Below are 117,032 nucleotides of genomic sequence, written 5' to 3'. Positions count from 1 at the left end.
GAAAGTTTCTTGCATGTCACTTACTTCAAAGGTTTTAGCCAACTCCTTAGCCAGCTCTTGTTTAATTACAATTCAATTTTCATTCCTAGGAGGCTGGCCTGAGTCTTAGCCTCTGATGATGTCTCACTTGCCAAAAGCCATTCTGAATCCATGTCATAATGTGTCTTTTATACCAGCTCTACTCCATTCAGATCCAGTAGATAGATTTGCTCATCTCCCTTTTCAAGTGTACCTTTATTAATAAAACAATTATTCTGCTACAAGATCACATATTCTTCTGCCATAATCTGATTCTGATCATAGCTGATTTTATCTATAATCTAACTCCAGGAACAAAAGGGAATGGGCATAAAGGGCATGCTTAAATTCTGGAACGAAAATGCTTATCAGTCTTCTACCTATAAGGTGCATCACTGAAAAAATGGCATATGAAGAATCCATTGAAAATACATAACGGTTACACTAGAAATAAACCAAGCAGGAGAGGGAGGGAAAACGTCAGGAGAATACAGGACAGGAATATACTTTTTGCTAAGATGTACATATAGAAGATCTAGCTACAGCCCCCATTGTGATTCCAGCTCTTGAGAGTTACACAAACATTAATGCACACATTCAGGACATTTGCATTATTCCAGCGGGACTTTTTCATTGCTGTAATCTTAAAATGTTCTAGCAATTAAGCCTAATAGAAAAAGAGCAATCGCTGATACAAATACCAATTCTTAAAATGTCTAATCGAGTTTACATTTTAAATCGAAAACTACAGGCTCTCTTCACCATTTTTTCTGTAATTTCTGCCTTCATTGTTCTCTACGATAACTTTACCATAGTTTCCTGGAGTAAAAAGAAAATAAATATTTGATACTATATTTCAGCTTTAACTATTTTTTACTTAGTAAGACTGCAAAGTTGGTCTGTGTCTTTGGGAGCCTCTCTGCTAAATGAAAGATGGTTCAAACACGGAAAACAGCTAGAGATGGCTTAGAGGATACACTAATGTGACATGATTTCTATGTACTTCAATCATGTCTTACGGAGCTTTTTCAGGTAATATTAATACAGTGTTGTAATATATTGTTAGCTTTAATGCAGTAATGAGTATACGGTATTCACAATTTGGGGGGGAAAAAAATGCACTTTGGAGGGAAAGATGGGCTCAGATTAGGCCCATTTCCTAAGGGTATAAACTATGGAGAAGGGCTGAGGAAGAGAGGAAAATAGGAGTGGCAGTAAGGTAAGTATAAGGTTGCTTATATTCTTATCTACGTATACAGATTAGAGGATTAATCAATTTGCTAAGGCAGCAGGTACACTAATCACAAAGCATATTGATTAGAATGCCACTTTCTAGCCATTACCATTAATAAGCCGTCTAAACATATAAGAGAGGAAAATCTTAATATGCATTTGAAAAGGAAAGAGCAATAAATATGCAAATTAATGTCAGAAGGATAGTCTATAGAGAGTGAATGGCATGGGAAAGAAACAAAGTTAATATTGCAGCAGCAACCTGTTTTTGCTTTTTTGGATTTTGAAAAATAATACAGAAAAATAATACCGCAGTACAGCAGGTTTTTACTCCTGCAATCCTGGGCTTTTATCTATCCCTTGAAATGATGCAGAGAATATTATAACCCACAAATATGAGGACCATGTAAACACTGTTAAGGTTTGATTTTCATATGTCACCAAGGAGAAACAAGGTGCTTGATAATGTTTTGTGATATGTTTTTTACCACACACCTTGGGTAAGGGGGAAAAGTATCACAGAGTATTGTGAGATGCATGTCATGAAAGATGACGAAATACTTGAGGCCTTCAGGCAACAGGAATTAAGAATGTTATTAATAGTTGAGGAATCCTGTCAACGGAGGGTACGTTTATAATGGAGACAGATTTCTTAATACAATTTTGTGACCTCCAGGAGCAAATCTTCGTGTTATTACACCATTGACAGATTTCCCTTTCTCTCCCTAGTAAGCTCTAAATACCATATAAATTATATTTGTAAAGACATTACAGCTGTTCACTGCACATCTGTGAAAATAAAGGATTAATCACTGAGCAAATAGCATAGTAATAAATGGCAGTAAATAGCTGCGGTACATTTGTTATGTGAAGTCCATTTCAGACCACCAGTTTTTGATCTTTTCAAAAGGAAATCTTCATGAGAAAATACCCACAGAAACTGACAAGGTGATTCTGCTTTAGCAGATAATACTTCTAGCAATAATTTTATTGGTGCTGCACAATAGATAGTCAATCTGTTCACTCAAAAGCTTACTCAAATATTTCAGAGCTGTTTTTTTTTTCTTTCTGCCTGTCCTCACTCAACATGGTATAATTTAGCGAAAGACTTTTGTCCATGGGATGGATTTCATAATCAAATAAATATATCATTCTTGCAATGCAGCTGCTTCTGAATTCCCTGTGGGAATACAGCCTTCTATTCAGTTCAACAATTGCCTAATTTTCTCTAATTTAAATTAACTCTCAGGTGAACGCTGATATTTTCCAGACCACCAAGAAAAAAACAACCAACTTTTCCAAAATGTTTCACAAGTCTCTGAAATAAGGGACTGTGAGCTAGTTGACATTAGAAAGTTTTATGATTCACTAGTTGACATGGTGTCAGCTGCCAACAGTTTTGTCTATCGACTTAAGTCTAGGCTACTAAGCCCTCTGAGCTATCGATATCTATTTTTTTATTGGAGCAATGGATTTAAACGCTGAATTTTCCTACTTCTAATCCATGAAGAAAAAACCGGTTGAAACCCCGAAAGGAGCCAGGTAGCCTCTGACACACACTGGAACACAGGGAAAGCTGGAGGTGTGGGGGGGCCGACGGGGAGCTGGAGCCGTGGTGGGATCAGCAGGCGGCCAGGACCCCACTTGTAACTATGTTTATTTTACAGTTGCAATGTTGCAAACAGAACCTTTCCCTACACTCAGTTGCAACATCTGACCTGTAACGCGTTGCTCAGCTTGTCGCGACAGGGACAATCCTGAAGGGACTGAACTAAGGTGAACAATAGGTTCTCCTGCATACCTGCAACACTGCAGCTGTTGTGTGCCCTTACGGCTCACTGATGTCAACGTCCTTCAAGCATCCCCTTGCAGGAAGAGCCTGAGGTAACTCGCTAGCACAGTCCAGTACCCACAGCGTGTTGTGTTTACGTGGCTGTCACGGTGGGAGTCTATACACCGCCCCAGCCACGAGCAGCCTGTGCAGCTGCGGGTTACGAGAGCGAGTATGGCTGGGGGTGAAGTGTCCCTGCACCAGACCCGAGGGACGGAGCCCATCTCCGCGGCCACCGCCCGCACTCACTGCCGTTAGAGGGCAGGCACGGTACCTTCCCTGCCACGTCCTGCTGCAGGCACTCTACTTATGGACGTCAGCGGGAACTGCCGGCCACGGCCACGCAGCTTTCCAGCTTCCCATGCGTTCCTGTTCGGAGCCCGACGGTGAACGTTTCCGGGCAGGCCCGCCAGGCCCGCAGTTACGTGCCGCCCTCCCGGCCCTCACGCAGCCCGCCTCGCTCCCCGGCAACGCGCTGTGGCTGTCCCCGCCGGCCTGGCGGCAGACCGAGGCCCTGAGGCCGGGCCTCCTCGTCCGAGCAAGGCCCGCCCCGCCTGGCCTGGCCGCCCCGCCTCTCCCGCCCGCCCCGCCTCTCCCGCGCCCCGCCCCCGGCGGCCGAGGAGGCGGGCAGGGGGCGCGCGGCGGCGCGGTGGGCCGGGCCGGGCCGGGCCGGGGGGAAGGGGCGTGGCTTTGGGCGGTGCGGAGCGGTGCGTCGCGAGGCGGGCGGAAGCGGAGCGAGCGGCGCCTGTCAGGCGGGCGCGGGCCGGGAGCGGAGGTAGCGGGCGGGTGCCGGGGGGGCTTTGCCACGGGGCTGCCGCGTCCTGCTGGAGGCGCCGCGCCGGGCGGCACACGGGGGCGCGGCGCGGAGGAGCTGCGCCCCCCGGCTGGGGAGGGGGCGAGGAAGGGCCTCCGGCTGAGCGGGGTCGACGCGAGGGTGGCGGGGGCCCGGCAGCCCGTGTGGGGAGACGGGGCGGCCCCGCCGGGCGGGTGCGGGTGGAAGCGCCGGGCTCGGCCGCGGGGGGCGAAGGGGAAGGCGGGGGGCCGCAGCCTGGCTGCGCCTGCCGGGCGAACCCCGGGTTTCACCTCGCTTGAGCGCCCCGCTTTGAGCTCCCCCTCCCTCGGGCTCGCCCCCCGCTGCGGGGCAGGTTTATCCTCCTGCTGGCTTCGGCCGTGCTTCTGTGCAGCCGCCAGCCCCCCCTGCGCCCCCCGTGCCCGCGGTGCCCTTGCGCAGCGGGTCGTGCTGCGGGGCTGCCCGGGCGCTGCCTGCAGGTCGGTCCCCCGGGGTGCTGCTCCCTGAGCTCCGGTTACCGGCGGCAGCGCGGGTCTCCGGTGGCTGGTGGCGGGGCCACCGCAGAGCCCGCTGGCAGCTGCTCGGGTGCGGGGTGTGCCGCTGCCCGCCGCGGCTGAGCGTTCCCTTCGGCTGGGTAACCACCGCTGTGGTGCAGTACCCTTGGGCGGGGAGGGAGCCCTGAAGGAAACAAGGGTTTGCTGGTTTCCTTCCTCGTGTGCAGTGGTCTTCCTGTCATAAACTATGACTGCAGTGACTCGGCAAGATTGATGCCTTGCTGGTAGTGTAAGGACTTAACTTTCGAAGAGGTAGAGCATGCATACAGGGATGTGATGGCACTTAGGAGGAGGAAATTTTCTTTGTTTGCTTAATTCCTGTTCAAGCAAAGGCAAGATCCTTAACAATGTTAGGTGAAGTGATCTATTGGCACTAACAGCTTTGCATAAAAAAAGTTTTGTTTTGCTTTTTGGATATTATATTGTATAAAACTTCTTGACAGCAAGAGTTGTGGAATAATGCTTCCTTCTTACAGTACAATAAAACGGCTTTTATATGTAACATCTGATGATGTTTTAACTACATTTTTGATCCTGCATTAAATTTATTTCACTATATACTGTTATCTCTCCTTATTTCTATAGCACCGTTAATCATTTATTATTAATCAACTTTCTTTTCAGTTTCTTAATCTAACATGGTAGCATCCTGTAAATTCTCTTTCATGTATCTTGTAACCTAAAAGATACTGACAACTAGAATGGAGCGTAGTTTTTGTGTTTCTGTACCACAAAGAAAAGCAGAAAGAATTTTTGTTCTGTCCTATGACATAATATGGAGTTTCTTAGTGCAGTGTAGGTCAGGTTAACAACTGGGGGCACAGGGGTTGTTGTTGTTTGGGGTTTTTTTGGTTGTTGTTTTGCCACCTCAGTGGGTGAATTGGGGGTTGGGGAACGACACAGGTTTTCACTGTGAAAAGTGAGCTTTGTAGAAATTGTGACTTTTTTTTTTTCAACAGAACCTTCAGAGTATTAACATGCTGAGCGTGATGCATGTGATTTGTTCTAACTAATGTGTTTATTTTGGAGCAAATGTCATGAATTGCATTCTCGCTCATGAGAATATTAAAGAAAGTAAACAATATGAAGAGGATAGTACTTTGTAAGTAGCATCTTATTCTAGTGTTGCAAGTGGAGCAACTGCAGTTTTAGATCAGATGTAGAAATTTATTGCTACCTTTGTTCCCGTTTTGACTGCTGGAGACTCCCATGTGTATAAAGCCTGAATTATTCTGGCCTCTTTTTGTTATTTTATGTGTTAGAATATATAATTTTTAATAATTCATTTTGGGTACTTGAGATCTCTAGAGGGTTAAGTAATTATGCTGGAATTCCTTTGGTCTAGTAAATAGGTCTTTTTCCTAAAACTTTTACAGTTGGAAATAAAGCTCCTTACTCTTTTTTTTTTTTTTTTTTTTAAGCTTGTGTAGTCTCTGCTTTTAGGGATTTTGTTTGGCTTCTAGCTTCTTGAAGGAGGCATTGGTATTAGTTAATCATATACTGTGATTTAGCGTGGGGATTGGACGTCATTTAACTGCTAAAAGTAAGATATTTTCCTGGGAGTTCATGATCACTTGTACGTTTTCCAAGAATAGTTAAGGGTGCTAGTTTTTGTATCTTGCCCAAACTGTAAGTAGGATAAATGCATGCTGTCAGCTTAAATTGTCAGCTGTGTAGTCAATGTATCTGAAGACTAGTAAGTGTCAAAAACAGTCATTAAATTGTTTGACTAGCTGTCAAAAATCTGTGGGGTTCGGTCATGCAAATGAATGTGTTTTGTCCTGATACAAGTTTACTGCTAAAATGCACTTCATATGGTATTTGTTATTTGACAAATTCTTTCACCTGTGATTGAAAACTTGTACCATTAGATGGGCTGGGTTTCCTCAACTAAGCATTATTAATAGTCTTCTAAATTTTCTTTTATGATTATCAACTTTACAAAAATTATTTGTGTTACCATTTGCCAATTTAAAAGGTTAATTTTGGATTGCTCAGAACTAAATAGGTACTTTGCCTATGTAAACCAGAGCTTAGACTAGAGGCCTAGACAAGAGGACTTAAAACTTACTCGACTGAAATTGGTCTCTTCAGTAATATCAAAGAAATAAGAGGCTGCCATGATATATATAATCCAGTTAAATCTTGGGTACCTTCTACTTAAACAATAAAACATGTTGCAGTGCATACCACTGTGGTGCTGTGCTTAACTACTTTCTGTCATAACCCTTACTATGCTAACATAAGCTGACAAGTCAATCTAGAAATAATAAAAAGATGTAGAAGAAGAGATCTTACCTGTCGTGAATGTTTCCTCCAGTGATATTTTTCTAAAATCTTCAACTGGATCAGCCTCCTGGGAAGGAGCATGAATTTGAGGCCCGGTCTGTATTGTAGTTTTGCCACCGAAACGTACTTTGCTGGACACCTTGCACACGTCCATACTCAGTTTAAATTCTGCAGGTTTCTTGAAATAAAACCAGACAAGCTAAATTCTTCCTCTCTCCCCAGTGGTACAAGCTTTCATGTTAGCATTCTATCAGAATTGTGTTTGTGTGGATGCTGCACTGCGTCTACATGTACAACCAGTTCTGCAGGACCGATCTCTCCAGCATTGCAACCATTGCTTTGTTAGTTGACTCCCCCCTCCCCTCCTCTTTTAGTTCTCTTTAATGACACCCCCCACTTCCTTTTAGTTCTCTTTAAAATGTTCAGTGAAAATCTCTCTTCTCAGCACCCTACATTTATCATCTTGCAGGTATGGCTCTCTAAACTAGCTAAAATTAGCTAAACATTATCATCTCAGAGGGAAGTTTTGGAGGCCCAGGGGCTTTGGAAAGAGTGGTGCAAACACAGCTGTGGAATTTCACAAGGGAGTGGAGGTACTAGCTGGGACTTTGCAGGGGAGTACTTGTCATAGCCTAGTGTTCAAATGCAATGAAAAAATTGTGGCAATCTTACCAGGGAAATGGGAAGCTAAAAAGGTAACGCGTGCTCTGTCATAACTGCGGTTCTTACGAGCAAGGGTCCTACGTGTGACCTGACCGGCAGCAATAAAGCATAAAGAAAAATAGAGAAGTGTCCCAGATGGAATGAAGCTGAGATTTTGTTGGGTTCTGTTTTTTTAAGAAGCTGATACAGAGACATAGAAACATTTTGAGGCCCAGATGGACCCAGTGGGAGGAGGGGAACTTCAGCAAGTATAACATGCTGTCCCCATTGATATCTGCTTTCTTTAGTTTTCTTCACAACTCTTGCCAAGTCATTTCCCTTCTCAAAATCTTGAATCTTGGCTGACTGCCCACAGGCAAGGAACCTTCTGTTTTTAAATAGTTGGTTTATTTTAAAAGTGTTCACTGGCAGTAGTAGGCAAAATATAGGAGGGAGGCACTGAAAAAAAGCCAGGATACTTTAAGGTATCAAAAAGTACTTAAGCAGTCTCCTTAGATGTAATGCAAATTAAAAGCAATTGTGGACAGAAAGTGTAAAATAAAAACAATGCAAATAGGACTACAATTAATTCAAATTAGAAGCAAGTTACCAGTATTTCTAAAATAGACAGGCAAAAGGTAGTCTGGTGTTTGGGCACTCAGATAATTTTATACCAGAGCCACTGTAAACTTGATGCGTGGGTTGTCAAGTCTAAAGCAGTATGTTTTTGCTTTCAACTCAAAGTCCAGCAACAAAACAAATAGGTTGTGAGCTGTTCTTAGAAGCCTGTAGGAGGTTAAAACTCTTCCTGGTTTAAGGTACGTTTGAGGTTGTCCCAGCAGCTTGTAGGCAGTGACAACATCTGTCTGCTTGGTGAGCTGTGACTTTTGTTGGCCCAGAATACCCTTTGGCTGCATTGAGAGACAGGGACTGGTGGGAGCATGCAAGATTTTCGTTCTTTGTTGCAGCACTGTAGAAGAATAGGTATTCTTGATAGTTAGTTACCCGTTTTTTCTATTCTCTTAAACCTCATGGCTTTCTATGATTTCACTATATCCATTAAAGGTATTCCCTGAAAGGCAGGTAGCAATAAGGCAAAGAGATAATATTTTTTTTTTCCTAGTTCCTTGGTTAATTGCAAGTCTAGGGCGTGCAGAGACAGGGAACGAAGGAACATATGCTGTGGGATAAGGTATAAAGATAGATAGATGTCCTGGAAAAGACACCAAGCACTAGGCAGACTCCTTTGGCAGCGCATCCCAAAAGTGGTACAGAACCACTAAAACCTGCGGTCCAGCAGCTGTCATACTGATAGGGCAGCCTTTTATTTTGCTAGACGTATGCCTTCTTACCTATCCTTAAGGTGTTGTATAGTGCTATTCTTTTTGCTTGAGCCTAGCAGGTAGTGATATAAATTCTCTCTTCTATTGACTGATCTATGATGCAGCCTCAAAAGACCCTCAAGTCTCATCAGCCCACGGATACAGCATTTTGATGCGCTTTGTTGTGTCAGGCATTGCTGAGGTTTTGTTGATAGGGTATCCTTCTCTTTTCCATCTCTGCTGGTGACATTTTTCCGTTGAGCAAATTTTACAGCAATGATAATAGGAATACTTAACAAGCTGAGAGCTGATCTTGTCAAAATACAGCTGCAACATGGTTTCACTTGTCTGGGGACATGCACTGCTGTTAATTGTTTGCTTCCAAGTATGATGTTCTGCTCTTTTATGGTTCTATGCAGCTGTCTGAATGAACCTGATTAATGAACCTGGGAACCAAAAGGTAGTGTTGGTCTGCCAGTCACCAGTACCTAGGTGCCGGTACAGGAAAATGGTTTTATTGACATCTTGTCAAGATCTCATGTGCTGTTAAAGATACGAGGATTGTGGTTCTTCCTTGGGCACCAGTTTAAAATATGAATTATGTGGGTAAGATGATTTATTAAACGGTGTTATGTCTAGGAATAGAGAACTGAAGTTTCTGTGTATTGTGAGGAGTTACGGTCCTATGTAACAGGACACGCTTTCCTTCTTTGGGCACCTCTTTGTCAGCTGCACCTCATGCCAATTTTTCTCCTACTGCTAAACCAACCAACAGTCATCTAAGACTGCAAATTACCAGAATGCAGACATCATTTTTGGTGTTCCAAAAAGTCTCAGCATGTAATTTCTGGGCTTCTTGGTGCTTATTTCATTGCCCCTGTCTTCAAAGATTAAATTGGTCGGTGAAAAATTGGTCAGTGGAAACATTCTATGCGTTTTTGTGTGTCAGTCATTCTTTAGACTTCCCATATTCATTGCTGCACAGCGACTGTGCTAGCAGGCTTCCAAATAACATAGAACTAGCCTTTCTGCTCTTGGAATGGTAAGCACAATGTCTGCCAGCTGAGTAATGGTGATGCTCAAAGTTTTCTGTTGGAAAACAAAAGATTTTGGAGGATGCAGAGGTAAATGGGCTGGGTGGAGCACACTCTAAATAGATAAAAATAAGGAAACTGGTAGGATACAGTTGATAGAACAGTGGAAATATTCTCTGGTGTTCTGTACTGCCCTGTGATTTTTGTCTTCCTGAAACATTTGTTGGCTATTGTAGAGGTGTATCATCACGTCTGTTTACAGCACAGCTTATTGTTTACTAATACTGTACCCTCACTGTACTCAGAGTTGTTTCTCATATAGACATAATTTTAATATGCTAATTTAAAATCCTTAATAACTTCATAAATTTGTTAGGCTACCACTGAGATTGTAATAAATTCCTATTTCATACTGTACAATTATTTAATAGTAATTATTACTGTCAGCTTTTATTTATACTGTCCTAATTTCTGTCTGCTGTCTGTTGCATGACAAGTTTTTTTACCCCTCCTTCCTCTGTCTGTAGTTGGATGCAGTCTCCTATGACTGTATCTGGCTTTTTCTTTTTTTAAATCTCTGTCTTGATAAATCACTTCTTGTGTTTATACAGTTAGTAATAACAACTCATTGCAAAGCTAGACTTGCTTTTGAATTTCCTCTATTGTGTTGTTGATAATAATTTGGCAGTGATCATAATTTGGCAGATAAGTATTATGGTAGTAAGTAATAGATTGATTAAAATTCCTGTTTATCAAGGCTGCTTTCTTAATATAGTAGTTCGTTAGAGACCTATATAGGTCTCTAGGGTATCTCTGAAGAACAACTACCTGAGTATTCGCCATTCTAGTTTTCAAAATGTATAACCAAAGAGGTGAATTTATTGGACTATATATTAACAATACTATTTTCAGTGCATTTTTCTTGACTTTATCCTTCAAGTCTTTCTGATCCTTGAACAGAATGGGATTCTCAGGCTTCAGCTTTCTTTATTCTTCGCCTCTTGTTGATTCTGTTTTGTTAGTTTTTTGCTAAAGCTGCTTACTAGTAACTACCAAAAATACCGGACAGGCCTGCTGCTTTCTTTTCCTCTTACAAATAATCATCTTCATCTGTCCTATACATTTTTCAAAACTAGAAGGTACACACCATGTTTGCAGCACAGTTGTAAATTTACCAGGCTGGTGCTGATAACCACTTCTAGTGGTTTAGGAAGGCTGAGATCTCTCGGGTGGAATAGAAAAATGATGACAAATATGTAGTGGTCTTTCATGAGGTGACTTGACTAGAAGAACTGACGGTGCTGTAGGGTGTGTTGTAATCTTTTAAGGGTTTGAGTAAGCCTTGTTTTCACGATACCCCAGGGTTGTTTCAGAGGGTGTATGAGGCATTCCTTTGCCTTACAGACTGTTGCGTTTTTTGTGTTCTACATGAATATAATCTCTGGGTTTTGCTGGGAATAAGTAAAGCAGCATCTGAGGAAGACTTTGCAACAAAATTCAAGTATGGTGTTTTCTAAGTGTGGGCTGGTTTCTGTGGAGAAGGGTCAGTATTCAGACTGAAGTCCAATGCTAATGTTTAAGTAGCATCAGAGATCCTGGAACTTTGCTTTATTATAGAAAATATAGTAATGGATTTTCTCTTGCCTTTTCTTTGGCCCTTATTCCTTTTGTTTCATGCACTCAATTAATATAATTTAGATATGACTGATATTGGAACACAGCTCCAGAGGATAGAGACATTATTTTGTTTTGGAGAGGATGAGTGCCTTAGTTCACGGTGGTACCGCTGGACAATCCTAAATCCATGTTGGCAGTCTTTGGCAATACGTTTCTTAAACAACCAGCACTGGCAACAGCGAAGAAACCCAAACTCTTTATATGTCTGTGAAGGGCAAACCTGGTTTCAGATCCTCTCTTCAGGAATTGCTTGTAGTTCCAAGTTCTAATGTTGCCCCTGGCTTGGGCTTGTCATTTTCAGAATAATTTAGATATGCATGTTGATTTTTAAAGAACTTTGGAAAATGGCCACTTGAGTTGGTCACTTCAGGCTGCCTGTTGAAGGGATTATCTGGAAGATACTCTCTTCTTCGTGCATTCTTGGATTGCCACTTGCCTGCGCATTTGGGTCAGGGGTTTTGTTTGATTTTTGTTTGTTTATTGTTAGTTTTTTTTGGCTGTTTTTATTTTTTGGGGGGTTGTTGTTGTTGGTGTTTGTCATGGCGTTTTTTTGGTTTTGTTTGTTTTCCTTGGTTCGGTTTTTGTTTTTTCCTTTCTGTCCTCAGATTTTCAGATTTTGTCCCGGCTGTGCTCCTTCATCTTCATGGTCCTCTTCCTTTTGTCTCAGTCTCTGTGGTTAGGAATGGTAGGAATTCCAACAAGGCATAGCTCTGATGTGCCCTTTTTCCCGGTTGCTTTCTGCAGTGCCTTGCCCTCCTTTGCCATAAAAGCCCTTTAGCTGGGGTTGAAGAGTGGTTGCCCTGGGTTCCTACTTGGGCTAAGTCAGTGTAAAGAAGAAAGTCTCGGCTTCCTTTTTCCCCTGCTCAGGGAGTAGTGAGTAAGCAGGAGTTGAGACAATGAGGGAGAAGAAAAAGACAGTCACAAGAGACAGTGTTTCTTATATCTATGCTGTTATCTCACAGGATATTACTTCTGAATTACTGAAAAGAAAGGTCCATTTTGAGGACAGGTTTTGTTTAAACTATAATGTTCTTGTAGAGAAGTGCTGACCCTTCAGGGCAACAAGAGGTAAAAGAGTATTCCAATTCATCCATCTTACTTATTGTGCTATTTTTCTCCCTAATAAGTACACCTTCTGCTCTGATAGCCTTTTTTCCTGCTTGCAAATCACACGGGTATAAGCTTGCTTTTTGTGTTTATTTGTTTGTTACTGCGCACCATGTAATGCAGGAATGGTCTTGCATGGAGTGTGTTACGGGTCACTAGAAGTGCACATTTCAGGGAGGAGGAGGGGACTGTATCTCTAGAACTTTGAAATTACGCTGGAATTCATTAAGGGAGAGCGGCCTCTAAAAATGCATAGGAAAAGTGACAAGTCCATATAGTTCCCTTCACTTTGGTATACCTTACTCCCAGTTCCGTTGCCCACTGTTAGTATTTGGGTGTTATGCCATTTGCCCAGCAGGTTAAGTCCTTGATTTCCATTAGTTTCAATAGCCAGCGTGTGCACTGTGCATCAAAGATACATGGCAGAGACCCAGCCTGCAATTCTTACTGCTCCTTGGCAGGAGTTTATTCAATCTGTTCCTCTTGGCTGGGACTCTTATCCTGGCTTGTGGTCTTATTTACAGCGTGATGGCAGAGTTATTTCCACTCCAAAGCTCTGTAGTGATACTGTCTAAATGCTTCAGGATGAGATACAGCTGGAGATCTGTGGAGAACTGAACCAAAATTCTGCAAGAGCTATCTGTTATTTTCAGACTTTTTTTTAAAAAAGTAATGGGGTTGAAACTTGTCTCTCCTGGAGAGGTACTATTTGGTCTTCTGAGCCATCATGTGAATACCCTACTCCTGGACCTCAAATGTAACTATTTTTCAATATATTTGACTATTCAGGGATTATGTAGATGCATGATGATGTAGGTGCAGTTTATGCTTTAAAGTCTGAGTGCAGAGCCATGGATTTGGCAAAGAACTAGGGAAAAGAAGTTCTGGTTAGCTCATGTTTAGGGGGGATCTGTTTCAGGAGATCTTTAACCCCACAGTTCCAAATACTCGCACTGATAGTGTAGAATGTACGTTTTTATTGTTTTCTCTCTTATTTTATGTACTCAAGATAAATTTGCGTCTTAAAGACAGTTTTGGGGGGTAGGCACACTGAACAAATTACATCCCACTGGATTTACAGTGGCGTTTCAAAGTATTGCATGTTGGCTATCTGTCCGTGTGCATGCTCATATCCCATAATTTAGGTGAAGTAAACTATTCCTCGTCAGTGACTTGTGATTGCCACCCACATTAGTACACCAAACAGTGAAAGTAAGATTTTATGTACTGGCAGTTACTAGAAAGAATTTTACACGCGACAACTTGTTACTTTACAGCACTTTTGGTGTCCAAGTCCTAATATTGCCCCTGCCCTGGGTGGATCATGTTGAGGATAATTTAGATATGCATGTTGATTTTAGAACACCTCAAAAATTTGCCACTTGAATCGGTCATATCGGCCTGCCTATTGAGAGGATTATCTCAAGAGTGAAGGTGAAGATAAGGGACAAGCACAAGCTGGAACCCAGCTGGCAGGAACGCCTGTGTTTGCAGCAGACGGTGGCACGGTGGCATAAGGCCGGTTGAACTGGCCCGCAGAGGCAATGTAAAATACCGTGGAGGTGGAGTTATGTTTAGATGAGTACTTAGCAAGAGAAGAAATTCAGTCTCAATATTCTAATAAAAATGGAGGCCTGACTACTACTATAGAAAGTGTGGTGAGGAACTCTATTAAATGTGTCACTTCAGACTAGAAGCTCCCTCTCAAAAAAGTATTGAATAATTGGAGACATTTCAGAGGTGGCTGAAACATGAGAAATATGAGGTATCCATATGTAAAGAGACTGAAAAGATTGGATTAATTTGAGGGGGGAAAAATAAGAGAATGATACATATGTAAATATATATATATACACATATATGATGAATCTGGAACATCTGCTGTCACCGTCTTATAACACAAGAAGTGGGACACGTTTCAGGGAGATTCCTACCAAGTGTTTTTTAAAAAGTATGTTTCGATCCATTATTGGGCATTCAAATGTATGCATTTATAATAAAATGGAAATGGATTCTGTGTTGTTCCCTAACTATTGCTTCAAGTTAGGTTGAAAAATTTATTTCTGTTTTAAAAGCATGTGGCTTGAGGCCCTCAACTTGAACCACTCCATGTGAAAATGAAGGTTCCTTTAGTCCTGCACTTTGTTTTGTTTTTTTGCCCCCAATACAGAGCTACTGAAGATGTCTGACTTGTATTACTTCAGATTATCTGGACATTTGCTGTTTAACTGCTGAAGCTTTCCTACCACTTGTTTCTTTCATGAAGCCTTAATCTATTGAGGGATCAGAATTGCCTGCTATGGTAAGACATTTTTACAGTGGTAGTAAAATGCTAAAAGTGGATGCAATGTGCCAGTTAATTTTGGGTTTATTTCTTTACTTATTAGCAAGACACCAGAACAACAAAAAATCTTAATGCTGTGTAAAATCAGAAGAGGATGATGCCCAACTTCTAAGTAATCAGCCAAGAAATTGTTCTGCATTTTATCTGTTTATACTTGCCCTATGCTTCTAAGTGAGGAGTAAGAATCAAGTGAATAATTTCACAAGATCCTTTTCTTGTGTGTAGATGTATGTGTAAAACTCATCAGAATGTTGTGTATAAGTGTTTTACAAGTCTCTTCTAGATATTGCATTTTGTTTGAAATGCATTTGGATTTAATGTCAGTTCAAATTACAATATTTAAAATATTTAAGGTGATTCATAGAAGCATAGAAGTTTTGATTTTTGGAGAATAAAAATTGGTAAAAGAGGAGGAAACCTTGTCAATAACATGAGATAGAAAGATGTCTGCACTTCTCAGCAGATACAAATCCACAACTGCATGCTAGATTATGCAATAATACTGCATTTGGAAACTGGTATTTGTCCTTGACCTCAACAACTGCAGCAGTTCTTAATAACAAAGTCATATTTTACAAATTTCAGGAATCAAGACCAACTACAACATGAGAAGATGTATTCAAGATGATCCAGCCAGGAAGATTTTTCACTTCATAGAAATCTTATTTTTGTTTAATATGTAATATAATTTGACAAAGCCAAGTTCAATTACTTATATTAAAATTAAAGCACACCTCTCGCCTTCATCAGAAATGTTTCTAACGTTTTCAAGAAAAAATATGTCCCAGAAACTGAGCATGTTTTTACTAGTTTTTGGCATCATTTGGGGTTTGATGTTGCTACGCTACACTTTTCAGTATCCAAGACGCCAAAGCAGTGCTGAGTTGCGTGGACAGATATTAGATCTAAGTAAAAGATATGTCAAAGCACTGGCAGAAGAAAATAAGAATTTAATGAATGGTGGTGGTGCAGCATCTATGGCAGGATATGGTAAGAGGAAAAAATCCATACTAGTTATTTCAGTATCTTTTCCTGAAAACTCTAAAGTTACACTTTTTTTTTCTTCTTTTAAGTAATATATATTGCTCTTCAAGGGAAAAAAACTCTCTGTATTTGATTTTTGTTTATTCACTGAAGTTGAAGATTAAGAAGTGGTGCAAAATCAAGCTTGAGACATGAGACTTTTATTTTCCAGGAATTTTGTAGATATCTGCATGTGTATGACTACTGTTACTTACAGGATTAACAGTAACATTTTGCTTTTTCTGAATTTTAAGCTATTGAGGAATTAGCATGTGCTTTATGTGGGGAGGAAGTTTTAGATTAAGTCATTTCAACATTCCAGATTCTTCTTGTGCCTCATTGCTAACTTTCTGCTTTTATTTCTTAATTTTTCTTCTCTTTAAGTAGTAAAAAAGCAGCAGAAAGCAACGTAGTAGTTGAGTCTGCAGTTTTGAGACTGTAAGGCAATTATTAATTTAGCTGAATCTCCCCTTGGGTTAGAAGATAAGGTCCCTTGTCTCTAGAGCTTTCGTACTTGTTGCATCGTACCCGTCTGATTTACCTGTTAACTTGATGAATATGTGACCAGTATTCACTGTCTTCTGAAATATAGGAAACATAGTTTTGAGATCTTTTAGAAAAACTATAAAAATGTCTTAATTTTAACTCTGGTCCCTCATAGCTTCTCTTGAGGGAAGGCTGCAATGAGCTCCAGCTAATCCCTTACAGGTTAGGTTTGAGGTAACTACCTGTTCTGTCATAAAGGAAAAAACATATCTGTGAAAATTTTTTTCTTTTTTCTTTTGTGAAAAAAGGCTTAAAAAGAAATACTTAAGATATATATGTATGTAAAAATGTATATTTAGGTACTTTGATCCCATTCTTAAGGAATCCTTAAAAAGGTGCACTCTGCCAGTTCTAGGGTGCTCTTTATAGGCACTCTGGTCAGAGTACAAAGGGCAAAAATGCATCTGAACGCTTTTTGCTGCTGCTCAGGAACAAGGAGGCAAATCTGTGGTGACAAGATAAGCAGGAGGCAACCCAAGAGGAGAACAGTATCAAAATGGCTTAGCCTTTAATTCTTTCATTCATTAAGTTAACATTTTTGTAAGAGACCGCTTTTTCTTTTCTTCTCCCTTTCCCTCCCACTTTTTTTTTTTTTTTGCCTTCAAGGATTTTCTGCCTTTACTGTGTAATTACTTCTCTGTGTGATTTGTTTTATAAAACCCTTGTGTAGTGCAGCTTTCTACTGCTATATAGGTCTTACAGTGTATTTCCAAATGAGATTTGCCTTCTGAGGTTGTTTCTGAAGTTTAATTTTAAAAAAATGAAGTCCACTGTTGATTTGCATGCTGATCATCAGACGTACAACTTGAGTAGGCAATTCCTTCCCCGGGCTGTTGAGCACAGGATGGTACTGCAGCGTGCTCAAACTGAAAAGCAGTTCTTTTGGGTTTGGTGGGGTTTTTTTGGTTTGTTTTGGTCATGTCGTCCCCGCTGTACCCCCCCCCCCCCCCCGCAATGTGATATTACAAAACAAGAACTAGTTAAATTTAGAGGGAGGGACTGACCTGAGACTTTTAAAAGAATTACTAAATTTACTACAGATGTTTTAATTTTATCTGGGTTACTCTTCTTTTTTCACTTTAATATCTGTGTTTTTCCTCTCCAGTTTTTCCTGTTAGTTAAGAACTGATTTGGGGTATGTGTGTGTGTATCAAGGGTAAGAAAGGGGGACTGAGTGTGTCTGCCTGTGTTGGGGGGAACTTAACGCCTTGTAAAACTTGGTAAGTTTGTTCGTTTTTTCCAAGAATGAGAGAAGGTGGTGATAGGAACATTGACAACAGTGTAATTAGCTTTTGCTGAAAGGTTGTTACCGTTTTTATGTTCCAAAATAGGGGTTTTTTTTCTGCTCTTCCTCTTGTTTTTCAAACAGTATAGGCCTAAACGTATGGAATTTTTTTTCATACTTTATAGCTTGTGTAAGAAGTGGTAAGATACTTTCTCATAACAGATCTATCCTGCAGTAAAACTGCTACTTAGAGGAAAGCTGTTAAGGACAACCTTTTTTAATGCGGGAAAGTATTTAAAAATATTCTGTTGCTGTCCGAGGCTAAAAGGTGTCATAGCTGGGTATTGTAGTGCTGTTGTCTGGATGAAATTTGAAATACTGCCTTTAAATAGTCATTAGTCTAATGCTCCAACTAGTGGTTTTGTTCTTACACTTGAATATTTAATTGGCTTCCTTCACAGTTCACTATTATGGTGGTATCTTCCTTGCCTAAAATAACAGAGAAATGGTATTAAAGAAAAATCAAGCAGCTGTTCAATTGCACACTTGTATACTAATCTGCATTCTTTCCCAAAAAGTGTAGTAGGAAGGATAGCAAGTCTTTAAGATGTGAATATGTTGAAATAGCAGTTCTTTTTCACCACACATAGTAAATAATATGATTTTGTTTTTTCCATTATCTTCAGCTGATCTTAAGAGGACGATTGCTGTTCTTCTGGATGACATCTTACAACGCCTGGTGAAATTGGAAAACAAAGTTGATTACATCGTTGTGAATGGCTCAGCAGCAAATGCCACTAATGGAACTAGCAATCAGGTGCCAGTAACTTCAAATAAACGTGTAAAATCAGCAAGCAACACTAGATAGCAAACAGGGCCACTTTGCCTTGCTGCATCTATGATGGGTAATATTTAAAACAAGCTTTTTATCTCTGGCTAGGGCAAAGCAGTAGCTGACTGTAAAAGAAGTGTAAACTATTATACTGTATGCTGGCTCTGTGTAGGCCTAACTTATGTGCATAGGTTCTCAAAGCATTATTTCATTGCCTTTGAACAGTACTTCTGAAGTGATCTTTGTTGTCTTTAAAGATATTTTGATATCATGATTTGATGTAGTATGCCATTGGATAATAACAATATACAGAAAGCAATGAGGAACTTATAGGTAGGTTTCTAAATATATTTAAGTATAAATACAACATATCATTTGGATAGGTGAGCAGTATTGTAGCTTATTCATTTTTTGTGATCTGCATTAAGCCAATGTAACTGAGGATAACACATTGTTAAATAGATATTAGAAAATGTGTATACTTATAATATTTTGTTACTCATTTACTAAAACAATATTGACAATAGCATTGGCAGTAATATTTTAAAATTGTGACCCAAAGAATGTCTTTATTTGCACTATCTGGCAGAATAGCTAGAGAGAATTTACTGTATATTTAAGAAAATTAATTATAATAGGAAGATATCCTAGGTAGTAACACTGTCCAGGTATATCTTTACGCTGGAGTTAGGGCAGTTAGATTATCAAAAGCAAATCATAATCTGTGATATCTTAGAAGATTATTTCTTACAAAGATATTTAAGTGTATGTATTTTGTAATTGCAGATAAAATTATTTAAGTGATGGAAATATGTTTTGGATATGTGAATACTGTTTATTTTTATTCATTGCGGTTTCTTTTTAACTTTTTAGTACCTTGCAATTTGTGATGAGCATAGCACACCATCTCCCTGATTTCCTTTTTTGATTAGGAGGAAAAGCAATTAAGGGAAACAAGGCATCTCTGCATTTAACAGAGATACATGTACTAAGGGTATCTTACCATGGAATATGTGAGAGCTAAGGTAATGTTTGCCTTATGTGTAAGTTAGCCTTACAGCAAAGTAAACTGCAGTGTGGGTGCACTGTATTTCAAAATGTTACGGAAGTCATATTAAAGAGAAAGTGACACTGAGCCTGTTTGTTTTGTGTTGTTTTTTGTTTGTTTTTAAATGTACTGAATATTTGAGGGTGGGGCTTGGGGGGGGGGGGGGGGTTATGTTCAGGGACTTTTGCCAAAAGTGTTCTTTGAGTGGGTTTTTGGGAGGTGCTGGATGATATACTATCCAAAGTTATGTGTTCTTTCTTCCATTTCCCTGCTGACCTGCTGATATTCTGGACTGTTCTAAAGGAAAATACACTTACAACCTTAGTTCATATGCAGATGATTGTTTTCTGTCACATTTTGTGTAAACATGTACTCACTTCAATGCAGAAAGAGGAAAGGAAAATAAATTTTTAATTGTGCTTGTAAAGGCTCCTTTTTTTTTTTTTTTTTTAACAGTCTTGTCATTCCTGCTACATGTGCTCTAGATGTTTCTGGACTGGAAAAAATGTACATCTCTGAAGTTTAGTAGTAGTGTCTCTGGTATTCTTCCTGCATGATCACTTGAGTTGCTTTGCTTTTGAAATTCTAATGCCCTGAAATTTTCCTAAAGTTAGAGGTAAGGGGAGAAAGAAATGAAGAGAAAATAAAATTACTGGTTTAGATCTTTAATGGTGGGGACTTCACTGTTTAATCTAGGAGTGAAGAAGACAGATGCATAATTTCTTTTTAATCTGTAAGTCTCTATTGACAATGTGAAGATAGGTTTTTGTATCACATAGCTACCTATCTATGATTTTTATTCCCTGGGTACTTGCTTGGTACTGATGACAAACAACCTAAGGAGGAATGTGAACCAGTTCAAGGAACTGATACAGTTAACAGAACACAGACGTACTGACCCTGAAGAGTCTATCAGAACACAGATGCAGTGATGCTGAAGAGTTAATGTTGTGGAACTGGGGTAAGAAAAACATTTGCAAACCCACTAATTGCTGGGACAAACTACCCAAAAGTAACCGGTCCTCATGTATATTGTAATTACGATAGCGAAAGTAACTCCCCGCCAACCTCGGGACCATGTGTGTTGTATATAATACTATGTAAAGAGTTACAGCCAATCAAGTTTCACGATGACTAACTTCTTTGTTTGTTGAACTATATATAAGGTTCCTAAAACCAGGAAAAGGTATGCTAGCTTTGTGGATTTGCCACACAGCACCCATCTCTGCGCAGACATGAAACAATCATCTCGACTCTGTGTTGAGTGGCTTTTGCACACCAGGTGAAGAACCCTGATTTTGGGACAACGTTTTGGCGATCCGGGTGGGACAGCCATAAGGTCTTGCCCCGATCATCTTGCTGTACCCGACCGTAGACTGGATCGGAGAGATCCTGTGTGCACTGACCTACTGACTGGGCACTCCTCCGGATTCTCGCTGAAGTCAGGGTGACGAGCAACCTAAAAGATGCGATGCCCAAATAGAGATATTTGCATCAGGGTCAAAGAAGGGAAACCCCTTGGACTGGTAAGTGTAAAATTTAGTTATAAATTAGATCGCTTCTGTGGAAGATTGTTACGTGTAGATGCTTGGCAAGGGTGCCTTAATTGACCAGTGGGGTCGGAGCTGAGTGCGCTGAGTGCGCTCTGAGCTGGGGGGTGGGTCAGAGCCTGCAGATCTGGGTATTTGGCTAAAATGGGGTCAGGCCAAGCCACAATTCATCCCTATAGTCCTCTGGGTTGTATTTTGAAAAATCCAAATAAGTTTGGGGGTGATCTGATGACTAAAGATAAGATGAAAAGGTATTGTAATCAATGGCGACCTAATTATAAACTGGGTGATGGTGAACGATGGCCAGAAAATGGGTCTTTACATTATAACAGGGTATTGCAATTGATGATGTTTTGTCACTAGTTGGGAAAGTGGGATGAAGTTCCATATGTTGATGCAGTCATGATTTTGTATAGAAAACGAGATACTCGGAAAACGTGTAGATTTGGGGGGAGCTATGTTGATGATGTGCGTGCCAGAAAGGAAGAGTTTATTTGGATACGGCCGTAGTAAGAACAGGACCGTATGTTTTGGGGTATGGCAGCGTGCTCCCCACCCCCCATCCTGACCTAACAATGAACAACTCGGTTCTGCTTAAAGTGGAGTCAGGAGTTTGACTTGAGCAGCGTGTCTGTCTTGCGGAACAGTTAACAGATGCGGTCTAACAAGCCACCAGGTGAAGAACCCTGATTTTGGGACAACAGTACCAACAAAAATCTTGGTGGGTGGTGTCACCTTGTGCTATAAACAGTCAAGAGCCGTTCTTGTGTGTGTATGCATAATGCCTTTTTTCCTTTTCTTATACGGGTATATGGAGTCTTAAAGTTCCTGAGGATGGTTAAGCAACCATAGCAAAAGTAGCAAGGTGAATGTTTGTCACTATGTGTGCGTGCAGGTGGTTTTATGCAGGGATTTTGGAGACTGATATTCTAACTTACATGCAGTTATGTACTGCTCATAATTCATGGTGCCATTAGCAAATAGTTGCTTTTCTCTCGGGTTTCGGCAGTACCATGGCTCACTGGACCTGGCTCATACTTGACAAATACACAGGGGGAACTGTGAACTACCTCTGTCTTGTGGCACAAACGTTCCATTCATGGGTATAGTTGAAACAACTGTTTATCAAGAAGCAAGTTAAAAATACTCTAGTAGCGTCCTACATCTAATTTTACATGAAACCAGCGTTATTAGGAGATATCCGTATCGTCATGCTGTGCCTCTGACTTGTGTTCTCTCTTCACCAGCTATCCAGCAAAGTACTACTTCCATGATTTCTGTGCTCCAGCAGTGCAGAGCGTGGAAGCTGAGCTTCACTCATCCTTTTTGCTGAGATGACAGTGCTTTCCAGAGTGGCAAAACTAAGCTTCAAGTGTGCAGACTAAGGAAAAAAGGGTAAGGAAGGGGTAAGGGGAGGATCTCAGCTGCCTTTCCTATCAACAACAGTAGCAGGAATTCGTATGTATGTTCTACACTGCAGCCTGCTTTATAGGGTATTTTGAGAGGTGTGGCAGCCCTGCAATGGAAGGAGGTTGTGTGAAGAACCCAAAGGCTGGTGAAAAAGAAAGAGAAAGCCTACAGCTCACCCCAGGCGTAAAGTGCTCAATAGTATCACAACATTTGGTTGTGTTGCCAAACATTTAAAATTTTTTTTACAAGGAATATTTAAATAGTATTTCTGCTGTGCTGCAGTTTTTATGATGCAGCTATGTATTTCCCATTTCAGATGACAAAACAAATCCCCCCCAAAGTGACCTGCTTCAGGTTTTGTGAAATACAGAATCTCCTTGAGGTTGGTTGGTTCTTATGCTGGATTTGGTTTGGTTTTGGTTTTTTTCTTCTTTTCTTTTTCTTTGGAGGGCAGGGGGACATATAACCTCCCTTATATAAAGAACCCCTGATCTGGGGTGGTGTTTGTTTTGCTTGTGCTCTTGAAATCTTTTGGCAAATTATCAGACTTGAATTTTTCCAGCTATAATTTGCCTCATGAGTGTTTACCAGTTGATTTCACTAGGTGATTGGTAGTATGTCTGTGCCTGTGAATGACTGTTTAACATAGGCGGCAAAGAATGGCCAATATCCACTCCCAAATAAAAGTACTAATGAAGAAAAATGGAAAGAAAATAGTATATTGATTGCTGTCTAAACAGCTAGAAGCACCACAGTTCTCAAGTTCCACAACCAAATAACTGGCAGGAAAACATCTTAGGGAAGATTGCCTTGATTCTCTAGTTCTTTTTGTTGCTTTCCTCATCTAAATATAATTTTTGATTCCCACAAACAGTAACCTTAATGTAATTAAGATATCCAACCATTGTCTCACAATCATGTGTGAAGAAGAAAAAGTGCAGAGTGATGCCACATTAAAGAACCTTTGAGATGAACGGATGGACAGCTAGACAGATACTCCACTGAAACACACTGACACAACTCTTAAGCTGATTATCCACTGTTGGGATCACAGAAGTTTGCTGATCTGTTTTTAATGAAATAATTTACAAAAAAATACAGAAACATAGCACAAGGATGTAGAGGTTTTTGTGATCAGTGTGGTGAAACATCAGTATCCTTGGCACCCAGTATTATGTCTAACATATTGCACAGTCGTCTGTTTTTCCAAGCAACTGCTAAATTCTTGGTTTTCATTAACACGATCATTTAAGGAAGCTGCCTAGAAAAATCTGAATTCTAATTGAAAACATTTAATAATGCAGGGGTTTCCAAACTGCATCATGTCTGTGATGTGTGCAAGTTGCCTAAGTGACCAAGCGCCTCCTGTGCCGGTACGTATGCTGAGGGCAATCGCTGCCGTTGTGGCCTGCCTTTGTGGGAATGCAGAAGCACAGTAAATTTGGGAACTTCTAAAATAAGTTTATTTGGAAAAATGATTACATATAATAAACTGAGATGTTAAATTTTGTTTTCTTGAAAACCTTTTAATTCCTTAAAATGCTCAAATTAATGGAATAAACTAAATGTCTAAAACATTCTTACTTAATTGGTGGGGTATTTTTAAAGGTGATGTACAGTGTCAATCGACATCTTTAACAATCCAAATATGACCCTCCTTACCTAACCATTGTGTCCTTTCATTAGTTTGTGCTTTACAAAACAATGCAATCTGATATCTGTGGGATTCGATTTAATATATTTGATAGTATGCCTTCTTCAAAGGCAACAGTGAAATGGGAGACTTCTTTTGATAGCAGCTAAAAAGAGAGTTGGACTTTTGCAATGTCTTTCATGTCAAACAGACAGTTAGTGAATTGATATTTCACTAAATCTCAGTTCATCTGGGTGTTGCATTAAGAGTATGGATTTGATGTTTGCCCGACAGAGCCCTTTCAAGGACTTATACTGAAACAGTTTTGCAAAGTCAAAAATAGATGGTTTGTTGAGGTGACAGATATAACAGATTCAGAATTGCCATTGATAAGTACACTTACTGTGTTAGTGCGAAATATTTTAAAGCTAACTAATAGTTAATAGTTCACCCAGGTATCATCCACAGTATAATGTAGGCACAATTTCTTACTGAAAGAGGTATTGCTGCTAATGGGGAAAGGAGAAGGAGTCAGACATGTCGATCTGCCCAGCAGTCAGTGGAGCATCTCCTCTGAATGAGGTGTTTGCAAGGGACCAGATTTATAGATTTATACTCTTGACGAGGTGGGTCTGAGTGGTTGTGCCATGTACTGATAAGCTTCTAAGAAGGCCTGGTGTGTTGGGGTGTGTGTGTGGGGGTGTTTGAGGCCAGCGTTTGGTATAGGGGCATGGTTACTCTTCTATGCGGCTTCTGTGGTTGCTCCTCTAGCTGCACTGAAGCAGCATCGGGTCCTGTGGCCTGCACCTCACTCCAGAGGTCACTCAGTGGCTCTGATAGCCCGGCCTGGCACGTGCCGAATGTTCAGCTGTAAATCTCCATGCCTGTTCTGTGCTTTGGCCAGATAAGCAAGTTCCTCAGCTCCTGCCTTTGTTCGAGCCTGGTACAAGAGAAGCACGCTGCTTAATTCATGTTCGTGCTCACCCAGTGGAACAGTTTTCTGCAGACTCACGGTCACTCTGTATTTTCAATACAGCAAGCCTGCGAATTTTCCACCCTGGGATGATGCACACTTGTGCATTTGTATCTGTTTAAAAATATCATTTAGGTTTTTAAAATGAAGCCCAAGTGAAAGAAAAAAATGTCACATTACTTGCGTACATGAAATCGCATCACTTACCAGCGGAATCACATGGTACTGAGTTATCTTATCTGTAAGTGATCTTAATTGCTGCAGATTTCCCAGCTAGGTTTGTGAGTACCTCCAGCAAAAACCTTTCATTATTAATTGACCCTTGCTTGCATATGAGCTTACATGTTCCCTGTGGCATTCATTCATCAACTTACTCGTTCAGTAGATGTCTAATCATGTTCTGTTTCTCTGAAAGCAAAACTGAAGAGAAACATGCTGACACTTTTAAATGTCTATAAACTAGGGGTAATAATCAGTAAACTAATTTTTATTGTAGCATAATGTATGGTCACAGTTTATAATAAGTGAGTACTGCTTGCATTTGCTTTTAAGTATATCAGAATATTGATAACAAACGTGGAGGAGGAAACAATTTGATGGAAACTGATTCCATTATTCCTTACACCAATTCTTCTTGTTTTCAGAATAGTTGATTAGAGATAGTCATTGACCAAATGCATGGAGGTAGAATAACTGACTACTACTTCAAAATGATGACTTGAGGTCTAAAATATTAAAACAGTTATTTCTAAATTATTTATTCTTGCATTAATAAATTGGCTATCTGCAATTTACATAGGTATTTCACTGAGATGAATTTTAAAGCACTTGTCAAAATGGTAAGGCTTTAAAAGAATTTAAAGGGTCACACATTTTATTGTTAACAGAGGGTGTTGAGGGAGACTGTCAACACCCTACGTAGCATTAAGCTGTTGCCTTTGATGTGTAGGCAGCACCTTAGGTCTCACAGAACTGTACTGTTAGTGAGTGTCCATATGTTCAACCCACTTTGATGTGTTCAGAGATCTTGGGCCAGCAGCATCCGTATGCTACATCACAGCCATAGGAGGTAAAACATGCCATCTGGGTCTCTGTTCCTTTTACTTACCTTGTGGCATGGCCTCTTTACAGTAGCAGAAAGCCTTTTTTTTTTTTTTTTTTTAATTTTTTCTTCCTGCTATTTAAAATTATTCGATGGTTTCCATGGAAAATCTGGTTTGACTCAGTCTTCAATGAATTTTAATTTGGATGTCCATTAACAATCTCTTAGAAGGGATGAGAGACAGGAGAGGGTTTTCTGAACCTGAAATGTATTCTAGTACTCATGCTGTAACAGTAAAACAGCGAGTGCTTTAAATACCTTTATTAGCTAAGAACTCAATTGCTCAATTACAAAGTCTTTCACCTTTTCTATCTGTTCTCAAGTCTATGAGCACAAATTTGGACCTAAGCAGATGCTGGGGTGCTAGTAAGACGAACCCTGTCTCTATTGCAGAAAACACTTGCTGTGATCAAATCCAGGAATAAATCCTCAATTCTTAAGATGTGAGGTAATTCATAAGACAGGTCCCCCGCAAAAAATTACTTTTGGTTTCCCTAGTCCCAATACCTTCTCGCCGACTGTTCACAGGTAATCTGATACTAAAGTACAGTATAGACTAACATTGGCAGCCCTTGCCAAAAGCTGCCTTGCTCAGAAACCTGGCTCTGCTCTCCAAACCCAAATTGTATCTGAGGACTGTTTTTAACAAAGATCTTGCACAGGTGAGGTATATCAACCCATGATGTGGGAGCTCTGTGTGAACAAAGCTTGCCAGAGCTCCCCCCCAACTTTGTTGGCAGTGCAGGGATCTCTGGCACCAGGGAAATGTGCACACAGATAAAGTATCTCAAAGATCTTCAGTTTTGTGCAGCTCCTGTGCAGTAGTGTGTTCCTCAGTACGTTCCAGGTCCCTGCCTGCAGAGCTTCTTGTCCTGTTTTCAAGGTCCCCTTTCCCCCATCTGCTTCTCTTTTTGGTCACAGGAGAAATTTTCTTTTCCCTGGAGAAACAATCCTGACTTTTTGTGTGTGGTTTTATTTTCCTCCACCAGCTTCCTTGAAGATGTCTAGACTGCAGTGACAGCTTGCTCCCATCTTTTCTGCCTTTAAGAGGAACCTGTTTGTGTTCAGACCTCGGTGTGACACAACATGTGTGTTGTATCGTGGTGCTGCCTGCACTGCTGAAATTTCTCTTACGGGACAAATGCCCAGACCATGTGCCCCTATCACCTTATTCAGATACTGCTGGAAACCCACAAGTCTCCCTGTTGTTTCATCTCTCTGGGAGGAGAGAACGCTGCCTTGGCCCTTGTGACGCTTCTTTTCACTTTCTGCTTTGCTGCCGGTGGCTTGTCCAGTGCAAAACAACCCAGAGATTTCCTTGAATTGCTGTACCTGTTTTGACAGGTGCCTGTCATTTTATTGATGAAAAATCCTGCTCTCTTGGGCCTCACTTTGACAGTCTGAGGGCTTGTACCTTATGCTGGCACGCAGAGCATGATTTAAATACCGATTTCCCAAAGCTAAGACAAACCTACTACAGCTTTTGCTCACCTGTGCAGTCACCCACCACTTTGCTTTTATCGAGAGGAAGCAGACGGTTTACACAGTGCAGTATGATTTAAAGAACGAAGTTAAAATTTCTTAGTGACTGAGTATCCTTTATTGGCAGCGCTGGATGCACGGGGGATCCTTCTGCCTAACGTGCATGTTTAAAGTAACGAATTATCTTATATTTATACAATAAAACAATGAATATTCAGTTAATACATATACATATTCATTACCTAATCCCGCCTACTCTCGCTTTGTATGTTAATTAGCTTATCAGTCCTTTGCGCTTGCGCATATTCCTCCAAGAATTGTGGGCAGGGGTCTTTGGGAGGAAGGCCGTAGGTCTTCCTCATGGTGTACTTTTCACCTTTTGCCTGGTATGTGATGATCTTGCAAGTTTGCAGTGTTCTTATGGGTCTGAGCTAGTTTATGTCCTTGTTGACCATCTGTTTCTTCTTGTTTCTTGTTGTCGCTCCCTCTAGATAACTTATAAACAGGCCCCTTGTTAGAGAAAGTTAAAGAGAGAAACAGACTCCTTTCATCAGTTATTTCACTAATTATTTCTTTCAGACTATGGTTACGTGACCTAATGACTATACCTACATTCTTTGAGTAAATATAAGTTCTTAGCCTTGGCACAAGGCTGTACAGAGAATTTCATCGCAGCTTTTGTTGTGCAACTACTAGTTTCATTAGGATAATTTTTTATATACATTATATTTTAACTACAAGGCTTATTCTATCCTAAAGTGAATTCATACAATATCAAGTGTCAGAAAGCAGCCTGTGGTCTCTTTACTACAGCTGCACCCACGCCAGGGGAGCTGTTCCAACCCGGTGGCATCGTTTGCGGCACAGGGAGAGGAACTGGGACGTGCAGTGGAAGAACCACCTTTGGTTACAAGTGCTTCCCCAGGTTGGCCGCCTTTTGTCTTCAGCACTGGGCACAGCATGTGTTTGGTAATGGACGTGCGCCAAGGGACGGGGTACGCGCCCACAGCCGCCCCTCGGCTCCCCGCCGCAACCGCGCTGGCCTGAGGTTCGGGGGGCCGGGAGCAGCAGCAGCTGGGGTCAGCGCGGGTGCGGGGGCAGGCGGGAGGGCTTGGGGGGGCCGTGCCGTGCCGTGCCGGGGGGGGGTGGGGGGGGTGACCGGTCGCCGTGGCCGCCGCGCACGGTGCTGCCACGGCCTCGCAGCTGCGGGCACGTTCCGCAGGCGCGTCCCCGCTGTGCCGCTGCGCTACGTGCCGCTGCGGGCGCGCAGCCGCCCCGCCCGCCTCCCGCATCCCGCCGGCCCCGCACGGCGCTTCAGGCGCCCTGCCGGCGGCGGGGCTGGGCATGGAGCGGCTGCGGGGGGAGGCTGCGGCCCTGGAGGAGTACGCGGAGTACCGGCGGTGAGCGGAGCCCCGCGCCTCGCCCGCCGTCGCCGTCGCCGCGGAGGGGGGAGGGGGGGCGGGGGGCGGGGGCCGTTCCCTTCCCCGCGCCCTGGCGAGGAGGTGGGATCGTACCCCGCGCTCCCGGAGCCGCCTCTTCGGGGTCTGCTGCGGCTTCGTGGTGCCCCACGCACCCACCCCCGCCATTTACTGGCGAAGTCGGAAGCGCGTTGCCGGCCTGCGCCCGGTGCCCGAGCGGCCCTCGGTGGGGGGGGGGGGGGGCGGCATCGCCTCGCCCGGGGCAGCCGCGGTGACCGGTGACCGGACCAGCCCTGCGCGCCTCGCCCGTGTGCGGCGGCTGCCAGGCGCTGCCTGCCGGGGAAGCCTGGGCTCGCCTCGCCTCGCCCGCCGGGGCCTGCGTACCTGCCGGCCTGGCAGCGTGTCCCTGGTGTGGCGTGGGGGGTGCCGCGTCAGCTGTACCGCTCTGCCAGGGAGCACAGGCTTTTGCACGTCGTAAACCAAGTTTTACAGCTATAAACGCGTGTCCTTAGACTCCCGTGTGTCTTTGCTAATCTTGTTGTTGCTCCTCCTGAAGAGTTGAGCAAAAATAACCATGAACTCGGTCGTTATACTGAGAGGGTCCTAATTTAGCTTAGGAAAACCTTGAGGAGAACGCAGGAGGTAGGCACAGTGGTATTTCTTACATATGTAGTTATGCACTGGTTCAGTGCGTCGGCTGGATTGACGTGCGAATGACAGTGACTGTTGACACGTTATTCTGGTGCTGTATGGTACTGGCAACCTACAAATTCACAGGATATTTCACAAAGAAGCACTTCTGAGGTATGTTTTAGTCCATCCAACAAATAACGATTGAAATATTTACAGACTTTAATAAACTGACCTTCAGCATCGTTAAGTGCTGCAATTAAGTCTAAATTGTATCATACAGATTTTTACTTAAGTGTCTTCAGTTGTCTCCATAAATGCAGAATTTGGACACCGCTCCAGAGTTCTGGCTATTCAATGACCTTGAATTTAAACCTGCCTGCCCGAGGTGTGGGGCACAGCTGCGGTCAGCTTTATGTACAGAATCTGGCTTAGTCTTCTTCAAATTAGAAGACAGCTTGGCTGTATTGTTTATTGCTTTGATGGCAGTGTGGTTATCTATTCGCAGTTAAATATTCTTACGGTAGGCTAAGGTTAGGTAACTTGATAGAAGTCTGCAGTACAGTTCGGTGTAGATGGGTGAAATGACTTGCCAGAGGTCATGCGAGGAGTCTGCGGCAGTGCTGGCTGGTTACACAGCCCTTGATGCCCATTGCTTTTTCTGCTGTACGAAAAGGAGCTTGGTAGTTTGCTTTATTAATTTTTTCCTTCTCTCTTACAACACTTGATTTTCAGTCTGTCAGAGCAGATTTTTCAAAAGAGCATTATTCAAAAAATTTCACTAAAGATCAGGTATAGATCTGTTAAATGTATATCACTAGAACAGTATTTTGAAGTATTAGATTACCTTTTTCTGCATTTATAACAGAAGTGTTGTTACACATTTGAAAAAATACCTTGAGAAACCTACTTTTATTGTACTCATTTTCTTTTTTTGGGGGGTTTCTTTTATTATGTTATTACATGTTTACAGAATCGTGGGTGGTGATGATGGAGGAAAGCTCTTTACCCCTGAGGAATACGAGGAGTACAAAAGAAAAGTATTACCAGTTCGGTTACAGAACAGGTTGTATGTGAGCTGGAGATCACCAACTGGCGTGGACTGTAAGCTTGTGGGGCCAGAGACGCTGTGCTTTTGTACTCACCGGTAGGCATCTTTTCTTTTTTTGCACTGTCATATTTTTTTAAATCAGGAAAATGTAGAATGTTTCCAGATACATCACAGAATGGTATAAGGAAGTTAATTTAAGGTCTAAGGGCTGAGAAAATTAGGGTTTAAATCATAAGAACTGTTCTTAAATCTAAATCTTAGTACATTTTTTGAGACCAAAATGATTTTGTAGTCTTCAATAAATTCAGCTTTGAGCCACGAGTTCCTCTGAGTAGATCAGATTGATTCTGATAGTGCTGTCAAAATGAAACATAAGGATCTGTGATATTTAGTAATGAACGGATGTAAAGGCACCTGATATTATGCATTTAATTGAAAATTAACAATTAACAGTAATGAATATGATTATAAGATAACACAAAACAGAAATTGTAAGATAAATTATAAGATTTTCAGTTTTCTGATAAATACTAGCAAGGTTATAAGAGTTACTGTTTTTGCCTGTTCTAGGTACAAACAACACAGAACGGACTATGAAGTGATTCCCAAAGACCGTCCTATTTGTGTGCCTTGTAGAGTGAGCCGTTGCCTGTGCCAGTCCTATCACTATGTCCCTCTAAATGGCACACAGCCCATCCGTTGTAGATGTAAACATTTTGCTGATCAGCACAGTGCAGCACGTGGATTTTCATGTAACTCCTGTAAGTTACTGATGTGCTCGCAGCATTCTTTGCTAGGAAACTTCACAGGACCAGCGTGTTAGGGATCTGTATTCTCCCCAAAGTATTAGGTATGTGCTGCACTTACCACTAATGCGTATTTTGGTCCTTGCGGAAGGATGGGAAATGGGAAGGAAGACATTGCCTTTTGCACAGGAGGGTTTAAAACGACATCCTTAGCTTCCCCAAGTCCTGTGAAGGAGCGTAAGTTTTTGAATTATTTGGTTAGGTGCATATGGAGACAGCAGCCTGAAGTCAGGCAGTATGGGAGCACCCCATGGGCAGTTTGTCCCTTCCAGTGCTGCGTGCACGTGACTCTTCTACATGAAATTGGTAGTTTGAGAGAGAGAGGTGTTGATCTTCATTCCTCTATTGCCCGGTTGAATATAACGTTAATGTATTTTTATATCTTTTTCTGGACTCAATAGGAATTAGCGCTCTGTTCCCAGATAGTACTATTGTTAGCAGGCTAACAAAGCAGTTGCCAGGCATACAGAGTGTGAGTCAAGAAATGCAAATGGAATGGAGTTGCAAGTAAAAGGTTTGAGAAGGCATTAAGAGGAAGCTTTTTGCTTCAGTTGTTCGAGTTTATTGTAATGGAACAGCGGTAATTATTAACCATAGAGGATAAAAAAAAGTGCATAAAGATGTTATAGCTTGCAACCTCAAATTACATAAACAAGATTTTTTTTTTTCCTACAGTTTCGTACCTGGAGGTGGCTCTTCATAGAGTTTAGTGAATTTCTTTTGTGAAGTTTGTCTAATTTGTGTAGGAAAAACCATAAACAGCTTTTGCTGGATGAGAATCATATCCCACAGAATAAAACATGAAATATTTATATGACAGCTTTTCAAGGATTTGCTCAAAGTAGTGTGGAATTCTTAAATGTGCAATTGGGCAATTCAGACTGAATCCTGAGAACAGAGTGTTTTTAATAACCGTTTACATTATGCACTTTTTCTAGTGTTCCTCAAAAATACAGACACTTCTGAGGGCTTTACAGATTACACAGAGAAGTACCGAGACTTCTATTTTGAACTTGTGTTGTTTTAGTGTACTCTTATTAATCTAGCCCAGTGCTGTATAAATGTAATGTGATAGATAAATTATAATTGAAAAAATACTGCTGTTGCACTTTATATATTCTATATACTTTATTCTGTATCTAAAGACAGAGTAAGAGCTTTGTTATTATGAAGTGCCCAGAATTATATGAAAAAGCCTTTAACATTTCCAAGAACACAATCCTTGAACATATTACACAAGACTTAAAAAAAATCTTTCTTGGGGCTCTGCAAAATGGACTGTAACTGGGAGTTGGAAGCAGAGTAATTTGTGTAATGAAACATTTTGCAAAATCAATTCCTCAATTTCTTGTCCACATCATTGCTCCAGCAGGGCTTTGATGAGAGTCTTGGCTGTAGCTAGGGAAGATACATCACCTCTCTGTGTTTCTGAATGCCACATGCCATTTGTATAACTATTTGAATTACATCTTGTGGCTATGTAAGCTTAAAAAAACCCCTGAAAGTCGGTCTAATGGTACTCTTATGTAGAACCCATTTTGCTGTTGCTGCAGCCTCTATTTACTACCAAGATAATTTTGCTACTTGTAAAAGACATTTAAATTGTTATTTGTACCATAAATTGTGATTTGAAGTTTTCTGGCCATGCAGCGTTGACATGTGCTGCACGCCTTTGGAAGTAATACTGCCAAAATGCTGGCAGGTTGCCTTCGTTACCCAGTAATAGATACGGGGTTTTTATTTTTCTTTTTTATTAGGGGAGAGATAGAGGAGGGCGTTACTAATGGCAATGGACACAAGTTGCAACATAGGAAATCCAATTAGATACTAGGAAAGAAATGTCTGTTCTAAGAGAGGACCAACATTGGTCCAGGCTGCTCAGAGAGGTGGAATCTCCATTCTTGGAGGTACTCAAAACGTGACTTAATGAGACCCTGAGCCTGGGCAACCCCTATGATCTAACCCCCACATTCATCCTTTCTCGTGTTTTATACACCATTTTCATACAGCTGGATGCTTTTGCAGTGAAGGAACTTGAGATTTTGAGAAGATCAGTTTAGGGAAGCACCGTTTTGTCTGCAATGAGGTATAAATTTTGCTTAGGGACATAGTTTAGTGATGGACTTGACAGTCCTGGGTTAATGGTTGGACCTGATGATCTCAAAGGTCTTTTCCAACCTATATGATTCTAAATTCCATTATCATCTCACTCATTAATGTTATTTATTTGTTAATTAGGTTCCAAGTGTTCGGGCTTTCATAGTTGCTTTACCTGTGCATGTGGTCAGCCAACATATGCTCATGAAACAGTCGTGGAAACTAAACAAGAGCGCTTAGCCCAAGGAAGGCCCGTGGGGCAGGATGTTCCTTATGCTGCTGTGGGAGGACTGACTGGTTTTAGTTCACTAGCAGAAGGCTACCTGAGACTTGATGACAGTGGAATAGGTAAGTGCAGCTGACCTGAGGTGAAATTTTAATTCTCCAACTAAGTAGTTTTGAAAAGTAGTAATTCAACACAGATTTTCGAAGTTCAAAAGCGAGCTGGATCAATAGCAGTAGGTAGGACTTAAGATAGATTCCCCCTCCAGCAGTCCTTAGGTGCAGAGAGATCACTCTGACCATCTTGTCCAACATCCTGTAGTGAATTGATACTAAAACTCTTTGTCAACAATTCTGGTGTTCAGCCCAGTAGCTTCTGGTTGAATTGGAGCATATATTTTAGAAAGAACTCTGTAACTTCTGGGTTTTTTTCTCTTAATACTTCCATGTTATATTTATGTTAAACCTTCAGCCTAATACTGCCCAGGTATTTCTGTGTTACACAGAGCATTTTTTTTTTCCCAAACTCAAAGGTTAGTAGCTGTTCAGCATAAAAAAAAAAAGGAGGTAATTTGTAGAATTTTTGACAGGCATGTTAGTTGGCCTTGATGCCTCTGCTGCTCTGTGATTTTGTGTTGTTTAGTAATGGACACACTTTGTCCTGAAATACTGTTTTATTTATTGTTGCCATGTACTCATTATATTTTTTTTTAATTCTGGGCTGGTTTCCTGGATTTGTCTGAAGTTTAGAAACTATATCATAGCTGTAGTAATTAAAGAAACAAAGCTTTTAATTTCTTTTGAAGCCATCCTCTCTAACACTTTTATTAGCTCAAGTTTCTGGGGTCTGCACTGAGTGTTGTGGGTATGAACCTGTAGCCTTGTTTTGACTTCATCATGTATATTCTTAATACATCTTGTGAAGTTATTTTTTTGTTTTCATTCAACTTCTTTTCTCACAGGGGCTCCTTCTGCTGAACTTTTAGAATCCCCCGTTACCAGCATGGATCATCCATTTCTAAAAGCATTTCAGGGACCTTCTAGTTCTGCTCAAACCACCTCACAGATAGCAGGTGCTATATTAGTAGTATAATACAAAAAGTATATACAAAAAGTATTTAATATAAAATTAATCAGCGTTGTTTATGAGTTGAAGCATGCCTAGGGCTAAAATCAAGGTTAAAATTAGTATTGAAGCCTTGTTATGTGAAAAGTTAGTACAACATTCATGTACTTGAAGTGCTTAGAATAACTGTTTTGTTACTGCTTGTTGGTTTTGCTCATGATGTGCTTTTTAACTTTTTCTAGCGTTTGGTATCGTCCTCATTAATGGTGTCACTCATTGGATTAGTTTTTTAAATTTTCAGTTCCTCCTAGAAGCTCATCATATCTGAATGGATTGTACATGGTCAGCACAATCCTGTGAAACTGCTTTCTGTCAGAAAGTCTTTTCTGCATGGAATTATGGATCAGTTATGCTTATTTTATGCCCCTTATTTAGTTGTAAGAATTTAGGAATTAATGTAACTGTTGAACTCCTCCAAGACTATTTATAATAGCTGCTAGCCTGGACTGAGGAGGTTACTCTTTGATCCCAATTGCTGGGCTTTGTTACTTGCCTGTAAAGGTGGGTTCTCATTTTAGATGTGTTTTGCCAAATGTAAAACATAAGTAATGGAGTAGCAAGTATCATTAATGAAAAAAGTTTGGTGGTGTTTCCCCCCCCCCCAGGTGATTCTAGTGCCACAAGGCAAGTTTCTCATGGAAAGCATTCAGAAGATGATGACATGGCTTACTTTGAAAAACGTTATCAAGAACGGGCAAGTTACTACATATATCTTAATTCAAATATATTTTCACAAGAGGATGTCTAAAAAAGATACATGTATGATTTAAATGGCATATAAATGCATTGTATAATTTCTGTCTGAAAAATCACTAGCTTCTTAAAGTTTGAAATACAGTTATGAGCTATCACAGGACTTCAGAGGTCAGTCATGTCTGGGATGGTATTTACCTTAACTGGGCAGATTTTTATTGAAGTAACTCACGATTACAAAAAACCAAAATATTTTACATGTGAGAAAAAGAAACAAGAAGATTCACAGAAGGTCTCCTGTGACATTTAGGAATGTTTGTTTGCTACCTTGTTTATAAAACTTTTATTATGTTCTTTTCCTTATGAGTGTCTGAGTAGTTGGGCTAAATCTGGTGTGTCTGTCTTAGATGATCTGAATCACCCCCTTACAGGTGCCTCCTCCACCCCACTGACTATCTTAAATTTAAATGCCCTGTGGTGTAGGTTACTTAGATGTTTAAATACCTATTCTTTCACTGCATTAGCTTCTTAGTTCCACCATCCTGGCTGGAAGTATGTCGTGACTGTTCATGAATTCTTTTGTAAGGCAATGTTGCATAATTAAATTCTAAAATCTTAACTGCTGTTATATTTGCTGCTTGCAACCAGGTGTTTGTTAATGAGAAAGCTGTTCTAGCTTTATGAAATTTTAAATTCTTTATTTTGGAAACTATCACTAAATATGGTAGGATGTTACAAATGTAGTATCAGTTTATAAGAGAAAATATGTTACTTTCAAATCCAAATTGCTGCATTTCTTTTTTCCCCCAAGATTTTGATTTCTTTGCAAAAGGTAGTAGGAATGTCAGATAAAAAGTCAAGCCTGCCCATATGGAAAAATGTTTGAAAATGAGTTCTTGTGTAGACCAACAACAGGATTGCTTAGCAGAGAGTTCATTTGTAGACATCCAAATAAGGACTGGGACCTTGCTTCCTTCTGACACTATTTTATGGGGGAAAAAAAGCATGTTAAAAATACTATTTTATTTTCCCTTGCATTGTTGGTAGCAACATGATCTCTTACGTTAGATGAGATGCAAAAGTCTGTGCATCCTTTTTATATAATTGCTCTAAATAGAATTTCATTCACTGATGTAACAATACTTGAGAACAACTGTTGCTTCTACAACCAACAGATATATTTGTTTGGATTAATAGTCTTACTACAAAATGGCAGAGTTAAATGTATATGTGTTGGTAAATCATACCATGCTGTAAGAGCCTACTTTGTAGAAAAAAATTGTATGAGGGGAAGACACTGAGATGGCTGTTTAGCATCTACCTCAGCAACAAACTCCCTATGTGATTTTGTGCATGCTGGTTAGTCTGTGTCTGTTACATGTCTGTAATAAAAGTTCTTTACCTTCAATTGACATAAAGATAAACCCATGACCATTTGTGAGGCGTGTTGGCCTTGAGGGATACATAGATACCTAGATTGCCATTATCAGAGATAAAGGCAACCCTGGTTTGAATAGGGGAGGAGCTGTAGGGTTCTGGAAGCGCTCCTATGCCCTATGATACAAAAGTAAGCAACGCTAGGTTGGGCTGGTAATAATCTGTAGCTCTCCCCACTGCATGTATTACTCTGGAAAATTTGTGACTGGATGTAGAGATTTAATATCACATTGGTAGCTGACTTGCAAATTAATGTTTGAACCATTGTTGGTGTCTTTCTTTGTTACAGCTGAAAAAGGAGAAGGCTGCTAAACGGAAAAGTCCCGGGCCATCAAAGAAGCCATGAGATTAATAAATAAACATTTATTATATGGCACCGTGTTAATCCTTGTATTGAAAGTATTTTTCACTGTGCCTACCTACATACTTGTATTTCTGCATTTCTTTATTCTGTTGTTTTGTTCTATTGCTGAAATTATTATTTTTTATTTTTTAGTTATCTTCTAATAAAATTGATGCTTTAATCGGTGTGTTTCTAATCTCCAGAATTGTTAACAGATACTCCCTTGAGAACAGAAAATCATATTTAGAGATTTACAGAACTCTTATTTAAGATCTGAGAGAATAACCATGTATTTAAGTATTACATTGTATAAGGGCGAAGAAAAATATATCTTATTCTTAGACTTTTATTATTTGTCCTTAGAACTCATTAATGGATTTTTGCTTGGTGGGATTTGTTCTGTTAATACTGACATTTTAGTCTTTACTTTAAATCTTTTCTTTTTCTGTCTGTTGGTTTCACTGCCTTTACATAAAATTCAAACATACCCTTCTTCTTTCATGCTTCTCTAGGCTCTCTTCTTGCTATTGTATAAATGTTTTTACATGTGATATTTTGTACGCTTGTAAACCCCGTTTCCACACATAGCTCCTCACTAGCTACTTTGAAGGCATGCTGCTTGTGTACTCTATCCCAGATTTCTCTAGCGGTACCATTCTCCCGATTCCGTTTGTTGATACTGTACATAACAATGATTCTATTACACTAAATTTCTGAAAACATTAAGTGGAAATGGATATGGTATTTATTGCATGTAAACAAATAATTATATAGTAGTGTGTAATACAAACTTATTTATCCAAGAGATTCTCTTTCATCATGTCTAATCCAACATAGAGTCCCTCAAGAAGGGAAATGTGCTTTTGTATTCTTTGTCCATATTCACAGCTGTGGTAGCATAATGTTTTATTAAAGGTAGTGGACAGGGAAATTTAAAATTTGGTAACTTTGTGTGGTGGTTTAAGTCTGCAAAGAGCAAGAACTTGGTACAGAATAACTGGCAGAGGCTGCAGTTTAGGAGGCAAAAGCAGAGCCTGAGCTGGCTTTGTGAGTGCCCTTTGAAAACAGAGAGGTGTAAGGCAGTTTGTCCTTAAAAATGCTTGAAGGCATCTCTTGGATTGAAGACTTTTCAGGCGGTATGTGTGTACTGAGTCTTTATAGCAAGAGTTGGGAGAAGCTTACAAAGCTCTTCATTCCCATCAGGGAGAATGCTTCTATGTGCCAGCTTGGCAGAAGAGGTAAGGCTGAAAGCGTGTGGTGCAGGGCAATACGCTTTTTTGTTTAGGTATCAGCTGTGAGAGGGTAGGAGAGTTCTTGGGAGTGCCTGCAGGTCATACAGCGGCTGATGGAGACGGCTGGAATCCCAGTGAGAAAGAGATGGGTCAGTTGCCCAAATTCAAAGATTCAAAGAGGCCATTTACCTTAACTCTGACCTGTACTGCCATTACTACAGATGCCAGTCAGAGAGGTTATAATCTGTTACTTTAATTTAAATGCATAATATATCAAAGTGTCTAATGAATGTTTTGAAAGTACTTTACCTTTAAATTCTATGCTCTTACATACTGCTTTAATTTAATAAATAAAAAAATTAACGTGAGCTCCCTCTTCTGGTCCAGAAGCAATCATTTCTGCAGATCCTCTGCTTAGTCTCATAAATAAGTGGGGATTTCACAACAGAATTACAAGAAACAAATGTAAATAACATTGGTAAAAATTATAGTAAAAATGTTTCTATTTCAGTCTTCTAAGCTGGTAATAATCTCTCTGTAGTGAAAGTTTATTTGTCTTTCATATTTATCCTCATGGCTATACCCGTTGGGCAATACAGTTCCAGAAATGTACGTGTACATCCAGAGATGTAAGTTTTTCACAGCAAAATACTCTTACAGACAGAGGTTTTACTAGTTACAAAAACCCCTGTATTTTCTGTTTCTTTTTATACTGATAACTTTCACTTTTAGGAAATAACATATTGTGCATTTAATGACATTTTGAGTTAAAAATACTTGCCAGTTTTAAATGTTTGCTTTGCCAAATGTAGTCTTACTCACTTGTACTTTGATCATCGTGAACTGGTTTTATAAGTCAATTTTTAAAAAATTTATTCTGAGTTTAAGCTTATTTAACATTTCCACCTAGGTGATACAAAAAAAGTTAATATATTTATTTCATGGTATTTCTTTTTAGTTGGAAAACAGGTGGGATCATAAAAATATCAACTGCATTAAATATTGCTTAAGGGCTTGTGACCACTTTTCACCCATGTTGATGATGTCCAAGTAAAAAAACTTAATTTTCCTTAATAGAAGATATACTTTTGACTTCTTGGTATTCATGTAGTACTTTTTTGTAGCATTTTTATTTGTACATATACATGAAAAACCAGTTACAATATATCTCACAATGTTGCTGGCTGTGAAAACTGGACACTGATGTCACATCTTAAATTTGGACTTAAATGGAATTACTCTTATTTTTATGCTAAAAGAAATAATCATAATTTTGTAGGATTAAAATTGCAACCTCCAATTCTATTGATAAATCTCTTTGTACTTTTATGAAAAAAGAACATTTGTGTAAAGGTAAAAGCGGAGACCAAATGCTAGTATGTTTGCCATTAACAGTGGTCATTAAAGAGGTCAGTTTAACCTGTACTTGTTGATGGTTTGTTTTCCTGAGAGCAGCTGTTAACTTTGAACATAGTATCATGGGACAGGTAAGTTATCGGTTCTTCTGGATGAGTTATTTGTGGGCGTTCAGCTGTCGTTCAGCTAGGTGCATTAACTGTTTCTGAGTGTAATCCAGGGAATCTGGCGCAGGGGAAATGGTTTGCTGTCATACACACGAGTGCTCTAAGCTGTTAAAGCCTGATTGCGTAGGTCTTAGGCAGTGCTTAAGCACTTCTAATTTTAAAAATAGCTGGCTTTCAAATCAGTATTTTGCCATTATTATAACACTCCTAGAGTGCAGAGCAGCATTTTTTCACTAGTTTTAATCATTCTATGAAAAGGCTTAGGTGTACCTTGGCTATTTATGATAGAGATGGGTCAGTGACCCTGAGTGGAGGGCAAGGGGCTCTCCTTCCCCTTCCGCGCCTTTCTGAGGCTAAAGATGAAACGTGCCTGCCTGCCTGCCTCAGGCCCGGGAGGAAGGGGGATGTGATGTGTGAATTCGCAGCCGGTAACGGCAGCCGTGGTGAATTACTTTGTCAAGTTGTCAGTGCCTTTACAGCATGTCGTGCATGTTAAATGCTTTGCGGTCTTGTGTCTGTGTGTCCCTGAGGTCTCTAGTGTAGTTTTGTCGTAGCCATGTGGCCTAACAAAAAGAGACAACTCTGCGGGTAGTGATAGTCTTTTTTTCTCAGCACAAATATAATTGAAAACAACAACAAAAGTTTTCCAGTCTAAAAGACCTTTCATAGGTGTACCCGTTTGCTTTTTTTTTTTTTTGGTAGCAGAACATACTACTTCTGTCTTGAAGCCTGTTCTTGCTTTGGAGCCCTTAGCGTTTGTCTTCTGGTAGTGTGAATCATTATTTGCTTTACGCTGGTTTTAGCTCTAATTTTACATTTGCTGTACCTGTGCTGCTGGGCCCTGCCTGGGCCCGGACCCGTGTGCTCCTTCAGGAAAGCCCAGGCTCGGCCCGTTGCCGGTGTAACGCTGGCGCCCACTCCTCACTGACAGCTTCATCAGTTTTCCTTCTATTAAGCAAAATTGTGAATACACCGTATGCGAGACCAAAGCTGAGCGCTGACATCGGCCTGAGGGGAATGGGGTGAGCAGGGCTGACTGGAGCGTGGAGGCCAGCCGCCCCGGCTGCGCTGGTGGGGACGGGCCCTTCTGCCAGGAGGCAAGCGACAGGACAGGAGGGAACGGCCTCAACTTGTGCCAGGGAAGGCTTAGATTGGGTATGGGGAAAAATTTTTTCTCAGAAAGGGTGGTCAAGCACTGGAACAGGCTGCCCAGGGAGGTGGTGGAATGGCCATCCCTGGAGGTGTTTAAAAACAGTGTGGATGGGGTGCTGGGGGATGTGGTTTAGCCATGGGCTCGGCAGCCCTGGGCTGATGGTTGGACTTGACGATCTCAAAGGGCTTTTCCAACCAAAATGGCTCCATGATTTGTTCAACACCAGGCTTACCACGCTCACCAGGCCTCCAGTAGCGCCAGGGCCGCTTTGCCTGGGGGAGGCCGCCCCCGGGCTCTGCTGCCGGGGGTCCCCAGGGGCGTGGGGCTGCGTGGTGAGGTGGGGGCCCAGCTTTGCCAGCCGTGTGGGGTGGCCTCGTGTAAAAAAAAAAAAAAAAAAAAAAAAAGTTTTTCAGGAGCCCCCGGGCCATGCGGGGGCCGAGCGCGCTTGGCTGCAGGGGAGCATGGAGCGTGTCAGAAGCTGTTGGCATGGCTGGAGAGCAGAACATGGCAAAGATAACGTGAGGTATTTTTTGAAACAAAACAAGCACATAAGCTTGAGAATTAATTTTTTTTTTTTTCCCTCCCTGAAGTTGCAGATGCCGTAACATTTTGGGCAGAGGTGGGTTCAGGGAACTGCTTGGTTTTAACTGAGGTGTTTAATCTGCACATCCACTCACCCAAGTTTCTGTAGAAATAAATGGTATAATAGAATAAATAACAGCATTTGATAATGGGTGGTGGTGGGGAAGTTCATTTAGATTTCAGAATTGTAGGTATTGTTGTTCCCTTTTAAACTGCAACGAATTACTCTTTTCTGAAATACAAAAAAGATTTTTTCATCCATCGATTTGAATTGCAGCAGAGCTTTCTTGAATATTTGGTAGGCAAAAAAGAAACAAATCAGATATTGAGGGTTAAAAGTATTTGCTGTTGGCTGAAGAATGCTGCAGGAGGCAGCTGGAGCCCAGCTGGGCGTGGATCCCCTACACTACTGACTGCTGAGCATGTGGGGCAGTGCCAGTGAAGCTTGACACCGAGATGGTTCAGAGGTGTTTGGTCCTTTCAGGTTTTGTGTAGATGGGCAGAAGGGTGTTGGATGGGGGGAGTGAGAAAAAGTAAAATACCCCAAATGATGGGTAGTTTTCATTAATGTGGGGGATACAGTAAGGAGAGGGGAAAATCCAGAATGGGTACCAAAGCTTGCCTTCTCTGTTTGGTCTGCTGGCTGATTGGTGTGTGCGTTTTAATCAACACCTGGGTAGTTTTGAGCCGGTTGGAGAAGGTAATGCTGCTTGTCCCTAGTAGGAATACAGGGATGGGAACAAACCTTACCCATTGTGTTTATGGAACAGTTTTTTCTAGTAAAGGGATTTTTTGATGCAGTAGTCATAGGTAGTGCTCCTTTAGGTTCTTACCCTGGCATTCTGAGACTCAGTGTTTTAATTAATATTGTAAGGTACAAAAGTTAGGAGTGTATTTCTAAAGTTAACAAAATGCTTAGTTGCACTAATGTTTTCTTTCCTGCTCAGAGCTCTGGATCCATTCCTTTGAATTACGAGTAGAATGTTGTCTAATAAATGCCGTGTTACTGGAATTGACCCAGTTTTGCAGTGGTGCAGATACCAAGTTGTAACTGGAACGACTGCTTCTCTCAGCCAAACCAAAACCCAAGTCTTGCATGTAAGGAGAACGAGGAGTGTGCCAGAGCTGTTGTTTCCTTGTATTAAGGAGAGGAAAAAAAAAAAAAGAATGCCAAATACATACTAAAATTTGATTGACAAGTAAGAACTGCATACTGCTCGCAGAATCTGGTAATTAAATTGTTAAAAACATTCCTTGCAAACTGTTTCTCTGGGGTACGCTACCTGCCCTGATCAGTTTGATTAATTTTTGGATGAAAGTGAGAGCAGGCTTACAAATGCAACTAAAATCATGAAGTTTGAAAGCTTAAGGTGGGGTGTTACTTGTCTCAACAGCAGGGCCACTGCTTTTATTTAAATTTTGGCTGTTATAAGCCATCAAGTATCTATTAAAAGTGACAGTTAATAACTCATACTCTCTCTCCACGCTTTTTAGAATGTCAGTAGATGTAATGACCTCTTGAAATTAAGCTGTGCACTGGCAGAAGCTTGTCCTTGGGCTAGCGTAGGTTTTGGCAAACCTGATATTAGTAAGGTAGGTAGGCTGTGTATGTGTGGAGTTTGTTTTTCACTTGGATGTAAAAGCCTTAATTTTGTGAAGCCATTTGCTTAGGTATTTTCTTGATCTTTGATTATTCTGTGGGCTATACTCTCTTAATACGTCTTTAAGAATTGCTGGCTTTCCTAAAGAAGGTGGTTATTTTGTGTGAGCAAATTTTAAATCTTTCTGCATTTCAGCCTTTCTGCACTTCAGTCTTCAGTGCTCAGAAAGTACTACAAGAAGGGATGTGTGTGTGTATATATACATACCTAAGAAAATATATATGCATACTGAATGCTGAATTCTCTTTCATTGTGCAGTATACATTATGGCTTATCTTTAACAGGAGAGCAGTGCTTTTTCAGAGAAGCGATTCTTTGCTCCATGTCAGGTGTGGAATCAAAAACCTGTAACACTAAATGTGCTGGAGAAAGTACTCTTGGGAAGATAACAAGGACATATTTAACAGCAGTTCCATAACAAGCATACAAAGAGTGATGACAGCTTTTGGTTTTGTTTGTGAACTAGTAGTGGCTTATTGCAACATAAGGTTTAAAAGAAAACTGTTTGTCTGAACTGTTTGTGTGCGCAGGTAAATGATCTTCTACATTCCTCTTCAAAAGGAAGAAAACGCACCGACAGCAAACACGGTATGTTTGTGGTGTGACTGGCCTGTTTCTTTGTTGGGCTTATTAAGCCATCAGTGTCAATAAAACACCGTAGCAACACATTAACAGAAAAGCCATGGGAGCCTACTGTATAAAATGTTAGTGGTTTTGTAGCTGCAAAATTTTCTTTGAGCTATTGTTTTTAGAGTAGAGGATTATGTTTTTTAAGCATTAGCATATGTTGTTATGAGAGAGAGGATATCAAATGCATTACTTTGTTTTCATACTGCTGATGGGATAATTATAGGAAAGTATGAAAATATGATTTGTAATGTATTACAAATACCATTTTGAGGTATACTTCTATTTTCAGAATGCTATTCTTGATCCTTTTTTCCTAATTTCCAGATTTATGGTGGCTGTTTTTCTGAAGATGGATGTTGGCACAGATGCATGGTACAGCAAGTGATCGAAAATGAAAAGGCAGGAACCATTTTTAAAAAATCTTTAATTGTGTGTCAGTTCTACATGCAGGATGATAGGAATAAATGCAACTCCTCTTTCTGAAACTTGCTGTGTGAATGCATTTAAAAACAGTGAATATACACGGGACCCAAATTAAAGTGACCTGTAATTTTGAAAAGTGCGGATGAAAAGACTGGCAAAACATGACATACTTGCATAGCGCTGTTTGTATTGCTTGATAGAGATTTAGGAGTGGTGGTTGACATTGTTAAGCAATGTAATTGAGTATCAGAACTTCTGAGTGGTGAACATGGCAGCCTTCGTGTGACATGTTAGCACTGATGCAAATGACCTGAAAGAGTTGTTAATCAGCTTTAGGTGACTGATACAGAAGTCTAGTGGTTCCTATTTAAAATGATAATTCCTAGACAGGCTGGTTGGCATGGAAACATTGGATTACGTATCTCTTCATTGAATAAAGTCTTCTGTAGTGCTTCTTAATTGTAGCCCTTAGCTGGGGAAAAAAAAATGCCAGCAGAGATATGTTTTGTTACTTAAAGTTTTGTTGCTAAGCTTTCAGACAGCAGCCAACATAAGAGATTTCTCTAACTTGGTTCCTTCCTCTGAAGGGTGTCTAGGCTTAGTATGGAAGATTCTAATCTCTGCAGCATACACATGTGTTAAAATGCTTATATTCTAGTAGATTTCAGTGCATATTTCTGTAGGAGATCTGTGTAACATCTGCTGATTTATATTTTATATTATTTTTCAGTGTCAGGTACTGCACATTGACTATGGAAATTCTGAGGTTCTGAACAGATCATACATAGTTGAAATTCCATCAAACTTGCAATGTCCGAGTGTTGCCAAGAAGTACAGACTCTGGGGACTGCGGATACTAACTGATCAGAACTTAAGCAGGTTTGACCAGGTGAGTCACAGATTTTGAAGCATTTAGATGATGGGTTCTGTAGCAGATGCTGGCAAATATTGGTAGTGTCACCAGGAGGAGTCTTCCAAGAGCTGCATGTTTAACTGTGAAGGCAGGGCATGCTGGGAGGGGCTGTCTGAACTGTAGCCCTTATCACACTCTAGAAACCAAAACAGTTTTATAAGAAATGGTTCAGGTTGTGCTGGCTGGTGATTTTTAGAGTATGCTTTTGCTATTTTCAGAGCCTCAGGTCTTTTTTTGACTGACCCAAGTTCTTTCTGGCACTGAGGTAACAGAGTACTACTTCTGTTTCTTTTCCTTCAGAGGGAAAAATCCCTCCCTTGATTACAGAACCTGCAATAAATTCACTTACATCTGCGAGCTGCTTGAACTTGGTGTGCCAGGGTACCGTACAAACTTTTGTACAATTTGGTCAGGAGAGAGATAGTAACAGGTAAATGTGAGTCGTTGTTGCTGGCTGGCAATGAATGTGAAAGAGTCAGGAGGTGATGCTAACAGGACCGGTATTTGAGTCTTTCTGAGTGGCACTAGTGGCAGCCTCCCTTTCTAGGACATCACTTGCAGTCTTGATGGTGTGCTGCTTCAAGGCTTGTCACTGGCACTGCCCACGCTTCACCAGCTGGTGGCTTGGGACCAGCAGTTGCCGGAGGAGGAGGTGGCAGACCTGCTTGCCTTATTGTATCCCTCTACCGTTTAGGGGTCCCAAGACCCTTTGTATATGATCTCATCCCTGTGGTCTTATTGACATTGCTTAATGTGATTCCTTAAGACAGAGAATCTCAGAATAGAAATATCTGTTCCCAGTTCCCTGGGGTGTTATTTTGTTTGTGTGTTGTTGGATTTTTTTTTTTAACTGTTCTTGTTGCTTGAAATAAAGCTTTATGCTCTGTGTAGCTTTCCTGCCCCCTTCCATTCTTAATTTTCAGCAAAATCAACTTATTTCTAGAAGCAGTGGGGCAAAAGAAAAAAAACCCTTAATAAAAGATAACTTTCTCCCAGATGCCATGTGAAAGTCTTGAGTGCATTCCCCAGTCTTTCAAAGCTGTTTTTCTTTGATATTATTGATGAAACTGATAGCTGCCAATTCTGGAATTTCCCAGTTTCTAAATGAGTATTTTCAGTAAGGTAGATTTCCGTAGGGCAGATACACGTGATGATTCATTTGTCACTATTTTCTGTTTCAACTTCTGGACCACTTATTGAAAGGCTGTTAAACAATGTAATACTTCAAATATTTTTTTCATATTGTTGCGTATAATGCTGTTAAATAGTTGGTTTAGCATCTTCTAAAAGACTTGGATAACCTGGTTGCCAACTTCTATTGAGAGCTGATGGGACTTTGGACTTCTGTCACTTGTGTGACACTGAATTCCTTGAAGCTGAACAGTGAGGTAGAAGTATTGGTGTTGAAGTCCAGTCTGGCATTGACAGTGATTAGATCAGGTGCATTTGTAGCCGTACAGATAACAGCATTGTTCCAGAATAAATGTGTTAAATATAAGTTTTACCTGTGTGGCTTTTTGGGTTTTGGTCTTAAACATGTCCTCTCTTTCTTAGAAGAAAGATGGCTGATTTCAGCTAAAAGTATTCAGTGTCCAATACACAACTTCATTGTATTTTGTATTACAGGGGAAGAAGTTCTTGAGCAGCCTGGTTTTTGAAAAAGAAATAAGAATACGTCATAAAGCCAAGCACAAAGATGGTACCATTATTGCCCAAGCAAAGTATGAAAAAGTAGATATTGGAGAGGAGGTGGCCAAGGGGGGGTTACTGAAAGACGCACATCTCCAGGGAACACTAAAAATGTGGAAGAGAGAGAAGCAGATGTTGTGAAGAATCAGCATCGGAAGATAAAAGTTTCATTTCCACTGTGCGTAAACAGATCTGATCACATGCTGCACAGCACCCTGAGACAGTGTGTGGACCCAGCAGCTGTCAGCTCAAGGAATCAGAATTTTACTGGAAACTGTGTATTTGCCCCAAAGTAAGGCAGTGGAACATCACAGAAAACTTTATATGAGTGATCTGATTAGCTTAGTTACTGAGATATGGGTGTATGAGAAGATTAAGGGGGAAGTGAGTATCTAAAATACGAGGTTCAGTTTCTGTCTTTCTATCTAGTGAAGTAATACAGGCACTCAGTGGAAGTGAGTATATGTGAGTCTGTGTGCATGCTACAGTAGTGGGAATTAGGACATTAATCTGTAGAAACCTGTTCATTAATGTTGTTGAGGAAGCACAGGCTATCTAGCCAGTGTTTGATTTCCAGAGACAGACAATTCTCATATATCTTAATGCAAGATTTTGAAAAAGAAGGAAGGTGTAGCAGCTAGTAAGCAGAGGAGAACATAGTGGAAAGCTTAGTTGAGAGCGAAGGTTGCAGAACATCGGGCCTTTAGGAGATTTTGCAGTGACAGGCAATGCAATGTTTGTTTTAGCATCTACGAATTTTTCATAGGCTTGTCCCTGAGTCTTTTTCTAGTTATCCCCTATTTATTTAACTCTGTTAAAAACTCCCTGGGTGCATAAGTGGAATGTAAAAGTACACTTACCTAGCAGGACAAACATATTTTGGTTATTTATTTGTGTAGGAATGTAACAATGTGTCCTTATAAGAAAGAAAGCCAGCAACCACGGTTTGAAGTAAGCTTTAGGGGATTACGTTGTCTTTGCAACTTGTAATTACATTGACAAGACATGGTGGTAAGTTGGCAGTTACAGTTGTTCTAAGAAATCTTTTTAAAGAGACTTGCCCTACAGTTGCTAGAATTGCCATGGCAACAGGCTGCTGAGAAAAATGTTTGTGGGTGGGAAAGATGGTACTTGGCATTCAGAAAGTTGAGATGGTGTAAGAAGTAATGTTCTCCAAAAAAACTTATTTAGAATTTGCTAATGTTCCATAATTTGAGCTTCTTAAACATTGTAATGAATCACCTGAGGGGCATGCCCTTCCACATACCAGCATGTTATCCAAATACATTTTGCAATTATATCGCTTAGGCAAGTCTATGCTGTTAATAAATACTAATATGAAATGAGGTGCTCTTCAAAAAAGTCTAAAGTACCTCATCCTGAATTATTTTGATACTCTGATCTGCCCTGTTTTCTGAGTTATCGATATACTCTGAATCTGACTTTTAAAGAAGAAATAGCCTTTTGTTGTTGTGGCATGCAGCAATGAGGTATCCTGACTGGCCTGAGCAGCCAGCAGATTCTCTATTCCATTTCTGTACGTTCTGGCATCTTTTAACTTTTTGCACATTGCAGGCATTTTTGAGTGGATGCCTGCAAAGGAAATTGAGAAGAAAAGAAGTTAGGGTGTAACCAAAGCCATACAGGTGAGGATGAAGCTGATGTGGGGTCTAGTGGAGCTTTGGTACCATACAGTATTGTCACAGTACTCTGGGGCAGATGCTTCACATCACTTTTCGTTATAAAAATAACTTTAAGGTTATAGATCCAAAACACTAACCTTAAAGTGCTTTGGCTTATTTGGTAGATAGAGGGCTTGAATTACAATGGATCTTGACTTTTCTGGATCTGCAGTGTGGTATTGTAAGGTGTTTTTTTTGATGGGAAAGACTTTTGAGTTGGTGAAAACATAGAAAGGGTTGTCTTCAAATGATGTATGTTTTTCCTTTGTGTTGTGTCTTTGTGAAGACTGGTATGGAGAGGGATGCAAATTCTGAAGTTGTAAAGCATGACTGTGGGTGCTTCTATGGTCTTTTTGATGTGGTGGTCTGTGGTCATTTCTGAAATTACTATAGCATGAAAGAATGCACATTATGTGTGGTTTGGTTTTTTTTAATTAATTTATCTTAATTAATTTGTAAAAGGGAAAAATGCTAGCTTCTACCTCGGTGTCAGACACCAGTTTGGCACAAGTAAGACCAGATCAGAAGCTGTATGAAGACAAAGAAGTTCTCGGAAGGGAGAATGTATATCTCTTGCAGGGGCAGAAGGAACTAGAACCAAGGATTCAACAGCTGAAGTGTGAGCTTCAGGTATGTGGAAATGCAAAGAGGGTGCTTCCCTCCCTGTTGTGTTTCTGACAATGCTTTTGTCTTACGGTTTCATTGTACTGCAGTTCAGCTGTGCACTGTTGTTTGGATTAAACTGGTTGAGTGGAGATTTGTCTTGCCCTGGTGCAGGGAGATGCTGTCAGTGAGTGTTAGCCCATGTTTTGCAGTCCAAGTTGGATTCTAGCTCCCCTTGGTGTATGTACTGGCTTGCCACCACACTTGATGAAATTGCTGGTTTGGATGTAGGTGTTCAGTTTGAACACGTAGCTTTGCACTTTGTGATTAAAAACATGCTTTGTGTATAAGGATGCAATTCTTGCCTTTTTTTTTTTTCTTCTCACTTAGAGGGAAAAAGGCTTTCTATGTGTTGGGCTGAAAATTCCTAAGCCTCACAGAATCATAGCAGCTGTGGAATAGAACTGGGTAAGAATTAGTATTTCCTTAATTGCTGCTTAATAGAAAATATGCTTATGTTTCTTTGCAGGGGAAGTTCCTTGCACTATCTGAGAGAAACGCAGTACTTAGTAATAGTTACTGATAGGCTTAAAAATGGTGTGAATGGTTTTAAGTGTGATAAACAGCAGTAGTAAGAAGAGATTGTGTGAAAAGCTATTTGCATGAATTCAGAAAAATGTTGTGCAAACACTTATCTCTACAGATACGAAAGGAAAATCTGCCATTGTGTAAATCCCTTTGAAACCTCCAAACCTGAATTTGCATACGACTTTCTTGCAGAATAAAACTACTCATAACTGGCTTTGCTACTCTGTTACCTCTGCCTAGAACACCTGTGTTGCTATGAACCCTAATCCGTTGTTGCACAGATTCTCCATCCACTGAAGATAGGATGTTTGTGTACTTCTATGTAAACTAAATTGACAAGCAACAGAATACATGCCTGCAGCTAAGAAAAAAATACTTGAATGTGCAAGGAATTCTTAGAAGCATTTCTTATATCTAGCCTGATTTATTTACTTTTTAAAACAGATTTCTGCAAATTTTAATTACTATTTTGAGTTGAATGCAAGTAAACTGCTTTAAAAGAAAAGGTGGTGGATAGCCTTTTAAGTGAGATAATATTTGCTCCCTGCTAAAACCACTATGGTACACAATGGCTTATTTTAGAAAGGTGTTGTGTGGTAGTAGCTTTGAGGGTTACTTCAAAAAAAGACACCCTGCAGTCATGAGACTGGATGCTCATCTGCAAATAAAAAAACTATTTATTTCTTTCTATATTTGTTTTTCTGTTTGGTGGTGGGTTTTTTTGGTTTGGTTTTTTTTTTAATATGTAGCAAGTCTGAAAGGCTGAGAACATTTAAAGACTGTTTCATTACCTAAAGTGGAGTCTATAAGGGCACCTCTATGGTATGAGAGCAAGAACTCTGAAATTCAGGTTGCCCCTTGAGGAATATAGCCTGATGTGGTGTGTTGGCTTTTTTTGGGTCAAGAATATTCCTTAAGAACATCCCTTGTAGGAAGGTCAGGGTGGTTGTACATACAGCAAGAGTTCTTGTTTTGCTGCACCACTTTGAGGTGTGGTAGTGATGAGACTAAGGAGTTTCTTGAGGTACTGGACTTAGATTTTCTTGAACTAATGGGTAGGAACTTTTCAGCAAGGGAAGAAAAAATTCTTGTGTTGTTTGAAAACTTGCTAGCAAATGGGGAGAAATACACTTGAACACATCACTACTGAAATGAGAGGAAGGAAATGAACCTTTAACCTTTAAGTGTAAATGTTTAAAATGTTAAGTTTAAATGGACCTTTAAGGAGCTATTGAAGAAAATAAAAATGGTTTGTAAGTCTTTCTAGGCATTTTATTGGTGTTTTGAAGAGGGCCATCTGTGTGTGTGTGCATATCTGTAGTTTTCAAAAGTCTAAATTGTGGTCTGCTTATTAGTAACTGGCTAACTGTTGTGACTGTCTTTACCTGTCTTTGTTGAAACACTGCTGCAAAAATGATAAATAATTCAGAGAAAGAAGGAAGCATTCAGGAAAACTGCTGAAGGTTTTGAGGAAACCCTACGTATGTATTTTGGAAAGAAAATGAGAAGTTTGGCTGCTAAGATGAAGGCAGTGAAAGAAGTTAGATATGTATTTTTTTTCTGAAGTAGTACTACGTATCATTGCCCTGCTTATTTCTTGAAGTAATGCATGCTTCTTTGTTTCCCAGAAGTTTTGTTTTGTTAATTTTCTAAGAAAAATATAGTGTTGTATACAGAGGGGAGTATTTTCCAAAAGCAAGGCTGAAATGTGAGCTTTTTGTAAGCTCACATTAGAATTTGCATTGTCTGCTTCTTAGTCTTCATCAGGTGACTTTGCTTTATTTCTTCTCCTTTACCATAGCTGTTGCAGGAAGAGCTTTCAATTCAGTCTTCAAGGAAGATGCAGCTAATTGTTAAAAGTAACTGGATAGTCAGAGTTCCTTGGGTATCTGTATTGCTGTGAGAGGTGTATCTCTTTGGGTAACCCAAATTACTCTTCTGGTTTTAAAAGAAGAGGCAAAACTGCAACGGGAAGAAAACTTGAAATAGAAATGATCATCAGTGCCTTTAAGAAAGAATGTATATATTGGTATATGTGTTTGTGGAAGATGAATAAAAAGAAAAAAACAAAACCAAAAAACCCCAAACAACCAAGGGAGGAAATAGGACAAAAGGGAAATTAAGAGCAGGAGGGAATTTTGTACACATACAGCCTTGTCAATACTGAGGTATAATGAATGTATTGTATGTATTCTTGGTCCTTCCTCAAAAAAAAAAAACAAACAAAAAAAACCCAGCTGAATGAGACAGACTGCTGCTGCTACTTTTTGAAAGAAACTCGGTTATTAACATGGCAAGTGCTATCTCAATCTGTATGTTTCAGGAGTCCGAATAGCATTGATTTTTAAACTGCTTCAGTTCTGGGGAGAAAAAAAATCCTGGTAAAATATTGTTTCCTCCTTACAACTTCGGTACACAAATAAGAACAGTTGTTTTGGGGAGCAGCTCTCTCAAACCATAAAAGTGGTTACAGAAGGATGTCTCACTGTTCCATGTTCCTTGGAAAAATTGCAGAAGATTTGGACAGAGTATCACTTGGCTCAGGAGAAGATTCAGTTATGCAGAAATGTGGTAGGTTGGAATTACTTTTTTTTTTCTCGAGCTATAATTTAACAGCTGTTGATAGAGTATGCATGGAAACATCTGCCCTTTGCTAGATAATGTTGGAGGCTTTGCTCCCTTTGCCACAACTGCTGTATTTGTGGAGCGTTATTTTTTTGTGTTAAACCTAGACTTTTTGACACCCTTGGTTTTTGTAAAGAAATAGAAGGAAATCAGAATATGGTACTTTAAAAGCTTTCTGTTCTGTGATAGTTAGAAACTGCTTCAGCTGTGCAGCTGAACTGTCTCTTCAAAACCTTTTGTTAGAGCAGCATGCCGCTGCGTCCTATGTGCTTCCCTCACCTGGGAGGTGTAGGGAGAGCGGCGTGCGGAGGCGTGTGTGGGAGGATGGACCGCACGGGGGAAAGCTGCCATCTAGCGCAGCTCCTCCGCAACCACGTCGGGAGAAGCCTGCCCGCGTGTGCAGGCACGGCTGTGTGGGTAGGGATGGCTCTCTGCTGTGTCTCTCCCGGGCAGCAATGCTACCTTTGGGAACGGGAAGGTTCCCTGGTCTATGGCAGGCATTGTCGTAAGGTAGGGAAGGGATGGTGCATCTGGGAGAATGACAGCAAACGTGTAGTGACTATTTTCACGTATAACCTAACACATTTTAAGCAGGCATGCTTAAAATGTGTTGTTGTATTACACTGAATTTAACAGGTCATCAAATGGACTAGAAAAGAATGAGTGATTAAGAGACTCGTGGAATCATAGAATGGTTTGGGTTGAAAGGGACCTTAAAGACTATCTAGTTCCAGCTCCCTGCCATGGGACAGGGACACCTTCCACTAGACCAGGTTGCTCCAAGCCCCATCCAACATGCCCTTGAACACTTCCAGGGATGAGGCATCCACAACTTCTCTGGGCAACCTGTCCCAGTGCCTCACCACCCTCACAGTAAAGAATTTCTTCCTAATATCCAATCGAAATCTACCCTCTTTCAGTTTAAAGCCGTTACCCCTCGTCCTATCAGCACATGCCCTTGTAAGAAGTCCCTCTCCGGCTCTCTTGTAGGCCCCCTTTGGGTCCTGGAAAGCTTCTGTAAGGTCTCCCTGGAGCCTCCTCTGCTCCAGGCTGAACAACCCCAACTCTCTCAGCCTGTCTTCATAGGAGAGGTGCTCCAGCCTCTGATCATCTTCGTGGCCCTTCTCTGGATTCATTCCAACAGGTCCATGTCCTTGTTATGTTGGGGACCTTAGAGCTGGAATGCAGTACTCCAGGTGGGGTCTCACAGAAGTGGAGTAGAGGGGGAGAATCATCTCCCTCAACCTGCTGGTCATGCTTCTTTTGATGTTTGGCTGTGGGTCCACTCCAGACTGCGCTTGGAACCAGCTCTCTAACTCCTCCTCAGCCTCCCTGACACGATGCATCCTTCCCCCTGCCTCCTGCAGCTCAGCTGCCTGCTCCAGGAGCCCCTCCGCCTGGGCACACCTTCTGTAGGCAGCTCTGCTGCCTGTCCCTGCCCCAGGAGAAAGGTCTGGGCACTGCCTGCAGCCTGAGGTCTGCACTGCAGCCTCTCTCCTCAGCAGCTCCAGCGGGGTGGGGGCACTGGCCACCACCAGGGTAGATGGGGCAGACCCATCAACCGATCCCAAGTAAGTTATGGTTTTGTTGGCTGTGCAGGAAAAACTATTAAAACATCTGTAGCATGGAACACATTTCATTGCTGTAGGTGAAAACAAAATAAAGTCAAATGTTTAAACTTGGCAACATTAAGATAAGTGTTAATAAGCTGATGACATTTTAGTGTTGTATCTTGTATAGGGGAGTAATGTGTAGAACAGCTAGGCTGCAAGGTACCCAGGAGGCAGGGCTGCCTAGGGATTCCCTTGTACAAGCTCTTCTTGGGTGAATTCCTGATCTCATGTGAAATAGTAGCAGTTGCAGTTTTCGGGAGATTACATGGGATGGTTGAGCTCAAGTGGGTCTGTAAGCCTCATTGAACAACAGCAGACAAGTAAAGCAAAGCTGTCTTAGAACTTGTTTTTGCCCCATCCTCCAGGTTTGCTTTGACCGAGTTGGACTGGGGGTAGAGGGAAAGAAAAATCTTAACATGGGCAGGATTTAGGACAGGGACAGGTACAGGTACAGTGGTGTGACTGGGGAGTCTCGGAATTGTTTATTAAATAGAGGAGATGGTTTATTTAGTGTCATTCAGGTGGCAGTGTGTGTGAGGTGTTTTTTGAGGTTTTTTATTTTGAGTTGCAAACATGAGCTAGCAGCATTCTTCCATGAGAAACATCATGAAAAGACGTTTCATTCTAGAAGCATGCTTAAAGTTTTTCTGATGGACTAATTTGTTGGAATATGTTATTCTGGACATTGTCCTCAGTTTTAGTTGTGAATGGCTAACAAGTTATGTTTGCATGATGCATTGTAGTGTGTTACACTGCCAAAATATTTGAAATACCGATGAAATGAGCTTACAGCAGTATGCCGCTTCTATGTTTGTGTAGCCTTCAGTTTTTTGTTGACAAGGTGTTGGCTTCACACCTGGCTTGAAAACCAGTTTAATTTGGAAACCGACACCCCTCTGCTCCTCCCATGCCCATTCTGACATTGTTCCTGGTTGCCTAAGCTAAGGTGTAAACGAATGGTGACATGAAATCTTATGACTTTTCAAGAGCATCCTGCTGTAAAAAAAATTTCTGCTCTCTGAAGAGGGGAAATTGTCATGGTAGTGTCACAAATATTTTAAATGGGGAAAAATAAAGACAACAGGAGTTCTTCTAGATGTCAGGTATCCCACAGAGTGCTTGAGAGCTGCAAAGAGTATGCAAGTGGGAATGTGTGTGGAAGTGTAGAGCTCCCTGAAGAATTAATTTACTTTTCAAGATGGATTGGTAGCAGCTGGAAGCAGGACATCTCAAGGCTTTTGTGGAATTTGTCTTAAGTATTTTGAAGACTTAGGTAGGTGAAAGGTACAGAACAAGAGTTTTGGGGGCATCATGGAGAGCTACGGTGCCACAAAGGCTGTCCTGTCTTAATGTGCAGTGTAGTGACTTAACTTTTTTTTGTTATTTCCTGAGAAGCATTTTGATTTTTGAAGATCTATTTTATGTGTTGTAACATGCCACAGGATCTTGGCTACTATATTTTCAAATACCAGAAATGTCTGAAGATGCACACAGTAAAAGGGCACGCTTAATATTCTGCTTCTCAAACCTACTTAAATTATACTGACTGTAGATAGGCTAACAAATGCATTGATGTTGCTGACTTTGTTTCCTGCTCAGTTGTAGTGAGATACGTGTAAATCCAATGTACAGGAAGCCCAGTGAACCCAAACAGATGGATGAAATAGTTGGCTATTAAACTGTAGCAGACTGTTTAACTCTGTTTGCTTAATTTGTCAACCCAGCTGTCAAAATTGGTTTTACTAAGTTAAATCTTGCTATTCAATTGCCTAAGCAATGTGCTCTTCCTTTAACCTCTCTGGCGTGCTGATGCCCTCTCTCACTGTCACAAGCCTTGTTTGTAAGCTCTTGGGAACGAACATCTTGTTTTGCTTTCAGGGAAACCTAATGCATCTTAAATACCACAGGCGTGGGTAAACCCCATAAAGTTTGAGTGCAAAGTAAACGGCATTATTTTAGTTTTCATTTTCTATGCTTTCTTAGTTGATTTATGCTGGTTTAACTGGGTCTTTCTTAGATACTGCCCTAAAATGAAGATGGGCAACTGGAGTGTTTGTTCTTAATAAGGCGTTTATGTAATCACAGAGTGGTCAGAGTTGGAAGGAACCTCTGGAGATCATCTAGCCCAAGCCCCTGCTAAAGCAGGCTCACCCAGAGCAGGTTGCACAGGATCACGTCCAGGTGGGTTTTGAATTATCTCCAGAGAAGGAGACTCTACAGCCTCCCTGGGCAGCCTGGGCCAGGGCTCTGTCACCCTCAAGGTAAAGAGGTTTTTCCTCATATTCAGACACTTCCCTTGTTGCAGTTTTTGCCCGTTGCCCCTTGTCCTGTCGCTGGGGACTGCTGAAAAGAGCCTGGTCCCATCCTCTTGACACTCACCCTTAAGACAATTGATTACGCTGATGAGATCCCCCCTCAGCCTTCTCCTCTCCAGCTCCACAGCCCCAGCTCTGCCAGCCTCTCCTCACCAGGGAGGTGCTCCAGGCCCCTCACCAGCTCCGCAGCCCCCGCTGGGCCCTCCCCAGCAGCTCCCCGTCTCCCGTGACTGGGGAGCCCAGCGCTGGGCCCAGCACTCCCGATGGGCCTCACCAGCCCGAGCAGAGGGGCAGGATCAGCTCCCCGCACCCGCCGGCCACGCTGCCCCTAACGCGCCCCAGGGTCCCACCCGCCTTCTCGGCCACAGGGCCACCGCTGGCCCGCGGGCAACCGGCTGTCCCCCAGCACCGCCCGGCCCTTCCCCGCAGAGCTGCCCCCCAGCAGCCCCCCCCCAGCCTGTGCTGGTGCAGGGGCTGTCCCTCCCCAGGGCAGGACCCCGCGCTGGCCCCTGTGGGACCCCACGAGGTCCCCTCCCCCCGGCTCTCCAGCCTGCCCAGGCCTCGCTGAGGGCAGCACGGCCTGCTGGTGTCCCGGCGGTTCCTCCCAGTTTGTGCCATCGGGAGACCTGCCGAGGCTGCGCTCCGTCCCCTCAGGTCACCGGTGACCCAGCTGAACGGGACGGGACCCGGTGCTGAGCTGGGGCACAGCGCTGGCTACTGGCCCCCAGCTGGGCTCTGCGCCGCTGGTCACAGCCCCCGAGCTCTGCCCTCAGCCCCTGCTCAGCCCATCACTGCCCACCCGCCTGACCCACGCTCCTGAGCTTGCCCGGGGGCTCTGGTGGGGGACGGTGTCAAGAGCCTGGCTGAGGTCAAGGTAGGCACCATCCACCGCTCCCCTCATCCACCCGGCCAGTCATTCCGCCGTAGGAGGCTGTCAGGTTGCCAGGCACGGCTTCCCCTTGGTCAATCCACGTTGACTGTCCCTGGTGACCTTCTTTTTCTCCACGTTTGGAGCTGACCTCCAGGATGAGCTGTTCCATCACCTTTCCAGGGGTGGAGGTGAGGCTGACCAGCCTGTCCTTTCCTGGGTTCTCCTTCTTGCCCTTTTTGTAGACTGGAGTGACACTGGCTTTCCTCCAGTCCTCAGACACCCTCCTGTTCTCCATGCCCACCAAAGATGATGGACAGTGGCTCAGCAATAACGCCTGCCAGCTTTCTCAGTGCTCGGGGGTGATCCCATCAGGGCCCACGGGTTTGTGGGTGTCAGGTTTGCCTAAACGATCTCTAACCCAATCCTCCTCGACCAAGGGAAAGTCCTCCTGTCTCCAGACTTTCTCTCTTGCCTCCAGCATCTGGGGTTCCTGAGGACCGGCCTTGGCAGCAAAGATTGAAGCAAAGACGGCATTCAATAACACCACCTTCTCTGTATCATGACATGATGTATGTCTTGGAAACATAAGATAATCAGTGAACTGAGATAGTACTGGTGCATGGTGTGTATGAAAATAACAAAGATGGTTCTTCTGGAGTGGAAATACTTAAAAATATATTCAAAACTAGTCCTAGAATTTGATGTAAGTTCGGTGTCCCAATAGGAAGGTGGTGGTAGCAATCACTTACCAGCTTTCCTATGAAATGTTACCAAGAGGACAGCAGCTTTGCAGATGAAAAAACGGGGATAATTAGAAGTTCCCTGCTTGCAGTGTAGACAGATACTCTTAGTAATGGGGTGTAATAGAACTACTGACTTTTCAGATACTGTAGATAGTCTTTTATGGATGTGTCGTTTAATTTATGATTTTGATTTAGAAACTTATTGGAGACTCTAGTGTACATATTTAGAATTTTTTTGTGGGAAGGATGATAAAAATAATCACACCGATGTTTAAAAAAAAAAAAGTGGAGGAGGGTAGGATAAATAGAGCCATTTAATGAGGATGCTGATGCCAGAGGTAGCTTTAGCTATTCTGTATATCAAAAAGTAGTAACTTGCACTAAAGGGAGCAAAAAACTTGGGCCAAAAGTAGAAAAAGGCTCTAAAAAGGGATTAGAACTTATCTATGGAGGGGGATTATTTTTTTTCCCCTCTTGTTTATGAAGTCATTAAATCACACTAAAGCAAGAATGCATTGATGAGGTGATTGCACTATACATAGTCCTCTTTTACGGACTTTCCTAAGCATTGCTATAGTCTGAAACAAGATGGTAAGATGGTTTGGCATTTGGTCTGACAGTGTCTGATGCTTGGTTGTGTGAGGTTGTTTGTGGAGATGTTTATTAATTAATTTATATATTTATTTATTTTGAAAGGTATAAGATGGACCAGACACAAATTAAACTAAATTTTGTAGTTTGAGAAGCCTTTAGCCTGTTCTAAAGAAGTTGAATTCTAATGTTTGCTGTTGTGATGAGCTTACATCTTTATTAAGCAGACTATTGATATACTGCCTGTGTACTTAATGCTCTGTGAGGTTATTGAACAAGCATTGTGTGAGCCATGAAAAGTCACATGTATCTAATTACATGGCAGACACAGGGAGCAGACTTGTCCTGTGGCTCCCAAGCTGTATGTTCAGTCATGTGTAGACTGTTCAATTTACTCTAGTGCTGAAACTGGTATTGGAGTTTGGTTGCCTGGTTGAATCTTCTACTATGTTACGTCTCTACGGCTTTAGTTTTTGAAGTAATATTCTGCAGAAGTCTTGTCTTGGAAAGTGTTCTTTATGACAGGGGGTCCTTACTCCTTTTTATGCAGTGCATTACAGTATTCTTTTACAAATGAGCTCCTGTCTTGTGGGAAGAACAGCCCAAAGTCTGTAAAAATTGTGTGTGCTTTTGGTCACCAGAGATGCCCAATAATCGCAGAAGTGCCTATTAAATATTTTTTTGTTTGTTTCTTGTTTTTAAGTGCTGAAGTAATATGTTGTGTTCACTTTCTGTAGTAGAACTTATTCCACTGATTTTTATTATCCAGGCCACTAATGTCTGGCTGAATTACAACATCTGTGTAGCTGCTAATCTAAGTTTTAAAGCAGTGTATGTTGCAACTTGGAGTTACACTTCTGTTGTGTTTTGTCCATCTTTCAATTTCCAGCCACTGGATCTTGTTCTGCCCTTGTCTATTTCTAGTGTATCTTCTCTGGATGCTTAAACTGATTAAGTCGACTTCTAAGATTTCACTGGATAAACTAGATTTAAAAACACTCGTGAACCTGTGTTTGTGTATACATGTCTACATTACAGATATATCATATATTACTTGTTAGTAGGAAATGTTCATTTGTTCTTTGGCTCCATGTGAAACTGATAGCAGTGCCCTGGTTAACTCTTCTGTTGTTTTCTATTTCTTTATTAATTGCCTTCCACACCAGACTTCCCAAGATTTTTTTTGGGGGGGAATGGGGAAGGGAACATGTGTCAGGACAATGTGTTATAGCATTTCAATCGTTTTACTTACTTTTTTTATTTTTGGAGATGGATGAAGAAGGAAATAGCAAATTTTTACAATAGGTCTGTAAAGCTGTCATTTGGTCTTCCATATTCATGTATATTTTCATATTTCTGTGGGCGTGTTGGGTTAAATCACTGTGAAAAGAACACTGCAAACATGCTTCTGAGTATAGTTTTTTATCTTCCTTCATCCATTTCAAAAAGTTTGGTTTTGGTAAGTCTGTTAGTTGTCTTGTCTGATACGAATGTGGGATTCCTCTCCCAATAGCAGAACTAATCCTGCCAGTCATCCAAGGGAAACTTTGATTTTGTTTCTAGAAAATTAGTTTAGTGATCTTACTGCAGATAATCAGTAGGGAGCTTACAGGTCATCGGTCTTTCCTGCTAGAAGGCAAGGAAAAAATTAATAAAAGGATTTTTTTTGACTGTAAAGCATTCTTCTCCAGAAAGAAATCTTTTGCAGTTTGACTTTATAGATGTAATTTGACATGTATGGAAATATGGATAATCCAAATTCTAATTTCTGTAATACAATCAAAAACTGTAGGACAGTTACGACATTTTAAGTTTACAGCATCAGTTAGGGCTCCCACTGTTATCAACAGTCATGCAGAAACTGTTTCTTTAGTTGTCTGATAAGGCAATCATATTCTTACACTGTAAAGGATGCTGTATTTGTGCAAGGTCATCGTGTCATAGGAGCAGATGTTAAAACCAAAATTTGCTTTTTCACTCATTCCTAGTCAGGCAGGTATTGTGCTATTTGTACTTTGCAAGGATTAACGCTTTTTTGTATCACTTCCCACATTGTGTATGTGGTGTTTGGTGTGAGTTGCTGACTTGCTTTTCCTTCTGCGTAGGATGAAAGAGATGAATTGATTACCAGGAGTGATGAGGTGCAGCAGAACTTGTATTCAGCAGTGGAAGAATTAATTTTGGAAGTGGATAAACTTGCCCCTCTCTGAGTGCTCAAGAATGTTACAGGTGAGGATGTCACTTTTATCAGTATTGATTCTGAAACACTGAGAACTTGTGGAGGGTGTTTCTTAAATGTTTAATGTTTTATAATTGGAGACCTCAACAGCAGCAGATGAAACTTTAGATAACACTTCCGAGTGAAGTTGTACACCTGACACCTGTAGTTCTCAGTGTTACTTGTGATCGTGGCTCCTAGATGTTTTGTTTCTAGAGGCAAATTATTACCTAGATCCTCAATTTGAGCAACAGTTTTGGTTTGTGTTTTTTTTTAATGGTATTGCGTTTGGTGGCTAACAAGACTTCACAAAGCACAGAATATTTAGAAGACAGGTGTTAATGAGAGAACCTACAATTAAAAAGTCAATGCAGTTACCCTGTAAATTGTGGTGGTGGGTTTTGTGGTTGGCTTACATGCTTTCCTAGCCATTTCTCTTCAGGTGGCTGTGTACTTTGGACGAGTGTAGCAAAATGTAAAATGTTTAAAGCTTTTTTTTGTTTGTTTGTTAAGGTGAGAGTTAAACACTACAGAAGCACATGTTTATACCACGGCTCTCCCTCTCAGCCAGTCCAACAACAGAAAGTGGGAAAATAGACAGGGAACTAGGCTCTGTAGAGGTAGTAAGAACTTTTGAAGAGGACTTTATCACTAGAAGTATTACCAAATTGGCATTACTGGTCTTTGCTATTAGAAATAATTTCTTTTCTTCTTTTTAACTTCAGAAATATAATTTGCTTTTATTTTGACTGTGCAAGTGTGCTTGGAGAGGGTAAAAAGGTTGGCAGTAGTATCAGCTTGTCTGTACAAATTTAAGAGATGTATTTGTCCGTGCAAGTATGAGACCGTTCTTATGAAAAAGCATTAAGATTACAGACTGCACATATGTTTGTATAAGGTTGAAGCAGCATTAATAAATTGGAAGCGTTCAAATTTTCATGGAATTACTCAATTTCTAATGGAATTATTTTTCAATGCCATTAAAAAAATGTTTTGGTACACTAATTTTTGGTTCTAGTCTGACTGGAGATTGGCGCCTGATTAGAAAAGATATTGGAAGGGTAGCATTTCATGGCTTTCTATCACTAGAGGCCCTGTGTGGATCCTGCTTCTTCAGACAGAGGAAGGTTGTGGTGGTGTAGTGTGTGTTGGTTTTTCTGGTTTAAGTTTTTGTTTTGTGTTTTTTTTGGGTTTGTGGTTTTTTTTTTTTTTTTTTTTTTTTTTTTTTTTTTTTTTTTGGTGTGTGTTTAAAGGTTATACTGTGCTAATCCACTAGGTGGTAGCCATTAAGCATCTTCTAGAAAATTGTACTGCAGTGAAATTTTAAGTGTTTTGAAAATATTTGAAGGGGGACTGACATGCTGCTAGGTGTGTTGAGTCAGTTTTAGGCTTCAGCTTAACTGTCCTCTCTTATATTAAGGGCTAGAAGGTGAAAATAGTTTTCCCAAGTAGGGAAACGGAAATAAGTTTTTACCAAATATCAGTGAGAACCTTGGTTGCAGTTTTATAGAGCTGAAGAGGTCACGCTGTGCTGTCCTAGACACACAAGTGTTTTTCCAGTGTTTCTCAGAAGAACAGGAGCGTGGAAGCTAATGCCCTTTGGTTGGGGCTGTGTATTGCGGACTTCTTTTCTGCATCACAGAGCTCTTCTGACTTATGTTTTATAACTTCTGGTGAGAATTGTTGTTGTCCTGAACTTTAGAAAAATTCAGACAGCTTCTGTCCAGCTGGGTCCAACTGGCTAGGACCTGGGTAAACAGTTGGTGAGCTCCATGCTTTCCAAGTGATAATACTGCATCGGTTTAGAGGAAAGCAGAGTGTGGGCCTATGCATAAGCTGCTCTAAAGCAAGCTGGGGTTTGAGCTGAACAGTTGTCAGCTGCTGTGTATTAGCTGTCTATAAGAATGTTTCCTTTGCCCCGTGGATAGTGTGTAGTAGCTTGTTCTGGTGCCTTTGAGTTACCACACTTAGAGATGTCAACTGGGACTAAGCACATGTAGGCTACTGAGCCATCTTCATCTGGTAACTTGTTATCCTTTTGGATCTGGCTTCTGTATCCATGTGCTGGTGAAGTTGCTGATGTTTTATGGAAGTGTGCTCATAGCAGAAAAACAAATGGGAAGAAATAGGGCATAATCTACAGGATTCATTCCTTGAGGACAGCCTGATGGAACACATGCAGATGCTCTTCTGGTGTGACTAGTGCTATTATTTTTGTAAACAGGATGTAATATTGGTTATGAAACTGTTAGTGTGCACTTTTCTTGGCTCTACTCACTTTTGGCTGCTGTTAAATGGGCTGATTTTTTTTCTCCCTCCAAACTGTTCTATTTGAACCTGGCTTCTACCTTGCTGTGCCACTTTCTATCCATGTGTATTCTGGTATATGAAATTCCAGTTGTTCAAAAAAGAATGTGAGAAAAATCTGTTGTGCACTTGAGTGATTTGAACAGCCTCCATAAATTTAGCACAAACCTCCTTCATGAATTTGCTTATAGACAAGCATATTTGTACAAAGCTCATGTCACTTGACTCAGCTGGAAATTGCTGTTTTAAATAATCTATTGTACTGAATGTATGCTGTTCACTGTAGTAGCTATTGTTATGAAAGTGGTTTTATAATTTTTATAAAATACTGTTTGGTGGTGTAGTGGTTTTTTGTGTGGTTTATTTTTTATTTGTTTGTTTGCTGGTTTTTTGGGGTTTTTTTTTTTGGTGTGTTGCTGCATCTAGTTGGTTATAATGCAAGGAAATTCTTATGTTTTTGGCCCCAATCTGAACTTTGCTGTGTTGTGCCTGTAAAGCTGGGGCCTGGTTGTGGTATCATCATATGTAGTTCTACAAAATTGGTCAAGCTCACTTCCACACCTCTGCAGTACCTTCAGTCCTCAGCGAGGGAAGGCTGTTGCTGCCATGTTCTGGCCCATGGTGGTAGCATCAGTCTGTTTTACTTGAAGTTCTATTTGTTTGCTCATATGACCTCTGCATTTCAATTATCTAAAAGGCTCCTGACAAGTTCTTGTGTGTGACTTGAAGTTCTGTCACACTGCTTTTTCCATTATATTGGCTGTTGAGTCTGAAGGGATGAAACCCCCCTGGCTCAAGAAGAGGACAGAGAGGTGTTTTGGTGTTTTTCTTCATCTACATGACCTAGGTCTTGTTTGGGAAAGTCTGTGATAACTTCACTCAAATGTTCTGGGATCTGAGAAAAGGAAAAAAGTGAAAGCCTGTATGTAAGTGAACTGTCATAAAAAAGGTTTTTTTTTAATCAGCTGGTTGGGAATGATGTGGGTAAGTAAAATGATGGGTTTTGAAGGCTGAAGGATGCTAGTTATTACAAAAGCACAGGTTTGTCCAGTCAAATCCTACTGTTCAGAGAGAATTTTCTCTTTTTGAACTATAGCAAATTGCAGGCAAACACCAATGTAGCTCTCGAGTATTTTTCATCATGGGACTTTCCACCCAGGTGCAAGGAAGGCTGTTTTCTGTCAGGATGTTGTCTCCACTGGTAATTGACTGATACGTTCTTCCCTGACCCTACATGTTCTTCAGGTCATTTAACAGACTGCACTTTGTTTAAAAGTGATTTCTGTTTGCCCTCAGCTTTAGCCTCAATGCCTTTCCCTTATGTGTAACATTTCAGTTTCTTCTCCAATACAAGTCAAAAGGAGGTGGACCCTGTGTCCTTCATATAGTTGGCTTTTAGGTGGAAATAGGCATTTCCAGACAATAAAACTCATTTTAGAGGTATCAGATGTGTAGGTAATTGCTGTTCCATCTAGGAGTCAGTGTGATGACAGAGGTACATCAGAAGAGATTTGACTAGTGACTTTTGAAGGGAGGGTTCAGTCCAGAAGCATTCCTTATGTGTCTGGCTGCTCACCTTGTTTCTTAGAGGTTCACTTTGTTTTCTGAATTTGAGCAGTTCTATGAGGAGCATTATAAATTGAACCCCATTTTGCCCTTTATCCTGATGATTGGACTTTAAAGTCCAATCCATAGGAAAAGACACTAGAATACAAATGAATTCTTGTGACTTGTTAAGCTTTTTGTTGTCTTTTCCTTCCATGTGTTTATGGGAAAAATCAGACTGTGATCTCTCTGAGATACTTTTCTGTATTGCATTTTCTGGTAGACATATTGCCACTAGATCTGAGAGGAAAGTGGAATATAAAATATACTACTTCACTGCATATAGAAAGAGGCTTTTGTAGTAGAAATGATCTTATGCCAGTGGGTAATGCTAACTCTGCGTTAAAATGTCTTGATTTTTATAGATAGTATATGGTCACAAAATTCTTCTGATTTGCAAACCTATTTTTGTTTGATTCACTTTATGCGTAGAAACTTTCTGCTTCTCCAGAGATGGTGTATGGGTTGGGTCTGAAACAGATGACTCTGAGGAGGCATTTCAGCAGTTCTCTAAGTGGGAGAGTATTAAAATGAAGAAATTAATTTGTGTCAGAAATGATACGGACACAGCTCTGCAAATTTTTGCTGACTGGTTTAGTGGCATCTTAAAGGTAAGGCAAACAGTCAGTCGTTCCTGTTGATGAAAAAAGTGAAGTATGACACTGTGTAAACTGCGCCTGTGAGGAGCAGGCATTAGTAGGGGTGACTGCCTGTGGCAGGGCGGTTGTGCACATCAACAGTGGCTCTAGCTGACAGTGAGTAATGCATTGAGGAACAGTGTTAAATTTACCTTTATTCTTAGTGTAGCTTTGCAATGAGCCAGAGTTTATGCTTTCTTATGAAAGGACATCTTTTGTGTAAAGGCTAGTACTTTTATGCAAGTATAACTTTTGTATGGGTGTGCTCTGACTGTTCATTGTGTGACTGAAATGTTTTAATTAGTCCTTTTCAAGTGGCCTTTGGATAGAAAGACCAGATTTTGAAAGGTTCTAGTTCCTAAATGCTGCTGAAAGAAGTGATGAAAGATCACTGCAAAGGAGCAGCCAGTCTGGCTTGGCGTGATCTAGGTAGAGATTGCAGCCAAATATATAACAGGATTTTTTTCCTCATTGAAAAGCTGAGTGTGGAGAATTTATGCAAATAAAACATCCACTTCTATTTGCATGTCCTGCAGTATTTCTGGAATACCATTCTGATGGTCTGTCTCTCTCAGTCCGAGTTGTAGGAGGTTTGGAGCATTGAAGCTGAGTATGTTATCTGTCTTAAGAAAGAAATGGATGATGGAAGTGGATTACCGTCAAGTTCCGCTTGTAAAGAAAGTGCAAAGTAGGGAGGTAACTTTGCAGCTTTCCTGTTTCCATGCTTAATATCCATGTTCTTGATCAGTTTAGGACTCCTAATCTTCCTGGAAAGACTGTAACCTGCTCTCTCTCCATTCCTGCAGGCCCAGCTTCCTTGGTCTCCTTTTTGTTGCACTTGTGTGTGAATTTTCTCGGTTTGTGTCAGCATAATCTTCCTGCTCATGTGAATTGTACATAATCCATAAGGGATGTGCCTTTCCATAGTGAATAGGTTTTCTGCCCTTGCATTTCATTGTGCCCAAAGCACTGTGGCCAGACAGGGTTAAGAATAAGAGTGTTCTTTGACCTGACAATAAATGCTGTTCAGCAGCAGTGTAGACTTGTTGCATGTCATGTGCGGTACAATGTTAATGAATATAATTACTTGCAGTTATTTATAATCATGTCATTTATTAGAGGAGGTAAACAAACCTGCAGGTGGGTTTCTGTGATTGCTGGGTGCAATTCAGAGTGCTATTCTGCATGTATGAAAGTGACTAAAGTTGTTAGTGTAGTGGTGAATTTTGGTTTACCTGTTTCAAATTAGAACTTTTCTGCAAACAGTTCAGAGACATAGGAAATGTACAGACTTTTGGCATGGGTTGGTAAAATACGCGTAGGTATTATATATATATAAAATATATACCTAGGAAGAAATTTTCAGTTATCTGTCATAATGATTTCAGCTTTCGATATGCAATTATTCTATTGCAACTTAACTTTTACCTCCTTTTTTTTTAAAAAAAAGTGTGAGCAATTGTGTAGAGAAAATGTTTCTTTGAAGTGTTTCCCTTCCCATTATTTCAAATAGATACTCCTTTTCTTTCTGAATCCAAATTAATCTCGGGTAGGATTGTTCAGAATTTACAAAAGGAAATGGGTCAATAACATACAAGAAAGTTTTCAGAGACTGGATGGCTTCTCTCCAGCATGCAACTCCAGGCTTTGGGGAGCAACATATTGTTGGAACTTGCACTATTAAACTTCTTAGTTCCTTTAAGGTTAAGGCAATAAAATACTTAGATCCTAGGATTGCCTTTATGTCGTACTATATAGGAGTGGAAAGTCCAATTGGTAGTGAAATTGCTGTATTGAGCATCTTGTGTATGACTGTGTGGGAAGCACACATTGATTTTTGACATGAAACTCATGGGATTTGGATTCTTCCAGTGTTTCATTTTTGGTAAAAATCAAAATGAGATTAGGAAAATAAAACTCAACTAAAGTAAGAATCAACTTTCTTCTTGCCTGGTGCATCTTAACAGTTCTGGAAATCATTGTATCACTCAAATGTAAGGCAGTTAAAGGTGAGATCTGACTCAAATCCTGATTAGATTTCCAGTAGTGCTAAGTCTTTGTATTTCTTGCTTGGTTTTGCTGTCTGCTCCCTAACTAGTTACTTTCAATAAATCAGTAGTTATTACTTAAAATACTATCAAGTATTATAATCAAGGCTGATTTCTTTTTCTCCCCACCCCTGCTGAGTGTTTTGACCTTGTCATCTTCAGATTTAGAGGAGGTGATAGGCAATGTGGATGACACGCTCAAAAAGGTTGAGTTGGCTCTTTGTGGGGAACTGGATGCCAACTTAAATATAAGTTCTATTCATGCTTTCTGTGTTCATGACTTCTATTTATGTTGTACATCTTTGATTTCACTTTAAAGCTTTTCTTAATGTATGGGGTGAGTTCATGCACTACAGTAAGGCAGCGTCTTTTTTTGTGGAAGTATGATAGGAAGTCACTCGGGTTGCTCCCCAGAGAAAAGAGGTGTTTTCTAGGCAACAGGCAGAGGGCGGCTTTGCATTACAGGAACTTGGCTGTATGTATGGCTGGCTTAACTAAGAAATACTGGGAAAACTGGTTCTTCCCTCTCTGTGTGCAGAGAAGCTTTCTTTGAGCTGTATTGAGTTTTGGTGCTTGTGTTGAAAATACAGGTGATAGAAAGTAAGTTTCGGTTTAAAATAATGGGATTGCTTCTCTGGATGAAGTTATATGGATAAATTTAATTTTTCCTCCAGAGAGGAATAGTTTTTCATCACTTCCGTTTTGCCTGGGACAAGTGTTCTTGCCTTGTAATTTTTTTCTATGCTTATGTTAGACTTTTACCCTGTTGCTTACCTTTTCTGATAAGCATTTTCTCCATTCTCTTTTGCTAACTCTGAGGTACTTGAACTGGCAGCATAGCAGGGACTCTCATTGCAGACAGAGAATGGTCGTGTCAGCAAAAGTTGAACCTGTCCATTGATGTAGCATCATACTAACCATAAACCAGTAGTTTAGTCTGCTTGTAACTGCTCTCTGTGATAGAACCAATGATTCTTATTTGGAAGAACAGTTGCATGCTTTAATGGTTCATATCTATTTAACTGTGCTGTCCTTAAAAAAACCTCTTTCATAACATGTGGAATATGAAATTGGACGTCTGCATAGAAGTGCCAGTCAGTTTTACTCTATTGAAACTATTAGATGAACTCTTAGACTTGCTAACTTTTAGAATATTTATAAGAAGAGAGAGAGAAAAAATCTGATAAATGATTTTTTTCCTCATTAACAAGGGAATTTCTCAGTAAAGGTTTTACATCTTAAACGTTGGTGTGTATAAATGAAGAATGACTCTCAATCTTTAATCTCCCTCTGTGTAATTCAGTCCAGGAGCATGATGAAGCAGAGAAGGGAATAATTAGGAGTGCTTACAATGAAATTATACATAAAGTTTGTCAGGAGCAAAGTACGATCACTGTCATACAGAACAGACACTTGGCCAGTGTTGAGGTGAGTTTATGCCTTCCTTATTTATTTCTGTTGCACTGATATATACTAGTAACCCTTTCTGACATAACTTGTTTTTGAAAAATGTCTTTTTATCTTTTTATCATGAAATTCTGAGAGCATATTGGTGGTGAGAGATTGGTTGCGTTAAAGTTTGAGAATTGCAATTGTACGTTACCTCAGCCAATGCTTCATTTCAGTTACTTTGTGAAGATACTTTTTTAAAAAGTAAAGTGGTACAATCTGGAATCTCTAGATTCGTTACAAATCAGTATGTAACTTTAAGTTAAGGGATTGAACTTTAAGTTAGAATGTTTGTTTTCCAGAAGGTTGTTAATGTAATTAAAATTAAATACAATAAAAACCCTCTTCTGTGGGGAAAAACCCTGAAAAGCTGAATTCAAATAGGTTTCAGGCAGGTTTTCTAGTGCATTGGGCTAAAGCATATTAAAATTGAATGCTTGAACACTTTGCGATTTTTTTTCTTTCTTTCTTTCTTTCATTTTTCTTTTCCTCTTAGTTCAAAAAACAGGCTGAGGAATGGTTGAATAGAAAACCTGATATTAACAACTTATCAATTAAGAAAATTGAAAAGCTTAAAGGCCCAGTTAAGGTGGAAGCGGGTTGAAAAGAACAATTTTGAGAAAGTATGAAAATGTTAGACTGATGTTGTTTTTGTCTGGTTTTCAAATTGTTTTAGAAACATTAAATTGGTCTATTTTAAGTAAGTGGTAACTATGTAGAACACATTGTGTTTTCTGACCTCAATTAACTGTGGAAGTGTTACAGGCCCCTGAGACCATACTTGAGTGGCTTAAAAAAAAAGAAAAAAGTCAGCCACTTTTCTGTTTGAGTCCCCAGTCATGGCGCTGTGCTTTTAACGAAATCCCTCTGGTGATGGTAGCTGTTCACAGCACAAACAATTTTGTCCAGCTCTTCACTGTGCTGGTTGTGCGGTTACATTTTTACTTTGTTGACAGTGCATGTTTTGCCTCTTCGGTGGTAGAAGTCAGTGGCTGTTCTCATTTTCAGGGTTCCCCACTACCCCACAGAAGTCCAAAGAATGTAAATATTATCCCAATTTCAGTGCTGTTTGTTTGATTACATGTTAATTATTCTGATGATGCTTAAGGAAAAAATGAACCTGCATGTGTGTGTCTGTAAGCATTGTAAAGGGTCAGTAAGCTTCCAAGAGGATTTAAAATGAGACACACTAATGAAACCCACTGGGAAAAGGATTCTTGAATAATGAGGTGACGTGAGGAAAATGCCTGCTTATGGGTGGGAAAAAGTGAATGAATTATGGAACCTGGCATTGCTGGTAGATGAATGATGTTGCTATTATGATTGTCATCAGCTAATTAAAGAAAAATGCTCTTTGATTTAGGAAACAAGTAGGCAAGAATCTAGAACATTTGGTCTGCCACATGAATAAAGGGAATGCCTTTCTCGGTGATTAGGTTTAAGAGATTCTCATGGGTTTCCAGGAAGAAGACTGAGTAAAATATGCTTTTGAGAATGTGTTCAACTCCAGAACTGTGATACGGAAGCTGTTTTTTAATCCTGATATAGCAGATTACTGTTGTTTAGTATAATAGCAGAATAAGAAATACACACTTTGTTATTCCTTATGTAGTCTGACGATTACAGTGAATTTGAAATAAGAATAAAAAATGAAATTGATGATCTGCGAAATAGGGTTCTTGAGGAAATATCCAAGGAAAAAGAAGAATATGTAAGTATTAAACTACTTAGGCAACTAAAACAAACCTGTATGAGGTACATGTTCATTTCAGTTGCTTTAACTTGTGCTCTGCATAAAATAAAAAATGTGATTTTTATACTGTTGAATATTAAGATGGCCCTTTTTTGGTGAAACCTATGGGAGAAGGCATGGAGGCTGATCAGTTTTATTTCTATTTTAACATAGTTTCTTCAGGCCTTCTCTTCCTTCCCCCCTCAGTTTTGGGGGTGCAGCTCAGTTGCTGAAGAAAGACTGTATTTCTTGCAAGAAAGGGAACTGTTTCCTTATGACTAGGTTAAAACAGGCTTTTATCCTGAAGTGGAGATTGCCCTTTCTCCAAGTCCTCTGTATGGAGGGGAAAATCAGAAACCATTGCCTTGTGAGTGAGTTGAAGGGCACCAGAATTTGTGGCAGTGATAGACCTACCTCTGCAGGCGTACCATTTGTACTATGTACAATGTTTTGTAAAATGTGTAATAGTTACACATTGCAGCATTACAGCTACGTGGGATCTGGAGATGCATGAGATGCTGGCCTGGTCTGTGTAACTGTTTGATTTCTATCTTCCTCCACTTATATGTAGTGAAGTTGTTTTCTTTTGTTTAGGCCTACCAAAGCCTCTTGTAGCAAAGATTAAATGTTTTCTGTGATAGGGCATGAACTGCTTGGGGCCTTAACACTACCCACCCTCAGATATTTAAAAAAATCTGTCCATATTGAACTGCTGTATTCATGTTGTGTATGGTTTTGTGTGTTGGTGGTTTTTTCCTTTTTTAAAAAAAGCAAATGGCATCGTTACTTTGAATGATGTTATTAAAAGAGGTACAGTCATGGTCAATGTACGTTTGAATGTCCTGGGTATACATTGCAAATGTCAGTGTATATTTATATATGTTAAAACTAGTGATCTGGAGCTGTGAGCCTTGTTTTCTTCATTTAGGAGAAGCTTACGTGTTTGGTACGGAAATGGTTCCCTGAGTTACCACTTCTTTATCCAGAAGCAGGAATTCTAAACTATATGGTAAGCAGCGATGTGTTTGAACGCACTGTCAGTTATTGCTTCAGGCACTATCAAGGCTCCGCACCAACAACGCTCTGCACAGTCAGTCCATTTGGGGGACATATACCCTGATTATTGTTTGTTATGGTCTTCCTTCTCCCCCTCTTTGGGGAGATGTTCAAGGAATGCATTTCATTAGCTGCCTCATCACGGCCAGCCTCTTGGTAACAGATGCTGTAACTTCTTCATATACCCCAGCTGGTTCTGCGCTTTGCTAAGTTGATTGAGGAAGAGGAGAGGTAGCTGAAGCCACTGAATCTTACCAGCTGTTAAATGCCATGCACTTACCCTGAATATCTGCATGTGCATGTGCTTCAGAACTCTGGTGGACGTCTGACGTGCAGCCTGGAGCGAGACCTTTTGGATGCTAAGCCCAGGAAGGAACTGAGCATGAAGTGACCTTTAGCGTGTTCAGGAATTCTGGGCCAGAAGGTTCTTTTAAAGGTAACTTTGGCACTGGCTTTCAGCTGGTGCTGCAAATGAAGCCTTGACATACTAGTGTGCCGATTCTGAATGAACTCTGCTGTTTCTTTCATGCCCCTGTGTTTAACAGCCTTTTTCTGATAGCAGATTTTTTTCCTCAGGGCCTGTAGAACATGAAGCATTGTTTTTCTTCTTAATTGCTTCCATGTTGATATTTTTTTTTCCTACACCCTCCCCTCCCCGCTTCTTTTGAGGACTGCTGTATTGAGCAGTGCTTCCCCTCTGTCTGTTCTTTCTGGTATCTGGTGAACCTTTTATCATGTTCGTTACTCCTGTCTGTTTTTGCAGATGTGGGTTTGTCTTCCTGATGATTTCACTGAGAAATTTCAGGAACTGCAGTTTTTTCCCTTGCTCTTCTTCTCTACAAGTCTGCTAATAACTGGGGAAACCAGGGGAAGTAGTATTATGACAGGCAAAGTTGTAAATACTCTTCTTGCTTTTGACTTGGCTTATTTAGATCTCAAGTTAAGAGACATGCTTCCCGTTTTGCTGGTACAGACTTTGTAAGAGTTAATCACAAAATATGGGAACAGGCTATGACAGTTGGAATTGAGTTTTGTGTGAAGTAGAAGAGGAAGTTATTTGATGGTACCTAATGATATGCATTTATTTTGTTAAAAAAAACCAAGTTTAATGCAGTAGTGTTACAGGCATTAGGAATAATAGCTTGGGTATATAGACACAGTCTGATCTTGGAGAGGAAAAAAGCCATTACTGGGTGTGGGCTCTGGTTAAGCAAAACAGTGGAACAAAAAAGATGGAGCAGTTGCAGTAATTGTTCGTTGACTGGCATCATCAGAGGTGAGAGTAAGAGCTTACGTTTGAAGAAGGGCTGGTCAAGCTCATGTGAAGTCTTTGCCTTTCTCTTTGATAGGTAATGGGGTTCTATTATGTATTTTAATCTGTTGCAGCATTTGGTAAATTACAGGATTTTACGTGTTGTCTACATATAGCTGTATTTATATATACTTCTATTTTAGTCCTCTTCTATAATAAAAATATCATCGTTGTTCTTGGGGGAAAAAATCTAATATTCTTTAAGAACACAAGTTATTTTCTTACTATTCATTGTGTTTACATAGCAAAGTCTCCAGTAATGGTTATCTGTTCTGTAGTCACCTTTTGAATTCTAAACTCAAGTTGTTAGAGCTAAAACATTTTTATGCTAGAGGTCTGTGTCCTGCTTATTTGATTTTTTAAAATAGTAATATATATTATAAATAATGCATCATTATATTAATATAATAAACATAAATGAAAGTAAGTTTGGTTGAGGACCCTAATTTCTGCTTTGGAAACGCATTGTCTGTTAATCTCAAGTGTGTCAAGTATTTGGACAGCAAGGTGTGCTTCCCTTGAAATAAATGTTAATTTTTGCCATGGTAAAGAGAGATGCTTTAAAAATTTTTCACAGCTGAGTTTTCTGAAAGGTCATAATTGGTACAGATGGTGCCATTGTGAAAACTGCAGGAGCTGAGGAAGACTGTCTCTCTCTTTACTACTGCTTGCAGGTATGGGTTGTGCTGAAATGAGCAGTTCATGTGTATAGAGCGGGGAAGTTCAAAGCCTGGATCCAGCCCCTGTCTCCTCTCTGGGGGTGTCAGTACTGCTCAGTGGTTGTATTTTCCTCATGATCACAAATGCATGAGTAGAGCTGGTAACTAATGTGTTACTGAGTACTCTTGGCCGTTGGGGGACTACTCTTCTCCAGTCTGGCTATAGCTGTGTGCTGGCTGCTGTTATGGAAGGGGATAGAAAATCAGAGTATAGCTTTTATTTTGACAGCAGACAGACCTAAAATATGCTGGAAACCAGGAGGGAGAAAGCAGCTAGTTTCAGGTAAAGACAGAAAGGCAGAGAAGAAAAGCCAGGAAAGTTGGCAGAATTGAACTTCAGAACTAAAGTTCTGCAAAATAGTGCCAAATGTCTTTTGTGATTTTTTTTTTTGTTGTTTGTTTGTTTGAGAAGTTTTGCAGTTTGTATTCTTTACCACCTTACGAGCATTAACAGTTCTATTGTGGAGTAAAATCTGCCATCCCTATCCTTCTGTTACAGTTACAGATGATGGATGTGTGACTATCTCTTTTTGCTTTACACACCACTTTCTTTGGATCAGTGAGGGAGAATTTTACATTTCAGTCTGGTTCAGCACAGAGCTTTCTGGTAAAGCTGTCTGACACATTGAAAGGGAGAGGGAAATAATCTGCTTCAGTGTGCTTGAAGTTACGGGTGCAGTTTTTTCCCCTGTAGGATCAATGTGCTACTTCAAACACTATGGTTGTCAGTACCCTAAGCTTAGTTTCTCCTGAACTGAGAATGGGACAGCCTCTGATATGTTTGCTTGTGGCTGCCTTCTGTTCTGGGTATGTTATGGCTTGTGGGAGAGTTTCTAGTAATATTCTGGAACTGTAGGAGGCTTACAAAGAGTAGTAAATGTTATCTCCAGCTTTTGCTTTGAACTCTTTTGGGAAAATAAGTGTTCATGTTTTCAACTGAGTGGAAAGTTTGGAATGAATGGGCATTACAATTATGGGCAGACGACTGCATTTTTCTTTAAAATACACAATGTAATTTGTATAGTAATATGAACAAAAATTATGCTTTTGTTCCTCATGCTGTGGGCTGTCAGTTCTTACTGCACATCCTGTTCATTCCTTGTGAGCCTTTTTTCTTCTTTTTTTGTTACCCTTGCCCCTGAGGAATTACCCATACGAAGAGAGAGGGAGGATGAAGGCAAGGATGGGGCTGTCGTATGTTTTGTTACTGGCAACAACACTTAGATAGGTGTGTTGTTTCTTAGCGCACGTTATGCCACTACAGGAGGAAGCAATCAACTTTCCTGTGTTAGGTGGAATGTTGCAAAGCATTTCTTCCATCTCCTTTTTGTGTTCCAGCACTGTATTTCTCCCTCTCCAACTCAGGGTGTCAGTGCCATGTGCTTTGAATGGGAAAATTTCAAATCTCCCAGACCTGAAAAGCCACAAGCTACACAGCAAATACTGATCTTCCCAGGCAGGGATTTTTCTGTGAGTACTTGTTATATTGGAACTGGTTCACTGAGTACCAGTTGGAGCTCCAGGTACATGGAGATCTTCCTGGAAAACACCGGCAGTTCCATCAGATGGCTTCAGTAATCCCTTCTGTGCCACAGCATTTTAAAACCGCTTCCTAATACAGACGTAAACTGCAAGCATATAGGTAGCCACTGCCAGTTACCTGTGCTGAGAAGATGAAGCTGACTCATATAAAAGTCACTCTTCATTATGTTTTATTCCCAATTTAGGAAGCAGTTGCTTAAAATTAAGTAATTTTTCTACTGGAATAGATGAACTATACTGTAGCTTAATATCATAGATGTTTATAATTTATTAGCATGGTACAGTTTAGTTAGAACACTTTCAGTACCACTATTCAGATCTTCATCTGTTCTAGAAGAAAGGTTTTTACAAGTTAAAGTGAGTAAAGAAAAACACAGTGAAAAAAAGATAAAAAGACAGTTTTATAAATGTCTGGCTCTGCTTGAAGGTAATATCTGGGAGGCAGCAAGATCAGCATTCTTCTGAAACCTCATCCAAGTTTGCCAGCTGAATTCAGTTTAATCCACATGTAACTAATCTCCAGCTCAGACTTGTATTGATCATTTGATGGAAAATTCTAGCTCAAGTGTTCGTGTTATATTCAACAGTTGCCAGTTTCATGTTGGACAGCTGAAATTGTGTTCTCCCTCATTAAACAGCAGTGCCGCTTCTAAAATTGAGACAGTGGTTTTCCAAGTTCTCTGCTGATCTCTGTCACAAGAGCCCAGTGCTGACTAAACACATGCTTCCTTTTCTTATCTATGTAATTGTTCAGAAGAGAGGCATTTTCAGCTTAACCTGCAGGCAGGGTTTTGAAAAGTGCTGTACTCAGGGAGTGTTCTAGGCAATAGTGAAGGCTGGAGAAATTTTACATCGTTTATGGGTACAAAGGTTCACATTTGTCAGTTAAGAGTGCCCTTACCCCTCAACATTTCTTAAAGAGAATTATGTAATTAAACATACAGCTTGGGCATGGACTTGGGCATGGAGTCATATTTTAAAAAGTTGTTTCTTTTGACCTCTTAACAGCTTTTGCTAATATTACTTTTTTCCCCTTGTTTCTGTGTAAGGAGAATTTGAGCCTCTTGTATATTTTACCTACTGTGAAATCAGGAAAAAACCCTTTACCTGCCATTTTCCCGTAACAATCCATTTTTACTTGAAACCTGGACTCTCTTTGACTGATGTTTGGTTTTCTTAAAGTAAAGCGAAAAAGAACCACCAGTGTTATACATTATGTATCTTTTTGTTTACAGCTTTGTGTTCAAAACCAGAAGTTTGGTATAAAAGAAGATGGAACACCTGAGGTGCATATGGTTGTCATGGTATGTTAATTGTCAGATGAGGAAGATGAGATCGCTTTTGCTTAGAGGGGCTTAATTTTTTATTTTAAAGTCAGACCTTTCTTTGTAAGTGCTGGGTGGAGAAAGTGTTCTTAATTGACTGGATAATTCTAAATAATATGCACAAAGAAAACTATGTTTGAGAAGGTAGAAAACCCCAGAGCTTTATTAATATTTCATTCCAACCTTAGGAGGAGCAGCTTCTTCACAGATAACTGTTGACTGAATGACACCAAGTTACAGACTTGGTGAATAAGTCATTGAATTTCAGCCTCAGGGGAGGTATTTGCATTAGCAGCCTATCTTTTCTGAACTCAGGGAAGCTGACGTTGTTCGTTGTCTTCCTACATAATGATTGCCCAGTGCTTGAGCATTAATAAAAAAGCCAAATGCAATTTTAATTACTTAAATGCAGTTGTAGAAGTGTATTGCGCCCTCTGTTCTTTGGTGGTTTTTTTTTTGGTGTGTGTGTTTTTTTTTTTTAAGTGAAACATAAACTTTCCTATGCCTCTGAAATATCCTCAGGTACATGGACACTGCATGACACAAATTTGTGTTGCTGCTTTCATTCTTTCTACTCTCGACTATCGTTATCTGTCTGCTGTGTGCCAGCAACTGTTCTCACCTTGAACTCTTATTTTCAGTCCCTTTTTTTGAAGCTTATCCTTGCCCAGTGTCTCAGTGACTCTTTAAGAAGTAGACTGGTGTGCCTTCAAGTTTCCCAACTTAGGTCTCCAATTTTGAAATAGTTCCTTTACTGACTTACCTAGCTCTTGGTGGTTAATCATAAGCAGATAATTTTATGGTCTTCTCTCTGTGTGTCTTAGTTACCTGAGTGCTTGTCTTCCTTTGGGTCTATTTTCTTGTGTAACTCTTTCCCAAAAGCTTTCAGCCTTCTGGCCAAGATTTAAGACCTTTTTTCTTGCCTGCTTTCAACTTCTTCTATGTTTGCTACAGGCGATTACTTTTCCTCCTTATAAAAACTGGAATAACAAAAGACATGCCACCATATATAGTTTAAAGAAATTCACTGGGAGGCTTATAGACCTTTTTCAAATCATTAGCCTTCACAGACTAGTTTCTGCTTTGTACTTTTTGGGGTGCCTTCGGCCTGTTTAGTTACTGACTGTTTGCTCTTGTCCTGTCTCGTCCCATCTCCCAAGGATTGCCCTTGTGTTTTTTCTCGTATCATGCTTGTTGTGTTGATCTTGCTTTAAGTGATGCTTTATCTAGATTTGAGAAGGCCATGGAACTTGCTAAATCAAGCCTTACACTTTTTAGAAATCTGCAAGCAGGTGACTTAAGCTTTTAAGTGAAGTCTTAGTTTATGGATAGAATTTTCTAAGGAATATAGGGAAGAGTTAGAGGTTAATCCTCGTATCTTCCAGAAGAGTAGAAAAATAAATGGAAAAGTAGAAAACAAAGCAGTGGAGTTGCTGTTGGTCAGATAAATTTGGGTGGTTTTGTCAAGGGAAAAAGGCAACCCAAATAATCCCTCTTTACTGGTTATACTTGTATATTAATGATTTTCCTGCTTTGTGGAGATAACTATTAAAGCATGGGGCTAAATTACTAAAGTTTTGTTCATTATGAGCTTGGTGTATCCTTTTTTACTGGGTTTAGGTTAAGAAGCTGTCACAATACAGTACCAGACTAACACAGCTGTAGTGGTTCCAGTGTCAAGGCAGGGTAGCTTGTTACTGCGTAACACAGTACTGTAAATCATCGTGTTTTATTAGATAACTGTTATCCTCTACAATAGAGTCTTTTAATAACTTCATTTCAGCAGTGTTCTCCAGTGATGAAACCATTACTGATAAAGCACAGGACTGTCTACCAAAAAATATTTCCAGTGTGACACTACCATGCAAAATAAAAGAGTAAAACATGCAGCATTTGAGCTGGGAGGTGATCTTGTAAATAGTATTTCTTATTGCTCATTATAGTTGCTTGGGTTCTTTGGGTTTAAAAATCAAATGAATCTCATGAAACACACAGGAAAGAAGATTCAGTAATTCACAATTCATCATTAGGGCTAACTAGGGTTTTTTAAATGTATTCCACAAAACTTGTACGGAACTGTCTGCCCAGTGTGTCATTCAGGATTATACATAATAAACCTTGGATACTGAAAAAACCAACTTTCTCTCATGCATAAGGGAAACTTAATCGTTCAAAGAAGTAGAAAAGATTTATTGGGACATAAAAAATAGGAGTTTGTTTACTTCTGTTTTCCATAACAGTTCTGCTGTGAGCGTGTTGTACAAATACAGTCTGCAGTATGCAAATCAAAGTTTAAATGGCCAGTTTCAGGGTGTTACACTTTTGTGGTCTTCTGTACCAGGTATCTTCTGAAGTGCAAACAGCTGCCTTTATCACAAGGACAAATAATTAATTTAGCCATTATTGTTCTTAGCAGGAACCAATTCTTTTTACAGCTTTTAGTAAGAGCAAGTTTCTTTAACTTCTTTCCCTGATCAAAAGAAACAGCATTTGATTTTGACCTTGTCAAAATCCTAATCAATATATCATTGTGGTAGTTTTTAAGAATTCATTCTGCACGTGTGTGCATGCACGTGCACCAGCCACCAAAGTCCACTGGAAAGCAATCTGTGCTGCCTGCAGTGCTCAGGAACACACACGAGGATTTTACTAAGGAATGTAATACTAATAAATATCTTTCAGCTGTTTCTTGGGGAATCTTTTAGACCTCGGGCTATTAATCCTTGTCCCAGTTCTTGGGGAAAATCTATTTTGCTTTTAAGTGCTTTATCTATAATCAGCTTATTCAGAATTAATCTCCATACCCATCTGCAGGCTCTTGACAGACTGGTAATTTCCCTTCCACCTCAGTTTTGTGCCCAGAGGAATTGCACACTTGCAACTAGGAAAATTTGTGTTGTTTTCAGCAAATATAAAATTGTCACAGGAAAATAACATGAAGCTTTGAAACAGGGGTATAGATTTTAGGTAACTGTTGAGAAAACACAAAGTTTAGAGATAAGGTCTTGTAGCCTCTCATTTAGCCATGCCAAGCTCAGTGTTCAGTGTGTTTCAGCATCCGGTTTTGTGTATTTGAAAAAAAAAGTAAGAGCACACACAGTGAAATGGAATAAACATATTGAAATGTGTCCTACAACAGTATTCCTTGTGGAAACAGCATTCAGTTTCCTTAGTGCAAGAAGATGGTGAGAAGGGGATATTTGTTGTTGGCAGACATTTGATAGTATCGTGAAATGCAAATATAAAAGTACAAGGCTTTTTAAATGCTCTTACTTTCTTCACTTAATTCTGCAGAGGAAGTGTGTAGTCATGGTTCTCTCCTGTATTTCATTGCACATTTGAATCTTCTTAAGTGGAGATTTTCCTTTGAGCATTCAAAACGTTTTATAAACACTCAACAATCCTTTATCCCTGTAAGAGCAAGTTTTCAGATCTCATCTTTTCACTTAGATTTCAGATTATTTGGGGAGTTGCTGATTCTCCAGAGTCACTGATAATTAGTGGAAGAGTTGGAAATTGTCTGCTTGTTCTGTCTGGAAGTTTTTGACTACTTGTGTACATTCCTTTGCATCAGAGTTTCTTCTGTCTGGGTGTCTGTCTGTCTGTCAGTGGAAAGACCAGCTTCAGTATTTCTCTAATTTATGGTAGTTCAGTGATTTGGCATTTTGAAATATAATCACTTTTCCTTTTCTGTGAAATCTGCTAGCACTAGGTTGACAGACCTGGAGCTGAACACTTGCTTTTATTTTGTTGTTAACGAGCTCTATGACTGTTGAGTGTTGCTGACCATTGGGAATGCTATGGTAGAACCTTTTGTGAGGGCTTTGGGCCCATAGCACTTAAAAGATGCGTTCATCAAATACTTGGTTATTGTTTGTAGTAAAGTTTGTTTTGCTTACTGATGAAATCCTTCTCTCTGTAGGATGATAAAGTTAAATCTCTTTTCCTGAATTCGTTCTGCTGTAACAGACTGACAGCTGAGCAGGTGCTGAGGGTTGATTGCTTCCTTGTAGCTGATGTGGTTTCAGTTTCACCAAACCCAGGTGAAGAGCATGAGCCACATGAAGAACATGATTCTAAGAAGACAGATAAAAAAAATGCAATTACCTGAGGAGAATGGAGCAAACCCTACTTGGCAGATGAGAAACTTTTCCATCAGGTGTCTGACTGATTTCTGTTTTTGTTTTGGTTTTGAAATCATTGTCCTGATCTGAAATCTCCAATTATAAAAGGTTTGGTAGGTGCAGTCATGTTTTGTGGTTGCACAGTCTTCACTGTGTTTTATTTTAAGTACATTTTATTCTGAATAAATGTTTGGGGGTATAAATGTTGAATTACTGACTGTACTCTTCATTGGCCAGCCCTTTTCTTTGTCTGTTATATAGGCGTTACATTTACAGAGAACAGTCTTGTTAGATGCTAGAGATCTTTATGATGAAGCTTTAGTGACTTGTTTTTGTAGTTGGTTTTCTATCCCTCTTCTTGCTGTGATTCCAGAGAACATGTTCCTCGTAAAGATGCTCTAGGGTATTACCTTTTTGCTGGAGATTTTTTGTTATTGCATAGATAAGTTGTTCCTACAGCAACTGCCTTCAAGATTTCACTAAAAAAAACCCCAAACAAGTACTGCTTTGACAACTAGGAAAGGAAATAGAGAGCAGCATGCCTCTTTTCTGTCTTTCTGCATTTGAAAAATGCAGTTGGCTTTCTAGAGAGCAGGCATCCTTCTAGTTGCTCCTTTGCAATGCTGCTGCATTGCAACCAAATACTATACACACACATTTACAAAAACGACTTATTTCCTCTACAGAGGTGCGTGTATGTATCATCTGTTCTCCAGCGTTCGCAGCAGCTATAAGGGGGTGATTTTTCATGAGAGTATTTGTTTGCCTGCAACATTTGATGTTAATGTTACTATTGAAAGGATTTTGTCAGCTTTTTAGTTTTACAGGAGATTGTTGCTTATCTTTCTGGAGGCTTTCCTTTCTTCTCCAAAAGGAACAGGTTGAAATGTGCAGAGTTGCTGTAGCAATATATTTAGCCTCTGGGTGTTGCTCTTGGACAGTTGGCAGACAAGTGTTTTGTAGAGGAATTGGTGATGTTGCGTGTTTGCCTGATGAAGAATGTAAAAATGCAGTGTGTAATGGACAAGAAGCAGCACCAGGGGAATTAGGGAGCCCTCAGGTACAATAATACAGTCCACAGTGGTCAGAAGATAAACCACCTTGGCAGATCCACCTCTGATACTAGACTTGGTTTTCCATTATTAAACCAATTAGTTTTTTATATGGAACAGCATGTAAGATGCTTCATCCTTTTTTTTGTTAACTGATAATGATTTTTTTAATTTCTGTAATGTGTATATAACCAATGACAGCAAAACCTTTGTTAAAATGTATTTTTTATGTAAAGTTTTTTGTTAGTGTGGTAAGTGTTTTCATGAAAGAAATATGAGAAGAATAAATTTTTGTCAATAAAAATAAAAGGCTTAGTAATTTTGTGGGATACTGTCCAAATACAGATTGCAGTCTCTCATTGTTAATAAAGGGTAACTTTTAATCTAAGTAATGTTAAACACTTAATAGAGGTTAGAAGACTAACCTGATGGTGTGTCATGTATATTAAAATAAATTTTTGCTCGGTTTTCCAGCTCCAGAGTCCGTGCACCCTAAAGTGTACTTCTTAAATCCCCAAATTGCTAACCTCCTTCGTTTTCTGAAACAAGAAGTGCCTGTGTGTGCTTGATTAAAAAAATTGCAGTCTCTTCAAAATCTCTTCACCAGCTGTAAGTAATACGATTTTTACATGTGGAACCTAGCATGAGATGGATATATATATATATTTTTTTTTTTCTTAAAACTGCAATAAAACTGCTTAAACATTTTGGTAGCTATGAGTGTCGGGGTATGAGACAGCCTTTCCATTTGAATTGAATTTCCATTACAGTCTTGGTGTCACCAGTTCTGTTTGTTTCTACTTCGACCTTTTCTATGGTAATTTTGTAGCTCTGGCTATCTCTTCATTTCTTACTTGCCAGGCTTAAGAAAATAGGTTGGTTCAGGGTCATGTTACACAGCTATCCTGCTGAAGCTGCATACTAACCTGTGGTTGTGGACTGCCTGCTGTTTAGTTTGAGAGTTTTGACAGCTTTCCCAGCTGCATCTCTTCTGGTTAGAAGACGGGTGCTGGGAAGATAGAGAAGGGAGGTTGAAATGATCCTGTAGAAACTGTTTGTCTCCTTACTCACTTGCTGCTGTTTCTAAGAAGCCCAAATACCTTACTCTTCTTTGATATCAGTGTTCTGCAGTTTTGAGCAGTGTCCTTGCACAGCCCATGTTAGTGGGGGACCTTCAAGGGGCAGTACTTCACTGGGAGGTCAGGAGGTCGGCTGCTGCCCAAGACATTCGTATCTTCTTGTAGCCTTTAATGGTAAGCCTGCAGTTCCAGGTCTTGGTGCTGATAACTTCCTTTCGTAAGGGTGGGTTACTTGTTCAGATTTGTGTTGTCTCTGCCCTGCTCACCTTGGTGTCCACTGGTCACGTGTCGGTATCAGTCTCTGCTTTTGCTCAGGACATCATACCCAAGTCAGCTACTACAATCCCCTTCTAGGCTGTAGATCTGGTAACAGTCACTTAAGAGGAGATGCTTTCTTCAGGCACCTGCAAACAATCACTTCCTCTGGCTCTACCTAATCTGGCTTGCAGACCTGGAATAGGGCTGGTTTTCTCTGGGAAGAGGAGTTCCTTCAGCAGACTGGGAGAACATCAGCATTTCTTATCTTTATGGGTTGGGTGGAGCCATGGGAACTACTTTCTGAATGCTGCACCGCTGGTCACTTCTGGAGACTCCTGCTGTTCTGTTCACCGCCTTTTCATCTTTGTGCCCACCCTAACATCCATAGTAACATTACTATGTTTTTTCCATGTAGTTTGCTGCTCACTCCATTAGTATTTAACACTTCTGCCTGTGTAGTTTAGACAAAGGTGGGGGGTTTTTACTTCAGAGTAGCTTTCTGCTAGCACAAAGTCCTTCTTGGCACTTGCTAGTTTTTTAACATTTTTTTTCCTGATGGTGGCTGCAAGTTTATGTAGCCTGCAAGTTAAATTATATTCCTTCATAGGCAATTGCCTCAAGTACTTTCCCTAAATGGGCAAAAATTTATTTCATCTGCAGTCACTTCATTTTTCCAGCTTACAAGGAAATTGTTATGAATTCATCCTGATTTCAAGTCAGGGGTCTAGTAGCTTGCAAGTTGATGGCTTTCTAGACTGTAGTGGATGTTGCAGATCTTCATTAATATGATTTAAAACATTGGTGAAAACTTTCATCAGATTTCTGGGTGTGTACTGATGGGCACTAAGATTGTGCACCATGCACTTCACTTGCAGCTCCTGCAGCACTTGTCTTGAAACAAGTGTTTTTCACAGCAGACACACCATGGCTAGACTGAAAACAATTGTCAAATTGTCCTGTCCCTTCAGGGTTGTGGACAGATTTGCAGTTACAATGTGGAATTCTGTTCTGTTGGTGCCAGCCTGCACTGTGGTGGGAGCATATGGGCTCAGGTGCTGGAATTGGGTTTTAGCAGCTTTAGATTCAGGGGCTGCAATATGTCAAGATCACACCGTGTAGAAGCATCTTCATAAGTTAAACCCATTTGAATTGGAATGCTTGTTTACTATATATTTTCTTAGTCCTTTTGCCTGGCATCTGTGTTACAGCTGCAAGGTATGTTACCATTAGGTGGGGAGAAACAAGACTTGCCCTGCTGTGTGAAGACATGGCATTGGTTTGTGTTTGTTACCCCCCGCGTTGCCAGTTAGCTGGCTGTGGCCTGGGGGTGGGACCCCCTGTACGGCAGAGCTGGGGAAGCTTGCCAAAACTCTGACACGCGTTTCTTCACTGTGAACTTCCAACTGTTCAACTTCCCTGTGATCTTAACGACTGGTGGCACGGTTTCAAGCAGACTGGATCTGTTCTGTCTCACCTCGACAATCCCCGTGTGGACCAGAAGTTTTTGATATCCCAGTATTACATGTTCAGTCTGCCAGTTTAGCAGCCCTCTGGCTTTGTTACGATCTCCTTTTTCAACTCTGTGGCCTGGCGTTTCAGGAAAGCCAAGAGCTCTACTGTCTGGTGGCAGTGTACTGGATAATGGAAGACTTGACAGCTACAGAGAAAAGAGTCCTTTTTTTGAAGTGGAAGGTGATGGTGCCTGTGAGCCTTGGGCCTTTGAAATGCAAGATAAACCTAGATGACTCAACAGCAGGTTTTGCCCTCACAGGTGTGTCTTGGATTTTCTGTTCTCCCAGATGTATAGGATTCCTGTGCTGTTAAAGCACATGTTGTGGCCTTGCACTCGGTATATGGTTGCATGTAGTTAGTTCCAAGGGCTGAGGGAACATCTATAATGTCCTCTCCATCACTTGCAGAGTCCCCCGTGCATTGCTGCAGCTTCTGTTGCTAACCAGCTTCTTGAGAGCTTTTCTTCTGTTCCCTGTCCTCACTCTGGTAGTAAGGTTTCTCTGTTGCTCTCAAAGACAGTCTGTTGTGATGTTACCAGAACCTGAAAATCCATAAAATTCAAGTTCTTACTAGTGTTGCCTTACGTACCCTGTGGTGGGTTAAGTTATGCCTGCTCCCCCACCTTGCGCTGCAAAGTGGGATTAGAGTAGACACAAGGGCAATTCTTGAAGGAGAACGTAAGAGTTATGTACCCAGTAGAAGGTCTTTAGAGTGTCTTGAAGGATTTTAGGTGGTAATGAGCACTCTTCAAATTTTTAAGCCATGTTTGCATGAACTGTGGTAAATTGCAAGCTGTGCAAGTCCTACCAGCTGCAACACTGAAAAAACATGCAAGAAGCCTTACGCAGTGTAAGAGTAATGTACAATGTAAGTGTGTATAGCCAGCACAACTCAAAGGGTTTCTTTGTGTACGAGTATCTCCGTTTACAGAATTGATTCAGTCTCCCTCTGGAGAGAAACCAGGATAATTCTTTGGAGTAAATAGATTGAAGATGCTTTGATCCAGATACTGTCATGAAAGCTGGATGAATACTCCAGAGTAAAAGCCCTGCTGACCTCAGTCCTGGGAGGTGCAGGTGGAGGATGCTGGAATTGGAAGTGGCTTTATTTGAAATTATTATTTTTTTTCTCTCATAGGACTATGTTTAAAGTTGAAGTCTGCTGTTGGGAAATATAGATCTGTTCCATAGCAACCTGTCTTTGTTCTCCTAATTTAAGATAACTATCAAAATGATGATTCCACAAAAGCAATGCCAACCACTTTTTGAAGCCTGGTTGTTGCCAGTGCTCATGTTTCAGGTGTGCAGTTGTCATAAGCTCATCAATCTGCCTGCAACTTTCATCCTCTGTCCTTGTCAGCAAGAGGTGGAGCTGTTGTTCATTTGTTCTTCCAGCTGTCACCTTTCCTCTGTAAAGATTTTTTTTCTTTCTTTAAACCTAGTTAGAACCTTTTGTTTGTTTGTTGTTAACTTCTCTGTTGGCCTAAGGATTGGCTGCTGTGGCTATCTGTTTTCTCTGTACTTTTGTGTAGATTTTTTGGTGGAACGATCCATTTTTGTACTTGCATATTGGATTTTGTAGTGTCTAGATAAGTTTCAAGTTAACATAGAATGGTTTGGCTTGGAATGGACCTTTAAAAGTCATCTAGTCCAACCCCCCTGCAATGAGCAGGGACATCTTCAACGAGGTCAGGTTGCTGAGAGCCCTGTCTGATCTGACCTTAAATGTTTACAGGGATGGGGCACCTGCAGCCTCTCTGGGCAACATCTTCCAGTGTTTCACCACCCTTGTTGTAAAATAGTTCTTCCTTATATCAAGTCTGAATCTAGCCTCCTTTAGTTTAAAGCCATCATCCCTTCTATCATTACAAGCCCATGAAAACCCTGTCCCTGTCTTTCTTATAAGCCTCCTTTAGTTATTGAAAGGCCACAGTAAGGTTTCCCCACAGTCTTCTCTGCTCCAGGCTGAACAACCCTCTCTCAGCCTTTCCTCATAGGAGAGGTGCTCCAGCCCTCTGATAATTTTTGTGGCCCTCCTCTGGACCCACTTTAAGAGGTCTATGTCTTTGCTTTGCTAAGGACTCCAGAGCTGGATGCAGTGCTCCAGGTGAGGTCTGACCAGAGTGGAGCAGAGGGGCAGAACTGATGTGCTGGCCACGCTTCTTTTCATGCAGCCTGGGCTATGGTTGGCTTTCTGGGTTGCGAGCGAACATTGCCAGCTCATGTCCAGTTTTTCATCCACTAGTACCCCTGAGTCCTTCTCCACAGGGTTGCTCAACTCTCCCAACTGTAACCCGTGCATGATACTTCTTGATAGTAATAACTTCTGTCGAGGTAATGGGGAAGAGACAAGCCTGTGGCAGTTCTTGTATGCCATCTTTTTTTCAATGGTTTCACACAGAATAGAGAGCAAGTTTTTTTGACTAGGATGGTCTGTGAACCTCTTTGGAAAGCACATGGACAGTCGTCACCTTTCCAGAGGCGGCTCCTCCTCCTTTTACTACTGGGGAGCATTGAAGAATTGAGGCTTGCTTGGGCAGGCTCTGCCATGTGCGCCTGGTCACGTAGGATGCTCAAAGGAGCGGGGGAAATGTGTGTAGCTTGCAGATGCAGCTAGGACTGCAGTTTCTGACACTTCACGTGAAAGAAAGAAATGTCTCAAAGTTGTTGTTTGATGACAGTATGTTTACATTAATGGTCTTTTCCTAATATTCTTTTGAAATATTTTATTAACTAAAGCTTGACTTAGTTGTGTTACACTGGTGTATCTGTAAAGCTGTTAAATTCTTGAGTCTTTTGCTATCAGGACCTCATAGTTCAGTCACTATAACTCAACAGCTTTTGTATTTTAGTATTTAATTCCTTACAATGGTGTTTATAGAGACAGCGTAGAGGCCGAGAGTGGTTTGGTGCTGATGTTCTCTTGGAGACGCTGTTGTTTGCTTCAGGGTGCCATTTGCAGGTAACATGACTGCTAATGTGCATGAACTGTGAGCCTGATCATTTGGGTACGCTGTAGTGACTTGTCACAGAGCAGCCTTTATTCCTCCAACTTCATAACAGGCTTCCAGCCTCGTCTGGATGTGTGCTGCATCTTGTTCCACTGTTTTATTAGAGAAGCAGCTAATCTTTAAAGACAGGATCAAACCCCTCACTCTTAATTATAATCACCTGCTTCCACTGCTGGAAACAGAAATGGTGTGGGGAGCTCAGGGAGATGCTGGATACCAGTGACTTGGGTTTTGAACATTTTTTCCTTCCTGTGTATTTCTGTTTTGGTGAAAGTCCCTCTAAAAAAAAGTACAGGTTTTGATAGGAAGCTTAAGAAATGTGCACTGAAACTTGTAAGCAGTACACCTGAAGAGTACTTGATGGTGGCTATACGTACCACCTGTATGCTATTTCAAAGCATAGCTGGCAGTTTTATTTCCTGCTGGTTCTAACTCTATAGGAATTTCCTGCTCTAGTCCTTTGCAAGAACACAGTGGCAGGAAACAACCTCTAAGGACTGTTAGATGGGCCAGAATGCTGAACTTGGTTTATTGAAAATGTAAAATGTTTTCTAGTCAGAGCATACTGAGAGATCAGCATGTTGTGTTAATACTATGCCTCGTGGCATTTATAAAGTTAATCTTTTGACATTTTTATTTGCTTTATGGCTCAACATCACGATTCATTTTTTATCTTTTAGAAGTTCCATTTATGACTGTCATTTAATTGATGGTAACTACAAATTATACTAGTTGCAAGGGAATAAATAAAAGAAATGCAAGTAGTATAATTTGGAACATGGTAATCTTAGTAGCCTGAGTCATGAATTTCATCATCCACTGCAGTTAGTATGATTTTATGATTCATAAGTCTATTCGTTTCTTTTTTTAGTGTGTCACCAGATAAATAGCTCAACAGTAAGGTCGCAGAATTATCTTGTCTCACCCCAGGCGTAGGAGACAATGCAGGTTTGATTGTTCCTACGTATACGTAGTAAATCTGTCCCTCTGACCTCTTAAATCTGTGAAACAACTTCCCGTGCTTCAGTGAAGTACTAGCTGATTGAGTCATTCATATTATCAAATGACCGCTCCCTCAACCTAAAATTTATATTTTGTTCAAATTGTTTTGAAATGCATTTGTTCATTTACTGAAGGTGACCTCCCACCATAGATCACTGCACAGACGCTTACAGAGTGATCTTGGGCTGAGTTAAGCAGGAAGCAATCAGCATTTTCTTAATTTTAAGTCAGTGCTACTACAGAAGTACTCTCAAGCCCTTGAATGGTTGATGCCTCTAATTTAATTAGAGAAAATGTAATCTTTTCATTACTCTCTGTGGGTTCACTTTCAGTTTAAAATTTTTGAGTGGTGTGATCTGTTTTGGAATATCCCTTCTTTTTATGTGCCGTGCCAGCGACGGTACCTGCCACCTGCTAACTTCATTTAGAAGTTTGAAAAGCTCTAGAGAAAGGATCGGTCTTTAGAGAGGTAGTTAGAGATACATTACTAAATCAGAACTTGCATTATTCAGGAGAATGAACTTGCTTTAGTAATGTTTATTGCTTTTTCAGGAACCAGTGTGGTGAGGAAGAAAAAGCTACGGGCCTGTAAATATATGCCCAGCATCTTTGTACCCATGGTCATTCATTAAAAAATCGGTATCCTCAGTTCTTGTTAAGCTTCCAAGCTTATGCTAAGGTAGGTGTCATATAAGCTTAAAGTGCTGGAGTATTTGCTCTAGGGACAGACTTGACAGAGTAATGATATAATCATTGTGTGCCACTAAGAGGTGGCACTTTTCACTGGAACAAAGCTTGTTTTTATAAAATGCTTGCAGGCTCCCCTTCTGTACACATCTGTCCAGCGTTCAGGACAGGTGAAACTATCCTGTACATACCTGCCTACCTGTATGCACCCTAGTGTTTGTCTTTAGATTTCTCTAGGACTGCTGTTTCCCAGCTTTCATTTAATTCACTCATGTCTCTTTGTTGAGGGGCTCTGTGAATAAGTGGTTTAACTGTGCCATTAGAAGAGCTATGTTAATTCTGGAACAATCCATGAATTTTCAGCCACTGTTTAATATTTCTGCTTTTCCTGTTGTTTTCATAAGTCTTAGCATAGTCTCGCTTTTGTTTGCATAAGTTGCTGTGCAGGGTTGGGTCACTTCTAAAGAATATGCAAAATCATGTCTTTTGACCACACACTGATTATCCTAGTAGCCTCAAAACCAGGTTAAGATAGCTTTAGCTAGTTACATGCCAAGCAACTCAGAGTAAATCAATTGGAGGAGACAGGATTTTTGGAGACTTAAAACATCTCCAGTGACCTCAATGCTACTATTGGTCTTTTCAGTAAAATAATGGGGATACCCTTTATCTCAGCTGAGGTCCAGACGTGGACATCGTGCATCAATGAAGAATGAAAACTCATCACAGACATATGAGAAAGTCAAAGGTCTACAACCCAGGATCTACAAGCTAGAAAAAACACTTAGGTAAAGAGAGGACAGGTTTTAAGTCTTTGAAGAGGTAAAAGCCTAGAGCAGGGTTGAATAAAATGGAGTTATTGCTGCTTCTGCCCTTTGGGGATTAATGGGTTGATTTTTACAACAAAGGAAGTTAAGGCTGGATATTAGGGAAAGGGACATTCCAATTCAGCATAGTTAAGCACTGGAACGTATAGCTTAGGGAGGCTTGAAGCTTCCCGTATGGTAGTGAGGTAAGGCAGCTGTCTGGCAGGAATGATGTAGGTATGTGTAACTACTACAGGGTGGAAGATGGGCTGGATAACTCTTTTTCTGTTCTGCTTGGCTCTGTCTTTTGTGATTTTTTTTTTTTTTTTAATGTATCACTTTTCCTTAAGCCATCGCTATTAAATAGGTTGGTTTCATCAAGAAAAAAATGCATGAATCTGGAGTACCTTAAATTGGGTAAATTAAAAGGTAGAAACCTGGGTCAGAATCTCTCTTTTGCAGATGGTAGAGAAAGGAGACCTGGGTTAATTGCATGCAGTCAAGATGTGTCTGCGGGTCCAGCCCTAGGAAGCTTAGAAATTGGCTGGCCTTGTCACTTTATTGGAAGCTGCGCATGATTTGCTCTGTGCCAAAAGCAGCTTGATGTTTGCAGAGACCTGCAGCACTCAAAGTAATAGGCTCTGCCTACAGGGATGACTTCAGCAAAGACTGTCAATTGTAAAGTCTTGTTCGGTGCATCTCTAAATCAGTTTTAAAGCATTTTAATTTATTTTATACAAAGGCCTGTTGTCCTTAGCTAGTTGACTAATGCGTTGCTGCAACCAGGAACTGTCTTTTGTGGCCAGAATGTTATGGATATATGATTAGTAAGATACTGAGCTTTGTTTGGATACAAGGCTGAAAACACCCACGGATGTCTCATCCAGTTGGGAAACGTTCTATTTAGAGTATACTGCCTATATGTCTAATTTGCCATGGGGGAAGAATTGCCAGATAACACACTGCCTGCTGGTAAATTGTCACTGAGCTGGGCAGGGGGCTGCATTTGCATCGGTATTCGTATGGGACCCCCCTGCATCACAAGTATCTGCTTCGAAGTAGGACTGACTTTGTCCCTTAAGAGAGGTTACCAAAATCCTATCTGCTGTTTTTATACCTCTTACTTTTTTTACAAATGGTGCCTGATGATGAAAACAGGATCTCTTTCAATGCAGGTCATCATCTGCTGTTGCTCCCCTGTCTGCTGTGCTTGTTTGGCATATCTGCTGTAGGAGTAGTTACGATGATTTAGTCACAGTTGCCTTCAGGCAGAGAAACAGGCAGCAGAAGGAGGTGAACTTCTGAGAAGTACACGTCCTGCTTTTGTATAGCTGTTCCTGATAGGAGTAGTATCCAAAAAACAATAATACACAGAGCATGGTGCAAGCAGACTTGTTTTTTAAAAGGAGCAATGTGCCAAGTATTCCAGAAGAGATTCAGTTTGTAGAATGTTTCAGACCATTAGCTCATACTGGATTTTTGCTATTAGCCTCTTTCTTGGGAAGCCTGAAAATCGAAGGTCGAGGGGGAATCCTGAACCAGGAGAAGGTAACCCCCACCTCATTCTTTGCACTGATTCAGTTGAGTAAATAGAATCTGAAGTGTCCCTTCACTCACAGTTCTCTTGTTGAGACAGTGTTGGCAACATGCGTTCTTCTGTTCGCTGCACCTGTGCAATCAGGGTAGTGTTTATCCTGGAAGAGTTTTCAGTCACGTGATGTGACCCTAGAAATCATTCTGAGTTTAGTTAGAGTACGATCTTAAGTCCCCCAGAGGCAGTGAGCTCAAGGTGTAGACGAATCCTTCCCATGTCTCCCAGCTCTGTTTCTCAATGTGCAGTGTTTTCCCACCTCATCAGTAGGATTTTACATCAAGAAAGTGCTTAAGTCTGTGTCTAATGCTTTGTTGGGTGGAGATGGATCAAAACAGCTGTCTTAAGTGGTCTGATAAACTTGGACCAGTGTCACCATTTCCCCTCCTGTGTACTCAAAGTTTTGCAACTCCTCTGTGATGAGGAGGTGGTGTAATGCCTAACTAGCTTCTGTTCATCTGCCATTTAAATCGTGTTGACATGCAGTGCGTGTTTGGTGGAGGATATGGGTGTTGGGGGTGTTTTGATTTCTGCACAGGAATGGTATGCATCTTGTGTTGCTGACCCAGAGGGGAACAGTATGGATAAAAGCACGTGTGTTTTCTTTTAAGCTACAGATTTAACATATGCCTCCTGTAGTAATTCCCAAATTACATATGCACAAGAAAGACTTTGTTATTTCCTGGAAAATACAAAAATCAGTTTCTCCTGAATTGTAGAAAAGATGTAGGTCTAGCATGTGAACTTGGTGGCTTATTGTTAGTCATCCAGTGTTTTTTGGTGGGGACTAAAGCTGAAATGGTATTCTTGTAAAGTTTCTTGTAGTCTTTTAAAACAAGTTTGACTGAAATCGTGATGGAAATTTATATGCTATTAATGGAAAATAGGAGGAGGAGTGTATGTTTGCAGTGAGAGGCAGGGCACATCTTGTTGAGGACCGAAAGACTCCTCCTCTGAATTTGCTACTGATCTGTTACCGCGTGATACGCGTTGAAATAGGACCACCTTCATCAGGCACGGAGAGGTCTGCGTTATTACATGACGTGGAAAAAGATCATTTAAGATAAGCCAAGCATTTGAAAGCATGAATCTAAAGCTGAAGAGAAAAAGGAAATACGATGCTACTGTTAAATTTGAGGCAGATTTCTGAGAGTTTGCTGTTGATGGAAATGGAGCTTGATGGACCAGTGACAAAGGTGAAAGGAAACGGGAGCGCAGTCCTTGCAAGCGTGTGCTATCGAGGTTTCTGTTTGGGAGCAACAGTGGGCACTCTGCTCCCAAGGAGAGCTGTAGTAAGTCTCTACGGTAGGCTCAATTTTGGTTTCCTCAGAGTTCCATGTAGGTATGATGGATTTGGATCTGAAGTAAAATTTTTCTTCAGTGTCTGGAGAAATTCTTGAGAGTTGGTGTTCCTGCAGTCGCCCTGGCAAACAGCAGTTGCCAAGATCTAACTTCTTGCTTTTCATTGGGCTGCCTTTCTGCAGGACTAAGGGCCAGCCGTCTGGCAGTGGAGCTCTAAACTGTGACGATCACTAAACGTGAAGAAGTGCTAACTCGAGATGGCAAAGTGCAATGCAAATGGTTACTGGAAACCAAACTCTTTCCCTCAATGCAACTGAGCTTATTGCTTGTGGAGAACTGCCCCAAACCATGATAAATGACTCCAGAGCTTGCCAGGAAAGTGGAAGGATTTCCCTGTCAGAGTTTTTTAGCTGTGCCAAGGATTCTGTTGGACAGATGGAGCGGGTAGAAGGGGAAGAACTCGGGCGGGGCCTCCTGTTGCCTCCTTCAGTTGTGTCCTTTCCCTGTCCCCATCTGTGCTGATGGCCGTTAGCAAGATAACCAGTTAGCTGTTATTTCCCCAGCAGTATCATTCTACATTTTATCTTCTGGAAGCTTTCACCTGTTCTGCCATGCCTATGGATTTTTCCCTTTTGCCTTCCACTAAAGTTGTTGGAGAGAAGGGTATTTTTTACTAAGCTAACATTAACTTAGGACTATCTGTGACAAATCTGAGTTGTGCTAGAGGCAGGGCATAGATCTGAGAAATGGCTTCAAAAGATGTTTACTATCAGTCATATTAAAAGAACCCTATTGCCAAAAACACGGCCATGAAATATTTTGGTGTATCGAACTGTGTATGTTTTTGATAATTTATTTATTGTTCTGGGAATGTGTCTATTTAATGCCAATTTGAGTGTTGAAAGCAATTCTGTACATTTTAATTTAGAGTTGTGAAAACTTTAAAAGGATAGACCTATTTAAATGTAGACTTTTTGTAAAAAAAACAAAGTAATTTTCCTAAAGTTTACTGTTCATCTGATTAGTTGAAACTACCTTCAAACATTTAATATTCATCACTTGATAGGACTAAGGAAAGATCAGAAGAAAACATCTGGGAATGCTGACTTCTGAAATTATTATTAAAAGATTTGGTGAAAAGCTATCAGCTTTTCAAATATGCTTCGTAGTTCTCTTGCAACTAAAAATATGTAAAAAATGAAGTCTTCTGTTAAATGATTTTTGTGTAGTCCATATATTCCTTATGGTGTTCTCCAGCACTGGAGTGAAATCTCACCTCACAGTTTACACCTCATATGCTGCATAATCCTGAGAAAAAAAAATAAACAGTTAAAAAAAAATTTAATCTCACCTTAAGTCATTTAAAATGATCTTTTTACGATGAAAGTTGCTAATGTTTTGACAGTCAGTTTGTTTTGGTTTTGGTTTTTTTTTTTATGTTTGGGTTGTTTTGTGTGTTTTTGTTGTTGTGTTTTGTTGCGTGTTTGTGTGTTGCTGTTGTTTTGTTTTTGAACACTTCCCATGTTCTTTTCCTAAGCTGGTTTAAATGTAGAAGTGAGGAGAAAATTATTCTGAAAACCAGAGTGAGATGCCAAGTCTCATACTGCAGTACCATGCCAACATAGCCAAATGCTTTGGGAATTTGTTTGTTTGTAATGAGTTTCCATTGTAACACTGACACCTTTTTAATTTTGAGGTTGATCTTTTTCCATTAAAATTGCTCTGTATTGGCACAGAAAATGAACATCTAGAGATCAGCATCAGTGTTTTTTGCAGATTAGGTTTAGTTCATTAACACCACTTAGATTTGATGTGTGTCCCGTGACCATATATGGGTGCAACAGGAGGTGATGTTGGCATGGACATGTTTTGGATAAGTTTCAGTGTCCTCTTCAAATGAAGTTAATGGTTCAGTTCACATCAGTCATGCAGTTTCTTCCATTCTAAGGAACATTATGCCCTGTGCGCGAGCAGGGTGGAAGAGGAGTTGTGCCACTTTAATTAATGTAATGATTCATCTAATCTCATTTTCAGTGTGCAATTTGCTTATCTTGCCTTGCAGCATCTAGTCCTCCTCTGCACTGAATCCCTTGCCCCCACTGCACGTCTTTGGGTGTTTTTCCTTTGAGTGCAACTTTACAGGTCTGCATCACTCCATATGCTAACTAGTGGTACAGAAAGCTTCTCTGTTCATGTTCGGGTGTCTACGCAAATCTTACTTTCTTTAACATGTCGCTTGAAGGATGCAGAACATTCTCATTACAACATTGGGCCTTTAGCTTGCCACCCCAATCCATGGTTCATCTGCACCATTCAACAGAGATCAAGCCACAATTAGTGATTCAATTTCTCCAGATGCTGATGCCTTTAAAATTTTTTCTGTCACAAGTGTGTAAAATGCCTGTTGGAAACTGTATTTGTTTGTGGTTGTTGATTTTCATGAAGGAGGAGAGGTTTGCGTTCTCATGCTTTCTCAAGGTGTTGCTGTATGAAGGAAGTGTGACCTCCTGGGAGTGGCAATTAAAAACCGCACATGTGTTTGTGTGTATGTCCTTGCATCCACTTCTTTTTTGTACTGGGACTCAACTCCTTCTCCAGGAGTCAGTAAATGTTAGGGCAAAGTGTATTTGCATCCAAAATCTTTGTCTCCTAACGCTGCTGCTGACAAAGATATGGAAAGGCACTCAAATGTATCTAATCTGAAAGCTGACATTTTCATTTAATATTCCCCAAGATGATGTGAACAACTTGGGGCATGCCAAAGCAGACCTCACAACTGTCACAGGTGTGTGGGTAGGCAGATATATGATGTACACATGCTATGAAAAGAAAAAAAAAAAAGTAAAACCCCCCGAAAGTTTGTGATAAATTTATTTAGCCTGCATATCTGTTTATGTATTTACTCTCCCTGACTTAGGTGCTGCTTGCTTGTTTGAATATTAGGCTGACGGAACTTGGAGCCAGCATAGCACAGAATCACGAAGTGGATGAGGTTAGAAGAGCCAGCTGGAGATTGTCTGGTCCTACCTCCTGCCCAAAGCAGGATCAACTGTATTTGCTCAGGCCATGCCCAACTGGGTGTTGAGTATCTCCAAGCATGGAGACTGCAAACTTCTCCAGGTAGTCTGTTCCAGTTTTTGACCACCTTTAGAATAAAAAAGCTTTTTCTTATTTTAAATGGTATTTCCTATATTTCAGTTTGTGCCCTTTGTTTCCTGTCGTTTCATTGGGCACCACTGAGAAGAGTCTGGTTCAATCTTCTTCACACCCTCTTGTCAGATATTTATACGCTTTGATAAGATACCCCCTAGGCCTTCAGCCTGTCCTTGTGTGGCAAATGCTCCTGTCCCTGTAGCCATCTCCATGAATCTTTGCTGCACTCGCTCCAGTATGTCCACGTCCCTTTTGTACTGGGGAGCCCAGAGCTGGACCTTATGCTCCAGAGGACTCACTGGTGCTGAGTAAAGGAAGGATCACCTCCCTTAACCCGCTGGCGGTGGTCTTTCAGCTGCCACAGGCAGGTCCTCCTCCTCCTGCGCCATTAAAGGGAAGATCCCTCATGAGATGCCGAGGACGAGGTGTTTGGACGTACAGCAGTGCACCCGCGGAGCTGTGTGGGTGTGTAAGTACTTTGCATGGGAGTGCAGTGTGGTCTTGGTAGCTGATGACAGAAAGTACAAGTCTGAAAATACTTGAAAGAAAAATCTTTTGTCACTTGAATGACAAAGGATCGCCGAGGCGATCGGCTGTGGTGCAGGCACGTTCTACAGCGGAGCAGGGGATCGGGGCATACCAGGGATTCCTGGGCTGGTGAGACCCCAGGGGAGCGCAGAGACCCGCTGGCAGCTCGTCTGAGAGCGGCTGATGAGGCATGGGCAGGGTCAGGAGTAACGGCGTGGCCCTTCCACGGGAGGGATGCTCTGCTGGCTAATGGAGAGAATTGATGTCCACCTAACCCAGCAACGGGCACCGCGCTGTGACCATCTGCGCAGGTCGTGGGCACTCATCCTACATGTGCCTCAGGGCAGGATGGTGGCAACTCAAAACTCATCTGAGAGCAAAGGCTGCAGCTTGGGCTGGGGTCTGCCCCATCTACCCCGGTGGTGGCCAGTGCCCCCACCCCGCTGGAGCTGCTGAGGAGAGAGGCTGCAGTGCAGACCTCAGGCTGCAGGCAGTGCCCAGACCTTTCTCCTGGGGCAGGGACAGGCAGCAGAGCTGCCTACAGAAGGTGTGCCCAGGCGGAGGGGCTCCTGGAGCAGGCAGCTGAGCTGCAGGAGGCAGGGGGAAGGATGCATCGTGTCAGGGAGGCTGAGGAGGAGTTAGAGAGCTGGTTCCAAGCGCAGTCTGGAGCGGACCCGCAGCCAAACAGCCAAAACCTGCCCCGCTGGCACACACCGGGGGTGTGGGGGGGTGGGGGTGGTGTCGGTAATGCAGAAGCATGGGGGCTTGCAGGCTTTGTGGCTGGTGTGTGAGATGACGAATCAAATCCTTGAGGTTCTCGTTCTCTCCCATGTGCCATCAAGAGTTATTCGTGGTGATCTTTTCCTGGACTTCTCAGTACTGGTCGGAGGACCAACTTTAGAAGTGCTTTAGATGTTGGTACTCGGGCTGCCATTCTGAGATTGCTTTGAAAGCAGGAAAGAAATGAGAAGTGACTCCCATTAACGCAGCTGTCCTTGAAAAGAAACCATCTGAATTGTTGTGTGCATCTCTTGGCTAGGAGTGTGCTTGGAGCACCTGATGCTTATTAATCTTCCTACTGTGGAGAAGTAGATAGGTGTTTTGAGTCCAACATCTTACTATTATATATATATATATATATTTATTTTTTTAAAATAAGGTTTTTGGTAATATGTGGGTCAATCAAACTCACTGACAGACCAATCATCTCATGACACTCTAATTGTTGCTGTTTCATTATGGAAATAAAGAACTCTGTGCAAAGCCTCCTTCTGTGAGGAAGGGCACATACATGTAATTATAGGATGCTTTTGGTGTTTAAAAAAAAAAAAAAGAAATTAAATGACTAATACATTTTGCTGGTGGAACTGACAGCTGTAACAAACCTGCTTCTCTCATCAGCTGTAAGCTTTTATCCCTGCCTTGTACTAATGAATAAATCATCTTATTACATAAAATTGCATTCTAATTGCTCCTGTGTCAGTCTATTTCAGGTTGGGCCGAGGCAGTAAGGTTCCCTTGATGCCTGGGTTTTCCCTTTCTGCTTGACTGCTGAGCAGTCACATTTACAACTGCCTGGGCATGGGCTTGGAGAGGGAAAAACAGGAGTGAACTGGGAGAAAGCAGGAGACAAAGAGAGAAGGGCAAGAAAGGGTTTGAAGGGGACAAGAAATCACTGTAGGAGACATTAGAAAAACCTGAAGGAACTGTTGAATGGAAGAACCAAACGCAAAACACTTCAGCAAGCCAGTGGGATGTGAGTGGGAAGAAAGAGAAGATGAGTCAATACCACGGCAAACCTTTTCGTGTTCGGCCATGTGTGGAGCAGCCTGTGGGAGCTCATCGTGTTGGCTAAGCAGCTGCGGCCACCCTGTGTGACAGGAGGTTTTCCTCAAACTCTGACGAGTTGTTACTAAGTTCTCCTTTTCCTCAGTTAAAAAGGTACCTAGAAAACATTAGTCATTTAATACTGTAGAATGAAGGGACGTATCCTCCCCCGCCCCCCATCACCAAATCAAATGATCGATTCTCTGCTAAGCTAAGAGAAAATGGCAATTTGGGTAATCTTTGTGTAGTAAAGTTTTTCCGAATTAACTCTAACTAAATGACTTGGAATTCATCCTTCAGCTACCAACAGGCTGTATCAACTCCCATGTATTGATTTTGCTTAGGTTGATTAGAAAGAGGATTGAGAGCCCTTGAACAAAAACAAGCACATCTGTGTAGAAATAGTGCAACTTCAATTAATTTGGTTTAATAACTAATTTACTTGGAACTTCTTGTGGTAGAGAAGGCATTTTCAATGATGGTGCAGCCCCTAAGTGATTGGTATAATCATTTGCAAAAGGGAAAGAGTTGGATTTTTGTTACTCTTCTAAGATGTATTAGAAATGACGTCTAGAATTTTTGCTTGTTTGCTTTCATATTAGAAAATTATGTTTCTTACTCCATTTTATATGAAAGACTAGAGATCCTACTGTTATAGATAGGATCATACTTTATAAGCAAATGAATCCAGTTAACTGAGGCAGCATGATCCTTTGTTTTAAGACCATTTACAGTTCTGTTACGTAGGTTGTCTATAAAATAGGTTTATCCTAAAATCCTGGCAAATAGAAGAAAAGCTGTTGATGCTAAACATTCAGAACCCTATTTCCTACCTGGTACTGCTGGGTTGTTTCAGAGAAAAGATGGAATGTTTCCAACGTCCCTAAATTTTGTTGACAGAAGCGCTAAACAAAAGGAAGCCTTACAGTTAAAAAACCAAACCCTTTGGGCTGCCTTTCCAGGATATAAAATAGAAAAAGAGATCATAATTTTTGCGTTTTTGTTTGCTAAGTCTCCACCTAACAAGGTCCATATTGCTGTAACTTGTTCTGAGAAAGAGTCACTTGGTAGCGGCTGCACAAGGATTGTGTGGGATCCTTGTTTTTATTTCAGGTTTGAGTGTGGAAACAAACTGGCAATCATTTGGTTTCGTTGGGAAAAATGAATAGGGAGTTTAGTGTCTGTTCCAGCATTGCGAGGCAAGAATAATCCAAACAGATGAATAGATCTAATTCCTCGGTTGCTTTTTCTGTATGAATGCAGGCAAACTGGGTTTAGCACAGACCTAAACACAAAGGTTTGTTACAATTCCAAACTCAAATGTTGTATCAAGAATTTCCCTTCCGTCTAATGGTCACCATGAACGTTATATTGAAGGAGCATTGTGATTTCTGGGGATTGCTATTAAGGGTTGCTTTTGATTCAGAGTCCTTCAAACAAAGTGGCTTTTATTTTTGGTGCTGTTCCCCTTTGCCACAGTTTTCTCCCTCCTGGTACTTCAGGTACCCCCTGCTGTCCATCACCATGATGTGTTTAACACTTCCAGGTGACAGGACTGCGTGGTACCTGTTCTCCTGAAGCTGTGGGATTTCCAGGGAGAAGTCAAAGCTGTTCGTTCATGAGAACATTTAACACCAGTGTCCGCGCACCTTTTGGCAGTTGTGCGCAACTGGTTTGAAGGATTCATTTGCACTGGCTTCACACTCAGTCCTCCTGGAGTTTAAGCAGTAGGAGTACTTCACAAATGGGCACTAATTACCATGGGGAATGGGGCTGGTACGCTGAAAGGGTGGTGGTGAGAAGTCCTGTTAACAAGCTAGGAAAGAGGGGGTTACGATGTGCTGGTTCTGACCTGTTATTTGAGTCTTTGGCCAAAGCAACTGAGAGCAACATATAATTAATCAACAAAGAATATTTTATACCTTTAAAAGGAAGGGGAAAAAAATTATTTGGATTGGTAAGGACCAGAACCAGAGGTTAAAAACATAGAAATGGGATAAATGAGCTGTGAAAAAACAATGTGCACAGAATAATGAGAATGGGTTACGTTAGTGAGAAAGACTGCATGGTCAGCATCGTGTAGGCAATACCTAAGGAACTGGACAAAATGGGAAAAAACCATTTGTGGTAGACTGTAAGAAAAAAACAGCATAGAGGATGTTTTGAGGGAATTCAGATGGCCAAACATGAGATGGTAAGTTCGGATGGGCAACGGTGCTGAAGAAAGGTCTCTGAGCAGGATGACTTCTCCAGGCTCTGAAAGAGGGGCACCAGGTGCTGGTTGTGCATAGGTCGGATCAGCAGAGAGAGGATGTTGGGGGTCTGTAAGTTCCTGAATGTCATGTGAAGCACCACAAAAATAAGAGTAGAGGCATGTGCTGTGGGCAAAGATTTATTTCAGGAAGCAGTGGTGTGAAGGCTGAGAAGTTAGTCTTCAGAAGAGGCAGAGATCAAGCTTATCTCTGTATGGTATCTGGTGAGATCTGTGCCTGCACACTAGGTGTGCAACCACAAGACTGCTGGTGTGTCTAAACTGGTGTGGTCACTTTTGCCGTGTGAAGTGAAGCTGAAATGAATGCAGGATAGAGGGGAGAGGAGAAACCTCAGATGAGAAGGCATGTGTGTGAAGACAGGCCTGTGAATGCCATCTTCATGGTGCTTGTCATAAAAGCCTTGCCATGACTTCAGGAGGACAGGATTTGTTCTGAGGTGCCAAAGAAATTACTAATTGGAGGTAGAATCAAACACAATTTTTATTTTCCAAGGAAAATCCGTGAGCCTTCTTTCTTTCACCTCTTTGCTAGTTCCTGGAAGTGGGTAGAGCTTAAATAGCAGAAGGAGCTGACTTATGCCATCCACAGATAAGAAAGTCTGCTCTGCTGAGCTTGCAGCGCAGCGTACCAGTGATGCCAAACACTTGGGTTAGGTCTAACCTGCGTGTTTTCTGTTATTTTCCAAAGAGTGTCTCTTTGGCTTTCAAGATTTACTAGCACTGCTTGTTAGTAATCTTCGAGTTTTGTCGGTTTTTTTGTTGTTGTCATGTGTTGCTTGATTAAAGGTCAGATCTGAGCGAGAGCGCTTATTGATTTCAAAAGTGCTAAGTAGAAATTATAGGTTTTTTACCCTCTGTACTAATTCTTTTCCCATTATAAGTCGATGGCAGCACGTGTCCAGGCTGTAGTGTGAGCAGACCCGATCCTGGGCTGTCTCGGCAGGACTGAGTCAACGTGGAGCCCGTAGCAGCACTGAGACCTTGGTGATTATTGAACAGGCGGTGGCTTGAGGTGGATGAAAACTACTGCTGTGATAACAAAAATGGAAGGTAAAAAAAATCATACCTAGGCTGTTAATGAAATGGAAGAAAAATAGCAATGAGGACAGAGATGAATTGGTAATGGTAGGACTTTGTTTAAGTACTTGTAAGAAACAAGCTGCTAGGTCCAGTGTCAGTGGGGCATGCATTAGGTGGACTGAGTGGGAAGTTAATAACAGAGGAGACTGGTGCTGCTGAGAAAAGCTCAGTGTGCTCTTTTGTCTTACAGTTCATTGAAAGGACCACAGGATCACTTTTTCTGGCGATATTTTTTCTTGGAAAAGAGACCATAAAGCTCTATGACTGTCGGATCAGGTACACCAACAGTTACTGCCATTAGACGTAGGGTAACGTGTAGTCAGATCACCATAGGGAGTTCTGATAACATAATCAACCAAAAAAGCAGCTTAACTAATGGTCCGTGCCTTTCAGTTGCTTATATTGAGACCTCTACTAAATATAACATTTGTAAATTTACTTCTGTGAAGAGATGCCAGCCCATTAAATGCGGGGGGGCCCAGGAGATGGTTTTTGTCAGCTCGCCTGTGTAACAGGCTGGCACAGGGCAGCTGCTGTTACAGACCAGGAGCTGTTGTGGGGCGAGTGACGTACGCTGTGAAGGACCCCGGGAGAAACCAGTCTGCTGTTGTAAATCTGAATTTGGGGTGAAAAACTAATAAATGCTGCGTGGGGTCTCTATAGATGGATGTAATTGGTTTTGCTGCTTTTACTTTCCTTGGGTGCTGTGATAGTCATGTTTTGTTTCCCAGAGCTGTAGCCATACAGTCTGTATGTCAAAGTTGAGCATATAATGATTTTGCAGTACTTCACCGTCTTAGGAGCTCATGTTTTCCAGTTGCTCTCTGCTGATGTTTTATGGTTTTTCGTATTTTCTCTTGTTGGTCTGTGAAGACAAGTACACACAAGGGCAGGAGCCTACACGAGGAGCGGTGCTTTTGTATGTCATTTCCTAACCACGGACAGCATCGTGCTCTCGCTGCTTCAGAGGCTGCTCATATGCGATGGGTCTTGCGCGGCACTGGAGCCAGTGTGAACCCGCCTGTCATCCTGCACAAAGAGGAGCGCTCTGGAGAAGACGAGTGCTCAAGAGCAGTGCATAACGCAGGTGGCCAGGGCCTGTCTCATAACAGGCAGCAGCAATATTCTGTGGGTGCATGCTCTGGCCTGGCTGGCTTGCATCCTGGTGCTAGGGCAGGTAGCTCCTGACCGTGCACGCCTGCAGAAGGCGTGTTACTGCTCCTGCAGTATTTGAGTGTTGCGTTAAGGTAGCTTGTGTCCTGCCAGTGGTGTCTGTGCTGCTAATTTGCAGATTCCTTTTGTATTGCAATGGTTAAAAAATAGTGCTGATTTTTATGTGTTGCAGTGATGTAACCGTAGCAGCAGGGATGAATGCTGGGGGGAGGCTGTAGGCTATAGACTGCTCACCCTTTGGAGCTGAGAAGGTGCAGGAAGGTGGCCAGCCATGGTGTGAATAACCGTAGTGCTTATGACTATGAGCAGCCTCATCAGTTCAGTGGAAGTGGTGCTTCCCCGGGTGGCCCTAGGGCTTATCTCAATTCACAGCTGTAATATTTAGAGGCCTGCCTTCCAGGGCATGTGGCCAGCCCATCCTGAAGGGTGAGCTTTAACGGGCTCCCTGTGCCAGGCTTTGGCTCGTCTCCGGGGTTTTGCTTCCTGCTGGCAGGGGCTACAGTTGGTGATTTTTGTCCTGTCCCTTTTCTGCTGGTGGATGCATTTCATGAGCATGCTCTCGGGTGCCCTTTTACAGCCTCTGCTGCTGAAGGGTGCTGGAAAGTGGAAGTGAAGGACAAATAGGATGGATGCTCAAGGCAATGGGGCAAGACAGGAGTAAGTGGGACAGCAGAGAGAGGAGAGAGCAGTAGTTAGGATACAAAGTGGCAGGTAAACGTCATTCGTTGCCTTCCTTTCAGGTTTTCTGGGTTCCCCCTTTCTGAGTTTGAGAAGGACGGTGTAGTTTTGGGTTACAGCTGTAGCTGAACACTTTGCTGGTGTGAGAGACTGCGCCGGTGAGACCCACCATCGCCACAGCAGATGCGTTGTCTCAGCATTGCTATGGCAGGAAACGCATGCCATCCCCACAGGGAACGATCTATACATTGGTAAGGCAGGAGGGTAACACCGCTGCCACTGCAGAGATTGATCTATACATTGTTAAAGGAGGAAACCGACGGACGCCATGGAGCAACGGGGGAGGCTGATCCTGCACAACCCAACCAAACCCCTGTGCGTGTGCCCAGACTTGGGGTCAGGGGGGTCAGGGTGCCCGGAGGCCCCTGAGGAATGTTGGGCGCGTACACCATTGCTGGGGGGTGTGTGTGGTTGAGCAGAACAGCTTGTAGCAACTCCATAAAAAATGGAACCAACTAACATGGGACGGAACGTTCCCCCACCGGACCGGGAAACGAATCGGACCGTTGGGACGCCGCAGCTCCGGGGTGGTAGCTATTGCCTTGAACTCTTTCTTTTTTTTCCTTCTTTCTTTCCTTCATTTCTCTCTCTCTTTTTTTTTTTTTTTTCTCCTCTCTTGCTCTCTCTCCCTTTGCATTTGCATATTTATTGTTTGGCAAATAAGGTTCCTTGGCTCTTGACTCTGTTTTGAGTTAATTCTGTTCCTGAGAACACAAACAGAGCCACGCTCTGGTCTCAGACCAGCATGCGACACCTGGGTGTAGTTTGTTTGACAGATTTAAACAAAAAAAAAATAATAATCAGGGCTGAGGCAAAATAATTGACCCCAAATCTATATTGGGACCTGGAATCCCATCCCTTGATTAAGATACCTGCTGTGAGGCCAGCCGTGTCACCTGGAGTACTCCCTGGGGTGGGATCGATAACTGCTCCTTCTGAAAGAGCATGTAGACAAGTATTTTAGTTTTAAAAACCAAACAGAAATTGAGGCCCTCCTTTCTCCCCCTGTGCCTGTCCTCGGATGGGCATGCCTGTCCTACCTGCTTTGTATATGTGCCCTGACAGCCATTGTAATGCTTGCTTTTCTTATTTTTTTTTTTTAATAACTGAAGCTCAGTTAGTTGTGTTTCATCTCATCCCGGTATTTTTGAAAGACTTGGCACTCTGATACATTTTGCTGTGTCCCCTCTCTTTTTTTGTTTTGCTTTTATACTTTTTTTTTCATGCCTCTTAAAAACCTACTCATACGTGGATGTATCCATGCAAATGTGCCCTACCGTTCCCCGGTAAGAGGCAGTGTAATTAATTCCAGAGACTTTCCACTGAAAGAAACCTTTGCCTTCCCCTGAACAGTGAGAGCCGTTCAGTTGTACTGGAAAGCTGCATGTGGGCCAGGCGGAGAGACCCCCCCAGCCCTCCCAGCACTTTCTGAAGGACTGCTGTATTGTCACCTGACGGAGTCACTCATTTCCAGCTAATTGGCTTTTTAAAGGGCATCTATAGGACCCAAATAACTCCTGGCAGGCTGTTTGTACCGTTGACCTGCCAGGTTAGCAAAGGTTAGACTTAATTGCCTCATTTATGGCTAATGCATTCCATTTTTGCTGTTACTTTTTCTCAGAGGAAAATTGCTCGGACCTGTATTTTTGTTTCTGAAATCTTGATGAAGAAAAAAAAGGGTCTTGCTCTGTGGGTAGAGGTGTTGCTTTCGTCAGGAGAGACAGCAGTCACGTGAAACTCTTACGTTAAGGAAGTGACCACATACGTGGATGAGCGGTTGTCCAGGTGCGTCTTGCTCAGCCCTTTGACGGCTCAGATTTCCCACTGCGCTCCCCTGGCACATCTCTTGCTTATTGCAAAGGGAAGGCAGTTTTCAGGTGTGTTGTGTCCAACGCTGCTCTTCTCCCACCTGTCCAAGGAGAGCATATGCTCTGTGGGTACAGGGGTGCTGTGAGGGATGCTCATTCTGGGCCTCTGCAAGCGTGGCTCCTCCTGCCACAGGCTGTGCTTGAGCGTCCCTCTGTGGGCAGCGGCTGTCGCTGAAACAAGGGGAGACACAAAGCACCTTTTGGGCTGGTCTGAGGTGTAAAACCAGCACCGCTCCTGTGCACTCTGCAGAGTGAATCCTGACGTTTCTACAAATGCATTTCATAGGTATCTTCTGTTTGTCCGCAGATTTGAGCGGTGAGGGTTGGAGCAGACCTGTGGCAGCACACGCTTCAGTCTCGTGGGAACCGTCATGCCTCTGTAATCTGCCCTTTCTAGCAGCAGGTGATGTTTCTTTTTTGCTAGGAGTGAAATGAGACCTGCAGCTTCCAGTGCTTCTGTTGCAGTTTTGTGAGACCAACACTCTACGCACAGTTGTGGTTTTTGTTTATTTTATGGCTAGGATAGTTCTGGCAGTAGGTTTTGAATGAACAACTGTTGGACAACAGTGTCATGGCTGTCAAGAGGAGACCTACATCCCAGCTTTCATTACCCGTCTCCCTGAGGTCTCTGAGTGCCGGGCCATGGAGCCAGGGGAAGAACCTTCTGTCGCTGGCACCCCAGCGCACCCTGAAGCTGCCCGCGGTGGGGGTGGGCTGTGGGTTAGGTGTCTATCCATCATGGGCTTCAGGTGCTCAGTGCTCTGAGCCCACCTTCACACCAGTGACAGAGGTGCCAAGTTGTCAGGTCTGGCTTTGTCCATAGCTCGGTTCATAAGGCTTCCCTGGATTAATTCCCATTTGGTTAAAATTACATCTTTTAAATAAAGAGCTGGTCCTGATTGACAGTCTTCCTTTGATAAAAGTGCTTCTGAAGTTCACATGGTGAGGGGAGTTCATAACTTCACTTTAAATGCTTTCAGAGGCGGGGAAGGGCAAGAAGAGCATCAGCATTAGTTTCTGATGCGCTCAGGGGACATAGTACTCCTCATGGTGTTTCCCCTATGGGAATGGTCCCGCTAGTGGCACCTCCAGGAGCAAGGTGGCTGCTTTATTCTGTCCCTTATTTGTAGAGCTGAGCAGGACCATCTGTGAGCCAGACATGACCCACTGGACTTTTCCGTCTGATCTGTTGCCTTCATGTGGGAGTGCAGGAATATCTATTTGGCCAACTTGCAAACTGTGAAAGAGCTCGAATGCTTCTTACCATGCTGGTGCTCCGTTTTGCTGAATCTGTGCAGGAGGAGAGCACTGGGTCGAAGATGCAGCCGAACAGCAGCGAGGAGGCTGGTTCAGGGGATAACATCAGGCTGAGGTGCCATCTCTCGTTACAGATTTTTGGGAACATGTGTGTGGTGCAAGAGATTAACAGTGAAGGTAATCAAGGAGACAAATTACTGTTGGGTGTGATGGATCTGCCATCATTTAAAGCATTGCTAAATGTCTTTATAAAACGTGTGTTGTACTTCTTATGGGAGTGGTGGGTTTAGTGCTGGAACTTCTGGTGTGAACGTCTTCAGGGAAGTGTACTCCTGCTGGTTTTGGGAATAAATCCCTGAGGAAGGCTGTCAGAAATTCAGTTGTGGTCACTGGCAGCATTTATAGAGAGGAAGGAAGGAGAGATGAGCAAATAAAGAGTGATCACAGATGCTAGTGAGCATTGGGTTTCATTTGCAGAACCGTTTAAGAACATTGCTTACTCTGTTGGCCCAAATCTATGCTCTGTTTCTTTCAAATCACCAGCCTTCCTGAGGAGAGAGTAACAAGCCACATAAACAGTTGGTTATTTTTGCTGTGGAAGGTGGTTGTGTCAGTCTTTAACCACTTAGTTGTCAGTCTCAGTGTGAAGATTGTTTTTTTCATGACATTGAAATGAGAATTTTGTTCTTCTTGGAAAGACATGCAAAGCTGACTACAAATGTTTGTTTAAAAAGAGCTCCAAGATTTTTAAAGACACTTAAGGGATAGTTTAAAATGGTAAAAAAAAGGATTATACATTTAAGCTTAGTTTTGTGGAAACTAGCAAAGATCTTTTTGTTGTAGTTTGTCCTTCTGGAGGTTTTGATCTAATGTGAACTAAGAACCAAATCTTTAAAATGGTTTTGGCAGAGTGCACATGGTTTAGGTGCTGTCCTGAATAAGGGAAAATTGTATTCCTGATCTTGGCATGCCTGGTTAGAGGGATCCAGGAGACAGGAATTAGCGGGGGATCCCTGCCTGTCCCAGGATGTGCCTTAGGGATAACCTTCGACTGCACAGTCTGTTCTCCCTGGCCGGGACCCTGAGGTGCGTGCACGCATGCGACCACTTGTGTTTCCCTCTGCCTGCTTTGGATGACTGGACTAAACCCTGAGGGTCAAAGATCTGCTCCCTCAAGGGCACCATCCCCATCAAGTCTGAACACGTCAGTGAAAGGCCACAAAAGGGAAAAGCCAATCTAATGAAAACACGTGGCTAGCGGGACCTTGGTAATTAAACACCTGCCTGCAGCAACTGTAGGAATAATTACTGCAGTCAGAGCAGCCATTCAAACACAGTTGTACTCAACCAGTGCCCTCAGCGCTAGCAGATGTTCAGAAGCAAACGGCACACTGCTCAGCGCCCCACCTTCACCCACTTCTGGCTTGGTGCTGATGAAACCTTCAGCTTGTTTTATCTCGCTCCTCGTCTCCTTCTCGCCAGGGTCTAATCTGCGAAATGTGGTTTGACTTTGGGTGCCAAAACTTACATATTGAGGATTAAACGAATGCCACAGAGATCCTGAAATTGTATCAAATGCTTACCTTGTCCTTGCTGAACCCAAAGCGGTGAAGCTACTTGCTTATACTACTGATTTAAAAATGAAGAAAAAGAAAATAGAAACACCGTAATGTGCAGCCAGGTAGTAAAAGAAACGTACTTAGAAGCAAATGTTATGGTTCTCTGTGTTTATTCTTGAAATTGTATCTCAGGATTCAGTGATCCAAGTGTCGGGTATGGCAGTACAGCACTGGAAGAAGACATGGTTCTGTGAACACTGATCATTGTGGAGTTGCACTGAGGACTGGAAAGATTTTAATCTGTGTAATTTGATTTAGGTGATCTGCCACTTGGGTGCTCTCCCAAACATCACCAACACTGATTATTCACTTTTCCTTGAGCTTAAAGTAGTTTGACTGAGAAACAGGATTGCTATTTGAATCACCTGTAGCAAGGTCCCTGCTAAACAAAACCATGATGAGAATAAGTAAGAAAAACCTGGGAGCATTACTTGAGGGGAGGTGGGGGTGGGAGCGGAAAAAAAGTGGGGCAGAACAAAGATTAATGCCTTTGAGCAACTGGTGCAGTAATACTTCATTTAGATTTTCTTGAGAGACTGATTACAGCTAGGTTTTTTTTTTGTTTTTTTTTTTGTTTTTTTTTTTTTTGTCTGTTTATTTGAAGATTACAAAATCTGAGATCTAGTTTGCCTGTGGATAGCCAAACAGATATTTTTTTTCCCCTGAGTATTTTCATACTTCTGAAAATTGCCAAGTCTTCAGAAGTGCAGAATCTTGTGGCCAGACTTTTTCTCCAGTCCTACAAAGGTGCTCCAAGTAAACAGAGTAACAATTTGGATTCTAGGTGCAAAATTTTAATGATTTAATCCCAGACCAAAAATTCTTCCTTTTTATTTAATTACAAAAGTTTGCTGCATGAAATGTCTCCAAATGTTGCCTAACACTGAAAACCAGGGTGAGCTTAAGCTTCTTGTGTGGTATTTTCATATGACTAAGAAAATTCTGTAATAAATGTGTGGTCCAATTCTCTAGGATACAGAGTAGCCCTTCCATCAGTCTCTTCCACCTCAATGTTGTGCTTCAGATTTTGAGATTATTTTTTCGCTGTGATGCGGAATATATGATGGTATCAAGGTGAGGGAGCTTTCGATCAAGTGACAGAAGATAGTGAAAGTGGATTTATTCCAGGTATTAATGATAAATTTAATTTGCGCAATTAGGCATCTGTTTTCAGCGTGGGGACATGCGTTCCTGGTGGCTCCATCCTGTACCACTTCAGTACCACTAAAATGTATTGAGATGAAGTCCTCGCATGTGCTCTACTGAAGTGCCAGTCCATTTGCAAAGTCTTTTAAGCTCTCTTAAGATGCTCTGCATTTTTGTAACATTTTTTTTTTCCTCCTTCCTGACGCTGCAGATTCACTAGCTCATTTCTATCTTTCTGCTGTCTGCACAGGCTGGATTTCTTTGAGTTTTGAGGCAGGTTTTCGAAGCCGGCAAGGGTGTTCTCTCCAAATAACAGCAGATCTGATGCCCTTGTACTCACTCATTTCTTTCTTAGAAGGCTTTATGTAGTAAACCCTCATGCTCTGCTTGTGTTCCCAGTGCCTCACAAGTAGGTTTCAGAAGTGAATGCTGAATCTGGTATGTACCAAAACACATGGAATGGGTGTTTACGGGCAGCTGGTGCAGAAATGGTAGTGTGGTGCTGCATCCCTCTGCCCTGTGCTGCTCTCTGGCTTCTCTGTGCTGAGTGGGATCACCCGTGCCTTTTGGGACAGCTCTGTGTGCTGGTGTGTCTCCTGTTGTAGAGCGTGGCCATGGCAAGGCGTTGGCGGTGGGGGCCTCTGTAAGGAGAGGCTGGGATCTGTCCCATGCTGGGCATGGCTGGCTCCGATGGACCCACTGCAGGACACAGCTGAGCCCGTCAGCCAAGCTGGTGCTGCTGCTGGGAAAATGTATTCAAGAAAGGGCAGAAAACACTGGATGGGCAGAGGAGGAAAGAAGAAAAAAAGAGTGAGAAACAACGAGGTTGGAGAAGGAGGAGATGCTCCAGGTGCAAGAGCAAATACCGCAGCCCATGGAGAGCTTATGCCAGAGCAGACTTTCCTACAAGGACTGCAGCTCACGGGAAGCTCATGCCAGAGCAGAGTAAAGATGTCAAGAGGAAGGAGCTGCAGAGAGCAACTGTTGTGTATCAACCATAATCCCCCATCCCCCCATGCCCCTCGGCATGGGTAGAAGGGGCAGGAGAAAAGGAAGGAGGTTGGATGTGGGAAATTGGGGAGGGAAGGTGTTCTTTCGAGTTATTTTTTTTGTTTCCTGCAACCCAAATCAGTAATCAGATGTCGATTTTAGTTGGCAATGAATTAATTTCCCCCAAGTTGAGTCTGCAACGTTAAGCAATCTCCCTGTTTTTATCTCAACCCACAAGCTTTCTCATTTCTGTTCATCCAATTTACTGCCCTGTAAGTAGGCCCTGCTGTGGGGGCAGGGAGTGAATGAGCGGCTGGGTGGGCATCTGGCTTGGTCGAGGCTAGCCCACCACACCTGTTCACAGAGACTGATCTCCAGTTCAGTTCTGGAAAGCCTGCAGTTTAAATGCAGCTCATGGTCCAAACCAAAGGATTCTACTTCGAGAGAGCCCTAAGCCTCCACCTAGGCTACTCTGTGACAAGATTACGGCTGGTTTCAGCATGAGTTTCTGCCATAGTGAAGACTGATTTTGCAGTTACATTTCTAGGAAAGATGTCTTTTTGTGTCTTTTAAGGTATTAGGACCCATAGGCGTTGTAATGGCAATGAAAATGTTGATTTATGGGGTACAGTGCCCTAGTGGAGGTATAATTATGAAGCCTTGGCCTGGGCCTGCATCCTGAAGTTGTGATCCAGCTTTTACAAAGAAGGTGAAGTCAGAATGTTGTCCCAGATGACGAGGTGCTTGCAATCAGGGAACAACAACGTTGGATTTGATTGGTTCAATGTGGGAGAGGTGGGGTAGGGAGAATAGGTGGCATCTTCAAGTGGACTCTCAGTATGGGTCCAACTGATCCTCCTCAAAGATGTACCGTTTCTTAATGTACAACCATTTTTGCAATCCATATGCCTGTATATGCAGACACACTGTTGATGCACGTGGGGTATGTATTTAACAGGAAGGGCTAATAGCCATTGTGTCACACAAGAGCAGAGCAATATGATATAAAAACTGTAAATCAAGACAGACCTCTGAAAGTGGGGAATTGTCTGAACAGGAATTTATTGCCTTTGATGCAGAAATTATTTTGTCTGTCATTGGTGCTTCATAGCAGCCTAGACTATATAGTCATAATCTTCCTGTCTGGAAATAAAAATCTATGGGTGCCTTTGGTAAATGTTACAATTGCTTCTAGAGCATCATCTTGGTATTACCATCCTCAAAAATAAATCTTGCTACCTTTATTAGCCCGATGTTCCTTTATGGATATTGCTAAGAAAAAGAAAGAACACTTTGTGGAGTCAAGATTAAATTTATACTGTTCATTATTAGTGACTAACTTAAGATTTGATACACCGAGGAGATTGTAGTCTGCTTGCAATTAGGTGGGTTTTATATCTAGAGTTTATAAATTGCAAAAATATGCCATTATGTAACATCCTCTTTTTGGTAGGTTTACCTGTTTGGCAAATCTGAACAGTGACATGCAGAACTACTTGTTTCTCCGAAGACATAACAAATCTTGTTCAATTGTTCAAACTTTTGGCCCCAAAACAGCACTAACAGTTTTGTCTGTTGTATCTTTCCTCATGATTTATGACTGCAGAATGCCAAAGAAAGTGAGTTAATAAAACTGTCAGGTATTACAAAACTCAGTCACCTATATATTACTATTGCTTGTTTAATCATAATCTGTTCTCATTCTTGTCTTTTCTAATTAGTGTGTCCCTACCTGCAGTCATATCCTAGAGAGCTATGAAAAGGTTTAGTCATTTAAGATTTAGCAAAATTAGGTGCCTAAGTCCTGAAAGGTTATTTTCTCAGATGTTTCCAAACGTCCTTCAGGACCTAAATGACGAGTGTGCTTGTGGGCTATAGGATTTCCACCCTATCTGTCAGGCCCTGTGTCTGCAGGACAGCAGCTGGTACATGAAAGGTCTGCTGGAAAGAGTGGTCATAGACACTCTTGCCCAAAAAGATGGGTAAAAGATGGGTAGTGTTAATCTGTCCCCAATTCTGTGGGGTCGGTTGGTGCTTATGGCGTTTATGAGAGACCTGGCGTGAGCCAGCCACCCATTTCCTTCTCAACACCTTGCTCTAATGATGTTGAAGTGGGAACTCTTCAACAATGGGGGAAGTATAGGCTCTTCCCCTATACCCAAAACGTTGCTCGTTTCTTTCACCTGTGAGAAGAAGTACAACTCTGGCCCGACAATGTGGCTTCTGGCAGGCTGAAAACCTTCCTCCCCCTAAAGAGCTGCGAAAGTCCCGCAGCCTTAGGAGCGCAGGTGTGTGGATTTGAATGCTCTCTGACTGCCACGTGTGCAGGAGTCTTGTCTGCAGCGCGGCTGGGAAGCCCGGACAGTGATGGCTGGTGGCTGCTCACAGGCAAGGTCTGGAATGGCTCCTGCTCTGCTTTGGAAATGATCTGGTGTGTTCTACAACACCTGCGAATCCCAACCTGATACAGATATTTAAGCCCTGGGAAACACTGGGTTTGAAGACAGAATTTGCTTAGTGAATACCTCAGATGAGTCCCTCAAATGTTCTGACTGGTGTTCTGGAGTTAATTTTGTACTGGGAACCTTTCTCTATGATTCAGAAGTACAGATCCCTCTCCAGGTGCCTGAGAGGAGGTTGCCCATCACAGAATCAGAGAGTGGTTGAGGTTGGGAGGGACCTCTGGAGGTCATCTGGTCCTGCTCAGGCGAGGCCACCTGCAGCCAGGTGCCCAGGACCTGAGTATCTTCCAGGAGGGAGACTCCCCCAATCTCCCTCCCTTGTGGCACTTCTGACAAGAATCCTTTCATTGCATGAACAGTGGTAGAACAGACTGATGCAAAAATGGTAATATCTGCACGGAGCTGACCGTCTGTGAGAAAGAACATTTCCTACCAAGGCTGAGTTCTGACAAAGCACCCACAGAGTAAATTGGATGAAAGGAGAAATGGGAGAGAGAAGTACTTCTTGGCTGACTGCAGTCATGCTCAAAATCCTGAACATGCCCGATTCCCATCGACATGCATCTTGCATGAAGGTACCTCTTCACCTTGAAGAACTGGGTCCCAGATCGGTTGCACGCTTCTCATGTCAAATTGTACATTCTGGTAAAAATGGCCCCAGTGTAGACAGTGTATCAGGATCAAAAGGGCTAATTATTCACTTTTCCTACTTAAGTTTAGTAGTGATAAACAGTCTCTAGCCAACAGACCGTTTGATTCCTTTCATGAGATGTTTCTGCTCGCTTTGCCGTGCTTCACTCTGAAGGAGCTTCTTTCATTTTAAACTGAAAGGGCAGAGAGCAGATGCTGTCGGTTGTGAGGGCTGTTGTTTATTGCATGTGAACACGCTTTGAAAAACTGTGGGCACTTTTAGCCTTCAGCTGTTGGGGTTTGGCTGGTGTTTTTGGTTTTTTTGGTTTGGTTTCCCCCCCTCCCCACTAACATTTTTGCATTAATAAATTCATATTTTTTAAAAAGAATTAAAAAAAAATTATAAATTTTTTTTTCTTGTATTTTAGCTTTGCATGGCAGCTGCTTTGAGATATGTTTAATAGCCTCTCTCCCTCCCAGCAAGGGCCTAGGGATAGCTCCTGCCTGGGATTTAGTTGTTTCAAAATGCTATTACCATACAGGGTATTGACAGCTGTCAAAAATCCCCTGGAGAGCTAAATCTGGGTAGATGCTACTGGTCCACTGTGGACCGCTACGGATGGCAGAGACAAATGGGTCTCGATTACAGGCTGTGGTCGCAGATGGCTACAAATCATACCATCAAGGAAGGGGATACCTTGAGATTCAGACTCTGATATTCAGATGTGTTGATGATTTATTGCTTTCCTGGAAGCTGTAAGAATTCGGTACTCAAAAAGGATCTAGGCTTATTGATTTTTTTACTGCAAGCAGCATGTAATATCTTTAAAAAATTGCCCTTTCCCATTGTTAGAACAAGTTAGATTTCTTGTCTACTTTAGCAAAAATGAACTAAGTTGTTTGGCTTAGGTGACAGCAACTCTTCCTTAATGCTTTTCAGCAAATGAGAATAAATCTAATGCTGATAGCTGACTACTTGATGACTCAAGGAAAATTTTGTTTATCAGACCGTAATACATAACTTTGAAGAAACAAAAACCGTAGCGTGGTGGCTTATGTTAACCCACTCTCGGTGATTCATCAGTAGAGTTGGGATTTAGTGACTTTCATGCCAGTAATCAAGTAAGAAGCAAAACCTCCCTTACTAGTTGGCTGGCAACTTCATGCCTTTTCTTTGTAAAACTGTTTTAAATTCAGGTTTACCTCCTCTGTGGCATGTTATAGCCTGAATCATTTATTTTTACAACTTACTCGTGAAATCTTGCTTTGTTCTATTTTCCAAGGGAGAAAATAGCTCAAACTTTGATAATTGTTCTCTGATTATTTTTGTTTTCAGAAATTGGAAGGTATAATAAATCTCTGGCTTTTTGTTTGAATGGTCTGCTGTGCATAACCTGTCGACCTCATTATGTGGAGATCTTACAGCCCTGAAGTGTGATAAAAATATAATCTTAAACCTAATTTGCATCTTTTTGATCTATTGCATTCACATAAGGACCAACATAATGCTTATTCTCATTAGGCCTCCAAAATGATAATTACATGGGACTTAAATGGCTTGCAAAGTGCCGGTATTCCGGTAGCGTCTAGTTCTTGGACCTTCCCTTTCTTGAAGTCAACTTCATCTCATGTAACGTGCTTCTGGGGTTGTTCCCTGAGCACTGAAGGAAACAGTTTTGTAGATGGTCTGTGGTTTAGATGTCCCACAGTGACTATCCCTCACTTTGTATATGTTGTAATTGCATCTCTGGTGTGAGATTCTGCAGGAGTTTGCTGTGATCAACCTGCTACACAGTGTGATGAAGCCAGGTGGTTGGTGTGTCTGCCGTTTGAACTAGTTTTCTTCCAGCTTCTGCTATTTGTCTTCTGTCTGTATCTGTAAGTTTTTTAAAAATTGTCTGCTAACCAGGACTCCTGGTCTTCAGGCAGAACCTCAAAAGATTTTGGGGTGGAAGACTGTAATCAGCTGATGAGTTGATGACCAACCAATAGTCTTTTGATAATAAATGCAACTCAGATAATAATTTTTCACATTTTATTTATCGTCTCCTGACATTAATCTTACCTACTTGTGTTTGTGTAGCTTGTGCTGAATGTCTCAGTTACATCAAACCGGAGAAGGAGCAAGGAAAACTTTGGTTCGTTCCACTGAATGTAGTCCTACGAGAAATGTCCTCAAGAGAAGCTGTACCAAAAGAAAAGGCGGATTTGTGCTTCTGTGCAGTCCGAGAAGTTTTACAACAGTGATTTATTTAAAGTGCTAATCTAAAGGTATCCGGCTAATTTTAAGTATCGTTGCAATGTATGGATGGGGCGTAGAGCAGAGGAGATTGAATAGGACTTCTCGAGGGGATAGTCAGGTGGAAGATGGAGCTCTGTGTAGGTGCCCCTGGCTGTTCCAAACCCACATGTTTTGATGTAGAAGACATCACAAAGCAACACACCTGGGAGATGGGCCCTCACGAGCGGTGCAGGGGTTGTTTGCAGGGTGTAGTCTGGTGACGGGTTAAATGCGTCTGAGCCTGTGCCTGCTCCGAAATGGCCACTGCTGCCCTCAGCCTGCCTGCTTCTGCTCCTTTCCCCGTGCCAGCGTTGACTGATGAGCAGCTGTGAGGTGAGCCTAATCTGTTTTCAGCCAGCCAGCAATCAGTCAGATTTTTCAGGGTTAATTTTCAGCTGCATGTCAGCTGGTGGGTCTGCCGGCTGGCAGGCTGGTGCAGGTGGCTGGGGGCAGAAATACCCCTTGTGGTGACAACATATCTTCATCCAACTGTGAAAGCGCACCGGGAGGGGATAGACTGATCTGCTGGACCGAGGGGCTAGTCAGGTAACGAACAACAGGTTTGTTTGGATCTGCCTTGTGAACGTCGGCAGCGCCGCTCGTCGTGGGAACAATTGCTTTGTGTGGGAGAAAGAGGGAACAGACAGTGCCACTCAGAATAGCCCCTTACGTACTAAGACTGTAAGCAGTAATTTTCCCCCTCTGAACA

At 41.4% G+C, this 117,032-nt stretch overlaps 3 protein-coding genes across 3 annotated transcripts; all 3 read left to right on the top strand.

The window, feature by feature from the left end:
- Positions 1 to 3,710: 3,710 nt before the first annotated feature.
- On the top strand, positions 3,711 to 19,602 carry CCDC126 (coiled-coil domain containing 126). The gene is made up of 4 exons (XM_080382212.1): positions 3,711 to 3,857; positions 14,668 to 14,799; positions 15,427 to 15,831; positions 18,322 to 19,602. The coding sequence occupies exons 3-4, from the start codon at positions 15,594 to 15,596 to the stop codon at positions 18,501 to 18,503; spliced, it is 420 nt and encodes a 139-aa protein (XP_080238338.1). The 5' UTR covers positions 3,711 to 3,857; positions 14,668 to 14,799; positions 15,427 to 15,593; the 3' UTR covers positions 18,504 to 19,602.
- A 128-nt stretch (positions 19,603 to 19,730) lies between these two features.
- FAM221A (family with sequence similarity 221 member A) lies at positions 19,731 to 43,626 on the top strand. The gene is made up of 9 exons (XM_080382201.1): positions 19,731 to 22,460; positions 23,780 to 23,848; positions 28,479 to 28,660; positions 30,687 to 30,860; positions 31,335 to 31,525; positions 33,809 to 34,015; positions 34,852 to 34,962; positions 35,621 to 35,709; positions 37,435 to 43,626. The coding sequence occupies exons 2-9, from the start codon at positions 23,798 to 23,800 to the stop codon at positions 37,489 to 37,491; spliced, it is 1,062 nt and encodes a 353-aa protein (XP_080238327.1). The 5' UTR covers positions 19,731 to 22,460; positions 23,780 to 23,797; the 3' UTR covers positions 37,492 to 43,626.
- On the top strand, positions 40,199 to 86,740 carry STK31 (serine/threonine kinase 31; the record flags this gene model as incomplete). Its single annotated transcript, XM_080383228.1, is given in 22 exon segments — positions 40,199 to 40,207; positions 43,473 to 43,571; positions 44,594 to 44,668; positions 45,423 to 45,581; positions 47,232 to 47,432; positions 49,439 to 49,606; positions 52,562 to 52,738; positions 61,031 to 61,120; positions 61,122 to 61,154; positions 67,881 to 67,889; positions 67,891 to 68,037; positions 69,029 to 69,169; positions 69,687 to 69,751; positions 69,753 to 69,813; positions 70,803 to 70,901; positions 71,851 to 71,931; positions 72,289 to 72,366; positions 72,370 to 72,414; positions 74,704 to 74,779; positions 74,782 to 74,816; positions 76,787 to 76,855; positions 80,799 to 86,740. Coding segments are annotated over 22 exon segments (2,106 nt in total). The 3' UTR covers positions 80,988 to 86,740.
- Positions 86,741 to 117,032: the final 30,292 nt, after the last annotated feature.

This window comes from Falco punctatus, assembly GCF_963210335.1.
Source record: "Falco punctatus genome assembly, chromosome: 4".
Lineage (NCBI taxonomy): Eukaryota > Metazoa > Chordata > Aves > Falconiformes > Falconidae > Falco > Falco punctatus.
Note: the sequence above shows the minus strand (reverse complement) of the source record. Positions and strands in the feature narration are given on the sequence as shown.

Excerpts from the sequence above, each read along its gene's own strand:
- CCDC126 (XM_080382212.1), top strand. The coding sequence starts at position 15,594 with ATGTTTCTAACGTTTTCAAGAAAAAATATGTCCCAGAAACTGAGCATG. Across the intron at positions 15,832-18,321 it reads AGCATCTATGGCAGGATATG|CTGATCTTAAGAGGACGATT; the intron begins GTAAGAGGAAAA and ends CATTATCTTCAG.
- FAM221A (XM_080382201.1), top strand. The coding sequence starts at position 23,798 with ATGTCTGTGATGTGTGCAAGTTGCCTAAGTGACCAAGCGCCTCCTGTG. Across the intron at positions 30,861-31,334 it reads CTGTGCTTTTGTACTCACCG|GTACAAACAACACAGAACGG; the intron begins GTAGGCATCTTT and ends TGCCTGTTCTAG. Across the intron at positions 35,710-37,434 it reads AAAAACGTTATCAAGAACGG|CTGAAAAAGGAGAAGGCTGC; the intron begins GCAAGTTACTAC and ends TCTTTGTTACAG.